The following is a 144179-nucleotide window of genomic DNA, read 5'->3' as shown; positions in this document are numbered from 1 at the left end:
TTATATCTTTGATGACATGCCCTTCTAATTGGCATGTCCTCAGAGAATGAAATAAATGACGCAGAACAACCTGTTTTCATGTCTGAGCTTACAAAGAATAGTAATGAAGCAATAGATCAGCTTGTTGAAACTGTGTAAGTCCTACTAGTCTACAAAGCTGAATGGTGTTATCACAGTAAGAGGAAGAACTGAAAAGACTGATTCAATATCCATTTTAGACAGAAGGAAAAGGCATGAACTGCAGCGATCAGAAGACACTAGCTATCATTCAGAAAAAGAGTCATGCAGATAAGTGAAAAGAGTCTGGTCTCTTCAAAAGACTGACCTACAACAAAGAACCCTTAATAAAAAAAAGCACTCAAAAGCCACATGAAAAAAGGCAGAGCAATGCTTTTGGTATTTTTGTTTTGTCCAGATCTGCATACTTTTGATAGTACAAGAAATAAAGAATAACTACCTTGAACTATTCACCACTGTGTACCATGATTCAGTTATTACTGAGAGGTGAACTGTAAACTAGAATTGCCCTCAGGAACTCTGAAGGAGGATACAGTGAACAACTAAAAGCTAAGGAGAAGCAAGACAAAGTTCACAGTCAACTCATCTGAACTATGAAGAATCAGGCCTTTAAAGAGAAAGAAAATAAAAGAACTATATGCTAAGTATGTTCCTGGAAACCCAGAGCAACATCTGAACTCTGTTTAATCTCGGGAAGCTTAGAAGTCTTCGGGAAAAAAATATAAATATATATTAAAAAAACATATTACATATCTATCTATATTGCATATAGATAGATGTATATATATCTTTTTAATATATTTTTTTCATACCAGTTCACATAGGGTTTTATGCAGATTTAGATACATCTGCACATAAAACTCCTCCCTCTGCAAATACAGCACCACATTGTGAAAGTTTTTAAGCTGAAAAGGAAGAATGTAGCAATTTTATAGTCCAGACAATGACAAGGAGAACTAAATCAGGATTATTTATCCATAACCTTAATTCCAGCATTCAAAACTGATTATTCCACTCTAGCTTTTACAAATTTGTCTTCTGCGCATTCACTCCTGCTTCCAGTAGAGCACAGTACATAATACTTTCCAAGGCAGTTCAAAACCCACAAGGTGATACTTACAGACTCAATTTTGTCAGGATCAGATAGCAGTGCTGCTCCCATACCTCCCTGAGAAATATACAGAAACTGTTACACACTAGGCAAACATGTTTTTCAACTCAATTATTTTGCCTAATAGCAGACCACAGCAAAAGTAAGAAAAAAAAGAAATTACGCACCACATTTGAGAGGTCTTAATGTCAGTAGTTTCTGTCTACACACTACATTTAGAAAAACAGGCTAAGACAAATTAAGCGGCTGTATTGAACACAAATTACGAACACTTTAACAATTTAATATTTTAGCTGTTCTTTCTGCACTATTTCATCTGCATATATAGATCTAGAGGCCAACAGGCAGACGTAAGAAATAACTTCAAAATTGTATGAACATTTTTGACCCAAACTACTGTCGGAAAATAACGATTCACCAGCATTTGAATTTTTGATCTTTCACACTAATACAGGGTGGATGTTTTGGTGTTTTGTTCTTAATTATGATTCTGTGGAAGGATAAAATAGTCTCCCTTGTAATTAGTTATGATACAGAAGTGTCCTGGTTTCAGCTGGGATAGAGTTAACTGTCCTCCTAGTAGCTGGTACAGTGCTATGTTTTGGGTTCAGTATGCGAAGAATGTTGATAACACTGATGCTTTCAGTTGTTGCTCAGTAGTGTTTAGACTAAAGTCAAGGATTTTTCAGCTTCTCATGCTCAGCCAGCGAGAAAGCTGGAGGGGCACAAGAAGTTGGCACAGGACACAGCCAGGGCACCTGACCCAAACTGGCCAACGGGGTATTCCATACCATGTGACGTCACATCTAGTATAGGAACTGGGAAGTGGGGGCGGGGAATCGCCGCTCGGGGGACTAGCTGGGTGTTGGTCGGTGGGTGGTGAGCAATTGCACTGCACATCATTTGTACATTCCAATCCTTTCATTATTACTGTTGTCATTTTATTAGTGTTATCATTATCATTATTAGTTTCTTCTTTTCTGTTCTATTAAACCGTTCTTATCTCAACCCACGGGTTTTGCTTCTTTTCCCGATTTTCTCCCCCATCCCACTGGGTGGGGGGGAGTGAGTGAGCGGCTTTGTGGTGTTTAGTTGCTGGCTGGGGTTAAACCACGACAAGAAGAAAGTAATAAAGGCTAAAAAAAACATTACTGGAAACATCATCAGACCATTATGAATTTAACGACATGTCCTCAACATGACTACAGTTCCTTGGTAATACCACTTTATCTCAAAAGCAGAAAAACAGAGGAAGTTCAGAAACAACAGAATCTAAATACATAAATCAAAAGACTCCAGAACAGGGGAAATTAAAATCTGAGTTTAAAAGAATGTCATCTTCATAAGTTATCATTGAAACAAAAAAGTTAATGGGATTAAAACAGAAAAACTCTAGAAATATATGTGGGTAAAATTATTCACAAGTTAGATGGAATATATTAGAATAATTTAAGTTATATTCTTCAGAGTGCAAGCCAACCTACAAAACTAATTAGTACTGAAACAGAAAATCCCCCATAAATTGATCAATTCTATGCCTTTCTTGCACCATCACTGGGTACTTTCAACATTGACCATTGTCAGACCAAGGCTGAAACACTATGAACTGTTAAAGCGAAGATACTAGGACCTGAAAGATGTCCAACATTCTTACACACCTCACATGCTCCAAAGGAAAAGCAATCTTTGTGATGGAAAAACATCAGCCCTCTCTTACATACTCTATGTACCGTCATTAAGGCCCTTTGGTTCTTCTGTTCCAGAACTCCATGATGTAGTCTGTCCTTTTATTTCTTTAAGGTAATGTGATCTAAAATAAACCCTTTTCAAGTAGTTTTATCAAAAGATATGTTCCATTAATGGAAAATAAATCCATTTAGACAAAGCATTCTTTTTTCTTGGCTGAAAAACTGAGAAAGGAGGATGATATACTTATGTGGACTAGAGTCTGTACAATGTCATGACATCATGCAAAGTACGGGTATGTTTGGCAGTGTCAGCTTTGGCCTTTACTATTCCCCATTTTAACAACATTGCTTTCATGCACCTGATACCACATTTCAATCAGCCATGTATTTATGCGCCAGATAGAATTCTGTGACAGTTTATTGTATTTTTTTCTACTGTGAAAGGGGAGAGGGCAAAAAAATAGTTTTCCTTGGTCCACAGGCAACTTGGTTTGCCAAAAGAAAATATGTAAGTTCCATAAAAGTTTACGGTGATACTAGGAATTAAGGCAGATCTCAAGTTACCATTTACATTTGTGCTCTTGCTTTAGTAAAAGATCAGTAAAAAGCTTCCAGATGTAAAGATGGGTAACACAGAATTAGGAAGTAAAAGTACTGCCTATGTGGATATATTATTTTTTCTGTTTAAAGGATGAAGCATTACAGCTTCACATGACAGAGAACTTGCTCCAAATGCTAAAAATGCCAATGCTACAAAGACTAGAGGATAGAAAGTTTAAATGCAACAGCCAGGCTTCTTCCCTGGAATGAAGTTTTAAGTCTTTAAAGTTGGGAAGTTCCTTTTTCTTTGACAATAAGTGCAAAATTTCTCTTATCTATTCTGCCTGAACATCTGACATCAAAATGGAGCTCCATGGTCTAATTTACTGATACTTTATCTATACAGTAACTAGCTTAACAGTGCTAACAACCAGTTTGACTACTCTGTTTTAGCCACAGATAGTGGACTAGTTTAGAATTACATGTGCTTGACTAAAAAAATCAAGTTTTAACTGATCCACCCTCCTCCCACTTAAAACTGACCAAGAATTGAACTCAGCATTGCTACATTGCGAATGTTTACTTGCTCAGATGACAAACTGTGATTCCTATTTTTATTAAGGCTAAGCAGAACATATTTCACTCATCCAACAAATTAGTGACCTCAGGAAAACATAACCCCCCCCAAAACTAAACACTTTCATTTTATCCTGCCTTACAGAATTTACTTTGAAATGCAACATATGACATAGCCTGTCAGAGTTTTCAGAATTCTAAAGAGTTTTAGTGTTAACTTTGTACAATAATACAATTTAACAACCTCACTACGTTTTTCTCAATATTCAGTGGTTGTCCTGTCAGAAAATACTATCACCACTTGCTCTGTGGTACAAGTCCACACTAACCTGAGCTTACAAACTTCATACATGCTTACCCACTTAAGGATATGGTATGTTTAATTACACGACCAAACCTATTCTTAAGGGAGATTTCTAATAGACTATGTTATTTTACTGTATTAGGGCCATGACACTTTCAAGACTCTTCTGTTTATTGCAAAAAAATAAACTCAAGTTTATCTGCATGAAAATTTTACTGCTTGAATTTGTTCAACCCAGAAAACTTGAACATGTATTCCACACCTCTAAGAAAGAAAAAGCTTATTTAAGAGTAACCAAAGTCCACTTGCCTTAGTAGAATATTCTTTTGGGCATCCCATGTTGATATCAATACCAGCTACATCACTCTCTCTGAAAGAGAAGAAAGAAACAATTGAAATATTTTTCAGCATATTAGAACAAGAATCAGAAAATAGACATCTTTCTGGGAAACTTGTTCTATCATCATTAAGGCTTAAATGAGAATTTAAGGTTAAGTTTTCATTTGAACTTCTGAATTTTTAGCTTCTCACTTATATAAGTTACATATTTATTTTAACATCAGTCTAAAGATCAGTCTGTCCACAGGTTTCAATGACCAGTGTTGTGCAGAAGCTGCAAACACTCATCTTAAATATGTTTATATAGGATTAAGTATATATATGAGTATATCTACCACTAAATTCACCACTGTCACTAAAGCAAGTCCTATTGAAACGTCCATCTATTTAAAATGGAGGCTTAAAAACACCTTTTAAAAAGGTTTGAAACACACTTTTCATTTCTGCACAATACTTTATTGGGGGTTTCAAACCACAAACAGTAGGAGACATTTTCAGGCATATTGGTCGTACTTGCAGCTGGGCAATACCCAGGGAAATTTCATATTGGAGAGATCAAGGACACACTGCACTAGCAAAAAGCCATCAAGCCCAGTATAGGACTTAGGCAGCTGCTGAGCAAGAATTATTTTAAATAGAAGTTGCAGTTACACCACTATACCACTGGCCTTTTGAGATGCTATACTTTACTGTGCAGGTCCCACAGAACTTTTCTTGGTCCTATCAAGACCTACCTTGATCCTCTCAATCATAAAAAACGGTCTTCCACAATAATTCCTCTCTACAAAAAAACCCTAAACAAACCCATGGTGGGAAGGCGGTGAGAGAAGATGACTTACACAAGCTTAGCTACTGCCAGAGCTCTTTCAGCATCTGCTGAACCCTGTTGGTAAAACAAGAGGATTTATAACTATAAAACACCATCAAATTAATTTAAAAAAATGTGCTCACTTGCACACGTGTATAACTATATTTGCCCTCAATGTTTAGTATAAAGTGACAGATACCCATCCATGGCACAACAGACAGCTAAAGCATGTAGATTCAGCCACTGGAGAGGTCTGTCCACCCTTTTAACCTACAGTAGTATCAAATGTTCTTAGCCCATCACCATTTGATATTTATTTATCATGTTCTTAAGAAGCTCCACTAATAACAATTCTACAAGCAGCCTATTCCAGGGCTATCATTACCACTGAAAAAGGTCTTTTTAGTATCTGATGCAGCCCACACTTCTCCCTCCCTCCAACTCCCATCATCTCTTGTCCTACACAGAGTGGTCTAAAAGAGCAAATTACTATCTTTTTCTCTCCAGCAGCCTTTAATCCATTTGTGCAATGTTAACGCACAGGTTAATCCTCTCTTATTAACACTAAACAATGCCATTTTTTCAGTCGTTCCAGTGAGACTGTTTACTGGACAGCGCAAGACTTAAACACGTGATCAAACATCAGCATAATTTATTTCTGGTATCGATATGTTCAGAAATACATCAAAGATACCTATTACAAGAAGAAGCTGCTGTCATAGACTACAGTATTCATGTTAATCACCTCTTCTGAAAACTGCTGTATGGAGAGCTTACAATGTAGCATCTTGATCACATGTGTACCAACAGATTAGAAATTCTGCAACACATTTGGTGTGAAACTCTACTTCTGCCTGAAGCATCAAGAAATTGATAGTCTGCAATACAGAGAGCTGCTTTAGACTTAGATTAATATTACTAGCACTACCTTGTTTAACTATGTTATCAGAAGAGTACCTGTGGTTGGTTTCTTACCATTTGAAAGACAACACGGTGCCTCTCCCTTTCACAAGTTCTGAAAACAACTCTTTCATTAGGCGCAATGAAGTCCACGGTTTCAAGTACTTCTATATGAAATGAGAAGCAGATAAAACAGACAAAAATTATATACAAATGTAATCACAAAGGAAGTCATCTGACTATGTAACTTGTATATAAATGAAATGCTATCAAATAAGTCTTCCATGAACAGCAGAACTAATGGCACCCTACCTCCTAAACGTCCTTGCAGTACATTTCTTGCACATTGGTGTTTCCCTCCCATAGTACTCCCTAATCATTCCCCAGCCTGTTTCTTGGGAAAGCATCAGCACCAGAACAAATCTAATGATGAATCAGCCAGAATGAACATAACGGTACTATTTTTAGGAAGGAGCAGGAGGGCAAAGTAGATTTGTAGTGGACTTCCATTCCCCAGCAGGGACATACAAACAGCTGTTTCTCATGCCACTCAGCTGGGGAGGTCTCAAAGATATCTTTTTAAGAACTTGTCTGTGAAAATCGTGTTAGGCCAGATCTAGCCTATGGACCTCAAGTTAATAAAAGAATGATAAACAGTGAGATCTTGTATGTCTTGCTTCCTTATTGAAGTAGACTAACAGGTGTGTATATTATTATGTCACAAACAGCTAACATTTATAAAGACTTATGATTGGAAACTGTCTCTACTGCAGTCCAAATGAATTTGTTTCCTGGACGCTATCAAACTTTTCTTGAAAAATTAAAAGGCTTTGTAACTAATATTAGTAGTTTTGTTCAGGAAATTAGATTTCATATTAGCACATACACATGCAAAATTTCTGGGGAAAAAAAAAAAAACAACACCAAAAAAACCCCAAATCAAAACAAGAGTTCCTTACTGTTTATTCTTTATTATAATAGCATACAAAGGCAGTAGAGAGCCTGAAGCCAGTACGCAGAATTGAGGAGTGCTATCTGTTAATTCCAATTTTATTATTTGTCTTTTTAACACACATAAAACTAAAAGCTTTAACATTTTCAATAATGCACTGGAACATTAATGTCCTGTCTATTCCAGCTACTAGTTTCTTTCACCTGCTGCCAGGAAGCATAATGCTGAAATATTAGTAATGGATTTCCAATACTAATCCCATTTTTCATGATAAAAAGAGAAAGACATACTTCCAGAAGCTAAAATTAAAGTATTTCACTTTAGAAGGCCTATACCTGCACACCCAGTAACCTGACCTCTGTCAAATTGTTTAACAGAAACCTCATCAAATCCTTGTAATAAACTAAGTCAATGGTGGAGAAAGACTTTGCGTTAAAGCCCTAAAAAGAATAACAAACTGTCAGTTACTAATACATTAGTCCTATCCTCCAAAAACATTTATGGTTTTCCTGAGGGACACTAACTGAACTATTGAAATTCCTTAAGAAAGGAAACTGAAAGTTTGAAACTGTAGAACAGCAGACAGGTGTAAGAAGGTAGTACTTCAAAAGCTTATTTTAAGTCCCTAGACACAGTTTAGAGAGATTATATGTCCTGATGCCTCATTGTAATCACTATAAAATTACTTCAGAGAAATAATTATCTTTTAACTTGAAAAAAGAATGCTTAGATATTAACAAAAGAAATGCTATACTTGCCATTTATAACCCTCTTACACTGCAGCATCTTTATATCAATCAGCTCCTTAGAAGAAAGAATAAAAATATCTCAGTGAGTTGAAGTGTTTAAACTACCCAGCTATAAACAGTTCCCATTTTATTAAACAAGAATATCTACCCAGGGATACCAAATACAGAAAAAGAATGCAAATGAAAACAAGAGTTTAACTATGCAACATGCTCAACTGAAGTTTCAAAACACAAATTGAACATATGAACATAAGAATATTATATGTTTACATAGTTCTAGAAGAACCATTTTGTTCAAGTACCTATCTAGCAAGCTGGAAACAAAGCAGAATGAGCCACCTAGAGTGGAAGGGGAAGATAATGTTATAGCAACAGACCACCTCAAAAATTAATGTAGATTTGTACTGGCCAAGCACATAGGTGAACAAAACAGCGGTATTAGGCTCTAAGACTTCTTTACCCTAACCCTGAGTTTTAACAGTTCTCTACATTTGTTAAAAGAAAAAATTAGTCTTTGTGTTGACCTTTACTGGAGAACGAACATACAGTCATCATTCTTCTACAATTGATGACTTTCCTTCAGAAGAAACCCAGAACTTTAATCTAGATATACTAGCTTAACTGCAGATTTATGTAGTTCAATTTATTAAGGACACCATTTGAGTCCTTTTCTCTTATGCATCTCATCAACTTGATTATAGGTGAGCTTTAAGACAAACTGACTACCTTCAATTGACAAAGGGCTACAGCTTGAGCCAATATAACTTGTTAGCTGCTGTGCTGGTTTTGGCTGGGATAGAGTTAATTTTCTTCCTAGTAGCTGGTACAGTGCTATGTTTTGGGTTCAGTATGAGAAGAATGTTGATAACACACTGATGTTTTCACTTGTTGCCAAGTAATGTTTAGTCTAAAGTCAAGGATTTTTCAGCTTCTCCTGCCCAGCCAGCAAGAAGGCTGGAGGGGCACAAGGAGTTGGGAGGGGACACAGCCAGGACAGATGACCTAAAGTGGCCAAAGGGATATTGCATACCATGTGACTTCATGCCCAGTATATAAACTGGGGGGAGTGCTACTGGGGGGAATCAAAGCTCAGGAACAAACTGGGCACCGGGCTGTGAGCAATTGCATTGTGCATCACTTGTATATTCCAATCCTTTTATTATTGTCATTTTATTATTGTTGTTATTATCATTATTATTTCTTCCTTTCTGTTCTATTAAACTGTTCTTATCTCAGTCCATGAGTTTCTCTTTTTCTTCCAATTCTCTCCCCCATTCCACTGGGGGCAGCAGAGGGAGAGTGAGTGAGCGGCTACCTGGTGCTTAGTTCCTGGCTGGGGTTAAACCATGGCAGCTACCGAAATAAGTATGCAACTGTTATTCCAACTGTTATATAAATAGAGAAAAAACCCCACCATACTATTGTGTTAGTTACTTGAAGAGGTTTAGTCTACTATAGACTCTTTGCTTTAGCAAATAATACAAGGTTTAAGACCTCCTGATTTATAGGTAAGGGATAAACAAGCAATACATTAGGCTAATCTCAACCTGTTTGCAGTATACCATAGGTCTCATGAGTAGTGCTTTTAATTTAAGTTTTTAACTAATACTCCTTATCAGGTACTGTTCACATTAAGTTCTGAAACAGCTTTGAGATCCAAAATGTTAAGGGGACTGGGGGGAAAGGATTGGAAAACAAAAGGATAAATCAGAAAATGAAGTTTTACCATACAGAAATGAAGTTACAAAATGCAGTTATCCAGGCCATTCTGTTGCCAAACAACTGCAGTACAGCTGCCTACAACAACTCTATTTTATACTAACTTGTCAGTTCTTAAGAAAAACCTACATAGTTTTTCTGATAAAACCCATTAAGACAGCTATCTAACTGCAAACACTAATCCATGTCAAAGGCATATTAACTCTCCTGTTTCTCAACAGCAATGTGGAAAAAAGAAAAACCAATGTAGAAGACCTGATTTTTGAGGTGAGATGAGGAAAACTACAACAGGTTTTTAGCTGTAAGAATAACCTTCACACTACAAGTTTTGTTACATGCTGCAACTTGTTAAGTAAGTTTGAGGGTCTCTTCTTTTGAGGTACTGTTTCTCTGGAATTGGAGCAAAAAGTGTGCGTGAAAGACAAACTGCTTTAGCTGTACAGTTTATGCTGCTGGATTAAATACCTTCTCATACTCTGTGACTTCAGCAGTAAGCAAAGCAATACCTTTGTGCATGTGGTTTGTTGTGGTTTTTGGTTGTTTTGGGTTTTTTTTAAAGAAAAAAAAACAACACAACAATTTCTACATTACTACCTTCCACTAATTTCCTGTACAACGGCCCTGTCAAATCTGTGGTTAGTGAAATGCAGTAGCTGCTCAGTAACAAGGTTCTTTGCTACTACTAATAAGCATAAGGGATACTGGAAAAGTACAAAGGCTGTCTGAAGCCTGACTCACTTTAGTGTTTAAGACTTCTAGATTTTGTAACTCTATGCTTGTGATTTCTCTACACATGATCTACAGTTAGCCTCCCAGAGAAGGAAAAAAAATATATTCTCGCTTAATCCCATGTAAAGCAGAGAGGTCAAAATTCATCAACTGGGAAATTGATAATTATTGTTTGTCAAAGAAGAAAAACACCTTATTACTCCCAATTTTATGACAGGCAGTGGTAACTATTCTACTGAATTTTGAGATTTTTTTTAATTGAATCATCCAGCAATAATTACTCTTTCACACAGAGCCTATCTAATAAAATACCATTTGTAATTCTAGAAGCTAGAGACAAAATGTGAGCTGTGGCCCAGATAAAAACAGCATATTGTCTCTCTGAGAACAAATCTTTCCTTTCATCTCCCCCAAAAAGGGTAGTGAGCTAACTCACAAGAAAACAGCTGTGAAGGTTCCAGGACAATGTCATAAATGACTGATTCTGACAGTTTGTTTCAGTATGTTCTATTGCAACAGATCAAACATTCTCCAGGAAAGCCAGTATTTAAGCCATGTTTACATTATTTTTAACCCTTTACTGTTTTGTTGTTTGGATGGGTTTTTTTTAAATCTTGGCCGAGTCATGTAACTTGTAACAGTGCCTACATTTGAGAGGAGCTAATAATAGCACTGAAGGGGAAAATGGGAATACTGATGCACTGCAAGGATAAGGATAGTGAAGACTAGCAGTCCTACCAATAACATCTGCACCAAACTGGAGTCTCAACTTCAGGCAGCTTTAAGAAAAGTGGTTAAGCAACAAGGACAGCAGTGCTGTGAGGAGTATATAAGGATGCCCTGGGTTAGCACAGCAGTAATAACTGGGTGAGAGGGTAGGTCAGCCTAAAACTTCCTTCAATGGTATGACTCTACTCAAAAAAAACCAAACCAACAAAAAAAACAACCAGAAAAAACGCAAACAAACAAAAAATCAGAAAAACGCAAGAAAATCCAAAACACCGTGGAATGTGAGGAAATTGTTATGGTGAGTGTTTTGTCTAAATGAATTGAAGTTACTGAACAGTCTTAAAATATGGTTTTGCCATAACTTGAGGACTGCTGAAAGAGAAATGCCTTAAGCCATAGAGATTCTTTTTTCCCCATTTTTCTAATGAAAAATATATATAAAAGGAAAAAGTCCTATGATAAACAAAGTCTATTTGTACTTTTCTTAATAATAATAGTGTTATCAGATAACACTGCCTCATCTGCTCATCCTTCATACCTCACAGTACACGATATCAGCACCATAGTCCAGAGCAAGAAGACGCATTGGTAATGTTCCCACTCGCACCATTGGAGCCAGGATCTTCTTTCCTCTAAAACACAGAGGCGTGTTCACCGTCATTCCTGTTGCGGTACTAGCTGAAAGAGAAAATCAAGGAGCATCGCCACGGAATACAGTTTCCTACCCGTAAACGCCCAGAACTTTCCTTTGGCGGGAAGGGGGAGCTGGGGGAGTGCGCGACCCTGTCAAACCTGACAGGGTTCCCTTGGTAGCTGGCAGGCCGGCTGCTCCACCACTGCCGTCTCAACTCCCGCGGCCCTGGCGCCACTTGCGTGGAGCCGTGAGAGAACTCAGCGGCGCCCTGAGGCGTCGGGGCGCCTCCGGCGGCCCCGGGGGGGGGGTGCTCCCCGCCGAACGGGCTCCTTCCCCGGAGCGAGGGGCGCCGGGCCGCCTCTGCCAGAGCCCCGCAGGGCTACGTTTGCTCCCGCGGGGCGCGGCACGGGCGAACGTGAAGGGGCCGTCGCCGCCTCCTGAGGTACCAGCCCCCCCGCCGTGGGACTCACCCTCCTCGCGTGGCTCCGCCGCGGCTCCGGGGGGCGGGGGGAACCGGGGGAAGCGTCTCTTCACGGCGTCATCGGGCGGCGCCGCCGCCGCCACGTGAGAGGCCGCCATGGCGCTGAGCCGCGGCGGAATGGCGGCTCCCCTCCCGCTGCTGCTGCCGCGGCGGCTGGCGGCGGGCGCGGAACCCCCCGAGAACGTGGTGCGCGTCCCCTGGGCCCTGCGGCTGCGCCTGCAGCGGGGCGCGCAGCGCCGTCGGCGCGGGCAAAAGGAGGCGGCGGCGGCGGCACCGGCACGGCCCGGGAAGCTGCTGCTGCGGAGCCGGCGGCCAGAGTTGAGCCAGCCCCGCTGGCAGACGGTGGGGCGCTGGGAGCGGCCGCAGCTAGTGTCGGCGGGCTGGAAGCACAGGAAGGCCTGCGGGGACTACTTCCAGCTGGAGCCCTCACAGGACGCGGCTCCCGCCCTGCCGGCGCCGCCGCCGCCTGACGCGGAGCAGGGCCCGTCCTTCGCCGCGATGGGGCTACAGCCGGCGCTGCTGGCCGGCCTGGAGGGCCTCTCCATCGGCCGCCCCACGGCGGTGCAGCGCCTCGCCATCCCCGCGCTGCGCCGCGGCCGCAGCGCCCTCTGCGCCGCCGAGACCGGCAGCGGCAAGACGCTGGCCTACCTGCTGCCGCTGCTGGGCGGGCTGCTCTCCCGCCCCGAGGGGCCGGCGGAGGCGGCGGCGGCGGGGCCGGCGTCGCCGCGCGGGCTGGTGGTGCTGCCTTCGCGGGAGCTGGCGGCGCAGGTGGGCGCGGTGGCGGCGGCGCTGTGCCGGCCGGCGGGGCTGGGGGTGCGCGGGCTGACGGGCGGCGGCGCCGCGGGCGGGCTGCGGAGGCAGCTGCGGGCGCCGGGGCCGGGTGCCGCCGTGCTGCTGGGCACCCCCGGGGCGCTGCGGGAGGCGCTGCGGCGGCGCTTCCTGGCCCTGGGGCGGCTGCGCTGGATCGTGCTGGACGAGGCGGACGCCCTGATGGACGACTCCTTCACGGAGGCGCTGGAGGAGATTCTGGCGCACGCCCCCCTGGCCGCTGGAGCCCCCGGGCCGGCCGGCCCCGGGGAGGCGAGGACCCAGGTGGTGGTGGTCGGGGCCACCTTCCCGGCAGGGCTGAGCCAAACGCTGGGGAAGTTCACTGACGTGGGCCGGTTTGTCACCCTCGCCACCCAGAGCCTGCACCGCCTGCCGCCCCACGTCCAGCAGAAGTTTGTCCGCCTCAAAGGCCGGGACAAGCTGCCCGAACTGCTGCAGCTACTCAAGGAGCGCCCAGCGTCCGGCGGGGCTGTTCTCATCTTCTGCAACAGTGCCAGCACTGTCAACTGGCTGGGCTATATCCTGGATGACCACAAAATCAAGCACCTGAGGTTGCAGGGACAGATGTCGGCAGCTGCCAGAGCTGGCATCTTTGCCTCCTTCCAGAAGGGTGACGTGTCTGTCCTTGTCTGCACTGACCTTGCCTCGCGGGGGCTGGACACCAGCAGCGTGCAGCTAGTGGTCAACTATGACTTCCCAGACACCCTGCAGGACTACCTGCACCGCGTGGGGCGAGTTGGACGGGTTGGAAGCAAGGCGCCTGGAGCTGTGGTTAGTTTTGTCACCCATCGGTGGGATGTGGACCTGGTGCGGAAAATAGAGACTGCAGCCCGGAAGAGGACAGGTCTCCCAGGCATGGACTCCTCTATTAATAAGCCTCCACCTAAAGGAGGTTGATTCAGGTTGCCAAGCAGTAATAAGTGGCCTGGTAGGGACTAAGCTTGAAGTGATCAAGGCAGAGGGAATGAGCTTCTGTGTGTAAACTAGACTGAAAGAACAGAGAATTGAGTTTCAGAACCAGGTGATCAGGTTAACTTTGTGCACTGTTCTGGAAGCTGCAGTAGTCATTTCCATAGGCATCAGAACTCGGGGCTTTCCAAAAGGAAGCTAGTAAGTAAGTAAGAAAATGCCTTTGGAGAAGACTGAAGAATGATCTCCTCAGTTGATTTTGTTTAATTTTGTTGAGACCTTTAACTTGAATTCAAATCAGAATGAGAGTGTGCCTGTATGCTATGTAGGTCTGTTGCATTTCATTGCTTCCCACCAGCAGCAGCTAAATATTCATTACTAAAACTTAAAAATTACTACTGTGGCAGGAAAAAAAAGGAGAATGTTTTCCTAACTTTGATAAAACTTTGACCAATTACAGATACATGTAGAAAGACTAAAGGACAAATTATATTTGATTTTCTTGTGATGCGGCAGTTCATTCAGAGAATTCTAGACCAGATACCTCTAAAGTTTGGTGGGAACGAGAAGGCACAATAAAGCTTGAGGCTTTTTCACTGTCTTAATTTGTCATTTTATGGTTACCTTTCACTGAGAAAGGACATCTTGCTGCTTCATGTTCTGTTAAATAATAATAAAAAAAGCCTTTAAGTGTTTTCTGCTCATTTTTTCTAGATGCTATGGTGACATGTCCAGTCTCTGAAGTGATTGTAAAAACAACAAAAAAACCAACCCATCCAAAAAATGTCACCTGTTGAAGGAAAGAAGTGTGTTGACTCATAGGTTCTAATGGCTCACAGGTAACAGAGTACAAGATTTCTTTTGAATATCGTGCCATTGTTCTTTTCTGCTTTAAACCAAAAGAACTAAAGCGAGGCTGAAGTTATTTCATATCTAGCTGCTAGTTTGTATCCGTGGTAAATAATCACACAAAAATAGCATTTTAGTTCTGATTTCTGTTGCAGTGATTTTATCACAGCCTTTTCTTTTAGTGGTTGTTTTTCCCATGCTATCCACTTTAGCCTGTGCTAAAACTCAGTATGCAGAAATAGTAAACTGTTAAATGAGAAGATCACAGCATAGTATCTAAATCACTGGTTTCAGAGGAAATAAGGCACTGGAGCTACTCTTAGTATACTGAGAGTAAAAACTAAACAAACAGAAAACTTTCACAGATAATCACTGGAAGCCTTATCCTTAAGTCAAGTTAACTGTAGACGCACAGATTAAATGAAGTAAATTGTATTCAAGAAACTCCAAGTAGGAAATTTTAATATTTGCTTTCCTGCTTTGCCTAAGCAATTTCAGGCTGACTCTACTCTGTCTCAAGTGTCATATAATTTGAATCTGATGTTTTTCGAAGCTGTAGCGCTTCACTGTATTGCCATAAATACCATGTTACTACCTGCTTCATAGAGTGTCCTTCTTTCCTGAGGCAGCTGGTGATGGTGACCGTGCTTCTCAGTTCAACATAGAGAGTCGCCCTTTTAAGTTTCTGAGAAAAATTGTTGCTTGGGCTCTCGGATGTCCAATTTCAAGTGTTTGTCTTCTCATATAGCTGTTATACAGGACTAAATCAGTCAGTTGGTCGGGCTAAAATTTTTTTAACTGTTGCAGATGTTGTGTATTGTAATACTTTGCTCTGTTACCTATAGTTTCCAGCTAAATAATGCAACCGAAGTTAACCACAGTTAAATGATGTCACATAAACAATAACTTCTGACACAAGATCCATGGTCAAACTACGTGGCAACAGTCATTCATAGTGCATCTGCTTAATTTGTATCAGTAACTAAGTGGCATTGGTGATAAGAGAGTATTTTTTTTCTTGACTTAAAATATGTGGAAGGAAAATGGGAGGAAGGTTGACTTCTGATAAATTACCCAGGTTATAAAAGGCGGTGTGGGCATACTTGACACTGAGGTACAAAATATATATGTTAAAAATGAATGATTGGTGTATTACACATTACAGAAATCAATTCTATGTGTTCTGATGGCCATAACAAAAGATGCTGAAGATGTTCTACAAGGTTATATTTGGATATTTTTGTTACATTTTTTAGACGTATAATTTGTAGTTTAACTTCTGTAACTCACTTTTAAAAACTCAGCAACGTAGTCTGTGAATCTGGAATCGTGTTACAGTGAATCCCATGACAGGTCAGTCTGGAGTGCAGCACACGATATTATCAAATTAGACAACACAGTGAAATAATAAAGTTCTTTCAGCCATATGCTTCTTAATTTTGAAGTAATATGCACTTTATATATTTACAGACAGTAACCTTGAACTTAGTACAAATGCTCTAAACTGATCGTTGCTAGGGCACTGTTGATCAAAACAGTTCATCAAAAAAAAAAAAAACAACCCCACAAACCTTTTGGCATTTATATACTAAAGTGGCCAATAAAAAGCTCTGGGTAGATATACTTAGAGAACACTATATTTACCAATAAAGCCTTTTGTAAACATTACTTTCAACAAAACCACAGTTCTTTTAAGCATATATTGAGAAATACCACTTTCCTACTGTTGCACACGAAGAGACAGTTACTGGAGCCAGTGGTTAACAGCAGTAGTTACATTCAGGAGCACAGAGACATTCAAACCCTGGGATATATAAGCTGATACAGAGCCACCAAATGCAGATATCCACATCACTGACACATGTCATGTGAAAGGTTTTACTACCCAATAGGTAAATACTATAGCAAAGCCTTCAAGGAGATTTGGACACCCTATCACAGCTAGCGAGCTAAAAATACATGTAGCTCGCATATGGTCAAACTTGTTTCAGAAACAAAGACATATTAAAAGACTTTTTAGTTTGACTTTTCCCAAACTGCTTTTCAGTGCTCTCTAAATGTCACATCACTCATTGTTCACATCCTAATGACTGTCTCCACACATAATTAACTGCTCTTTTCTTGTCTGTCCATATTCTACCTTCTGTGTAACTCTTATTTTAGACTTTATGGGCATAACTACAACTGCATACGAGTTCTATCTTATTGGCACTACAAGGACATTCAGGTAGTTCTGTTGCACATAGCCCAGTGCCTAGCAAGGTACCCTAGGACAAGCTGTGTCAAGTGTCCTAACAGCCAGATGGAAAAATGCCTCTTACCACTCCTGTGATCTGACAAAGTCCACTTTTTTTCAGGCTGCACTGCTCCCTGAAATGCACTTGTATACCTCCTCTTCCTCCTGAAATGTATTTGAGAGCACAGTTTACACATTAGTGGTCAAGTGCGTGGCAGAGAAGTTCTCCATGCGTATTCTAACCAGTTTCTCAGTGGGAACCGGCTGCAGGAAGAACTTGCAGGTGAAGACTTGCTGGCAGGCCTTGCGGAAGTTTTCCGAGAGGAAAGCGTAAATGATGGGGCTGATGCAAGAGTTCCCATAGGCTAAGCAGTGAGAGATGATGCGGAAGGTGAAGGAGATGTTGTTCAGGGGAAACTGCCCAAACTCTGCCCACATCGTGATGATGTGGTGTGGCCGCCAGGAGAGCAGGAATGCGGCAATCACAAGAAGCATTGTCTGTGCTGTCTCGAAAAAGGCAAGATCACATATTAAATGGTCACAGTGATCAAGTCAGTCTGTAGTATGAGTGAGTTTGCCTTCCTCTGTCAGTAGTGAAAAAGCATGCTAAAACCCAACACTCCTCCCTGGAAAACAAGGATTGCCTAGTTTTGGCTCAAGCAAATAACTATAGGCACTGGAGATAGTGCCCATGAAACCTCAAACGATACAGAGGCTGCAACAGTAATGCTAACTATGTTATGTGGAAGAGTGGAAATAATATTCCCTAACATCTGGAGGCTGAGGAACATTAAGACTATTGAAAATAACTGCAGGGGAACATGCCACTGAGAGGAGTAACAAAGACTGACCTGAGGAGAAAGATTTTTCCAGTAGCTTCCTTCTTATGGGAAAAAAAACCAAGAAAAACAATGCGTGAAGGATTTTTTTTTTTTTTTTAAATATGCAGTGATCTTTGGTTAGAAGTATTCCTAGCTAGACAATTACCTGAGGGAGGCTCACTGCGCCTGTGGGATCGTAGCCCGTGTGCTGGCTGGGTTACAGGTGTGCCCTGGCAGCGCTCGCTCTCCAGTCAGGCTGGCCAGTCACCATCGCAAGCTGTCATTTGTAAGCCCCAAAGCTTGACCTGAGGTAAAAGTTTCCCGAAAACAGTGTCCTTCAAAGTCACCATCCACAATGAAGGTTAACATGAGGTGAGCTGCTGACTGCAGTTGTGGTAGCCCCACAGCTGGGGAAGAGGAACGAGGGATGAGGTAGTGCCTTGGGAAGGCTGAGGAACGTTTAATCAGTGGTTATAATGGCTACACCTAGCAGTTGTTTTGTCTGCTAGAGAAGGCCTGCAGGATTTCGCATCTCGTTTCAAAGCACGCTATAGCATTCTATCTCTATACCTGTTATGCTAAAATGTATAAATAGAAGTTAAAAAGACTCAGGCTTACATATATCTAACACCTTTTTTCTTTCTCAGCACCCCAACAGCGAATACAACAGCTGCTGCAAAACCTTTGTATGTTCTCTGACTTTTCTGCAGCACTGCACAGTTGGCATGACTTGCCAAATTAACCATGTCTCCCAGGCAGTATTTCAGTGATGACTCAGGTGGCTGGGTAGAGCTGGTCTCAGGAAGGAGATTTTTTGGATTCCCATTAAACTGGGAGGGCATTTAATGGGTTGTTTCTTCCTCTCTTGGTACTCTCTGTGGCTGTGTGCTTTGGGTGAGGTGGAAATTGCAGCGTGTTTTAGCAAGTCTGCCCCTCTATGGCATATGCTTGGCCTTGTTGGAAATGTAATATGAGGAAAATAAGGAAATTAGGAGTACCAGAATTAATGAAGCAAGGTTTCCTAAGGAATCATGTCTTTGATGGATTCTCTGGTGCCCTAAAAGAGAGTAGTGGTACAACTGAAATACTTCTCAGACCATTTGCAGTCTTTCCCTTGTCGGTGGCTCTCCAGGTACTTAATAGAGTTTCACTCATCTAGAGACTACTTCAGTGATGCATTTTTCTGTCTTCCTGTATCAATGAGTTAGGTATCATGTTCATGAATGTATACTGGCTAATGGAAGGCTTCTGTATTGCAGACTAACTACCAACATCATGTTCTGGAGGTGATGACAGCATGGAGAAATGACAGCATGCTCCAGGGAAGAGCAGAGTGACATTACTTCATAGCAGAAAGAATATAAAGTGATTAGATCTTGGTGCATAACATCTGGGATTGTAATGACTGCACTCTCATACATGAGAACAGTGGGAGACACTGCTAAAATATTTATAAACAAGTCTTATGTTTGTAATGTGGCTTGTTCGAAAGGGTTGGAGATATGGGGTGAAAGTGGAGGAAATATATTTGTCTTCCAGGTTCTTCTGTTTCATTTTAGTAACTGTCCTGTAATACTCTTGAAGTTTCCTAAGATTATTTAGAAATTTAAATACCTTTTGTTTTGATTTTTTTTTTTTTTTAATGTCAAAATACTTGAAAAGTCACTTGCAGCTCTAGGAAGCTGCTACACTTATGTGTTCAGATATAGTTCTTTATTAAATATCTGGCTAGGGCTTACTTTATCTAGACAATTGGAGTTGGATCAGGACCTTCATATTATGCTGACCTTCCTAAGTAACAGTATTAAAACCTGCAAAACATGAGGGCACACTAGAATTCTAATTATCGTTTATAACATACATTTAATCTGATCTTATATCTGAGTGAATCACACTAAAATGTTTAAAGTATATTCTGCTTACTAGGACACTAGTAATGTGGGGGAAGGCTAAAATGTGCTTTACATGGCAACTGCTTTTCCTTCTACTTGTTTAAACCTGCAGAAAAATCAACTGCATGATAAAGAGGGGTTTTCTCTATGTTGGACAGACACCATCTTTACTCTGTTTACATAGGGACTGCAGTAATGATCTGCAATAAAAACATGTGATTATTGAAGTGGAAAAACGTGTTTGGATGTGAGCCAAAAGTACCACCTTCATTTGTTTTAGCCATATTAACAAGCCAGTTAAATCTGTTAACCTGTCTAGGAAGATGTTATTGCATCAGATCAAGATTGCTCTGCAGATAAGAGAAAACATTTGCCTACAATACAAGTTAAAAAAAAAAAGAAGGGATTTCTGTCAAATAGGTCTCTCAAGTAAGTCTGTATGAATTTTGAAAGGCAATAACCAGTAGCGTCTTCTTGTACCTGGCATACTTCAGGTGCTTCCTTGTTTTGCCTACTAGAATGCTGTATGACGTATGAGGTGACAAAGCATGTTCTCATGTGAGTGAACAACCTCAGCTCTCAAACGTCCTCAAACTGGCCACACTGGGAACCAGATGCTGTCCTTAAAAAATATACTGGTATGATTAGAAGTTGATGGAACTGAAAGACACAGATGTAGTGGTCTTGTGGGGTCTAGCTTGTCTATGTGGTATGATGGGTACTGAAGAAATCATTAATAAACAGGTCCCATCCTTAGCTTTCACCAGCAATAATCGTGCTACTTTTTTGCACTCTATCAATGTTAAGTAGCTTAGGCTTGTTACCTTTCATAGCATCCTTCTGCTTAAATTAGGGGGCTACAAGCACTGAAATATTCTTTTGAATAAGGGATATATACCTAGATTTTTTTTTCCTTCTATTGTGAAGTAACAAACTGCACATTTAACATAGGGCTTGCTATTAAAAAAATGGGCTTGCGGTTGCTAGGTATTAGCACAAAGCTGTTTCTAAGGTCCAGCTATTTAGGATTTTGCAGATGGAATACATAGACAATACTAGAGCAATAATATATATAATTCATGACTCAAGAAACATGTTTTGGAAATGGAACTTGTGTCTGTTTTTTCAAGTTGGGGAATATCTAGTCTAAGTATATGCTAAATAAACCTTTCAAACATGGAGCAAGATTAATTTGTCAAACATATTTGAGCAAAATAAGCAAAAGCTGTTCACTTAATCTCTGACGAAGTTTATGAATTAAAATGAAACAAAACTACTTGTCATTAATAAACCAATTAAGTACGTATGAAGGAAGCTAATTTAACAGAACTGACATGCACATATGAATTTCCTGGTAGGCTCTAAAGTGAAGTGTTCTTAAGAAGATCTGCTTTAAATGATTGACACCCAATGTGTTTCAAGTATATTTTGAAAGCATATGCAGAAATTGAGTGTCGACAACCTACCCAAGAAAGACTCCTTATAAAGTGCCAAGAGAAGTGGTTAAAACAAAAAATACTTGAAATAGGTACACTAAAGATGCTGTTTGGCCTTCAGAAAGGCTAGATGAGAATTTCTACACAGAAAGTGCTGGAAGGAGACAAATTGTGGAAGATGATGTGTGTATATAGAGGAATGTATTTAATTTTTTCTTTCATCTAAAAGGATCACCTATTTAGTTAGGCCTAACTGTGCCAAATGAAGCAAGAATTGCTACCAGGCGTTCCAGAATTATGGCCAGAGAAATACTGAAGGGGAGGGAGAAAGAAGTGCTGTACCATTAACTTGTTTGAACAGGTGAAGTCAAAGGTATTTTTTTTAAGATTGGTCCTCTCAGCCATATCTAATCAGGAAACCCAAAGCTGAAGAAACTGTATGTGGGATACTTGGAAAGTAATGGGCACACAGTGAACAATCCAGACTCGATAGAATTGATCAATTTGTGAGCCAAGGATGTTTTGTAGGCAGCAGACTTCAAGGATGCTTTGCTTGTGGACACATATTTAGCTAACGGTAGTAAGAGCATTCCAGATGCCTTTAGAAGGCCTTGAACAGAATAAACAAGAAGACAAAAAAAGAAAGATGCCAATTAGAAGAACACGGGTGCGCATTCCACGATAAAGGGAACTTGGCAAAGAACCTCAATTCCACAGCTTATCTTGACCAATTAGACTGAGACAAGTTTCGCATGTTTTAGCTAATACAACCAATTATGCCTTATGTTTATGCACGTGTACAGTGTTGTTATAACCAATCACTAGGTGTAACTAGGCGCGTGGACAGCTCACGCTAACCAATCTCTAATTTGCTTATGCGTGAACAGTAACTAGAATGAACATATAAACTGAGCTATCTTGGCAATAAAGTGGCATCTGCTTGATCATATTGATTGTGTGCAGTGTCCGTGACTTCCGCGTCAACAAGTGGCGCCCGAACAGGGACCCTCGGATCGGTGTTGAATTCTACGACAGGAGCCAACGGAGAGAGGGTGCGGAAGCCGGCCGTAGGCTAGTGCTGCCCCGGCACTCAGGAAAAAAAAAATGGTACCAGTACCGTCGTGGGAATCTCGTCCTGATCAGGCGAGCGGCCGGGGAGGAGATGGGGTCCACTATGTCCAAGGAAGAGGCAGCAGTGGTTAAGCTCCTCCAACATATGCTCTCTACGAGAGGATTAAGTTATGACTCGTCTACCCTGAAAGCCCTGCTACTATGGGCGAGAGAAAAAAGCTTACTCCCTACTTTTGGAGATGCTTTTGCCATCCCTACTTGGGAAAAGATAGGGCGAGAATTATGGCATAACATAAGTTCGGGTTCAAAAGAGGCGAGCAGATATTCCACCATGTGGAAGTTAATTATAGAAACTTTAAAAGATATGAAAGCTGAACGTTCGGCAGTAGCTTCTGCTTTTGCCGCACTGCAGCCCGAAGGGCCACAAGGGATGCCATCCCCGGCGAGCTTCACCTTTGCGCCACCACACATTCCAGCCGTTGTTCCAGCCTGTGTATCCGGCGCAGGGGCTAGTGCAGTCAGGAAATCTGTGGTAGCAGATCCAGAGCCCAGAGATCAGCCCTTGGAAAAAGCCGACAGCCTGGCAGAATTTCCACCACTACCAGCAGAAGAGACGGAAAACAACTTAGTCTCTAATTCTCGTCCTTCATCACCTAAACCAGTTGCCTCATCCCTGTATCCACCACTGCCACCATCCACTCCCCCATTCCCGCTCGAGGGAAAGGAGGAACGGGCAATAGGTTCGGGGGATCCACAACTAAAGGAACTGTTACAAAGGCTAGAGACTCTTGAAGCCCGCCTGGAGCCGTCGGTGAAGTCCGAGCCGTCGTCTTCAACTTTTCCTGCACCTCCACCACCCTTCAACGCAGGATTTTCGTCGTTCCCGCAACCACCTCCAATGAATCCTTGTGTTTCCCAGGACATATCGGGTGAGATCGGTGCCGTGGCTCCTTTGCCACAGCCACCTCCGGCAACCTTATTAACAGGGAGTGGGGTGGGAGATCCGGCAAAAAGATGGAAGGGGGTAATCAGAGATGCTTTGATTGAAGGTGAAATTATTCCATCTGTGTTTCCAGTTGTGGCAGGGGCGCATGGGGGTTCTGTTTGGGAAATGTTAGACTGGAAAGTTTTAAAAGAAGCTAAGGCAGCAATCACTCAATATGGGTTAAAATCACCATACAGTCAATCTGTTATTCAACATGTATTTTCTACACATTTGTTGACACCATACGATGTTAAAATGATTGTGCAAATGTTACTGCTTCCATCTCAGCAGATTCAATTTTATCAAAACTGGCAAGCGACCTGTGAAAATGCAGCTGCTATCCCACGACAGAACGGGGATCCTTTGTTTGGAGTGCAAGCTCAAATGTTATTGGGGGCAGGTCCTTATGCCAGATCAGGATGGCAGGCACAATTTGCCATAGAAGTTTTACAACTCAGTCAAGATTTAGCTTTTAAAACATTGAACAGAAACCTTTTAATTAGTGTGGGTACAGCTTTTGAGCTTAGTACCTGGGAAGCTATCGGAACCTCCCTATGGGATGAAATTAGTGACGGGTCTAAAGAAGTTAAAGGTCTTACAACTTTATGGAAATTAATGAAAGCAGATCGTAAAGCATCTGCGTCTGCTTTTGCTGCTCTCTCCCCCACCACAAGCGAAGGAAAAACGCGGAGAGAAAAACATAATGCAGCGAGAGAGACTTTTGGAGCTTGTCTGCCTGCTCCTGTGCCCTTGACTTCTGCTCCACTCACTGGGACTGCCGATATTAATCAGCCATCTGACGGTTCCCAAGCCTCCCTAACCGTATGCTTAAAGGAAACCCTACAGAATCAGGAGGCTGCTGTGAAGCGAGAAAAAATGCCAACCGTACCCTTTGATGCACCTCCCTTCCCCCCCCCCCCCCCCACTTTCCTCCTCCTTGCTGCATTTGGCCTGTTATGGGTGACACACATAAGTGAAGAATGGATGATCCAACAACCAAAACAGAATGTATGGGTAACTTTGACGAACATAACGCATCAAGAAACTATATATCTTTCTGTCACTACCCCTGAAAACCCTTTTTCTACCTCTTTGGTGGGGTTACCTCTAGACACCTGGTCAGATCCAATGCCTGAATTTTCCCTTTGTACTAACCCACAATCCTGTGTCGATAATTGGGACGGTGTGTATGCACACCTGCCTCAAGTAATGCAAGAACTTCAAGAGTTAGAGGTGTCAGGATCAGTCATCATGAATGCCTGTGTGATGTTTAATTACACCTATAACACCACTCGAAAGGGTCAGAATGTAAATGCTATTTTGCCTGTATATAGAAATGCTACAGCTTGGTGTAACTATATCTATTCCAGAATATCACGCTTTTTTTTTTCTATTCCAGCTGCTTTACCTGCAGGGATGTTTTTAATTTGTGGGGATAGAGCGTGAGGGAGAATTTCATTGAAACTTAACGGGAGGCCATGTAGCCTTGGACGACTTACGTTACTGACACCCGATATCAATATGATTCCCAGTAAAAGACTCACGATAACTAACACAGGGTTAAGTGGATGACTAACAAGTTTAAGAATTACGAGATGGTTGAAAGATTTGCTTATACATGGCTTAGTTATTTTAATTGTAATATTAGCAGTTGTAACGATTGTACCACGTATCATAAAAATAGTTGAACGTATGAGTGCAAAAGCATTTCATGTAACTTGGCTTGCACAAAAAAAAAAAAAGGGGGGGAATTGTGGGAGATTTCATGGAAAATGGGAGACATTTCTTTGAGCCTGATTATTTAGAGTTAGCGTAAGTAGGCCGCAGTTAGCATGAGTGGGCCGGAGTACGTGACAGCTGCAGTATAAACGGACTTTGAACCACCAGAAAAACAACGGACATAAGGAACTTGGACAGTGGAGCAATTAATAAACAAGATAACAGAACTGCAGAGGCAAGAAGGAGCTGCAAGAGCTTTAACGCAATTAAGAAAGCTGTCATTTCGGCTTACAGCATTTAGCTGCAGGATGGGGACTTAGGAGTTGGTTTGTATCTTTGTTAAAAATCGGGGTTTCTTTTATTCTTATGTATTTTATTAGGTATAATGTTGCTTTTACTGTGTTTAATTAATTGTGCTCATAGATCTTGTAGGTTACCTTGGCCAACATAACAGGTCAAGATTCTCTGTGCATTGCAACCGCATCACAAAACCCATGAACCAGTAGACAGGATGGCTATGACTCGTGCAGCGCGCCTGGCCAGCGAGCGTATGCATCATAGGCTCCCCATATTGCAACCGAGGCGGATTTTGGCACCCGCTGGCCACGTGTGCTTAAATCCGATCCTCTGCAAATGTATAAATACCGGGATTTTCCGAAGAGCATCGGGCTGGTGTACGGCAAGGCCATCGTTGCCTCCATGGGGACGCCCATGTAAAGCTGGCACCTATCGATTGCTGGGCTGAGTTTGCGGTGCAAGACGGCATGCAATGTTGCAGAATAGAGCTGCTACTGATTTTCTATTGCTAGCACATGGTCATGGTTGTGAAGATTTAGATGGAATGTGTTGTATGAATTTATCTGATCACTCTGAATCGGTCCATAAAAGCTATACAAATGATGAAGGACCAAGTTCAAAAACTGCAGGTTAGTGATGGTTTGGGATGGTTAGACAGGCTGTTTACCCATTGGGGAATTATGGGATGGATAAGAGATCTGTTAAAAATGTTGGGAATTGCTTTGTTAGTATTGGTAGTCTTGTTATTAATTATCCCTTGTATACTCAGTTGTTTAGGAAGGATGGTACAGAATGCAATGGCTAAAGTCTGGATTGTTCAAAAACAAAAAGAGGGATTTGTGGGATACTTGGAAAGTAATGGGCACACAGTGAACAATCCAGACTCGATAGAATTGATCAATTTGTGAGCCAAGGATGTTTTGTAGGCAGCAGACTTCAAGGATGCTTTGCTTGTGGACACATATTTAGCTAACGGTAGTAAGAGCATTCCAGATGCCTTTAGAAGGCCTTGAACAGAATAAACAAGAAGACAAAAAAAGAAAGATGCCAATTAGAAGAACACAGGTGCGCATTCCACGATAAAGGGAACTTGGCAAAGAACCTCAATTCCACAGCTTATCTTGACCAATTAGACTGAGACAAGTTTCGCATGTTTTAGCTAATACAACCAATTATGCCTTATGTTTATGCGCGTGTACAGTGTTGTTATAACCAATCACTAGGTGTAACTAGGCGCGTGGACAGCTCATGCTAACCAATCTCTAATTTGCTTATGCGTGAACAGTAACTAGAATGAACATATAAACTGAGCTATCTTGGCAATAAAGTGGCATCTGCTTGATCATATTGATTGTGTGCAGTGTCCGTGACTTCCGCGTCAACAACTGTAGAGCTGTTTTTTCACCTAACTCTACAGGTCAAATCTGAAAACAATGCAAACAGATACATTTGTAAAAGTGAGTGTCATAAATGAAATTCTGTAACTTACTGCTTTACGAGAAAATGATAGTAGTAATTTTCGACTGTTGGTAGAATTCTCTTCAAATATAGCAAAGAAATGGGTAGTGTGCCATTTATATATAGGTAAGGAAAGACAGGAGGGGAATTTAAACCAACCAAACTGTTTAGGGATTTGTTGGTGATTTTGAGACCTAAAGCAACTTTTCCAGCTTGAGAAGTCATGAAATTATTCTATGCAAAACAACAGTGCTTCTTAGCACTTTATTTGCTGTATTTTACATAAACAAAATTGTCAGCAGATCTTGGTTGCCTTTTCTCATGGTAGCTGTTAAGCATACAAGACTCTGACTGTGCTTTCTGCCTGTAGTCTGCACTATCTGCTCAGAAATTATACTCTTGGTTCTCAAATATTAATTCACAGTATATCTGTGGCAGCATCAGCGTTCATCAGAACGTCAATAGACAAAATAAGACATGGTGTTCTTCAAGTAATCTGTTTCATCTAGGTCTGGTGGTGTTCCTGCAATACATAGCAGCTAATTCTTGCATAATTTATTGCCTTAGAAAAGGTGACTAAAAGGATGTTTATCAGAACCTACTTGAAATTAGACGAGCTGGACTCATAACGTTAATCTCAGTAAGGTTCAGGAACAAGCACATGAACAAAGTGGTATTTGTGAGGCTTTATGCTTACTTCATGAACTCAGCAACTGAACACAGAAACCATGATCAAAAGCACTCTAAGGGGAAAAGGAAAGTAACTCCCATCAAGGACATACTGTGTGTGGTGTATTATAACTTTTATAGTCATCTTGTATTTGCAATATTATCTCACAATACCAGTTGAGTTCTATCCTTACAGGCCGTGTAGGTGCAAGACCAATTATGGACTGATACTCATAAGTATATTACCAACAAAACTGAGTGTACGTTAGTGAATGTAATGAACCAGTAGAAACTAAATACAATCTGTAGTTAAATCTGGTTAGGATTCATAGGCATAAAGGACTGGCAAAATCTCTGTAACAGCGCTAAATCAACTAGAAGCAGCACAGACCAGACCATTAAAACCATAGCACAATATTGCAGAGGATACACCTGAAAGATAATATTATTTTTATATCAAAAACCCTTGAGTTTTGTTTGAGATGCTACTATAGCTGCTAAAGTGCATAGTTAACCTCCTAAAGTACCTCTGCTTTTTCCTGAATAGGTCGATCAAGAAGACATCTATGTTGATGACAGCCATACATTTTTCTGTGATACCTTAGCTGCATACAGAACATTAACCTAATAAGACTGGCTTCCTTCTGAGATAAGGAACAGATGGCTATGTTATGTTTAGGGATATACCTTTTTTGTCTCCATTACAGTAAGTCTCTTCGGTGAAGGAGAATTCAATAGAGGTACTGGTTCAGGTTATTATGAGGTATAGCTGCAGCATGCTGAAAATCTAGTCTCTTGAATTCCTCATCTTGTGAGTGATCTAGATTTACAGGGGGCATCCAGTAATGCTAGTGAATAGATCACTGGACACAACTTGTCATGCCCAGAAGTGGTTCTGTGTTTCAAAACATCTGTAGCTTGTTGCAGCTGTGGTACCAGTGTCTGTCTTTTTTTTTTGCTGGAGTCACGTCAAAGATTTGATTTCCTGTCTTGCACCCTTTTCAACTAAATGGCCATGTTTGCCGTAATGACCTTCATTTTTGTCATAGACAGAACCATGGCAACATCTTGTAGGGCTGCTATAATGTGGCAGGTAGCCACTGAAACTGGCCAGTGCATTGGCTGAGAGCAAATCAAAGCATCCCCTAGTCATCTCCATTGGCTGTCACGTCTGCTTGGAGGCATGCACACTGCTCATTTGGGTTGTACAGTTGCTGTGCCACAGGCACAGACTGTGACCTGACTGTCCTATCAGCAGCTAATGACAGTACTCCTTTACTTCCTGTCTTGGATTAGCCAGATAGATAGCCTACAGTTTCACTTATCGCTGCACACTCAACAGTTATAACATTTCTGACTGAAATAGTATTTTCCCCTTTCACGTCAGGGAAATCTGATGTTGCATCGCTGAAGTCAGTGAGTTTTTCCACCTGAAAACTTCTATTAATAATGGCTTATTCACTCTAAGATTCTTAGAAAAATCTTAATTCTATCCTTAACGTCTTTCCCAGTAAATACTTGCAATTCTGCTTATTTCATGCAGCTTGAGCAAGGGATAACCCTGTTCTTTGGCTTGCAAAGGGATCAAACCAGGATCTGAATCCACCAGCTACTTAGACGCAAACCTGAAGAAAGATCTGAAATGCAAAGTGCAGCAAAACTTAAGTACTTCAGTTTCAAAGTTCTTCATGTATTTTCCTTTGAGCTTGCTGAAGTGTACTCAAAACACCTAGATATTTTTGCAGTCTGAGTATCTTACTGGCTGCCAATGTAAAAAGATAGTATTTGTGGGATTCTATGATAGCACAATAAATCAAAAGGCAGTCCAGCAGGTGTGTATATAGAGATCAATACAGCATTTCAATAACAGCATCGTTATGTACTGTGTCTGTAAAGATAAAACAAACGGTCAACATGAATTCTGAACCAGAGCTGAAAGATTGGTACATGAATGACACTTAAGTATGCGGATGGAGCTTGAAAAGGCTATTAGTTATTTTAGAAACCTGACATACCTATTATATTATAGTCAGCGTACAGATTAAACCAAAGATATTTACCTTCTCCTTTGATCTCTCTGACTTCTTGGAAATGTTCTTTACTTTCATATGGAGATGATATAAAACCTTGGGGGGGGAAAGGAGCAATATATTGAATGGGAAATTGAGTTGTGTATATTAGTATTTGAACTTCTCATACAAGCACCGAAAATTAAAATAATTGTTTTAGCATGACTTCAACTGAAGTTGAATTGATGCTTTGAGACTTTTAATTCTAAGCCCTCCACAGTTCTTCCTCCTTAAAGAAACAAGGTTTAGAAAAAGCATTAAAACTGCTGTGCTTCAGAAATGTAGTTCAGCATATATTAAAAGCTCAGCTGGCTCTATGCTGAAATCCACAAGTCTTTCCTTGGATTTTGAATTTTAGATTGTGCCTCAGATTATCTACATTTATTCTCTAGGCTGATTATATACACAGGCAGACAGCAGGCTGCCAATACCGTACCCTGGTGTGACTGTCTTGCCGCTCCTGAACACAGCAGTAACAAATAGGGCAGTTGGAGTGGGTTCTCCTTTCAGAGGGAGAGTCATAAGAAATCTTAGAGCACTGTAGGGAAATTCTCAGTTAATAACATCTAGGTCAAGCTTTTGAAACCTGATTACAGCACAGCAGTAACCTGGCAATGTTTGTACTTTGGCCTTTGGAGCTAACAGACTAAATTTTCTAAAGCAATTAATGAAGAAAAATATATGTCTATTAAATGCAGCTTACCTTCCAGTTGCTGCTGTGCTCACCTAGGGCAGTAAGGGGACAAACGGCTGGAGCTACAGTGACAGGAGTTAAGAGCTCTAGTTGCTTTTTCCTCTTGTGACAAGCAAGGCCTGAGATTTAGAGATTTTTAGCTTAAATCTAAGTGCATTTCCTGTCCTTAGCACTGATGATAGCAGAACAGATTAGTATTGAAAGTAATGTATTTTTTGATTAAACAGAGATGAGCTTAAATTCCAGGAAAACTTTTTTTTTTTTCCCAAGAGGGTAGACTTGCAACTGACTAATGATCGGGAAGTCCAGTCTCTGGCAGTCCCATGGTACTCCACAATAGGGTATTAATTCAGAATTCACAGAAAACTTATTCTGCATGCTAGCACAACTCATAGACTTACTATCAGTCTTAAACATGCTAAAGATCAGTAAGGGGAAAAATAAAATTTGAGTGATAGCAATCCATGAGGAGAAAGGAAGAGATTTCTTGCTGAATAAAACTCTGATCCTAAGATCTCTTTTTGCAAGCCTTTGCAAGACACAGTGTCTGAGCTTTGTGTCCAAAAACCAACAGAAGGGAAAGAAAGAAACTGGGATGATGTCTTTATCTAATACTGTTTCTGTACATTGTCTGCATAGATAGTTTCTCCCTCCATGGGTTTTTCCTCTTGCCAGGAACAAACATTTGTTATCAAGAAAGAACAAACTGAAAAATAGGAAAACCAGCAAGACTCTTTAGGGATTTGGGTGTCAGGCTGGGTGTCAACTTAGCAATTGTAATCCTTTTTGTGAGCTGGTGTAATTTCATTCTCTGTTTTCTTTCCCTCCCCCTGCCTCAGAGAAGTATTCTATACCAGGAGAGAATATGGAAAGGATTGGATCTATTATTTGTTGGCTGGGTAGCTTGAGTGTACACATCCAAGCCACCAAGAGTCTGGGAGTGATCCTTCCCTCCATTTAGACATTACTCGCCTCCCTCTCACCCACCTTGGCATAGCAGCAGATGATGAGCACCAGGGGCAGGAGGTATCCCACCAGCAGGATGGTAATCTTGTACATCTGCTTGGCTGTTGAAACCATTTGCCCAGTGCTCCCAGCAGAAGGAGCTGTTGGGTGCTTGCTGATGACCACTCATGAGGACCTGGTGCTGGGCCACAGGGATGGCAATGTGTAGAGACAGCAGCCAAATGACAGCCACGCCGAGGGCAGTGTTGCGCTTGCTGCGGATGCAGGGTGAACGCTTGGCATGGACCACAGCAATGTATCTGTCCACAGACATAGCCACCAGAGTAAAGATGCTGACCAGCATTGTTGCCATGGCCAAGTAGTGAACCCACTTGCAAAAGAAGGCACCGAAGATCCACTCTGGCAGGGAGTAGATGGTGGCCTGGAAGGGAACACAGAAGAGCAGAAAGGAGAAGTCTGCAATGCTCAAGTTCAGGATGAAGACGGGTGTCCCCCAGGCCGGAGACACCCCAAAACAACCAACACCAAGGTGTTTCCCACCATTCCCAGGAGGAAAATCAACCCAAAAAGCACCAGTACAATCACCACCTCCGGGTCGCCCCTGGTTGCTCCTGACCAGCATGTTGTGGCCCCTGTTTGGTTAGTCTCAATGCTGCACTTGCTGGTGTTGGCTCCAAGGGAAAGCACAAAGTTGTCTTCCTGCTCCCCCATGGAGCCAGGCTGCTTGGAAGGCAGGGAGCAGTCCCTGTAGCCCTGACTGCTGTTGGGCAGGTCTATGTTTGTTAGTGGTGGCCAGAGGCTGAATGCTTGGGTTTTCCAGTGCTCTGTGTCTTTCCTTAGGGGAGCAGTTTTCTTCAGATGATTCTTCCAAGCTCTGTCTGTCTCTGGTGCAGATTCTTCCAGGAACTGGCAAAAAAGGGGGTTGAGGAATTTGTCTCATCCAAGAGGTAACTGCAGGTTTAGCAGTTGGTGCTGGAGAAACTTATGTGGCAGAGAAAAAGTCCGTGCCAGAAGGGCTGAGGATGAGGCTACCCTGGGAGCTTGGAGCAGAGGCAAAGCAGCTGCTGTTCAGTTTCCACACGCCCTTCCTCTTCTGTTTCCCTCCCACGGTCAGTCCGTGGATCTGCGGCTGTTGTACCTGCTTTCCCAGCTCTGCTCGGAGCTGTGGCAGAGAGAACAAATGCTGTCTGTGACCTGAGCCCTTCAGAAAATAACCCCAGATCAGCTCTGTCCCCATACATTGCTACTCACAAGGAGGGCAAGAGCAGAGGAAAATCAAATTCTCATCCAAAAGGATGGGTCAAGCAGCAGCTGCTGAGCGATAGCGTGTGCAATTCTGTGAGGAGCAGCATTGGAACTGGCTGCATGAGGAGGAAAAAGGCTAAAATATGTTTTTTATCAACAGAGCAGGATTTTTTTTGTTTCATAGTCTTTAATGTGCTCATATTAGAGCATAAAGCAATCTGAATAGTTGTGTTTTCAGCACAAAAACCTGGGAGAGCCTTAGATTCAGCAGCTGGGTCCTGCCATTTCTTGGATAGCTGCCCAGATTCCTTAGTGCCTGAGTATTCATGAATCTTGTTGATCCAGCTGTAAAGAGGTTCCAGGTTCAGCCTAGTAGTGCCAAGAGCATCTGCACTGGAAAAGGAAAGGTCTTGGTAGCAGTGAGCAGCTGTAATATCCCCTGCCAGGGAACAGAGATACGGATTAAAGAAAAAAAAAAAGTTTTATTAAGGATTAATGGCTTAGTTATTGTAGTTTTTATGCTTACTTATAGAAACAGTATGTATGTTTTAGAAGGCACTAAGTAACTTTGTTTTAATGGTCTGTTTCCTCATGTTTCTTAAGGGATTCTGTGAACTCTACAGGCAGTAAGGAGGGAACAAAGTTTAGGCAAACATTAACAGTACCTGCACGCAGTGATTTATGCATGCAGGACAGCTGCTTACATAGAAGAGTATGCATCTCTGTTTTCAGTGCTTATGAGTCTAGGCACTTGGTCAGAGTGGGCCACCACTGGATTCTGTGGATGTGAGGTTTAGACTGGGAGAGCCCCTTAATTTTTGAAACGAAGTTCAGCAACTGAAAATTGCCTTGCCTTGTGACTTGTTTCTAAGCTCTTGTTGAGAGGTGCCTTCCTTAGCCTGCACTCATATACTCTTGTTTAAAATCTGTTATGAAGCTAGACTCCTTATTTCCCCCCATAGTTTTGAGGCTAGTTATGGGGTGAGGTGGCAAGTGGCCAGGGAGTGAAAGATGTCCTAGCTGCAATGGAAAAACATATCTACCCTTGTTGTGTGCCAGTGAGCAGATCACCATGGCTGGACCAGCTACTGGGATGCCACCTGCAGCTCTCTTGGTCTTCTGCGGTCTGGCTGCCTTGCATGCTGTGGCACAGCACCTCAGACACCACTGAGTCTTCCAGTCCCCCAAATCTTCTGTCTGTTTGCTGGGATCTCTGCCCTCAGCTTGCAGACAGCTGCTCGCCATGCACCACGTTTCAGTGACCCTGCAAGCTCTGGGGTTGTGCTGCAGATTTGAGTGCCATCTACTGGCATTTCACCTCCTTCACTGCTTTCAGACAGCTCCTGTGGCGGTCCTTGGCCTTTCTTTCTCTCATCCAGTCCCACCATTCAGTTATGAACTCTATCTGCTGTTGTTTTCCTCTTATCCTTGTGCACATACACACCCCTAAATCATGAAACTTAAATATGCTTGCTTTTCCTTTTGTGATAATATGTGAGCACTCTAAGGTTACTTCTTGTAATACTATTCATATAACTTCATGTAACATTTTAGAGAAGGCTATTGAAAGTGATTTCAATAGCTATTTCTGTATTTTAGATCTGTTTGGGGTTTGGATTTTTTCCCTTTTTCTTTGGTGGGCAGTCATACCAGCAATTATTATTTAAGAAGCACCCATAGCAATCATAGCAAATGAGAGCGTGCATTTTTTTCTTTTAGTGGGTTTGGGCAAAATAATAAAAACTGCACCACGAGTGGTTTCTACTGCAGTGGATTTGAGACAATGCATGCACGAATTTGAGAACTGCACATGTGTGTCAGCTGCAGAACAAACACAGCTTTGCAGATCTAAAAGATTGCATGGCACACTAAGTGGAAAACGGGCAGAGGACAGCACAGTTCTAGCAGTGAGGAGGGACAGATCATAGGATTGTTTAGATTTGTAAAAAAAGTTTACAAAAATCACCTAAATTCTTACAGAAGGGACATTACCAGCTTTCTTATCCATCATCAGAATCCTACTCAAATTTTTTAAAAAACTGGACTGCTCCAGGTTTTTTTTCAGATTTCAGTGAGAGTGTTATAACTGGCGGAGTGGGAGAAAAGGTGAATACTCTGGATGGAAAGTGGCAGTCACCTGCTGAATTAGACATCCAGTAAACTAGGTGCAAAAATTCATCTTGCTTTCACTAGGGAACTGATATGCTGTAAATCTGACTTCAAATGGAGGCTGGCTGGTGTGGGAGTATTCCTGGCAGGTCTTACTTGGGAGGAAATATATCTAGCAGTAATTTACGTGCTTTGCTGAAAACTTATCCTGAAACTGTGTGTACTGTGGCATTCAAAAGCTCCAAAAAAGGTAAAGATTCCTTCTTCTGTTTCCCTCTTTCTGCCACTTCTCAACTGCTTTAAATGGTGTGTTTTTGACTGGGAGAAATCCCGTCCTCGAGAATTCACAGCCCAAATGCAGTCGGATGGGAACTGACCATGCCGAGACAAAGTACTTGCCATAAGACATATTCATTAGTCCAACTAGGAGGAGAAGAGCAAGTCACTTTACTGAGTGAAGGAGCAGAAATAGCAAGTGACCCTGTAATGTCTGATTTGCTGAGAACATCCACATTGTGTGTGGTACTTCAAAATTCATGGTGTTTCACCTGAAAACCAGAAACAATAAACGATAAGTGGATTGAGATGCTTTACAAATTCTGCTGTTCTTTAGAAACTCTGTTGCTTCCTGGGTGAAGACAACAAACATTTAAGCATGAGTAAGAGGATGTAGGAAAAGGAAACTGGGTATTCTCTGTGGGAGGAAAAAAAAGGTAGAAGTCTGACAGACATCACCTAGATCAAGACTGAACTGGAAGCCAGATGCTGTTGCCATTGTTGGAGTTGATGTTGGGCTAAATGAAAGCATTGCACTCGCGTGCTGAGTCCCTGACTAAACAGGCAATCGGAGGTGTCCTGTTGAGAAAGGACAGCACTGGACCTTTATGGATAAATTGGCAATCCCACAGTAAGGAGACAAGAGGGATAATGTCAGCCCTAGGAACAAGGGTGGGGGGAAAAAACCCAAGACATTAGATGGTAGTATTTAAATGGTAACTTTTTTAGCCTGTGTAGGTACAAACTACTTTGTCCACTTTCTGATTGCTAATGGGTGCTTCAGCTCCTAATTACACTGAATATCAGGTATGTTGTAAATCACTCTTACTGTTTTGAGTCATGGTTCAGCTTTTTGATACCTGTGCTTTAGCTTTCTAAGCCTTTTGTATTTTGAGTGGAAGGAGGCCACTCAAGCATAACAGCAAGCAAAAACCTTACTGCCATACTTCTCTCTCTCTGGAGAATGTGGGTTACATCTCAGATCCATTTAAAGGAAAACAAGCAGGCGTCCAGCCCCAAAAGTCCAGTTTGTGGCTTTGAGTTCAGTAGCTGTCTTGGGCTAAAAGGCCTTTTAGGCTGAGTGACAAGGTACCTAGATGCAACTACTAGGAAACAAGCAGTGGTAGGTCTGAAATCTCTTCACTTGGATTGTAGCAACCCTCTCCAGTTGTGATCCCAAGCTTGGTTATACCCTCATGAGAGAAGGTGCAGTGTCCATTCCTCTTGAAGTATGACCCCAAGAGAGGCAGGAGGTCCTGCTGCCTGCTCTGCATATATTGGCCCCAAAAATGAGAGCCCAGATTCAATTCCTTTCCAACCCTGCATAATTCCTTTCCTAGAGGAACTGAAACCTTTATACCCTTGACACTAAGTTACTTGTCCATCAGGCCATAAGCCAAGCTGTACAGGGTAGTCTTGCTCATGTAGGAACTATGATGAAGTGCTGCAGCGAGTACAAACACCACAGGACCAGAAGAAAAAATAATTGACTGTTCAAGTTAGGCACTTGGTGGAGGAAAGAGGGGGTTCTGAAGTGTGACTTCTCTGCTTCATGAATTTTAGGATTAAAACGTCCATATAATGAATAAGTAAATCCTTTCAACTTTCATGAGCTGTAAGGTTTGAGTCTCTTGGGTGGAGGATTGGAATTGAACCTCTGTATCTCACTCTGACCATGAAAATGTCAAAACATTGTATGATATGAAAAGATAGAAACATCTTTTATGAGGAGTCTGAAATTGTTAATGTGCTATGTCAGTATGTGAACTAAACTGGAATCTCAGGGGTGATAAAGAGCCATTCCTTGTCACTTGTGGATCCTGGAGGGCTGGACAGGAGTTTGGTAAATAGCTGCCCATTTGGCACAAGCCTGTCTGTGTGTGCACAAGGGAGAACCTTCAAAGCACAGAAGGGGTTGGTTTAATCAAACAGCTGGCTGAAAGGGTACTCTGCTGCATATAAGTAACTAAAGTCACAATTACCAAAGATCAATCACTTGGTCTCTTTTGAAGAGTTTCAACTTAATCTGAACAGTTTATTAGGCTGTCAAACTCTTCCCCGATGAAAGGGGTTTAGATCGAACATAACTGAGAAGAGAGTCCTTTCATTTTAATTGATGACAGCTTCTAGTACAGCTGCTCTGAGCTCTGTGATGTTGCCATTGGGATGGTGCAGTCAGGATTTAAAGCAGATGGAGGTTTATTGATTGATTCTTAATCTATTAGATCAGTTTGTACTATTTTTCTCTTTAATAAGACTTAATCGTGGAACTGTTTGAGTGGGCTGTTGGCTGTCTCTGTGGATCTGCTTTGTTTGTATTGCTTAAGCATTGGCTCAGGTAAGAGCTCGTGGAGTATGCGGCCATGTAACAATAGCAAAACAAAGCATATTCTTAAAGGTAAATAGAGGCTAAATACTGACATTGTGACAAACCAACCGAAAGTGTTCTGTGCTTTCCATCCCCAGCAAGGACAGGAAGATCATATGGGTGTATCTACACAAATTTGCATGAAAATTGCTCTTCTGAACTGAGGCTGCTAATTATCCCCACTTCTTGTAGCTTGTACCACAGTCACTCTCCAAATTGGCTTCTATTGGCCTGCACTATTTCCTAGCAAACACATAGCCTAAAATATGGTAAGCTAAACTCTGGAAATGTTCTGATCTGGCAGAACTTCATGTTATATTTCACTCTAAAATTTGCATGGAGCTGATCCGAAGTTAATATTCTTCCCTCATATGATTAGACTGTTAACTTGTTTCCACAGAATAAATAATTTTAGATAAATTTCTAACTGATTTTTGACTGTCAATCAAAGAAATGGCTGATTTAGTAGAAGGTACTTTGAACTAAGAAAAGTCCTTTAGGTTCCAAGTCCTTCAGTGCTATATCTGCACTGCTCTCAGCAGTACACTCCTTTCCAGGAGTGTCAGTTCTTGCAAATTCCATCTTTCTCTCATCCATTTTAATGGGTTGGGAGGGGGAGCTCAAGTATACCATCAGTTTACCTTCACACAGATTTGTGGAACAGTCTCAGGTTTTCAGAGAAACAATTTTGTTTTTCTCATTGCCTGAGTGAAGGTATTGCTGAATTGTTTTCTATTCTGTATGTTGCAACATCTTCAGATTATTCACTAAAAATTACCTGTGGGTAGTTTATCTATTTTGCAGGAGTCTTAGCACATAAATTGTGCTAAGGACTAAGTCTTCATTCCCTGAGGGAATGCCATTAAAATAGGAAGTATTTCTAAAAATCTCTTAGGAGGCCTTATAGGAGATTCAGACTATGGGGCTGAACATGTAGTCTGCATGCTGACTGCCCAACTTGCTTATAAGCAATCATTGAGTGCAGGCAGTGTATTTCAGAAGAAAAAACAACTCATTTCCTGAATAATGTAGGCTGCGTGAAAATAGTTACCTGTAGTGGTGAGGAGACAAATCCAATGTTGCAGAACATTCTTGGATGTATGAGAAAAAACTAAGGTAGTTATTCAGAAGCTTATGGAACAGATAGAATTAAAAACCCAAACAACTGAAGAATTACTACTTCAGTGTGCACATAATTTGGCGTCACCTAAACCATAGACGTATGTAGCTCATGTTCAAACAGTTGTCATTAAGAGTGTGTCTGTAGAAAGCTTCAAAACAAATCAGAGATTTGCCTTTCTCATCCTTGAAGAGCTGTTTTATAATGACTTGTAAAGTCAGTCTCCAAGGTAGAAAATGATGTTGGTGATAAACAGATCACATTCAACCTGATGCAGATCAAGGCAGCAGAAACATTTTGTCCAATCTTCCTCTGAGCAGTCTGCCATACACTAAAACAACTGATAATAATCCTTGCCAAGCTCTTTTATCTCTTGAGGTGTTGTTTCATATTGTATGCTAAGATAAAGACTTTCTTTCTCAATGCTAGAACCTCCTGCCTGCTAAAGAAGGAAACTTAAATATACATTCTGGTAAAAGGCTTCAGGCTCTCAATAACTCTTACATAATTCATATGCTCTGCTAAAATAGCTTATCTGCTATTTTTAAAAAAAGCTGTATTTTCTGTAGAGTGGGCTGGGACTATTTTTTGAAAAAACAGAATGTCTTTTGCTCCCTATCTTCTGTGACTTGAATGTTCAGTGCTCAAAATGCTTTTTCACAATTTAACTTCATGCTGTGTTCTGCTTATTCTAATTTAACTTCTTCACTAGGAATAGAAAGTAAGTCATGTAAAACTTGCACTGATTTATAGTATAGGTTTTAGAGTCAGTATGCAGTATATGCTTAGGTCAGGGAAGGTTGTAATATGCCTAAACTGATTCAGTCTTTTGTGATTAGATACTCTGTAAAGTTACATGGGAGAGTGTTTTTAGTTAAGCTCCATGTTGTTATATATAAACAATCATGTAATTCAAAACTATCGGTGAATAACATAAATAACCTGCATCCTTCTTTCTACATTGCAGGAGCTCTAGGGAATATAAAGGGTAATTTGTCAAAATCCATTTTAACTTAATCTGTGTTTGAAATCTTTCAACTCCAACAGTGTATGATCCAGCAATCCAAGATCTGATTCTTTTGTTTAACTTCCTTTGAGATTATCTAGCTTAACTATATGTACATGACAGGAACTCTTGAGTACATTTTTCTGTAAACTCCAGTTAGAGTCTCTTTAAAGTGAGGTAAAACTCAGCCTTACTGGCAGAAATTTATCCAAGCAGAATAACTGACTAGGAAAACTAAAGTTGAACTGTTCAGCTATCTTTGATTTGTTAGTTGTAAACCTTTTAGTGAAACCTTTTCCTTTTGGTAAAGAATCAGTAAGAATACTTTCCAATTACTTGAGAATATGCTCAAAATATCCACAGAGATCTTTTGCCGTGCTGATGAATTAGACTGCTAAGAAATTAAATTAGTTCTTCAGTGAAAGTTTTTCAGCTTTAGCTAGGTACTTAGTCAACAGTCTAAGTCCCATCAGCTCCACTCTTGAAGCAATGACAACTTGAAAACTGTTAAGAATTCAAAATTCAGACAGTGACTTTTCTCTGTGTAATAGGTATCATGGTTGCACATATGAATAAACGCAGCAGCATAGAAATATCAGGCTCTCTTTATGTAAACTGAAGTGTGTGATGCTGTTGACTTTGCTTTAGGCACTTTGGCAGGCTCTTTTGGAGCAGTTAAGTAAATTAAGCACTGGTGACTTCCCTGTCTTTCCTAAACTGGCTCTATCACAGGCATGATGAGGCAGGTCTGGTTAAACACGCAGCAGTTTAGGTGCTCCTTAGTGTGGGGATAAATCCTTCACATGACTTTTTCATGTCTTCCTTACTGGCCAGGTAGATGCATGGCAGCTATTGCTGATTACAAATACCCTACAAATTACTTTTGCCTTACCTAGAATTTATAATAAAAATAAAACAACTCCATTTGAACAGCCAAAAGCATTGTATCCACACTTTGTTTGCAGACTTTCTTATGCAGTTTAATTTTTGATAAGGCAGGTAGAGTTGTTTAACAAAGCTTGTTATTCATTTATGACCAACCGAGTAACAAATTATTATCTTGGCTCTATTGGAATAAAGCTACAGAAAGAGAAGACTGTTGGGCATACAGTGTTGGCAGGTATATATAAAACTAGGACAAGAAGATGCCAAAATCATAATAAACCTCAAAACAGGATGCATGTTGATACTTGTTGCTTATTCTATAGAGAATAAGGAACATGTCCTGGCTTGTGTCATCAGGTTCAAGACAACCTATCTCTTCCTCTGTGCTCCTGTGTTTTTGTGCACAGCTTTTTTGTGAACTGAGTGTGATCAAAGTGATGCGAGTGATGTCTTACATTTTGGCATTACACAGAAGAACAAGATGTCTTGATTTGGGTCCTCATATGTGATATATTTATAAACATATATATGACTCTGTGCAAAGGGTAATCAAATCCCAGTGCAGAGTCTGAGGAGACATACTTGTGTTGTGAAAGCTAGAAGCAGAACGTCACCCTGGAGAGGCACTGCTCCCGTTGTTAAATACCAGGCTTGCTGGTGTTTAGATGAAGAAAGGTGAGAAGATATTACAACTTCACTGGAGTTTATGAGCTTGGTCCATCCTGATTTAAAAAATCGATCATTCTATGACAGCATGAAAACACTTAGTTAGCTTCTCATGACGATAACCTAGTTTAAGGCCAGTTCACAAACCTATTTTTCCTGTGTATCAACTTCACCTAGTTGGTTGGGTAAAATCACTTGTCTGTTTCATCTCCTAATACTCCTCTTTCTGTAATAAGATATACTGTCAACTGGCCAGCTCTGTAGCATCACAAAATTCTGCAATAGTTCTTCTGAGTAAGTCCTGGTCTCTTGCTGTGAAAATAGCCCTTTTACTTAGTCATTCCAGACTGTATCACAAAATGCTGCTTGTTACAAAAGGAGAGATGTAAGGGTATGTGCTGTGTTTTAATATCATCTTAGCAAAAAGTTTCCATGGTGATTTTCTCTCATAGCTGCAAGGAAGCTCTCTTTCCAATAGAACCACGGCAATTTTCTATCTATCTACCGCCTTATTCAGGTTACTTCCAAATTCCTCAGTTGAAGAAACCTGCTCTTAAGCTCCACAATATGTTGTATAGATGATCAAGTACCTCAGAAACAATGGATCCTAAGTTGGTAAATTTTCTGGTCTAACAAAGGCATCCCAAGACAAAGGTACTTTGAAGTCTCTTAACAACACCTCTGGAAAAGAAATTATTATTATATATAGGTTCTTTTATTTGCCCACAGCTCTAGATGTTTAAGAGCACATGCTTGTGCTTCATGTTAGATTCTGAGGCAGCTAACTTAAAATACTTGCAGCAAATTTTAGATTTTTTAGATTTGAGTTAATAATTTCTCGGAAAGCCTTTGGCAGACTTTGAATGAACAGTTCTATTTAGTTTCCAGTTTGTTCAGTGCAGTCTGGAAAAGAGGCACAACTAGTCAACTTATTTCCATGCTGCATTTAGGTTCATAATACTTCTGAGGTAGGAAAATAACCTCTACTTTTGTGTGTGCCCAGTACAGTTGGTTGCAGTTATATAGCAAAGAAAAGTCATTGCATAAGCCTTTAGGAATTGCTAACGAAGTGACAAGCACACAGCTGATTATTTAGAAACTTGGTATAAGAACATGAATGTGTTTCAGTGTAAATACAGTAGAAATCTACCATATAATGGATGTCTGTTGTATTTGTAGCTCTGTTGTGGTATAATGAGATATAACAGTCACTATTAGACCTTCTGTAGCCCTACTCATATTTAGCTTGCTGTTCTTCTACTTTGTGCTGTAATTTGTGTTTAGGCATGTGACTTGGTAGATATATTACTGTTGTAGAATCCAAAGGTCTTGTTTTGGATTGGGGACACTTCAAAAAGCATAGATTAGTAATAATCCCTGGACCATTGCAGAGAGATGTGCAGGAGAGGAGGAAGTAAAACACATCTGCTTTTACCATCTGTCAGGGCTGAAAACCAGTCATGAAATTAAGAATATTGGTAAGGAATAATCTCCGAAAAATGAAAGAAAATGCCTTTTTACTTCTTGTCTATATCCCTTTCTGATATTTTGCTCTCATTAACCCTAAGTCTTGTCAAGAAAGACATATGTGAGACCTCTTTAACAGCTCTCAAAAGTTTGAGCTCTTTCTGGTAAATCCTTAGCTTCAGAGACCCCAAGTCATTTAAGGGCAGTTCTTGCTTTTTCAATGCACAAGTGTGACCACAGAATGGGAGCTGGTCTGTGAGATCTCCTGGGAAGAAGAAGAAAGAAGGAGGCAGGGCAGGAGGGCTGATGTCTGAGCTTACGCATTCTCACTGTCTACCAAAAAGGCAAGCTGGAGCTGACTTGAAGTGGTTTGGTGTGGGTGGGATGGAGAGAAGGAGCAGTGGGACAGAGTATGCTTCCTCCCAGAAAGGGTGGGAAAGTGGAGATGGAATCACTTAATGAGAATTTTCCTCAAAATGATTAGTTCTAGTCTTTACTCTGTATAAATACTGTATACATTTATACTGTGTATAAATGCAAAAGCTATTGTTTTGTTGGGAATATTAATTTCAGGATTGACTGTTGAAACTGGAAAGATTTTTAGAAAACCTTGGCTGCTTCAGTATATTTTATTAAACTGGAAAAAAAAACCCCAACCCAACCCCAAGTTTCTTGATTTACTGTCCTGCTCACCAGCATATTACAGAACAACTGACTTGGCTTTCTCCATGGTATTGCATTTTACATTGACATTTAAAAAAAAGGGGGGAGGGGTGCATAAGTGTTAAGTAGAGGACAGAACACTAAAATTAAAATCAATAAAACCCAGACTCTTCCAATATCCTGGAGTATACTGACAAGCTTGCAGTTAAAGGTGGTTGGGAGCTTCTTCTCATAACTATTTTCTGGTGGAAATGCCTGTTTCCCCAAAACTGAAAAAAATTGCTGAAAATAGCTGGCTAACTGCTTGGGACAAAAGGGGAGAGAGAAGGGCAATATCCTCAGCTCTAAATTAAAATGGAATTTTTCAGAACTAAATATTATTATTCTTGTTAACAAAATGTTGTAATCTACAAATAATACTATGTGCAACTTCAATGATGTTTATGCAGAAATATCTTTGGGATTTTGTTATGTCTTGAGAGCACAATTTATAATAATTTAGCAGAATAAGTAGCAAACAATAAGAGTTTTAAAGCAAAGATATGTAGGAAAAAAGTTTAAACTCAGTGGAAGACAGAATACTTGAAACTTTTCTCATACTCTTCTACTATGCTAAAAAAAAAAAAAAAACAAATCCACAAGATACCATCCTCTCTGCCACCATAATCTGGCTGTTGTTATGTGACAATAGATTTGAAGCATTGTGTGGAGACAGTCTTAAGCACCAGTGAACACCGTAACCTGAAGGTCACACCTAGTCACCTTCTTGCTGCTGACTGATAGCATAGTGTGAGTGACGTCAGTGGATGAAACACTCCTGTCCTTCCTGAGCTGTATGATCTTCCATTCCCCAGAATAATCCTGAGAGTAAACACAAGTAAAAAAAAAAAAATCAGTAAAAATGCAAATATTACACGGGCCAAGGCACAGAAATGTAATTTGCAATGCTGCGTTCATGAACGTTGGTCAGTTTACATCACTGAAAGATTTAGGCTAGGTCTATACTTAAACTTATACCAGCAGAGCTGTCAGGTATGAGCGCAGGGGTAAAACACCTTCAAAAGCAGTGTAGCTGCTTGTGATGCTCTGACGAATTATAGTCAATGTCTTGAACATTTTTTGAAGAAGTTTGGTGGAGAAGACAGCCTCTGTAAAAGCGCTGGAGTTGTGTGAACAGGAAAATGTGGCTGGAGAAGGAGGGTGGGACCACGCTTCTCCAAAGGCACAATTCCTTATCTTAAGTGAAGAAGCACAATGTAAGCGCCTGGAGGAAAGGCCAGATAGTGGTCATGCCTGCATGGAGAGAGAAGCAACTCCCCCAAGCCCACTGACCCATTTCCAGAGAATCCCGGGAATGTGAACTGCGCATGTTGAGACCACTGACTCATTTTCTGGAACACTCCGGAGCTCACACTGCGCTTGCTCAATGATGGCAAACCCCCACCTAGAAGGGTGGACCCTTTAGGTATAAAAGAAGGGAGGACAAGTTCTCAGTGCACGCCCTCTGGAACTGGATCTCTAGACTGGCTGGACCAATGCTGGACCCAGGACCGGTGAAACCCTTTTCTTCTCTCTTTCTTCTGCTCTCTCTCTCTCTTTTTTCCACAGTCCCTACACCTCATCCGTTTAAACATAAACTGTTGACCAAGTCTAGGACTAGGAGTGGATCTAGCCGCCCGTGGGCTCCTCTTTGAGAAGGAGTCTAGAGAGCAAGGAGGTCCACTCTGAATCTCGTGACTCAACAGGAGGGCTCTCCTTATTTTCTTCTTTGAATTGACCCCCAAATAAGTAAGGCTTACATATGGTTAGCATGTGTTGTACAGTTCACTGACATAGTTCCGTGTTCCTTTTTCCGCTTCTTTTTCTACACCTCATTTCTCTTTTTAAACAGCAGCTTAATGACATGATACAAGGTTCATATTGATAAGTTCACTTGTGCTTGGGCAAGGTTAGCTTGGCTGAATAAATGTTGATCATTGTTTGAACTCCCCTGGTGTCATTTCACCTCAATTCTAACAAAGGAAATCCACGAACCTAAGTCGCTCCAACCTTGGGACGCGACACTGCTGTATTTCAGGGCATGAGCTCCAGTGAAGGAAGGAAAGGAAGGAATAAGGAGGACTCAGGCCAGGGTCAAGGATTACCTGGACAACATCTGCAGATCAGAGACAAAGATAATGACTTTTAGGCATCCGCCCAACACTCAAAGCAAAGTTGTTGAAATTCAGAGAAAAAAATCAACCTGTTACTACGTGGCAGAAATGAAGCTGATTAAGTAGACTTGCTATAAATTGGGTTTTCTCGTTGATACCAAAAGAACTGGTTCTTCTCAGAAACCTGTGCTGAGCAGGAAACATGGGATTCAGTGGAGCTTGCTGCCCTGCATGCCTGTGGGTGCCTAATGTCTCAAGGGCAGCTGCTACTTTAAATATATATGAATGGCTTTGCTCTTGCTGAAAAATTGGAGTGGGAAGTGGCAGAAATAGAGATTTGAGAATTCTGCTTTTAAACAGGAAAGAGTGGTTATATAGGAATCAAACCAGAGTCGGAAAACAATTTTTCTAAGAACTTTTTTTTTTAACTGTTACTGGAAGCCTTTTTAGTTATAATTTCTGAACTGAGTAGGGCAACAACTTCTGCTGTCCAGAAGGCTTTTGTGGTCAGTTCCATTGCTTTTTTAAAAGATTTTTCTTTTTATTTTCTTGGGGGGAGGGGGGATGACCCAAACAAAAACCCCACCCATCTGAAGCAAGCTAGTTTGCATCCTGGTTCACAAAAATGGTTTATAGTCCTGACAATTAGCAATCTGTCATTAGAGCACAGATTAAGTATGATTTTGATTGGGAAGCTCCTGCCACCTTGTGGCAAGAACTTTCACCTTTCTTGAATCAAAATAATTAAACTGGATACCTAAAACCTCTGTAGAACAAATGTGCAGCTAAACAAACAGAAAGCAGGGATACCAGTCACTTTGTTTGGTTTGCTTCACTATTTGAGCATTACCGCTTGTAAATATTACTAGTATTTTAAAATAAGCATAATTTAAATGAATAGATGAGCTTATTGCAACTTTTTTTTTGTGCAGCTGCTTCTTCCATCTTTCTTTCCAACACACTACAGAAATTAATTCTGTGGAAGTAGAGTATTGAGCCAGGAGAACCCGCAACAACTTTGGTATTTGTATAAAAAGTTGTCGACAAGAGTCATTGATGGGTGTCAGTGTAGTACTCATTTGTGTTCATCCTGTAAGGTATCTGCTTTCATTATGGCACTGTTTGCTTTCAACTGTAGGAAACATTCAGCTATAGCTTTCCTCCTAGTGACTACAAAGTTTTTGTGACATCTTGATGTGCTTCATGAAGCCTTTTCTCTGTTCAGAACATGGGAAAATAAAACCAGTATCTGTGAAGAGAAACATTAATCTTTGTACTCCTTCCTGTTTCTTTTGCATTTTGTAATTGGTGTCAACTGATGTGGTTCTGCATGTACATATCCTGAGAGTATATGGCATCATCTAAACTGTTTTCATGGATGCTGATCAAACTAGGGTCGTGAAACTGTGGCAGCCTCAGCCACCCACAAGGCAGAGTAACATGGGAAAAATAAGTTGTTTACTGACTTGGTTCGTAACCTCCTTGATTTCTCAAGCTTAGATTAATATTTCTCGCAAGGTCTTATCTGAGAAATAGTTGCAACCATGCTGATTTAAACAGATTAAAGCAACTAATGAACCTCCCACCACTACCCCCTCCAAGTGTGAACTCATTCCCTTTTAGGACCTGAATCTAATACTGAAATCAGCAGAAGAAACAGATGGAATTTATTTTGCAACAGTTAAGACTGCTGGTATTGCTTTTTTTATGCAAACAGAAATCTTGATACATGGGATTTCCCCTTCCTAATATGTTTTAACAGTTTCTAATTAAAACACTGATAGCTGCACTCAAGAAATGCCAAACTGACAGCCTTGGAGATTGCAATCCTTACATGGTAGTAAGATACCAAGTGTGGATACTTGATAAGCAGCATTTATAATACTGTGTTAATGTGGCTTATCCCTAAGCCATTTCACTGTATGTGGTTTTAAAGCTGATTCCCACACAAAACTATATCCATGCCAAATGCTGGAGTGCTGTTACATAGGGTAGGTGATGCCACGAGCTGGTAGAGGATTTTATGGAGAAACCAAATTGCAGTTAAAAAATGGCTGCCACTAGGCATCTGCATTTGCAAAGCCCTACTTCCCCAGCTGTGGTAATCTACAGTTTAATCTGTGCTGGTAGTAAAAACACTAGCACTTTGGGCATGTAAGTATTGAAATTAGTGAAGTGCTGTGTGGCTGGAACAAGCCTTCCTAGCGTGAAAAATAGTTCCACCACATAGTGTTAGCCTTCTGTGTCCTGACAGCAACTGGTACAAGTTTAAGCGCTGCAGTTATTTTATAGCTTCTCAGCTTGCTCCAAAATATGTCTGAGGTGAATATCACGATATAAAGATAAGCATAGCTATTATCAGGGAGAGACAGCTGTGTAATAACATTCTGGACAATAAAGATAGCTCTCAGAATATTTATTAAGAGAACAGTCCTGCCAGATGGACTCTGCAGGAAGGACGTACATGACAAATGCCACATTATAAGAATTATTATACACAAACAGCTGCTACGGCTCATCCAGGGCTATTGGAAGAAAAAGACAGAAGAAACCTGATTGTGAGTCAAAGGAAGAATTTGGCTTTTAGCAGCTTTAAAAATAAGTTACATTCTGAATCTGCACAGAAGTGACCTGTTAAAAGTCCAAGCAGGAGCTTAGTGGCTCAGCAAAAATTGTTCTTGAACAAGGAGTTGGTGAGCTTAGTTTTCCTGCAAGCACGTGGAAACATAGTGTTTTAGGTATCAGAAATCAGATCAGAGATTAAACTTGACTTTGCAAGGAGAGAAAATTAAAAAAAATAGGAAAAATAAATTGCAAGCGATGATGGTTATGTGATATTTACTTACTTTCGAAGAGAGGGATAAGAATTTGAAAAGTTGAAAATTAACAAGGAAACATGAGCTAGAACTAGACGACAAGTGGGAAAATGAATCTGAGCCTGCTATTTGCTGCTTTAAATTAAATTTGGGAGATAGTTTTCTGTCATAGGCATAAAGATGGACCTGGCCTGGATCAAGCTTCAGATTAGGTAGAGGATATGTTCTAAAGAAAATATTTGTCTTTTCTCTTGATACTAAATTCGTACCGTTTAGGATTCTTTAGTCCACTTGAGTTGATGGTAAATGTTTATAAGCGAAGTTCACCACATTAGCAATGTGCAGCAGAATTCCAAGTGATGTGGTGGTTTCTGTTTAAGTTTTCCAGTTACTGGGAACTAGAGGATTGATGACAGACCTATGTTCCATTTAAGACATCAATTGCATAACAGGTCTGTGGGATTGTGAGACTTTGTTATTTCTCTGCAATGGAATCATAAACAAAAGCATGATGCCCTTTTGGTTTTCTGTATGAAGTATGAAGTAAAATAAAAATGATGATAAGCAAACCTTACTTCTTGTGAAACTGCAGGATCATGTTTTTGCATGTCTTTGTTTCCAAACTGTCAGCTCCCACAAAGGGAGTGAACAGTCCCAGTAGGTTCAGAGACATAAGTATCTTTGAAAAGGTCACCTGTAGCTTGTGAGCATTTTAACCTTTACAAGTATCATACAATGGCTCTGTAAGTCCTGATGAAAATCCAGCAGGTATAGTAAGAAGGGGTAGATATTTATTGGCTTGGGTATAGTCAGTGTGGCAAAATCAGGTCAGCAGTAATGTCATGACCCAGACTGGACAGACCAGGGAGTCGTGTTTAATTCAAAATTCCCTCGGGCTAACTTAAGGTGAAATGACACCAAACGATCAGTTAAAGATTTTATTTATGACAGAAGCAAACTGAACTGGGGAGGCGTGGTAGTAGGTGGCAGGGTTTCTCACAACAGGAATTGGCATAAGACTACTTCTGTACACCGTGTAACCATATACATCAATTCAGGGAATAAGGAGATCCCTCCCACTGAGTCACGAGGTTCAGAGCAGACCCCCTTGCTTTCCAGACTCCTCCACAGAGAAGGGTCTAGGGGCAGCTGGATCCACTCTTAGTCTCAGACTTGGTCAACGGTTTATATCTTGAAACTACCTCAGTAAACCAGGTAACCTGTGGTAACCATATACATTGATTCACGGAATAAGGAGATCCCCCCCGTCGAGTCACGAGGTTCAGAGCAGACCCCCTTGCTTTCCAGACTCCTCCTCAGAGAAGGGCCCAGGGGTGGCTGGATCTACTCTTAGTCTCAGACTTGGTCAACGGTTTATATCTTGAAACAGATGAGGTGTAGGGATTGTGGAAAAGGAAAAGGAAAGAGAGAAGAAGACAGAGAGAGAAAAAGGAAGAGAGAAAGATTTCACCGGTCCTGGGTCCAGCGTTGGTTCAGTCAGCCAAGGTGTCTAGTCAGCCGAGGGGTCCAGTCCTGGTCGGGGCTTCAGTTTGTGTCCTTTTATCATCCTTGCCCCTCCTTCGGGAGGGCACCCGAACTCGTCAGGTTAATGAGCAGTTTGTGAGCCTTTGGTCTTGGGGGTCCTTTGTGGAGTAACTTCTCCTTCCCTGCAGACACTGCCATTGTTTGATCTCTCTATCAGAACAGGGAGCTGCGCACCCTGCAGCACGCCCTCCCCCTCCTGTTGCTGATGTCTGAGCTGATGGGCTTTTCACCTTGGTTCCTTGCTGTGCAGGGTTTGTCTTTAAGCAGAACTTGCCCCTCCACAATGTTTGAGACATTAACTCTTTCAGTCTCTCACAAGTAAGGCGCATACCTGTAACTGTGTTTACTGTAAGTTCAAATCTAAGAGACTCTTCTCAGAGCAGGTCAGCAAGAGGATGAGAGGCAACCATCACAGACTGCAGCAAGGGAGATTCCAGTTGAATATAAGGGGAAAAAAATAATCACAATGTGAATAAGCAAGCACTGGAACAGGGGCCTGGAAAGGCTGTATAATCTTTTTATTGAAGACATCGAAAACTTCCACTGGATGAGGGTCTGAGCAACCTGATCTAACTTTGAAGGGATCAGGTGGCTGGACTAGACGACATCCCACCAGACATCCCTTCCAACCTAAATTATTCTGTGATGACGGCACCTACTTCTAAACCATATAAACAGAGCAGTGTTAAACACATCATATGTTGGTGAGCAAATGCATGATGGACTGCACAAACAGCCTGCCACAAGAGGGAGGAAATGCTGGGTTTTGAACACAGCCCAGCACAAGGCTTGTAGTTCCCGGGTGGGCGGGAGCTGAGCTGAAAAGCCCTCTCACAGCTCTCATGTCTCTGAAAGGGGACGTGTCCAAATGCCTGCTGAGTGTGAAGCCTGTGACGTGAGCCTAAAGAAATAGAGGACGTTTCTTGATTGCTGCTCTGATGCCAGGAGGACCTGGTGCCAAGCTTTAGCTGTTGCATCCAACACAGTGGAATGTGGATTTTGACTCCACTGCATTTTCCTAAGAAGGTAACCTGCTCCAAGTAGCCTTTAGATAAACAAGAAAAAGCTATAAATCTCATGTCAGCTTCCACTTTTCAACTCTGCTTAGTCAGCATGGAAAAAAGTGGTGTGGGTTTTGTATTTTAAATGTTGTTTAAGTAGGGGTGCCTAATATACCATGTTCTTAATTTTGTGTACTGCTTGCAATACGCCTTCAATTTTCAAGAACTGATTTCTGAATGATGATATACTTATGTGTCTTTTTTTATGTAAACAGTTTCAAAGGCAAATGCATCTTACTGTCAAAGTATAAAGAAAATCTTGCGTGAAACCTAGAAGGTACTTTAGTATAGGAAATCTATACGACATTCTTATAGCTACCAAGAGTAGCATTTTTGTACAAATACACAGCATGGAGATTTGGTAATGTATAGATAAGTATAATTTCTGTTAGCAGTCAAACTGCTTGAAGAACATGTAGGTACAATTCCTGCTTAAAAATGTTCCTGAAAAATCACTATGTATTTCATATTGATAGAAAAATAGTAAGTAATTGGACCAAAATTTACTATGTGTAGTAGTTTTTATAGCATCAGAACAGTGTTATTGTGTGAACAAGGCTTGCTACTTTCTCATTAAGCATTTTGAACTGACAAATTTTGTGGATTTCTGGAATAGCAGTTTTACTGTATAATGCCACAGAGTACACAGTAGGCTATAAAAACAGTGTTCCCTTTAGAGTAATTTTGTCAGGATCTGGCAGACTTCTAGAGATACAGGTTGCAGATCTGATCTATATTTTGGTCCGAGGAATCTGAAATCAAAAAATGCCTGCAGAAACTACTTTGCCTTTGTGATGCCGGCTTGCCGGAATTCTGATGCTTGTGCAATTTTTTGACCTTTCCTTTTTAACATTTTGCATGCTGAGCTGCCACAAACAAATTTAACATTTTCTAGATTAGAGATACCAGGATTTTTTTCACTGTGGTACAAGGTCTGTATTTGTGCTTTGACATTTGAGAGAAATCTCTATGGTTGCCACAATGCAGAAAAGAAAGAACTTCTGATTGCTCTCTATTCCTTACAGTTCTGTAAAGTGCTGTTCCACTAAAGTTTTTGGGTCTCACAATGCATGTATGTTTCTGATGCATGTTTATGGAAGAAAAAACTTCTTCTCTGAGACTGTACTCCCATCTGAGGAAGGATTTTGAGGATGAGGTGTTACCAGTAACTGCTGTTCCTCAAAATCTTTCATTTGATTGCAATGACCAGAAGAAAACAAAGTGCTCTCTTTTAGAATGAAAAATGTGGGCAGCATTAAAAAAGAAAAAAAAAGAAAAAAAAAAGCCATGGCATGTTTGAAAATGCTGTCTTTTTAAAACTGTTCATGGCCATCTCTACTGAGAGTTCTTACTTGAGTATGCTGCTTAACACAGCTGTGAGGGAGAGACAGGTAAACTCCACTGTGGCACATACACCCAAGTAAGCATTTTTGTGCTGAAGCAGAGTTCGTTACCTCCTGTGAGAGCAGTATTTCCATGGGCTGCATCCATTATGATAAAACTCAGTTGTTAATGATCAGTAGTGGTCATCCTGGTGGCCTTTGTCTGACTCTCTCACTATTTTGTAGCATTGTTTTTTGAAAGCAGTATCCAAACATTTCCAAAATATTAGAATTATTTTGGAACTGGGCAAAACTCTGCCAAAACGAATGAGTCTGTCAGGAGTAGGAGCTGGAGGGGACATGGCTTGCACTGACCCTGGCATGGAGAAGAGCACATGTTAAACAAGGGACAGGAGCATGGGACAGGTGGCCCAAATAGGGTGACTGGGAAGAAGAGTGTTCCTTTCATATAATCTGCTGTCTGTAGCTTTGAAACCTATTGTGGTCCATACAGTCAGGAGTGCATTCACAGAGAGGAACACTGGACTAGTTGTTTGCTCAAGTCTGTATGTGCTATTCAACGGGTTCTGGTTTGCATTCCAGGAAAGCAGTATCACCAGACCAGAGAAAGAGGAGACTGCGCATTAACAAAGCAGCCTGCTGACTCCCTGCATCAAACACTGCTGGCCAGCCCTTTCACTGAGGTCAGCACTCTTAAGGTGGACACAGTTTTGCCTGAAAATATGTGGTCTACTACAGTGGTATAGAAGTAGTTGACAGGCTGTTCTGGTTTGTTCTGCCTTTAGGAAATCATGCCATAAAGCATCTCTGTCTTGAAGTTAAAAGAATTTCAGTAATTTAGGATTTCTGAGAAAATAGTTCTCATCATTAGTAATTAGATAAAAAAATGCATAGCATTAGCAAAGCTCCTATTTACTTCAAAATTACTGGATTGAGCAATTTGAATTTGTTAGAAACTCTTCAAAACTGCACACAGGAAAAAACCACAGTGAAATAAAGGATGAGAACCTAGGAAAGAAATTCAGTAGTTGTCCTTTTCTTAAGGGAAGTTATAAGAAATCTTCCTGTAGTTAAAATATAATTTTTATCTGTAATAATAAAATTTGTTATAGAATTGTTTTAAAGGAGAAAGCAATGAATCTCCTACGCTTCAGTTGCAAAGAAGTCTTGCCACCTGAGGTTATATTGCATCTGGAAAACTTGCAGTCTACATGCGCAGTGGATAGCATGTGGAATATCCAAGGATGCACTTAAATTCAAGGCTGAAAGCTAGGAGTGACTTTCTCTTTATATGGAAGTACTGTAATTCCCCCTAGTGAGTTCCTCTTTCCAAGGAAGTTTGGGACAAGCTACCCTGCTTGTTCCTTTCTCTTCCCTAGAGATCCTGAAATGCCTTCCAACCACTACTGTATATATTCCCTTTTATGCCTGTTTTAAGCAATAAGTTTAACAGCACCATGTTTTCTCATTGCTTGGTGGCACTTCATTAAACCTTTGCACAGGCAGGGAAGGAATAGCAGGTTGGAAATTATAAATTGTAATACAGCACCAAGGAGGTTTCTAAACAGGGGAACAGACAGACCTGACATGATTCAGGGCTGATGATAGTGGAAGGAATTTCAAGCAAAAATTGAGAAAGATTTGAAAGACTATCTTGATGACAAAGCGAATTTCAAAGGGATTGGTATCTTTTCTTAGAAACATCATAGTATGATGCATGTGTTCTGCTCCTAAAAATATGTTTAATATTTATGTATTACTAACTATGCTTAATTATTATTTAAGGAATAGGGAGAATCCATGCTTTGGCCAGTGGTCAGCAAGGAAGTTTTTACCTAGGGTCCTGGTCACCTTGTGTTGTCTGTGCTGTTGCAACTATGCTGCTGCCGTGATCTGAGGTAGTTAATTCAGGGCTACACTAGGATTATCTACATGAGATCTCAGCATAACTGGACTGTGGGGGGGATGAACTTTCTTCATTTTTCAGGTTATATTACTATCTTGAGCTGTGAGCTCTATTTTATTGCACTTTATATATTTGATTTGGCACAATAATTCAACAAATTCAAGTATTAATGTAATGGCTGTCATGAAGTGTTTTAATAAAGAATAAGATGGAATTTAGGGGCTTCAAATGGGATGAAAGGAATGCCATTCCTAACTGAGATTTGCTGCTCTTAAACAGCAGCTGTTTACTGAACCTTCTGCAGTGAGGTCTGGCCTGCCTGCTGGGAAGGAGAGGAGGGGCCAGGCAGCTTGCCCATACTTCCGAAGATGGTAAATGACAGAAGCATGCAGAAAAACTTTTCCTTTTTAACTGTGAAATTTTCCATTAAAATGTATCTATTTTAAAAGAGCACCCCCCCCCTTGTTGCATCCTTATATGGCAGATGTGGCCATCCTGTGTCATTATAGCTCTGTCCTCCCTGATGTGGGAACACTCAATGTAATGTATGCTTTCTCAGCATTTATGTTTTATTAATAGTAACTTCCTAGCTGTTCATGAAGAGCTTGGAGAATGTAAACCAATGGTAGAAGCTAGCAAGTGTGAAGCAGTAAAGCTTTATTTCTGTAGCGTGTCTGCAAAGACTCACTCTGTGCCTATTGCAGCTCTCCAGCGACTGTCATGGTTTATTTGGGGCTGTGGGCTGATGGCTTTTCTAAGCTTGATGCCCCCAAATTGCTGCGCCTATCCTGTGTGCAGAGCTATGGTGGGCATGAAAAGCAGTTATGCTCTCAGAGAGATGCAAAGGTTGGTATGGAAAGAGACATTTTGGCTCTGAAGTGTAACGTGGAAGAAGAGAGGGAGCAGCATTTTGCACCTCCCTCCTTATCTCTCCCACAGGGTGTGTCTCTGTATGTTGCAAGCCTGTGATGTTTTGTGTAGCTGGAGTGGAGCTGAAAGTAAGAAGAAAGTATTCTCTTTGTACTTACACATATTTCTTTGGGACAGACTTTTGGTCTGTGGGAGACTCAGCTATGGTGCCTAACTCAGAACTGAAGAGATGTATTTCAGTTCCTGGAACAACTTCATGAGACTGCCTCTGGGTTTGTCCCATGGGGACTAATGGTGTGCTTTGCTTTGCATACCCCAGGGCTGGGAGAAAGGAGCTTGGCAAGAGAAGTAGCAGGCTGTTGGGCCTGGTTTACTTTATATCCCCACTGCATACTATCTTCCAATTTTCTGCATGAGGTTAATTAAAATAAATTAACTGTAAGCAAACTGCTGCAGTTTTAAATGCATATAAGATTCCAGTAGGATTCTGTTTATCTTTTCTTTTTTGGAATGTGGCCTCTTGCATAAATGCATTTTACTGAAGACACGTAAGAGAAGGAAATCAAACACCATGTCATAGTAGCACAACAGGGCTTATATTTTGAACATGGATTTTGCTGTACCTAGATATAATGTGTAAGCCCATGTATGTGTGACCTGCCTCATTTTTCCCCAAACACATAATCTATAAATATTCCATTTCTTTGAGTAAAAGTAATAACGGAGGTCAACTTGTTCAGCACTGATGCATCACAGTTGTTTCCAATGACAATTCAAATATTTTTCTGCTAAAGGCAGTATTACATAAAAATTGATGGAAAATGACCCTCCCAATAAATTTTTCCCTGTATACAAATATAAAGCTGTGGCAATGAATAAAAGCAGAAAAATCTCCCTTCCAATCAGTCAATGTGGGAAAAACACAGAAGATTCCCTTGGTTATTGTGCAGACATGAGAGGAATAAGGGCTTCTTCCATCAGCTGTGGTACAAATCCTGAATAAATTATAGTGTTGCCAGGGAGTCAGCTGTGCTCTGGAGAAGGACAGTCTGAGAGTATCATCCCAGTCTTGGAAGGTCTGGTCCTTGTTCTGACCCCAGGGGAAGTAGTTGGGCCTGCAGGAAACCATTCCCATGAGAAAACCCAGATGCGTAGACTTGTGATGTAAATTGATGGGCCCCTAAGGGCCTAGCCAAAAACTCTTAAGTTTTGTACACATAAGAAGAAACTTGGAGTCAACCACTTCTGTTATGTTTGTTAATGAATGAGAACATAGACCTTTAAGCATCCTTGAAGGATGAATCTATTTCTAGAGTACTTTCCTCTATGTAGCATTAGACCTCTGTACTTCCCAAATGCTCTCTATGCCATTCCTGACATGAAGTTTTTCTCATAGGAAACATTAAGGGGTGAGGGTTATTAATTTTCTTTAGTGCCACAGGTCCCCTGGTATCGCATTTATATTGGATCCTCTTTTGTGCCTGCATACTACTGTGTTTATTCAGCTGTCCTAGAGCTTCTTTCTGAGACTACTTTAGGGCTGATTTTAAACCTGCTTCTCCGTCTATGCTCCCTTTTGTATAAGCTTGTATGTTCCCACTGTTCAAAAGTACCTCCTGCCAGATGGTCCCACAGTTTAATGCATTCCCAATTCTTGTGAAACAGAAAAGGCCTGGGCCAGTTTCTCAAAAGAGGAGCCTTAGGAATTTTTGTCAAAGGATTTTTTCAGAATGCAGTTTGCACCTTTCTAAACTCAGGTTGTGAAGTAATTTCTTAATTTTTTTTTTTTTAACTTTTACATTATTTTGATTTTGAGATAAAATACATGCAAAATGGATTAATTTTTATTTTAAAACATCTTAATTACACAGCTCAATTAAACTTATACTGGCTTATTAAATATAAGTCCTTTATGAATGTATTTACATTTTATCAGGCATAGGCAGGGCAAATAAGCCAGTTAACTTTTCCTTTGATTTACAGTCTGCATATTGCAGGTGACAGGAAAATGGTTTAATATATAGGCTGGAAATATAAGAATCTTAATAATATGATTTTCACTGTGCTGCTTTTCAGTATCCTGGTTACAGGCGTACTCTTATTTTGGCTTTGATTTTTGTAATCAAAATGTTCTAGTAAGGGGAAGAAAGAAATGTGTTTAGAACAGGATGCCATCAACAGGTAATCTGCCTGGTGTGACTTGAATTTGCTTCCAATGACATTGTCACCTATGGATCTCCCTTGAGATGTCTGTGACTTATTGATGAATATGTGGCTTTATATCAGGAAACCATTTCCTGGGTTTATGTCCACCTCCTGTTGCTTTAGAAAATTTGCTTAAAGACAAGAGAAGCAAAGCATGCAGGCAAGGTGAATTGCCTTGTAATTTTATCATATCTTGGATATTTGCTATTTGTTTTTACCTTCACAGACAAGGAATACATAAAAACAACTTCCTTTATTAGTAAAAACAAACTAATGTGCCACCAGAAGAAAGTTTATAAGTGTAAACTTTACTGGCTCATAGTGGAAACCAAATGAAAAGTCAACATTATTTTTCTTTTTTGTTTGTTTGTTTTCTTTTGGAAATATTTGAGCATTGGCTTTGCAATATTAGAATTCTAGCAAACTTCTTTGATCTGAAAGAATTTACAGGGCACATGCATTTAATTAGGATGTCACTCCAATGAATGAAGGGAGGTGACTGCTCCTCAGCTTTACAGGTAATGCTGCCAGTAACTCTGAATGTGGAGGGAAAAAAAACCCAACGTTTTCCCTGCAAAGGTATTTTCACCTCCTAGCAGATCTTACATTTACTTTACATAGAACAGGAGGTATTTCTAATCTGTTTGTAAATAATGCTTTTTGACTGACACCTGAAAGGCTGTTGTCCATGTGTTTGAGTACTATATTTTAAAAGAGAGCAGGGGGTGCTTGGATTACTCTTGAAGTTGTTGTCATACCCATTTCATCATAGAAATAAAGTGACCTTTTCAAGATTGGCACACGTTGTCCTTGCTAAGGTATGGAAAAGTGTTGGATTTCAACAGGTTTCCTCTGAAAATACTCTGACATGCTGTGTGTTTTAACAATACAGTTTACGCAGAAGTAGCTGATTTTTGGAATTTCTCAAAAGCAGTTTCAGTGTTCATTTCAGTGTGAGGTTTCCCAAATAATGAGAACAAACTAGTTAATGTAACAAGAAAACTACCTTGTTACGCTGTTTTGGGAGCTGCTTTTTTGGGAGGTGTGAGTCCAGGGTCCATCAGGCTCACTCTGCTAGCTCTGACTGAGGAGTTGGTTCCCTTCAGCAGTCAGCTGGCGGCAGCAGCAGACTTTAAGGAGTGGTTATATGTGCAAAAACACAATAGCCAGAGACCTTAAAATCTTTGGGAGAAGGTAGCTGTTTTGCAGTTTCTGCTGCTACCTTCCCTTCTGTTTACTGTTCTCTTTCTTTCTTTCTTTCCTCCTGCAGAATTCACGCTGGCCTTACCAGAAGAGAGGCATTTCAGCTCTGCCTATACTATTAAGGCTACAAACTCTGCAGATTGGAAATTTTGCTGTTTCATTGTCATCAGCAAATAATTGTGGTATCATTTTGCTTTAGCAAACTGGAAAACGGAAATGAAGAGAAATACAACAAAGTTGCTGTGGCTGTTGATGTTCTTCTCTGATATTGTGCCATTCAGCTATGAGAAATCAGTGAGAGAGCGAGCTATCGAGCTGATGCAAGATGCACGTTTAATCGATGGGTATATAAAATATGTTCAACGAAACCCTCTTTGTGAATCTTGACAAGTGAGGAGGAAATGCTGAAGTGTGTTTGGATCAGTAGATACATAGGCTGTTACTAGCACATAGCAGTTAGTTACTGTTGCAGTGATTTATCCGGAATGAATTTTGGTTCAGAGGGTACTTACTATAGCATCAGGTTATTCTAAATGCATTTATGATTTTCTGGTCAGGTTTCACCACTTAATTATTGTTTCCCTGTATATAATGTCCTGGTCTACTTCCATAATTTAATGGCATCTTTCATTAGCCATGACTTCTGTGCAGAGCTAGAAAGCAGGCATCATACCTTGAAAGGGTACTCTTACAACTTGAAGGAATGACGCCTGTGGTGAGTGTATTTTGACCTGGGAATGCAAACACTGATTATTCTAGCACAGGCAGCACTGCTTAATCTACCACAAGTACTTGCTTCTAATGAGTGTGGTGGCTGATTTCAGTTCTTCCATTCCTTCAGAAATGATAGGGAGAAAAATAGAAACAGGAACGCAACAGCTATAAAAATGGGAGAAGCAAAAAAAGTTTATTGCTGTCCTAATTAAGAAATAAAGCTTGTTTGCAAAAGAAGGGAGACTTCTAAGCCTATGTTACTGCAAGGATTATTGGCAATTAATGGTCTAAGGGACTATGAACAGTGGAAGAAATTACATTTGGGTTAGAAGGGGAACGACTTATTTCTATCACAAGTCCTATTTGTTTTCAATTCTAGCCACAATGACCTCGTACTGCAGCTGAGAATATTTTACCAAAATAGACTCAGTAGAGTCAACTTAAGAGAACTCAACAAGACCCACACAAACATTGTGAAACTTCAAGCTGGTTATGTGGGAGCTCAGGTATGTACTGCCATGGTTGTGAGTCTGAGAACGTATTTTTACATTTGCCTCCTTCCCAGTCACAAAAGTACTCCTGGCCTCGTTTCTGGCTCTTTCTGTTGAAAAAGAAAAAACAATAAAACGGAAAAGCCACAGACACTTTTCAATAACATTTGTGTTTCAAAAGTTTGTGTTTTATAATCCAAGTACCCTTAACCAAAACAGTGGCATTTATTTTGTGATAAATAAATTAAAGTAAATTTACATCTGCTTTCCTGTGTGTACTGTGGAGTAGCTGAGTGTGTCAGGAGGCTTTAATCATATCTGGAATGGATGCTCTTGCCTTGCATCGTAACTCTTCCTTTGGGGGGAAAAACTATAGTGGCAGCTCCCTTGTAAACTGTAGGAAATTATTTTGGCCTGGGCTCGTGAACTTCACTATTGGCAAATGAAAGTTTCCAAGTTGAAACACAGTAGTTTACTTGTCAATGTCTCTTTCAGTTTTGGTCAGTGTATGTTCTTTGCAGCGCTCAGAACAAGGATGCTGTGCGTCTGACCTTAGAGCAAATTGATGTTGTCAAGAGGATGTGTAACAGCTATGAAGAGCTTGAACTTGTGACAACTTCCCAAGGTGATGCTCTTTCTTGTAACAGAATTTTTTTTAAAGGGGATTGCAGGAGGTATGTGCAAAAGACGGAGAGCTGCAAGCAGGCAGGTTATCCTGGTTTAAAGGGTAACTTTAACTTCAGTTTTTCCACTGAGCCACAATAACCGACTCTGTGCACAGTCCTGGCGCACCGCAGTCATAAGAAAATTTGCCTTATAAACGTGCACTAGTATAAGCTCCTGTTCTATGAAAATGTCAGTATTATTGCTTGCAATTTACAATAACAATTGTTGCTCAGTAGTGCTGGCTTCTTATCTGTCATTAAATTACTTTGGAATTATCTTCCTTGGCTGTTTACAGGTATCTCTGACAGCAGAAGGATTGCGTGTTTGATTGGAATAGAAGGTGGTCACTCCATTGACAGCAGTTTGGCAACACTGAGGATGTATTATGACTTGGGTGTTCGTTACATGACTTTAACGCATTCCTGCAATACACCTTGGTAACGAATGTGCATGCTTTTGTGTGACTGTCTAGTGTAAAGTGGTGGCAGCTCCAAGATGGGGAAAATACGGATTCAAACACAGAGTTCACCTGTGAAAGGCTCTGAATGAAGTCAATGATGATAGGTTTTTGGGGTAAATCACTTGCCATCTGTCAAGTGGGAGATGGAAGGATCTGTTATGTAGTGCTTATTATGCTGACAATTTGGGAACTTTTAAACCTTGTTAACAACACAAAGATGGTAAAATTGCTATCCCCTTCGATTTATTAGGAAATTGGGCAAAACAGGCCAAAAAAAAACCCCAAGAGTACTTAAAATACATACGATGTAGGTAAAAGAGGGTAAATGCTACGTAAGAAGTCAGCAGCCTTCAACACTGTCCTCTCTGGCCAGCTCAAAAGTGCAGGTCCCATATGCAGCTACAGAGATGGGTATTTAGTTACTGTATCAGAATATTAGCACCTACTCTTTGCTGGATTGGCAAAATTCCTTCTTGTACTGACTCAGGGAAAGGGGACTTGTGTGCAGAGAGGGCTGAAAAGCAGGCTTTCTGGCTGACAGGTAACTGACATTTCAGTGTGTCTTTGTTCTCTGAGGAAGGTTTGTTTAATCAGAAAATTTCTGACAAGCATCTCTTTGCTTGTCTTGCATTGCTTCTCAAACATGCAGCAGTCCTGAACCTGAAGGCATAATGTCCAGAAAATAGTTATGAACATAAAAAGCACTGTGTGAACAAGATACATATTAAGTAGCTCATTATCCCTACATTTGGCTATGTGACATGGTAATGATTTTTATTGTGTGTAGCATAAGAAGTTTCAGTTACTGATATTGTAGTCTCCAGAATAATATGATGTTTCTCCTCCCTCACTCCCCTTTTTAAGGTCTGAATCATCATCTAAAGGAATACACCAATTTTATCCTAGTGTTATGGGTCTGACTGCATTCGGCCAAGTAAGGATCTCTTTTGGATGCTAATCTAAGCAATCTCTCATGCAACTAACAACTTCTGGCCTTATCTTTTCAAAAGCAACTTGTCATTAAAAATTAATTACTGGAAGTTCTTGTTAGTTAGGAGGTGATCAGGGTTCAGTCAAACAAAATTCCCTGTGATGTTCCTTAGGGTAAAAGAAGCACTAGATTTAATTATAACAATTGTCTTAATACAGATCAGATGTATGAGTTAATATGCAAAAGTAGTGGGATGTGAATAACAGTTCAAATGACTTATTTTAGATTGACTAAGTTTTCTATGTTTTGAGCATGTGGTGGTGTGCTAGTTAATTGTGAGTGAATATATTACTATTAAATTCATAGGTAAATAGAAATCCATACAGGCACAGCATGTTTATGACTAGCTGACAGCTGCAGAATTTCTTTATCTGTTTACATATATCAGCTAAATGGTTTCCTTTAAGGAAACTTAATACTGACACTCTTGTCTGTAAATCTGTTTTAGGAAGTGGTAAAGGAGATGAATCGCCTGGGTATGCTGATAGATTTATCTCATACTTCATATTCCACAGCAAAAGCTGCACTGAATATCTCAAAAGCACCAGTAATTTTCAGCCATTCCTCAGCATTTTCTGTCTGTAATCACTCAAGAAATGTTCCTGATGATATCCTCCAGCAACTGGTGAGCGATACGGGTTTTGGTTTTGGGTTTTTTGTTGTTTTGGGGGGTGTATGTGTGTGTGTGTTTTTGTTGTTTTGTTGGTTTTATTGTTTGTTTTGTTTTTTTTATTTTAATGCCAATGTTTGGCTAGTCTGACGCAAACTTGTGCATTCAAATTGTGGTGTTTACTTTTCACCTTGTCATCTCTGCATTGGATTTATAAGCAGATCCCTGAGCAGCAAATTACACATTCACTTCTGAGACATTTTCTTTGGGTTGTGTTTTGTCTTTGGCTACAAAAATGAAGTGTTTGCAAGTACTTTGAAATTCTGATTGAGTTTGTTTGATGTAGTCAGTGGACTTCTGCTGATTCAGGCTACATGAGAATATAATGAATCCAGGGTAAAGGACAGAGAGGCAAAGCCTTATGTAGCCATTTGAGCTTTGACTTACAGAGTGTTGTTATGCTCACTGATGGATGGATGTAGAATGATCTATATGAGATGCCTGTGAGGTTTGCAGGACACACGAATGTCCACTCGTCACCTGTCTCTTCATATCTTTCAGAAAAAGAACAAGGGAATTATCATGGTGACTTTCAATGCAGATGTACTGGCCTGTGGCAGAAAAGTTGTTAATGTGTCTACCCTTGCAGGTTTGAAGTTAATATACTGTAGTTTTTGTGGGTGGCTTCTGTGAATTTCCTGGTGTTTGCATCATTTTTGAGATCATGTAAATTATACTGCTTGTTTATTCCCTTCCACACCTTACCCCAGCTCTAGGTATTTTTGGAGCTAATATTCATTAAACAATAACAAGAGGTACAAGGTGTGTAGCTGGAGGACATGATGCTCCTAAATGGAGCCAAGAACCGTTAATCCCAAAGTAGCTGTTACTTTCTGGAAAACATTTTAAACCTTTGTAATTAAGAGTGGAAAACATAAGTATGTAGTGGGTAATGAAAAATCTGTTAGTATATGTGGGCTACTTGTTGGGAATTAATGTGCTGTGATGATCATGTCTTTTTCCTCATTTGCATCTCATCAGTGTAGCTGTTTTTTTGAAGATTGCTGCCTGATGTGCCTGATACTAGTTAAGCATCAGTAAATATCCAGAATATGTCAACTGCATTATTAAATTTTAACCTGTATTATCAGGATGTCTTTTGACTTTTTTTTAAAAGGATTTGATTAAGAATCCATGATTAAGGAGAACAGTTGCCTAGTGCCAATGTGTCTGAACTGTATTATTTCTTCTTGCTCATTGCTTAGATACTGTTTTCTTTGATATTTTCTTTCAGATCATTTTGACCACATAAAGAAAATTGCAGGTTCAGAATCAATAGGAATTGGTGGTGACTACGACGGAGTGGAACGGTTAGTAAAATTGTACATACATTGACATCTGCTCCTTAAATTATGAGGGTTTTGACACTTTTGGGGAAAAAAAAGGCAGACTAAAAGAGTTGTAGCAAGTTGCCTTGTGATGAGTACTAAAACAAGTTTCACGAAAGAAGGGCACAATGATTCCTTTTTAGAACTGTGTGAAGCAGTTCTACAAATGTGGAAATGGATCCTAATGCCCTATGAACTCTGCAATTGTGTGTTCTAGGCAGTGGTTTGCGCATATAAAAATAGTGATAGAGGGTGCTTTCCTCCAGAAGCCAAAGATGAATGACAGAAAAGCTGCCTCAGCCTTTAGATGGTAAATGGCTTAGCCCAGGGAGATGCTGCAAAACTCTTTCCTCCACTATTACTTTCTAGTAGGGAAAGCCCAAATTGTTTGGGGGCTGTGAAACCACTCTTGCTTTTGGGGCTTGGGAAGTGTTTGAGGCAAGCAGGGTATGGTGAACAGCCTACGGCATAACCTCTCCTCCTCACTTCTGGGCTAGTGTTGTTACAGTACAGGAAATAAATGCAGATTGGGTGGCATTTGCTGGTGTAACCCTAAAGCTTTTTTTGCTTTTTATCTTTCTGTTGAATCTTCATCTCCTTTTTTTTTCTTTTTTTTTTTTTTTCTAGGGTCTGACACACTTGGGTATGAAAGTCACAGTCACACTCACATCTGTAAAGTAGGAGCACAAAAACAGTGTGTCAGCTCCCATGAGATTTAGGTACTCATAGCTCTGAAACTATAATCTCCAAAATAAAAATAAATTTTGCAACACAAAGACACATTTTATTGCATGCATTTTCGCAAAGACCATCAGTTTAATTGGCGGTGAAGTTGTTAAGGTCCTAAGTCCTGGTAGAAAGTAATGGAACAGACTTCTTGAGAAATGCTTATCACCACACCTGCACAGAAAAGAAAAATAACAGAAAATATTAGTTATCTTAAGACAAAGTCAAAGACTCATGGAAATACAATTTAAAACAGCTGTTTAATGCAGGTTTTGCGGCTTCTTACTTCTAATTTCTTTTTATTCTGATAAGAATTAGCACAAGACATAGGTCAATTTAGTTTATTGTAATTTCTTCAGTAGAGGTTCTGAATAGCTTTCTTTTCACTGCCTAAACTGCTGAATTCAAAACAATATTATTATTCTAATTGTATTTTCAAAATTGCCTGGAACTCCTTAGCTCACCATGAGTTTGCAGGTTCCCTTTTGTTCTCAGTTACACAAGTGGATTGCACCAACTCCATCTGTGATGCAGCTGTTTCCTCTTACTCTAAAGGCCAGATATAAAGAGTGGATTAATGCATATGAGTTTGGGGTTTTTTTCTTTTGTTTTGTTTTAATATCCTCCGTGCTGCTGTTCTGCCTATACACAAGTGCATCTTCATTCCAGAATACACAGTTTTGTTCTGCTAATGGGATGCTCTGTGCAGAAAAAGCCTTTCATTGTCACCCAGTCCTGCTTCTGCTTGTCAGTCAAATTCTTAATTTTTTTTTTTAACTTCTCAGAGGAAGAATAGGATCCAAGGTGAGCTCACTCCAAAAGTGAATATGTGCAAAAGACTAACTAAAAATATTTTTCTACATATTTTCAGTGATGTGTGTTGAATGTTCTTGTGTGACTCTTGCCAACAGTTTCCCTGAGGGATTGGAAGATGTTTCTAAATACCCTTCTTTGATTGAGGAACTTCTAAGAAGAGGATGGAATGAAACTGAACTGAAAGGGGTCTTAAGGGAGAACTTTCTCCGTGTCTTCAGGGAAGTGGAAAATGTAAGATTAAAAACTAAACTGAATCTTGATCCTTACTAAGAGGGAGAGAGGAACTGTTGGTGCCTTGCTGCCTTGTTGCCTTTTTTTTTTTTTTCTTTTTTTCTCAATGAGAGAGTTATGAGGGAATGTAAGCACTTAATGCAATAATTCCAAATGGTGGGAAAGAAATCAAGATGGCAAGAGAGTGTTAGCAGAATAAAGGGAAGTGTGAGAGAGTGGACAAAGCTCTTTGGAACTTTTTCTCTTGGTGGTAATCTGATAAGTACACATCACTGACTTCTAAACAGAATCACTTCATGGTTTGGAGAAACTACAGACGTACCAGCATCACAGTCTGGCTGTGTTTGCTGGTGCAGTAAGGAATGCTGACTCCTGCAAATCAATTTAATTCTTGTCATGGGATTGGGCTGCTATCCAAAAGGCTCCTGCCATGACCAGATCACTAACGAGCCATAAACTTAAGAACTAGATCACAGCGAGCTTTAAGTGTAAATGGTAGAAGCTAATCCAGAAGGATGAGGGAGGAGAGGAGGGAAGGAAAGAGACTGTATGAGAGTAAGGACCCCCTAAATGGTAACTTTTTCAAAAGCCTCTGTTGAAACTTGCAAACTGCTAGCTTCCTGCTGTTTTTATATATAGGGATAAGTAAGGAGATATTATACACAAGGCCAGCATATATAGACATATATAGACAACATATATTTCACAGTGATCTTTTTTCCAGTTGCATTTTTGGGGTATGTTAGATGAAGAGAAATCAGGGAATTTTGTACTGTTCCAGTTAATCTGCCAAAATATCTACCTAATGCCGAGTTGTACATGTGGCAGACTGGCATTATGAAGGGGTTGAAATTCATCACACCTAACCAATCTGTGAGATTTAGTAATTTTTTTCTTTCTAAGTTAGAGATGTTTGAAGCTCTGTCTTGAGACTGTGAGCTAACTTCAGGGAAGAAGGCTCATGAGTTTTTTTGCTTAAGGTTTTCCAGCTATGTGGAGGGAGCCAAGACAAAGAACAGCCAGACCTGTGACTTTTGCCTGTAATGTATCTGTACTGAATTCTGGGAAGTGTTTCATAGGCATGCAGACATCAGGATAATGATGTTGATTTCCTCACATTCAGATGTGTTTTTGCAATAAAGTTTGAGTTGGTTCACTTGAAATACCATTGAATTTGCTAGCTGCATAAAGCTTTTTGCTGTTGTGCCAGTCTGGCTTTCAGGGGCAACCTTTTGAATTTTTCTAGGTGCGGAACTTTAATAGACTCATGGATGTAGGTGAAAGTGAAATTCTGCAAGAAGTACAAAATTCCTGTCGCCTAGACCTACATAATCATCAGCTTCAGACAACCAGGTCCTTTGGATTTCCTTCTGTGGCACAACCTTTTAGTCTGACACTTGTAACTGTATCATATTTAATACTGTATTATGAATCATAAGTTCTGTGGAGTCTAGAGAGAGATATATGGAGCAATCTGCAATGCAACTAGTTATCTTTTGGGGGTTTTGTTAATGTAAAGCTATGCTAAATTTTTTATATAATTTTCTATAAATTCACCTGCATACTTGAAAGTTAACATAGATTTTAAATGTTGTAGCAAAAGCAATTAGAATTTGAAGGGATAAATTCTGTGTCAACTTGGCTAAACCAGGACCAACATTGTTAATGGAAAATATTCACATCTAATGAATAAATTCTCCAATACATGACACACAGTTTTGGTACCCGTATTGTGGCACTTGGTATAAATACTGGAGTCCAGAATCAGCAGTTCCACACCAGAACTAGACAATATGATTAAGACAGCTATGCTGAGATGTTTTCAGATGTTACTCCTTGTAAAATCATACAACTTTCATCATCAGTTGATGGCTTAATTGGAGAAGACCACGAGTGGTGGTGTGTTTTGTTTAATTTTAAGACGACAAGATGGGTGACATGGCTATTTCAGTTCGGATTTCATGACTACCACTAGCTTTAGGGATCCATCCTGCAGTACTAAACTCTTATTTTTGAACCCTGACGAGGGCAGTGGGCAACTGGAGAGTTACTGAAGGGTGGAGGTAGGTGTCTTGCATTCAGGTACAGGTGACAAGGCAATGTTGTAGATACTTTTCTATACATTGCTTGTTTCTATAACTTGCTGTTTGCTGCATGTTCATGAAGCTGGGAGCAAGAATAAACCAGGACAAAGCAGGAATTCTGGCTACTCAGAGGGTGAGATCTTGGTCTGATATTTTTATTGCAGTCTGAAAAGTATAAAATGAGTATTTAAATAAAAATTTTGTTACAATGTTCCCCAGCTTTGTGGAAATCTTTTTCACATTTAAACAATAATCCTTATCAATAACAGGTTTTATTATTTTATTTTTATTCTAGCTGGCTAAAATCAGACCATTGGCAAAGGATTCATAGGCATCAGATTAGAAAGAAACCTTTTTATTATAAATCTGTTGCTTCAGCCTTTGGAACACATTTTTAAATACACAAGGTATGTGAGGTTAGAAGCTGCTGTTATACAGAAGAGCGTATAGCGCCATAGGCCTATTCTTGGTAGGCTAATATGGCTCAAACCTGGAATTTTAATCAAATAGTCTGAGATTTATGATGAAACTGTAAGATGGCAGCACTACATCTTTGTAGGGTCATTTCACAGTGCTTGCTGGTAAATGCCTTCTCATGATGCTTGCTGTTAATTGTGATTTTTATCCCATGATATGTGCTTTTATTTACTGATGCGACATCTACAGCATTTAGCCTTAGTATAAAATAAAAGTCCTGTAATTGATCTAAGGACAGCATTTGTAAACACACAAAGTATTTAACAACTGAAAGCAAGGCTTTCTAAAGTCACTTGCTACTGTTCCCGCCATCCATTTCTGCATTCCATGTACAAGCAGGGTTTCTGGAAGAAGACTGTTCTTTTATTGCTTCAAAATGAAGCTTCATTCATTCTTCTGATAAGGTGGTCTCCTTGATAAGTATATTCTGAATATACTACTGCCACTTAATGAATTCTTTACAAATCATGTTGAATAATCTAGTTGCACACAAGCCAAGTTTTTAAGAACAGTTTCTCAATAAATACTAGTCCTGGTTATGCGTCTACAATGGGGAACTACTGCACTGACTCAGAAGTTCCCAATATTGCTTGACTGGCATCAGAACTTGTTTTACTGGTAAAATGACGAATTCAGTAGGGCAAATGTTTACTTCCCATCAGTACTTCTGTTAATAGCTTCATAAGCCATTGGAAAACTTCCATCTATGGTCTCTTTTCACAGAATTAGTACTGTGATAGTAACTTCATTACATATTTGAAATGTAAGATGCTTCCTTATTCCTTCCAGCCTTTTTCTTTCTACTGCATTATCACTTGCCTGCCCACTAATTTCTACTTTTTTTTCCATACTGAAGCATGGATTAAAAAAATATTCTTTTTCTTAAAGATATGGATAATACTTTTATATGACTGATTCCACCATGCTATAGATATTTGTAGTTTATTTCCTTGTTTTATCTACACTGTATTGCACTTATTTGTTTGACTGCTTTGTGCAATGAATAATTTGTAACCTTCTGGCAAAACATATACATGAAATTTAAATAAAATATTGTTTAAAATTGTGTATAGGTACTGGTGTAATCTCACAAAACAATGTATATATTCAGAATTCCAGGAAACTCTGAAAGAACCATGCAACTCTGCTGAAGAAGGAAGGCCAGGGTATCATGAGGGCTCTGGGTCTGCTCTTCAAAGGGAAGGTAGCCTCCCCCATGGCAGGCAGTAGAAAGTCAGGTAGGTTTAACCCTAGAGCATCCTGGATGTAGGCAGTCAGCCTCATCTTCACTCAGATACCGCCTAACATATAGAGAAGTCCGAGCAACTGCCTATGGAAAGGGAACATGGATGACTCAGTCATTGCTGTGAGTCCATGATGACAGTGTTACCTGCAGCAAATCACTTGGTCAAGCTAGTCAAGTCATAGAGAACAAGGCTTATGGTGAACTAGACAGGTTGCCTACGCCAAGATTAGGATAACCTCCACTTCACAGCATTTCTCACAGATGTGTGATAATCTAGAAGTCCCTTTTTCCATTACAAGTTTCAATGTTAATTCAGAATGCTTCAAATAAGCTGCTTGTGTGAAACCAATATCAGAGTGCAAAATCGTCAAACAAGAAATGGAATCTTGTGCATCATGCAATGATTATGGACATGGTATCTAGCTTATCTAATAGATGCAGTTAGTTTATTTTTCTTAAATGATCAAAACCACACAGCTTGAAACATGGTAGAAAGGCATCTCATTAGAATTCCATTTCAAAAGTAAAATCATGTAAGATATGGCTGTGACTGCTGTCAGAAAAACTATAGTGACCCTTCAGTCTGAGTGCTAGTGTCTCCAGTCCTACTGACAGCAGCTTGTAGCAGTAGTCACAACATTGCATTTCTAACAGCTCAAGCGTAAAATGATTGCACTCTCATTTCTGCCTCCCAATGGAGAGGATGATTCATCCTGAAATTGAATGCCTTTGCCCTGCACCAATTAATAAGAGCAATTTGCACTGGTAATTTGAAATGCCTGCTAGCTCAACTGACAGATTCTATTATGGCTAGTGGTATCAGTGAAGTATCAGATATAATTGAGATACGAACTTTGTAATAAGCTCTGTTGGCTGCCAAATGGTGGAATGCAAGTCATTATTTACCTCTTCTAAATGAGTTATGCTAACATGAGTTCCGAAAATAGTTATTACTATTTCTGTAAATCTCAAAATCTATGAAGTACTTTAGGCTGATTTTCTAAATAAGAACCAAACTTCAAGGCATCTTTAACAATCCAAGGCTCATACTTTTGCATGTGTGATATGAACAGCCAAAAACTACAGATGTAATATTGATGCAGACTATTGATTTGATTCTAAAAGGTTGACGCCAGCGCCCTTCCCCCAGTACTATCCTTTTCCAGACTAATGGGCTGTAGCATCCACAGAAATAAACAACTTCAATTCTCACTTGTCTCCTTTGGGTAAGTGGTGATACTAGAAACCAAGCCTAAAAAGTCTATTGCTGGTCTAACCTATGCAGCTGATCTGTTATGTAAAATCTGAGTAGTTTAGTTCATGTATCTAACTTCTACTCAGTGGGTAACTTGTTTGGACCATGGAAGGACTTTTGCATGTTTTACATTAGATATGGACTACTGAACTGTGCTAGTGCTTAACATCTGCATTCCTTCTTGCATATCGAGCTGCTCAAGCAATATGCCAGCATATTTCTATGTTTCAAGGTCAGTAAACATCATGCATTAAGTCTAACCACCTATATAAGTTTATTAACTTCTGTTTGATCTTAAATGTAAGGTTCACTGGGCATCTGTACCGCAGAATCAACTTTGAAAAGCTGTGTATCATTGCATCTCCATCACCTTCTGGAGTAAGGTGCAGTGCCATAGCAGTTTATGCCAGTGTCAGCTTCGGCTGCTGCAGTCCTACCCTGTTTCTTCACTGCATGTTGTCTCCCTGTCCCTTGTGACAGCACTGCTGTTTGTGTAACTATATGATAAGCTGGTTCAGGGAGCTGATCTAGCTGAAAAGGAACCGTTTTCCTCCCTCAAGTGGTGGGTTTCCTGCTGATCACGTCAGTAATTGGGTTAACTATGTTCAGTGTTAGTGGAGGGGAGGAGCAGAAAAGCAGACTGCAGCGACTTGGATTTCTTCCATTTGCTATGGAAAGCAGCAGCGCCTCTGTTTACTCTTCTCTGGATTTATACATATGGAAATGATCAAATTGCTTCAAATTCTGAAAATGTAACATCTAAATTAAATAACCAGAAGATTCTTCCCGCTAACAGTGGCTTTCATTTTCTCTTAAGATTTGTTGGATTTAATTCGCAGACCCAGAGCAGTATGTTAGTGGATCTGCTGAACTGTTTTCAGGACAGACTGTGATGCTGGATAACCCTTCTTGGAGTATTTTGGAAGGTTTGATTCAGTGTTTCAAGAGCAATTTTTATTTTTTTTAATCTGGTCTTGATTTTTGTCTTGATATCTTACCTACAAACTTTACATCTACATAGAACAACTTGAGATGGTGGCGCGTGTTTGGTATTCCTATAATTTTCGTGTTTTATCTTTTGAAACCAGACAAATGGAAAAGCTTTTATTAACCTTCGTATTTATTTATAAGTTCATTATGTAATTTTTGTCAGAGGAAAAACAAAATTTGTGGCATTTGTAGCATTTTTGTCCCATTTCTGTGTTTCTGTATTCCAGATGTCTAGGATCTTCGGTGATTGAACCCCTCAGTCACTTGGTCCAGTATTACCAGATGAGCTGTTCGTAGCCTGTTTCACTTCCTGCAACTCAAATTGCGAAGGTGGCAATTCTTTCCCCAATGTCTGTACTGTTTGAGAAATCATTCCAACCTGTGAAGTTTTATTTTTCTTGCAAAGCAAAAGCAACAAACAACCCCTCTTCCCTAAAGCTGTGACCTCAGAGAGATATGAAACTTGGTTCAGTTGCTTCTGTCATGAGTCAACAAATAGTGGGGGGAAAAAAATAAGGCAAAAAAAAGCTAAGTAAACAAAGTTCAGCATTTAGCTTACATCACAGAAATGCTGCTGCTTCTAACCAAGGCTTTAGCCTTAATGATCAGAACTCAAATGAGAAGGCACTTAATTGTGCTCTGTTTGTGTTGCTTCTCCCCAAATTGTTTTGTAAAATTCACTAGGATGATGCTTTCCCCTAGTAATGGGTAAGTATTTTTCTCTGAAGCTCTTTCTCTGCACCTGGTCTCACTGTTTTCATAAAGCATTTCTTTCACCAGTTCTGCAATGAAAGAAAAGCACAGAGTCAGGAAGCAAGAATTCAAGTTCCCCCGTGGGTTGCTGCTGAGAAACAAAACAAAAATTAAAATAGCTAAGAATAAAACCGAAGCTAATACACAGGGTTTTGTCAGACAAATCAAAAGAAGGTCTCTTTAGTCTGGAATACAAACATTTGGAAGTTTCATACAGCTTTGAAAAGTCCATTTGGATTAACTTTCCTGAGTGTCCTCCTATAGTTAAACTCATCATCTAAAGAAACTTGTCTAGACCTGTGCTCAGTTTGTTCTCTGAGCCCTTTATTAAAAATTCAAATCTATCCATGCTAAAAATGTAACTGAACTGAAAATTGATCTCTTAAAAAAAGGACAAAAGAAAAAACCATGAACACCCACTGAGCAGTATTTTTCCAGCATCTTAATCCTATCCTGAAAACTACTGCAATATTTAACAAGTTTAGTGGAAAAAACTTTGATCCAGTTCTTCTTAATTGAATTTACAAAATCTGATCGAGTGGGTAAAAAAAAAACCCTCTCAAAGACTTTAGTAACTTTTCAGTTTCTAAAGATGAGATTAAGGTATCTTTGTAGAAATCGCTTTTCCACCTATCAAATACAGTTATGGGTAATTTTACAAGTGAGGCAGAAGTTCCTTGAAGTAAATAAATTTTGAAGATAAGTGGCACCACAGTGTCCTCTTGTGGTCTTTTAATGTCTAAGCTGTGACACATTTTCTAGGAGAACAGCATAATTTTCAGTTGCAGTTAGTGTACAAGCTCCTGTAGAAGTATAATGTCACCTCTCCCTGCCTTGTTTTTCTCCTGGAAATGGCATATAGAGGACTGCACATTGCATTTCCCATAAGCTCTTACTGCTATGTCCCCAGTTCTTTACATGTGGATGTATGTGTTGTGGTCCTCTCCAAAGGACCTCTTTCAGTGACTGCTTGTCTTTGTCACAGATGAAATAGATCCTGATCTTTGTTAGTGAAAAACCTTTGCAGCCAGGTTGCCAGTTTCCGGCCTGCTTTGTCCACAAGGCTGGTGTGATCCTCGGATGTGGAGAAGCAGGAATGTGCTGAAAACAGAAGTTCACTCTGGTGAAATGCTGGCCATGAACTTGCAGAATTTCTGCCAAGCCTCATGTCCAGGGAAGCTGTACCTTGGCAGTGGCAGTTTTTGTTTTGTTATTTTTTCTGATGGTCAGCTCTGGGCTACTTGTCACCCAGGTTCCACTCTAGTGGAAAAAAAATCTTTTAAAACAATAAATAATAGTTATGGATCCACTGCTGTGCATATCCCAGCCTTTCTCTTTACACAGTTTTAAATATCTGTATTTATGCTTTTTAAAAACATGCTGGCTTCAAAACTTGCAAGTATTTCATCTTTCAGGTATCGGAGTTTTCTGCCTAACTGTGTGGAAGATAACTGAGAAGGGTTTCAGTTTCCCAGAGATTTTTTACTATGTTAGATCTATGCAAACCTTTCCTCTAACCAAAACCCCTATTTCTGTTCTAACTGGAATGTATTTTTTTTCTGGGCCATGACCCTGCTACTAACTTGATGATCCAGGATATCTCAGAAATACTTTTCATGTCATATGGTTTAGAAATTTCCCATGGCTTCAAAGCATAAATTCACAGATTGTCCCAGTGACAAAGAGGAGAGAAGCATTATACCAGTCTGTATTAACAGAGATGCAATATGACTATTATCCAGAATGCAGGTATTCCACTCAGGAAGTTTTATGTATTTTAGATAAACACAGTTATGGATGTTATCTCTCAGGCTTCTAGGGCAGTGCATCCTGTGCATATACCTCTAAGCAGGCCACGTATTCTGCCTGGGGACATAAACATTACGGTCAGCAATGACAGCAATAACTGGGCAGGTTACAACGAGGCATTTCAAAGCTTCATTTACAGAAAGTTAACTTAAACTTTCTACAAAGTTTTTTGAGGTATCAGGTTATTATAAAGCACTCCAAACGTTACGGGCAACACAGAAGAATATTCTATTTTACAGAAGAATAAAAAAAAAAATCTGAGTTGTAATTTTATGACATATTTATTTACTACATACAGCAAGCAAGGTGATACATAACAGAACTTTAAAAACCAGAGCAACAACTCTAAGAACACATAAATCAACATAATGACCAGAGCTTGTTAAAACAAATTTGTTATAAGCATTCATTATATTGGTCTAATAGTCGCTGGTCATTATGTTGATTTATGTGTTCTTAGATACTTTTTGTATCTTTTTGTATCTGATACTTTAGATACTTTTTGCTTGGCCTTGATTTTCCTAGTTAGAAAAAATAAACTACTTTATTTAAAATTAGGCCTCTCCCCATGAAATTCAGGAAGAAGGGAAGATAAGAAAAGCTGTCTTCAAACACGGTTTCAGATGCTGGGTCTTCCTATCCTGAAACAAATGGCAAATCACTTTCATTGGGAAGGATTTGAAACAATGTTACTTTTTGTTGTTTGATTGAGGTTAACATCATACATTTCAAGTTCATAAGCTAACAATACTCCAGAGCTCATTTACAAGGGCCTTCCAATGTGTGTACTACATCCCTTTGTGAGGGCTGAGGCAGGCTGTTCCCTCTACTATATCCTTAAAAGCAATCACTAATGCTGATATTGATTATACATTCACTTTCTCCTAGGATGGCTGTATGAGCACCACATGAGAAGCCATGAATTGCTGTCTGTCAGGGAAGGGATGAAACACCTTGCACGCCTAAGTCAAGCCTGTTTCTGGAACAGCTGATGCGGCGTGTCGTCACTCTCATGCTGGGCTGTAAAAGCCAAGCTGCTTTTTTAAATGCTTGAGTGGTATCACCTGTACTAAGAAGTGTTCAAGGCAAACTTGACCTTGCTTGCTTGCCCTGAGGATTTATACCAGGCTCTTCAGCAGTTTACCAAACTACCTTTTAGAAGACTCAGAGTTTCTCATATAGCCTTTTTTTTCAAGTCGAATGGCATAGTTGTTTACTCTGGAAGCGTACTGACCTTTCAGCTGGAAGCTTATACCTACTTAAGGTAGTTCACAAATAACCAGTGGCTTACCAATTAAGAACTGAACTGTGTCTTTGCTTATCTGATTTGTAGGTAATAAACAATTCAAAAAGCAGTTCCTGATTGTGTATCAGAGGGGACATCATGGATTTGCTGATCTTTAGGCCGCTGATTTCGCTGATGCTGTTAATGTACACTAGAGTACTGAAAATCCAGGCCTTTTCTTATCTAATAAGCCTTGATTCTCCTAAACTGGTCTCAATGTTTTTTGCAGTGAAACCACCACTTTTTCTTAGAAGGGCAGATTTTCTCTGTTGGGGATGGGGTGTGTAGAGAGGAAAAAAAAAAAAAAGAAATTAATATTATTCTCTCTGCTCTTTCATTTTCACTGACCAGTCTGTACCCATATGAAACCATAATCCCAAATTCCATTTAGCTTTGTAGAAAATGGGTAGTTTTCATCCCCATTATTTAATGCAAGATAGCAATGTTGTCGCAGGTAAACACTGTAGTATTGTAGATCATCTAGTTTCATTGCAGCCTCATATTCATATCAGACAACTTTTAAGCTTATGATGGCCACTCATACCATTCAGAAGTAACAATCAATATTCATACTTAGGAAAAAAAAAAAACCCAACACAACACATCAGTCACCCAGGTTGAAATTTCAGTTCTCTTACAAACCAGATGCTAAACAACTAAGTTGATATGGGTAGATAACATCTTATCTTTAAATAAGGGCTTTCTACAAGTCAGTAAAGAACCATTGTCTTTAGACAAAAGAAATATTTTTCCTTCAATAAACTTGAATAGTTTCCCAGGGGTAAATTCTCTCCTAAGACATTTGGATATAGTTTCCATTCCAGAGAGGGGAGTTGCTGGTATATGTACATGAGCTTGATTTTATTAATTTTTTCCCTTCATGGGATACAATTTCAGTGCCATTGACTTCATGATACTAAAAGGTTTCGTGGTGGCACAGATGCATTTTTTGATGCCTAAAGAAAGACAGCTCCTTGCCAAACCTGCTTTCAAAAGCAAGATGAGAAAGAAGTACCCAGTTTAATTCTTCTTCCTGAATAAGCATGACTCCAAAAACATTAACTCTTGAGGGTTGATTCTTATAATCCCCGTCTCCTTTTTCTAGGACAGCTTACTTAGGTGAGACACTTTCACTCAAAAGCTTTATAAAGTGGAAACCAGGAAAGATGACAGAAGACTAAGCATGAACTAACTTGCTTAATGGTGAGTTATCATCTTACCCTTTTTCTATATAAAATTCTTTGCCCCCTATCAATTAATACTTAATTTTCCTGTTTTCTTGGTGGACTCTAGCTCATTAGGTGGTACTTATTATGAACACTAATGAAACATAATTCAACCAAAGAGGGTTAAACAGAAAATGCTACTTTTTGGCCAATTGTTCCACTTCCCTCCGGGGGAAAAAATACTGCTGGAGATAAGACAGTGGACTAAGTGGCACACCACGATGTTTCCAGTCTGTCAGAACTAATGCTTCTAAAATTAACAGAAATGCTTTCTAGATTATCAGAATTGGCCTAACTTGCCCACATAAATTGCCGGTAAAACTTTACAGACCTCAGTGGGACCATATTTACAAATGTGCTCATTTTAGGGTTACTGGGGGGAAAAAAAAAAAACAAACCACCCCACCCTAGGTCTTCAAGATAGCATGAGTTTTGCACAGAGGAAAACCTGTGGTTTATCTCCTCCAAAACTGACAAGGCTGTTATCGAGATACACATGGCCACATGAAGATCATTGCTGTTTTCCTTAACAGAGCAGAGACAAAAGTAAAATGTAAGTTATATGAAAGCACAGGAGTCTTAGAAGTCTTTCCACCTGTCTGATCAATACTAAGAGGTGTAATTGCTCTGGCTTTCCCCAGAGGTGGTCTACCAGCAAGTTTGTGTTAAGTGAACTGAGAGACCTGTACCCCCTTGCAGCAGTCACTCCACAGCATGGATCCTTCTTGTTTATTTCAAAACCCAACTAATTAAAAGTAGACTTATTACTCAGTTCTCGTGAACAAAGCACTCTCCCTCTTGTTTGTCTCTCTTCTGCTCATTACTCATTTTTCTTTCTCTCAGTGACCTGGGGGTTGCTTTGTCAAAAAGGCAGGACAAATTCAGAAAGCTAGGGATAAGGTTCTTCTGAGCACAGGAAACGGCTAGTCTTATCCTCTTCCTCTGCTCTAAGCCTTACATTCTCCCATAGACTCCTATGCAATCCGAAGGCAAAACTTACATCAGTTCGGGGTTGACTCATCACTGTGCACAGGAGTATTTTAGTCAAAAATCTACAGAACTAGTTTGAGTTTATATTCCCTAGTAAAACGCACAAACTGTTCTCTAGAGCTTTTCCCCGACGATTACATAATGCATTAAATAGGGATTGTTTTACTTTCAAGGTTAGCTTTCAAACACAGACAATAAATAGCATTATCAACTATTAATTCATCTTTAAACTCCACGTGAAGGCTACCGTATACGAAATGAAGGCCAGGATGCCCATCGCTGGTGCCAGCTTTTTCAAATGCAACGGCAAAATTGAATTTTGCTCCCTCGGGGACAAGAGGTTGAGAGGCAGGCACGCCCCCGGCTTTACGGACCCTGCCGCCACCCAGGCGTCGGACCCGTCTGCTGGGAGGGGGCGGCACACCCCACCGCCTCCATTCTTTTCCTGGGACAAAACAATGGTGCAACCCCGGCTCCCAGGCCCCTGCCTGAGCAGCGGGGCCACAGTTCATCTGCCCTGGCAGTCTGCTGCCTTAGCAACTGTCTGCTTTGCATATAGCTAGAAATACCCTTGGCTCCAGCCAGCATTCAAATTTCCCCAGTGTAGTATTTTACCCCGCGCTCCCCCCCCGCCTTTTGTGCAGCCATGTTTCCTGTTTCCCTCGAGCTTGCTCCGTTTGCCACGTTATTTCTGAGGGTTTCGTGCAGCCAAAGAGAGCGAGCACACGAGAAACCACCCCGCTGCCACCACGAACACAGGAAGCGGGGACAGCTGCCGCACCTGAAGCTAACGATCACTTGCCTAAAAACAAGCCCCTTCTGGGGGTCACAGGACGCCTTCAATCGCTTTGCTGCTGCTCAGCCGAAGGCCGGGGTTTAACAGGCTGCTGGGAGGCGGGAGAGTTTTTAATTGGCGCGCTCTGCTCCTCCAAAGCCCAGCAGGCCGCCCGCTTTATCTAAAGCCAGCGCCTCGCCCGCTGATGTTTTCCCCCCACCATCCCTCCCGGGGTTTCGCGACCGCCTGGCCCCTGGCAGCAAGCCCCCACCCCTCGCCGGCAGCCGCCAGCGGAAGCGCCGCTTCGCCTGCCCCGGCCCGGCCCTCGCCCGCCCCCCGCGCCTGGGCGCGGCGCGCCAACGCCCTCTCCGCATCGCTCCTGCCCAGCAAATGGCGGCGGGGAGGGGGGGGCGGGCCGGGGAGGCCCGGGGCACGGCGGAGGGAAATTTCCTCCCCGAGGCGGCCCGGCAGCGCCGGCAAGGGAGGGCCGCGGGCGGAGGGCGCCCGCCCCTCCCCGCCCCGCGGCTCCCGCCGCCCCCGGGCTCGGCTCCTGTCACGATGACTGCGGGAGGAAGGCTCCCCCTTCCCCGCTCCTCCTCGCCGCCTCCGGCCCCTCCTCCGCGCCCCCGCTGCTGAGCGCGCCCGCCCGGCGGAGCGACCCCCTCCCCCGCGCGCGCTCCTCGCTGCGGGGCGGCCCCGGCCTCCCCGCCCGCCCGTCCGTCAGTCGGCCCCCGGGGCGGCGGCCGCCGCCGCGCCGCCTTGCCGCCCCGGCGCTCGGAGGGGAATGGGTGGAGTTGAGGAGCGCGGTTTCCTGAGAGGAAGTGACCGCACGGGGCAGGAATGCGCCGCCGGCTCCGCGCCGCGTCCCGCCTGCCTCGCTGCGGTGCCGCGGGGAGCCCTCGCCGCCCCGCCAGCCATGCCGCACTTCACCGTGGTGCCGGTGGAGGACAAGCACCGCGCCGAGTACGACAGCGTAGAAGGGCTCAGCTGGGTGGACTACCGGGAGCCGGCGGCGGCGCCCGCCGCTGGTGACTCCTACGACACCGTCAGCTCCGACGGTGAGCGGGCACGGCCGGGGCGGGGGGGGGGCGGCGGTGACGGCCGCTCCCGGGGTCCCTGTGTGGGGGGACCGGGGCGACCCTGCCTCGCCCGCTCCGCCCCCCCGCCGCCGGCCGCGGCAAAGGCGGGGTCGCCGGTGGCGGCTCTCGGGGGCGGCGAGGGGCGCCACGCCCGGAAGAGGAGCCCCCCCCCCCCCCCCGGTGTCCGCCGGCGGTGGCGGCTCCGCTGTTGCTAGGGCCGGGACGCGCCGCCGTGGCGAGGCCCGCGGGGCGCCCGGCCTGGCGGGTGAACCTTGTCGCCGGCTGTCAGCCCGGGCCGGGCCGAGGGGTGGCAGCGCAGCCGGCGTGGCTGCGGCGGGCGCCCCGGGGGTGAGGGTGGAGGGGGTGTCCTCCCGCTGCGCGGGGGAGCCCGGCCGGGCCCGCTCGGAGGTCCGCCCCGGGGACTCCCTCCGCGCCGCAGCCACTTTTTGATAGCCCGGGGCCGGCGCGGGGGGTCGGGTGCGTTATCGTTGCTCCCACAAACTGCATCTCCAGAGCCGGCCAGAGTACGTGGGTAGAGATAGGCTCGACTGTTTTCAGTGCTCCGCTGGCGAAGTAAACGGGTGATATTAGCCGGATCTCAGGTGACTGCTTTTTCTTGCTTATGTCATCTTAAAAAATGCGACTGCCCAGCTAGGTCTCTCTCCTTCAAACCGGGCCCTTGAATACTACAGCATGTGTATTGTGTCTGTGCGGCTTTCACAACTGCTCCTGCTAGGCAGAGCTGCTTTTTGTTAGTGGTTAATTTATTCCGTTTACAGAAGAGGATCACGTAAGTAGGAGGGGACTTTGGGTGGTGAGAAGTACATTCTTTAATCAGGCAGCTAATATCAGTGCTCAGCCTGTCTCGGTGTTTTGCTGTGACTTTTAGGTATTAATCGACTTAAAAATACAGTGAGTGTTTCTAGTGGGAAAATGAAGGACCCTTAGATTTGGAGAGTAGAGTAGTTCTGGTAAAAGGTTGTTTTAGCTCTTTGTGGGGATCTGTTTCTTTTTTCTGCCTTGGTTATGTTTAGTTCTGTAACCTTCAGGAAGAGGATCTTCCCATGGGCTCAGCTGGTGAATCTCACTTGCTGTCTGTGAATCATGCGTGACTCTAGGCAACAAAAGAAAAATCAGTAAACACCTGACCTGTTCTTCCTTGCCCGTGCAGTCAAACTTTTCAGAATGCAAATGTCTTTGGATGCACAGTAATCCCTGAAGGGAGCCAGCACTGCTCAGGCCTGTGCTTAATGAAGAGAAAAGGGTTATTTTGCTGAGTGATACTCAACTGTCAGGAGATCAAGGTCCAGTTCCTGCCTTGTCACCTTGTTCAGTTCTCCATGAATCTGTGCTTCAATCTCCAATATGTGCCATTCTTTTTTTTTTTTTCGTTAGTTGCATAGTTTTCAAAAGAATGTTAGATGTCATGTACCAAGTAGCTTACATAGGCTTCACGTCCATTGTGTCAGTTCTTTCCAGTTCTAGTGTGGGCATTTTGGAATGGTGAAAGTAGGTGCTTTTCCCAACTTGTCTGTTATCACAGGCAATTTGAGGCTCTAGCCCTAAAGGCTGTGCAGGGCCTTGACTTCATTTTGTAAAAAAGGTCTGTTTTACTCTCAGGTTACTTAACCTGTAGTTCATGTGTATGAAAGTAACAGGTGTTTTTCACCCATCTCAGCAGGTTGAGGTGGAGACCTTGTGGAGTACTTTTTCCAGTAGCTAGCTTTGGCCATGGGCTGGTAAGTGTGACTTGTAGAAGCTACTGCCGTGGTGGATAAAGGAAGGTCAACTCAAAGCGCCTGCCATTTGAACATGAGACTGCCTGTAGGATGTGTGCAAACAACACGCTTGAAGATACTCAGCTCCCCGTCACAGTCTTATCAGTAGCTGGCAAGCTGTGATCTCTTAAGTACTGCTATTCCGACTGCAGCACAGAACCATGCTGCTGGAAGTTAGCTGAGTCTCTTTATTTTAAAACTGATAAATATCTAGTAACATCACTTAATATATGGTAGTTAGTTCTGTTTCTGTTTGAACTATAACTGCCTTCTATTTTTTAATTTACTTTCACAGTAATTAAGTATTGTTTCATATCCTCAGGGTGTATGTATAAAGATATGCTGTCTTGCCTACCTGTACTGACAAGCATGTTCTTCCCCACTAGCCTTTTCTGTCTCTCCGTAGGTTTCTTGGGTGTATGGCTCTGTAGAGGGGAATCTGAACTCCCTTGTGTTATTCCTTTGGGTTTTGGTGCTTCTTTCTACGTCCTATGCAGAGTACCACAGCCTCGTATACTGGGGGAGCGTTGATAATATGACATGGTGGAGATTGAAGCTCCTGTTGAAGACAGAGTATGTCACAGCTGTTTAGCACTGGCTGAAGCCTGCAGACTGGAGGGAAGAGAGTGACTCTCCAGAGCCTTCTGTGGCAGCTGATTACGGGGCTCATGGAGGGATTTGTTGGTGTTGGTGATGCCCCTGATTCCAGATGAGGTAAACTTTTTTTGACTTGAGTGCAGAGTTTTAGGTTGTGGCCCTATCAAAGTGCGTACTATTTTCATTGGCACTGCATGAACGCACACAGAGCTGCCTGAGCCATGCCAATTGTCCAGTCATTCTGTGCCATCAGGTAGCACCACCATGGTCAGTATGAGGAATTGGTTGCAGTTGTTCTGGTGAATCTTCACCGAGGAAGACTTTATTTTATCAGCTTGCTATTCAGAACCTTATTTAAGTACTTCTTTGGATTGCTTGGTTTGATCAGAGATGGGTTAAAGTGACTCAGTAATGATATGGCCCTTCAAGCATATGGTCCATCGTGGTAATGTACCTCTTTTTATAGCTGGTCTGTAAGTGTGCAAAGTAGTGGCTTTGTTGTCCAGTATTCCTTGCACAATCTCTTAGGCTTATGATTCTGACAGATTCTTATTTCACTCTGACCTTTGTTTGTCATAGCCTTGGTTTTGAATGTTTTTTCTGAATTTTGATTTAGTTAGGACATCAGGTGGTGTGGTGTCATCTAAACACTACAGACGTGAAGCCATTCTGCAATAGAATTTCTTCTCAACCATTTCCATAAGAAGATGTTAGTCAGTGTACAATAATTTAGCCTTCCCAGATAGCTCCAGTGCCTACTTGTGAATAAAATCAGCCTTTTTTTTCTAAGCAGGTTCCATTGACTGCCACTGCTTGTAATAGATTTTGACATATTCCATTTAAAAAAAGAAGTACAAAGAATTATCCTGTGATCCTATGATGAACATGTGAACCCTGCTTTATGGATCGACAGGGATGAGAAATGTGAATTTGGCATCCCTTCAGTCTTTGAAATAATGCCAGCACATTAGGTTGGGTACACAGGGTAAGAAGAGGGACAGTGGGGCCTGAATAGTGTTTAAAAAAACCAAATAAGCTTTGCTTTAATAGGAATCTCAGCTCCACAGTGATTGTGCACCCTCTTAACCAAAGTGCGGCAATGTCATGTGTCCTGTGGGAAGTTATTTATCTTCCTGTGACTTTTGTTAGTGGAAATGAGACACTAATCAGCTTGGTGTCACTAACCAGCTTTGGTCAGCTGCCACCCTTGGTTTTTGCCAATGAATTGCTCTGCTTATGTTCCAGTTATTACATGGCTTCCTTTCAGCCCACAGTTTTCTAACTAGACTTGAGACCTTTTCCTCATGCTTACAGTCTGCATCAGTATGTACTTTTAAGCTTCTTGCTGGTTCACTGCTTTTTAATATGTGGTAACTTACTAGTAAAGGCTTTAAGTCTTTTGCAAGACTTGAAATAAAGCTCACGTAAAATATGTCTGAAGATACTTTCAATGGGGATACATAAATCACTAAAAAATTCCTTTTCAAAGTGCTTAATTCTTATGTGTAGGTGTTTTGGCAAAGTCCAGAGATAAAATTAGTCTTATAGTGAATTAGATACTGCAGCTAAATAGCAGTGACAGAAACATGTGTCCAAATATATTTTTGGTTATCTTAAACTCAGGAACTTCTGTTAGCAGCAGTGTGGGTAAATGGTGCTGTTGCTGTAGACATAGCAGGATATTTTTGCATAACCTTTGTAGCCTGTGCATCTTCAGCATTTTTCATGTTGCCTCAAAACTGCAGAAAGAAGTCATGGAGGAGGGATCCTGGGGAGGAGTTGAGGCAGCAGCTCTGAATTGTTTGGGAGGAAAGTAAGTAACCTGAGAATAGAAGTACACTGATGTCCGTGAACTGTCTCTTCTGGTGATTTGTGTAATATTGTCTTGCTGCAAATGGTATGGAGACTGCACCTTCTTCAATTTAGTTGCATTTTGACAAGAAAGGGGTTTTTTTCTGTTCTGCTTAGCTCGGCATCTGTTTTCCCTCTCTGTAAAGTTTAATGTGAAAATTTGGAAATATTAAAGGTGTCCTGTCGGTGCTAAATATGTTAATATTTGCTCCTGTTCCATAAATGATACTTGTGAGATACCTGTTGGATACACAGCAATGGTTATAATTTGAAATACAGATCCTGAAAGGGGTCTTAGCAGCACGGTCATCCCTGTGAAGTCCTGTTTGTTTTTTTTTTTTTTTCTCCTGTTTGTGCAGTTGGCAATTAGCACAGCACTGATAGCCAAACTCCAGAATACTTTTTTCAACAATACAGGTGTATAGATAAGTGGACCCTTGCTTCAGATAAGGAAAGAGTGCAGTATGTGAAAAATGAGAGTGGAGAAGTGCTTTGTGACAATTAGCTGTTCATAACACTTGGGTGGGTGAAGGAGGTTGGTATATACTTTCTTTATAGCCTGTAAGCAAAGGAATTTCTCAGATAAGCTTGTTTTAGTGGAGTCCATGGTGGATACCTGAAGTTTCTTTTAGCAGCTTGCAGTGTTGTAAGCTTTAATTCATCTATTAAAATGCTTGTCTAGGGAAAGAAAAAAGTTCATGTTACTGCATAAACTGTTACCTTTGCTAAGTATGTCTCATACCTCTTCTAATCTATGCAGTGATTAAGACAGAGCTGGAGAGGCTGCAGCTGTCCGATACCAAGGGAGTCTTGGTGCCAACTGCTGCTGGCCAGGAGACTTAGCTAAATATAGAAAAACATGGGCCTTTTTGTGGGTTCTCTGGTATTTCAGTTATTTGGAAAAGCTCTGGGAAGGATCTTTGTGATATGTCTAAGTGATTTGAAGGCAACTCCCATAACTGTGTATGTGTGGGTCTATGTTGCAAAAAACTAAGAGAAGATAGACAAACAACCTTCTGCTGGTCTTCTGTAGTTGCTGAATATTTGTGTTTCGGAGAACACCTGTATTAGAAGGCTAAGCAATTGCACATGAGAAGACATGGATTTTCCAGCTAATTCTACCTGCAAATGCTCATTTTGACTTGCTAAGCGCCCATTTCAAACTTGAGACTAAGTTTGGGGATTTTTTTACACGCTGAAGCTATATATTTTATTCAATCTCTTCACTTTTCTAAAGAAGTTCAAATACATTTTTTGGTTTCTTATATTGTGTTTGTAGTACATATCTCATGTATAAAATTGATCTCTGTGTGTGTTATTCAATTTCCCCTCGCAAAATTTCTTCAGTGTTTCACTTCCTTAAAGAAAACAGTGACATTTCCTTTTCCCCACTGCAACAAAATTAAAGAATACATTTTTGCATGCTCTTCAATGTAAAGTTTAAATTTGGCTTTTGCTCTAAAGTTCTGTGTAGAATGGGGATTAAGGTACTTTGCAGCCTCATTGACTAGGAAATGTTGCCAAACATAATAAATGCCGTTTGCTGAAGTTAAAGAACAGCAACCACCTTGAGGAAGATGAAACTTAGTGATCGCTGCTTTCTTTTTAAGTGCGTGTAAAAGAATGGAGGACACCCAGTGCCGCAGGGAGAGAAAAGCTCCATTTGATGAGTTTTCCCTTCTGAGACCAAGTTAAAGATTTACACCTGTTCTTGACTATGATGTAACAAATAATTTAATGTGCAGGCTGATTTATATTACAGAAAAATTTCTATTATCACCAATATGTGGGAGCAAGATTTATTTGATCAAAGGGTTTGTGTTTTCAACCTGTTGGTTCAAGGTTTTTCTTTAAATACTTCAATCTGTGACCTACATCCTGCTGGGATGATCTGTGAACTACGGAGAAAAAAATGCACCATTTTAAGCCATGGTCTAAAACCTATTGGAATTACATTTTGGGGATGTTTCCATTGTCTTCAGTAACCTTTGAATCGGCAATTTTGCATCTCTTAGTTCTACTGAGCTGATTTGTATTCTCACAGACATGAAAGTTTCGGGTTTTGGGTTTTTTTATTATTGTTTGATTTTGTAAAACCTCTTTCTTAATTACTAGTTTTCAATAGGCATCTGGTTAAATGATGCCAAGTGATCCATTAGCAATGAGTAGGACTGTCCTTGTTCTTTGACTTGAGCTGCTTTGGATGATTTCTTTCAGTATACTTGGATTTTGTCATGCATGGAGAACTGTGCAACTTTCACAGTGGCTGCTGTAGTGAATGCTGAGCAAACAATATCTTCTTTTTAAGCAAGCAAAATAACGAAATACCATACACAAAAAAATGTCAGTCTTTTAGCAAAATAAAATGCTTGACATACGTTTAATATGTTCTGTCTTTAAATATAAAAAGTCTACATGACAGCTCTTATAATGCATGTAGGGTAAACTTCTTCAGATTTTGGATATGATAGCATTTTATATAGTCTGGTGTGGTACAGAGTGTGCCATCCTCTGCACACCTGTCCGGAGGTTATTTTGTAGGCTGTCTACTGCCTATTTGCCCTCAGTGACTCTTATTTTAAACATTGTTTCCTGAGTCTCAAACTGTCACTTCCGAACCACAGAAAGAAGTTACTGGAGTTACAGGAATAGCATTTTTTTCCTAATAGGCCATGTAATAGGGCTTTAGATTTTGTGGTAGGTATTAGGTTTGGCCTGGAAAAGAAGACTGTTTGCTTTCTAGCGGTCTTAATTCATGTCTGAGTAGCAGAGGTATAGGTTAGAAAAGTTCTGGCAATACATTTTTTTCAAAATTTTTCTTTCTATAAAAGGTTCTTGGTGGAATGTTTTCTTAACCGTCTTTTGATCTTCATTCTGCTCTGTAGGACAGAGGGGTGGAGTTTGACATGCAGAATAAAGCGCTAATTGCCCCAAAAGAGCTTTGCCTCAGTTAGCTTATGGATGAACAGGAAGGTTGATAACTTGGCAGTTTTGCCAAGTTAGCTATGCTTTGCTGACTGGAGGCAGCCTAAGACTTGTTGGAAATGTAAATGAAATGGCATTTTGCTGAGCAGAAGATGAGAGGCCAGTGCCAGGCTGGGCTGGGCAGCTGGGGCAAGGGATGAGGGAGGAGGTTGTTGGTACTGGTGAGGGGACGGTCATCATCCCACCTTTGTATTGGTGGCCACAGTGCTCTAACAGGGAACTGGGAAGCTCACTTGCTTAGGGCATGGCTTAGTAGTGTTTCCAAAGGTATTCAGATTCTGGGTTTGCCTTATGTCCCCTGGAATTTTGTCCATCAGGTCCATCCCCTTGAATCCAGAATGCTTAATTTGCCCCATTCTCCCAGCTCCACTCGAGTGACCTGCGTTGTCCTAGAAGCCCAACTCTTTCATCGATTGACATGTGGTCTGTAATATAATTAGGATGCAATTCATTGATTACTTTGAAAATTAGAATCAAAGCTGTAGGCTGATGTTGGAAGCTGGCTTGCAGGGGACTGTAGCAGAGATTGTATAACAAGATCCTGGGAGAGGAGAGATGATGCAGAGCTCTCTGTTTAGGGCAGAGGCATGCTGTACTATGTATATGTTCAAGCTAGTTACGCCTGAACAAAACTGTATGCGTTGGCTTTTTTTTTTTCTACAGTCTAATTGCCAACCTTTGTTTTCCTCTCCTGCCAGCGGCCAACAATTTCTTGTGTTTATCTGAGGGATTTAGAACATCATTCAATCATTACAGATACCTCCTTATCATGAAGCAGGTTAGACCATCTAAACTTTTGCCTTTCAATTCCGTGTCAAAGGGGGAAAAAAAGGTTTTTATGGTGTGCTGTTGGAAGCTGCCCATTTGTTGAGTTAGAGTAACTCCTAAGGAGGGCAAACTTGTTGAGACTTGCACTTGCATACTTTAAATTGCTGTTTGCTGCAGTAAAACACAATTTTTATGCCCTGGAGTCTAATTGTTTTTCATAAAATTATCTATAGCAGTGCTACTTTGTGTTATGACCCTGTCTCTGCCTGCTAGCTGAGCAGCCCGGAGCTTAGTTACTGGGTGCAGAGTCCACCTCCGGATTTCCGTGTAGGAGGTCAGATCTGAGGCAGGACTAGGAGTAATTCAAGAAGACAGTGTAGCTGCTGCTGTCTCTGATGGAGGACAGCACATTACTGTTTCTCCTCTGCATTCTACCTTTGCATTCAGGAGCTTTGCCTTCCTGAACCACTTCTAAATAATATAACTGGCATCACTTTTACTACTACTTGCTACAGTATGTATTTGTATCCGGAGTCGATGTAAAGTATAAAGGTAGAAGTTCTTATAGTCTTGCAGGTCTGATTTAAGAACCTATTGCTCCTGAATTATTTTCAGCTTTCTCCTGCTAAGGTTTTCGCTGTCCAGTCTGTGATTTTACCGTATGAAGTGTTCAGCAGTAATACTACTTGTCTGTCTCACCCCAGCAGGATCCTTTCCTTTCCCTTGATGCATATTCATGTTCTGCACCCTGTACTGGGACATGATCTCCAGGGCACAGCTGTTTCTAGAGCATCACAAGCCAACTGTTGCCAACCATATCCAAATTCAATTCCCACATGGATATAACTTGTATCTTGGCTACTTTGCCTAAGCAGACACAAACTATTCACTTTTGATGTAGCTGTATGTTCCAGAGAATGCGGTGGCTATATCAGGGATTAATTTCAGGGACATTACAGCCAAACATGAAAGGAGGTATAGTTAAGCTATGTTTGGTAAATCCCAATGCTGTGTAACCAGATAGTGGTGATTATCTGCCTTCTGCTAAGGTGTCTTTCAGCATACATGCAGGGAACTTTAAAGCTGTAACTCAAGGCGACACACAGAGAATAATTTAATTGCAATATTTTGCCTTTGCCCTTTTAAGACACTGTATTCTGGACTTTGTGGTAGAAGCATCTGTTTAGCAGGAGTAAGCTCACTGTTATACGTCCTGGAGTTTCTTCTGACTTAGATTCTGTTATAGGTGCTTGATTTAATTCCTGACTGGTGGAGCAGAAAACAAGTGATCTAATGTTGCCCGTTGCTCCTTGAAGAGTTTCTGTAAGTGAATGTGCTGTTCTCAGTTTGTTCTGATGCTCTTGCAAACTGTTGAACTTTTTGTAAAATCATGATAAAAGCCACTGTGGCTTCTCCAGATACCTGACTTTGTTTTGGTCTGTGCTGTGTGTTGCAGTGTGAAATATTTTGTGCTATTTTGGAAGACCTGTGAGCTCTTTATAAATGTGTGTTTGAATATATGTATTTTACAAGTACTGTGGTCTGTTGCTTATCATGTACAATGTCGGAGCGTTCTCCACCCTCTAAAATGTTCAGTGGGATGGATTAACTTAACTTTGCTTGGAGAAGTCTCATGCTGACTTGTACTTTCTTTAAGTATTATGACTGGAGTTAGAGTGAGTTTTGGCTGTTTGTAGCACTTCACACTGCAAGGTCAGCTCTTCATCCTTGGAGCATATACAAGTTTAGCCCTTTTTCGTCTTTCTCTTTTTATTTTTTATTATTTTTCTTTTCTTTTTTCCTTAGTTAAAAAAAACCCCTCTGTTTTCACATGGAACAAAGTACTTCTTAAATGTAAGAAAAATCTGATATTCAGCACTTTCTATATGAGTTAACTGAAAACTTAATAAAACATTCAGGGCTTCACAATAAGCTGTAACCGATTACAAATGTCTTTCTACTGTCTTCCAGGAATGGATAGTAGATGTCTGTTAATGTACATTATATAGTATGTAATGCATAGAATGTACATACATTGAAAATTTCAAAGTAATTAAACCTCCTCTTTTGTTATTTTCTGTATGTCTGGAGAAGCTTGGCACCCTGGCTCATTTCTCCTCTATTTCCACTTGTTTCCTGTAGGAAGTTTTTTGAGCTGGTGGCAATATTGTCTTAATGATTGTCACCTATCTCCTTGTTCTCACTCCATGGTTTGTGCTTGTACAGTTGTTTCTTTGGCACATGTTGAGCTGGAGAAGGGAGTGGGTATGTCTGAAATTGTGGTGTGTGTTGTGGGGTTGGTTTTTTTTTTTTGAGTTTGGATTTTTTGTTGTTGTTCTCTCATCTTTCTTACTGCACAGCCATGGTCAGCTGAACAGGTACAGGGCTGAAATCAATTTTCCATATCTGGTATTGGAGAGAAAGGCAAACTGAATATCGCATGGAATCTGTGTGCTGGTCTCATAGATGTACGTTGCTGTCTCTCAGGGAAAGTGGGAACATTTTACAGCAAGGTTAGAGGCTTTTCCTGAGGCAGGGAAAATGCTAGAATGCTTCTGCCTATATTGTGATGCAGGGGGTGCTGTATCTGAGGTGCCTTCATGCATGTGAAGGGACGGAGTTTCAGGGAGGATAGTCGTGAGAAATGATTTGGAGTTGTTCCACATGAAAGAACCTCTGAAGTGGATTACACTGAAGTACAAAGGTTGTTTTTATAGTGTTTCTTTCAGCTGGCAGTGACAAGTTATATTATGAAAGCTCTTAAGTGATGTGAGTTCCTAAATCCAATTTCTCAAAAGTGACTTGGCATCTTTAATTACATAGGCATTCTTGGTGATTGCACCTACTGTACAATATAGTTAAGTCTCAGTGTGGTGTGTGCTGGTATCCAGAGGACCTCCTTATGAATGAGCAGAATGGAGTGGATTCTGGTAATTATGAACTGGTTAGAATCATTAAGTTAGTATTTACTTAGGTATCTTACATAAACCTCCATTTCATTCTGCTGATGTGCTTTTTTGTGATCTTGCATATGATTCGTCCATTAATGGGTAATCATATTAAAACGTATTGAAGATGGAAAGAAATACATCACTGTTTTCACTTGAAAGCTGAAATGCCTGGAGGGCTAACGTCACAGCTATACTTTTCATGGCATTAGCAGGTTTAAAATGCTGTCTGATTCCACACTCAGCGAGCAGCAGATTTGTGGCACACACTTTTCTGAATAAGTGTGCAAACAGCTGGTAATGTGCCTCTTAAATGTGGCTGGGTTTGGATTTCACAAATAGCATTTTCAGTAAGATCCTGACATTTGTATATTTTCTCAGTGTTAAAAGGATTATAATGTTAGGATTGTATCAGTGTTGTCTTAGCTTTCTGTAAGAAACCCTTTTGCTTGCTGAAAGAGATCAGTCCCATTCAGCATTGCAGCCAGCAGTCAGTTTGTCAGAGGAGGTGGAAAAAAGTTCTTTTGGGAATACGATATTATTAAACTTGTCTGATCTTCAGGACTTCACAGAGAAGGCATTTATTAAAGCATGTACTAAGAGCAGAAAGAAGAATAATGATAAACCAAATTACTGAAAATGGCAAAGAGCTATTGCTAAAGGGTAAGTACTTCACGCTGATATTAATACCTACAAAGGATTATAGTGTTCTGAAACTATCAGTGTATCTTAACTGAAGAATAAAATTATTGCGCTCTCTGAAACACAGGATTATTAAATTGCAAAATCCTTTGAGTTGTGTGGTATCAGTCAACTTGATTGGTAAAGCTGTTCTCTAGTTTTGCAAAGTACAGTAGAAGTCTGATAGTAACTTCACACGTGTTTATCTAGGGATAAATCAAACATCTGTGCTTAATTGCACACTTAATTCTGTTCCGTGGTACAGCCTAACTGTTGCATAGGTTGTTGTCTGGGAAAGCTTTGGCTGTTTCTTTCATGCAGAACACAAACAAATGCAGTCTTTAGAACTCTGAACTGTTTCAGAGGAACTAATATATTATCAACAATACAACTTTTTAATTTACTTTGTGGTAAAACTGTGCTTTGTTTGTGTCGCTTTTGTAGATGCCAAAGCTGTTGCTGTGATTATAAATGTGTACATGGTATCTGCAGTGTAGTGTGTAATGAATTTTAAGAAGCACGCCTTTACTTGTTGGGTAAAATTCAGTAAACTCAAAACTTTAATGACAGTGTCAATTTAACAGTGAAGTAAGTAATGTTACGTGTTAATCTTAAAATGGTGAATGAACATGTTATATTCTTAAAATACCCATTAATGTCAATAGTTTGGCTTTTAAGCTGCAGTTTCTTATGGAAGCATGTGTCTGGGTCTGGCATGTGGGGGTTCAGTGTTGTCAGCGTAACTGATAGTTTGAGCCTCTGTTTGAAGTACAGAGGATCTCTTTGCTTCCTAAAAGCTGTCCAGGTAAAGATCTGTCTGTTCATTCTTCTATTCTTTCCTCTCATACAGCTTTAGTGTCCCAGTTATCTAGTGCAACTTTGGCCTTTATTTTCATAAAATACTGGGTCAGCCTGGAATTTACAGCTCATGTTTTCTGCCGCCTTCAGTGAAAAAGACCTGGTAGCCCAAGGTCTTAAGTGGACTGGCATTAACAGATTTCAGTTAGTTATTTCATTACCAATGCCTAGTTTGTAGTGTGAATGAGTGTTATCTAACTAGATGCAATGCTATTTATTCGTGTTTCTCCTATTTCTGATGTAAATATAATACTCCTAATAAAAAAACCACCTAAAACACCACCCCACCCCCTAACTCGAAGAACTTAGTAGTTTTAAAAATATTTTAGAAATACTTCTTGTTTCTGGCTAGCTGTGTGTTGTCCATGGAGAAACAAACATTTCTAATAGGCTGTCTTTTTAAAAATTATTATTAATAATAATAAATAAGATCTCTGCTTTGGACTGTTACTGATGTTGGATTGGGATTTTTGCTAAGCAGTTGAAAGTGAGTAATTTAAGAAAAGTGATATCTGATTTCTGTTTATGAAATTTATAGATAAGGATCTCTACAAAAATATAATTGTAAATTGAATAATTTGTTATAGTCTCCCGAATGAACCAAGAAAGAGGTTTCATAACAGTTCTGAGAGTGAATAAGAGTTTTGTTTAGCCCAGCCACTTCTGAGGAGCCATGTAAATGAAGTATATAAGCAGATTTAGAATGTATTTGACATCAAATTGTCATCTAATTGTTTCTTGGGTTATCTTAATATGACAGTCTCCTTATACACTTCAACAATACTCTTGAATGCTTTGCTGCTGAAATGTGGAGATATCAGGGTTCTTGAACTACTAGCAAAGGCCAAGAAACCTGTTTAGGGTTTTCTGTTCTTCAGCAATACTCAGTTCTGCAAAACTTTACTGCAGGTGGACAATGAGAAGAATGCTATCTGAACGTAGCACAGCCTTTTGGAGGGAACCAAGTTTTATCTCACAATACAAGTGCTTGGGAAAGTAGTATCGTTGTTAACATCTGGAAAGTGCTTTCTCAAGAACTGCGTTAGAACAGTTTCTTTTGTAGAAAGAAACAAACCAAAACCCTAAAGTGTAATAAAAATGGACACGGACAGCTCTTTACATTAAAACTTTATCCTTAAGGCTGTGAACAAATGTCTAAAAATAATGTTGTGACTAATAAAATTGCCTGATTATGCAAGGAAGAAATACTCTACATGAAAATAATTTCTGTTTGCAGCAATCCCATTGTTCCTCTAACTTTTTTTTTCCTGTAGAATACCTATCTTGGCTGTATTCATTTGCTTCTAGGTCTTGTGAGAACAGTAAGTATAGCAAATCTATTTTGTTTTTGTGGTCAAAAAATCAAACTGAATTCTGGCCTAATTACCAGTTGTGTAGAGATTTGCAGAAGATCTTGACACATGAAAATCTGGAAAAGCATAAATAAATTTGAACAGAACTAACTTGCTTTTGCTTTCCGAAGTGGGATAAATTTTGCATACCTTAAGCCATCTATAAATTAGGTTTTTATTTAAGTTAGGCTCTCTGTAGAGGAAATTTGCAGCATGCCAAGGTGCATTTACAGGAGAGGCACTCCAGGGATCAGCTAATTGAGCCATCTCTTTCTGAGTAAAAAGCAAGCCTGCATGATTAGTTGAGTATAACTGCCTGCTGTTTAGGTAGCTGAAATTAGGTTAAAGGAAGCCCACGTCAACTGCTTGGGTATCAACTCTAATTTCTAATCTTAGATTCCAGTGTTACTTGTAGATGGAATATTAAAAATATGAATGATTGAGTATTTTTTTTAATTAAAAAAAGTCTAAGCTTAAATAATGTTCTCTCTGTATGAAAATGGCTTAGCTTGTGTCCCTAGCTATCACGGGCTTTGTGGCCAGTGATGCTTGGTAAAATAGTGTCTGAATGACAGAAAAAACTGGTGTTAGCTGCTATACAGTCTATTTCATTACAATTTTTTTTTTTTTTTACTGTGGCGTACACAAACGAGTCTGTGCATGCATAGTACAGTTACAAGTGAGATATTAGTTCTTATGCTGCTCCGGAAATTAAATTACATTGAGGGAAGGAGTGTTGGACTGTCCTTCGAGCTGGTTTTCTAGTAAGTATCTGCTGTTTGTCAGTTATAGAGGGGTAAATAAACCAATGGGTTTCTTTCTTTGTGAAGCCTAACATTTCAGTTCTAACTCTGATTTGTACTCTGATTCACGCTAAAATTCTTTGCAGAAATTTAGCCCCTTAGTTAAGATTTAGCTCTTGATATTTCAGGCAGGGAGGATTATGGCAACTCTGCATGCCATCGTCACAGGTCGTAGCCATATCTGGAGCTTTGTCCAGCTTGCCTGCCTAGCAAAGCATGTCTGAAAGTCTGCGCATTCCTTTGGAGGTACTGTGAGCATGGTGTATGGGCCTCTACCAACTTGCATTTATTTAGCTCAGATATATGCCTGTAAAATAAAAAGTGGCATAAGTTTGTTATCAAAGTTCAGCCCTCTTGGGATTTTTTTTTTTTTTTAAATGTTTTAAGCCTTACTGCAGCTTAATTAGCATTACTATTTTTTTTCACTTCTCCTGTTGTCTGCACTGGCTAGACTAAAGCTAGTCAGACTATGTCCATCTGTGCTTTCAGCGTGCCTTAACTTGTCAGGTAGGTAGAGCCTCCATAAGTACTAGGTGAGCGTCTCTCTGAGTTAGTCATGTCCAAAGGGAAAGATCTGAAGTTGTTTTAAGATGTACTAATTTCCACTTATTTAACTGAACATGATGAAGTAGGGGAGTGGTGGTTTTCTTTAAGGGAGTTCAGAAACTAACAATAGAGAATAAAACCTCGACAGGTCGAGTCATGCAACCGTTCCTGCCACCTTCTCACAGGGATGATTATTCTTTCAGTAGTCTGGCTGAGTAGACTTTATCACTGTGAAGCTTCCTGGTCTTTCTGTACCATAGTCTCACTGTGCCTAATTGTTCAGCTTTCGTTTATCCTCACTAATCTGTCTGTCTTACAGTTACTTTTGTATGTGTGTTTTGTCTGTAATTCTCTCTAAATTCTGGTTTTCATCCCTGTTACTAAAGAAAACACAATGGCTTGCATGAAAGACTTGCACTCAGTGTGCTCAAGCAGTGAAACTGTGTCTCTCTGGCCTAATCTCCTTCCAGAAGGAAAGCAGGGATGTGAACACTGTCCTCTGTGTTCTTAATATTTTTTTTTTTTTTTTTTTTTTTTAAGGGCAACATAAACCTTTTGGAGAACAACAAAATAAAACCAGTCAGTAGAATATCCGCTACAGTTTTGCCACAGTGTTTTTTCTTAGCAATGAGATAAAAGTTAGGCAGAAGTTTGGACACCCATTTATTGCTTTTATTCTGTTTCCTGGGCTTGTGTGTTGGTTTGTATGGGAATATGCACACTTAGGATTTTTAGGTTTTGTTCCATGGACCATCTTTGATGTTTTATGGAATTCAGGTGATCCACATGATGATGAACCTTGTTCTATAGACCTGTGTCCATACCTGAGTAGGAGAGCTCTAAAAAGTTCAGGGAGCTATGGTGGAGATGTTTAGATAAACTGTACAATTGTAGTGGTGGCTGCAAGTAGAATTATTTGGCTTGGAAGAGAACTGGTAGCATTCAGAAATAAAATGCCTTAGTTATTGAAAGTTAATGAAGACTGAGAAGCAATGAAACAAGTGAAGAGGAAACATTAACCTATTTGGAATATAGCTTGCCTGCCTCAAAAATTGAGATTAATTGGGGACTAAGGCAAATAAATTATTCTCTATTGCAGAGTATGTAGCTCCCTCTTTAAGAAATGTTCCTTGCAAAACAGTCTTGCATGATGAAAACTAACACCACATAGCTACTGTCCAAGACCAAAGACTTGATAACTAAGAATGTGGAAAACTGTACGCACGTCACAAGATGGGGCTTGCCCAGGAGACTTCATGCTTCAGAATATAAACTGTCCTCGTGTGAAGCTGGGGCAAGAATTCCCCGGAGTAGCTTTCCGAGGTCACCTCCACTCCTTTCCAAAACTGATGGAGATAACAAGCTCTTCCCATGCAAGTAAGTCGTTTTGAAGCTGCTGGTATTGCTCATTGGCAGACAGAATATACTAGACCAATTTTTTTATTGCAGTACGTATTTTATACTGTGCTGCAGTCCATTCCGTTCTGTTTTGTCAAAGTACATTTGTGATTCTTGTTGAGGAAATAGTTATCTGCCATAGGTTTTACTCATGAAATTGGAAACAATATGGAAAGAGAGAAAATGAGATGAACTCTTTGATGTTGTGATTTAGGATGTGTCTGAAAAGTAGAGATTGTACCGAACATGCAGCTGTGGTGAAGATGATTTTGGCTATCATTTAATTAGCTGTGTTTAACTTAGCAATGTAGTACTCTTCTTGAATCGGTACACATCTCTGCAGCACCCAGTTCTACCTATCGGTGAAGTTAAAATAGGATGTCATTGTAAAGAACTTAAATATAAACTTAAACTCCTTTGCTTCCTGTTGAAAGTGTACGGTGTTTGAGAGGGGGTTTAATGTGGCACTTCACTGGATCAGTAGAATCATGCAGTTTGAAAGTTCACTTTTATTTTTGCATTGTCAGCAGTAATTCATAATCTGTATATACTTTCAGGATAATGGAGCTAGTGCTGTGAATGTGGTAAAAAGCCAGCTGTATTTCTTTATCATCTGAACTTTTCCACCGAGAGAAAAATGTGCCCTAGCAATTGCAAAAACAATGCTCCATTTCCAGTCACTAGTTCTACTGATTTTTCTATTGCAGTTTGCTTGCTTTGGGCTGCCTTTGTGCAGGAAGATGTATAAAGCAAGCACACCAAGGAGTCAAATTCAGAGGGAAGGTCTGATGGGAAGGAATTGGGTGATGCTTGAAAATGCAAATGGAGAATGAAAGAGGAACTGGAAACTCTTTTTGAGAGTGAGCGAGCTTCTGAAGAGACCAATTGTGAAAAATTTACTGGAGGTAAAATTAAGATGCATCTAAAAAATAATGCCAATTAACTTGAAGATTCATCTTAAGTCACTGGTCTTTGTCAGGCTCAGGGAGGTGGTTTGAAGTAATCTTTCTTAACTAAGGATAGGTTATACCGATGACAGTAACGAGAGGCTTGGTGTTTTGAAAAAGCAAAATAATTGTCATCTTATATAAAAATCTGAGATTGAATGTATGAGTTATCTTGACAACAGTATGATTTTATACATAAAAAAGGTGAGAGTTTCTGTAAGCATTACAAGTAAAAGAGCAGCCATTATACTTTATTGAGACAGTGGTAAGCTGCATCTGTGAGGTAAGGTTCCTGATGGAAGAACAAGGAAAACTAAGACAGCAAAGAATTGATTTAAAAATCACTCAGTGATTTAAAAAAAATTAAAAAAAAAATCAGTTTGATTTTTCAAACATTCAGTTACCAGAGCTAGTATATAGGAAATGAGGAAATCATGTTACTCATGACCTTGCTGTGTTTGGTAAGTGTAATGATGAGAAGATACTGCACAGACCAAAGTCTTCAAGAATCAAGTAGACAGTATTTCTGATGATGTCATTATCATTTGCACCTGTGTGCAGCTTCATGAGTAAAACCTATATAGCATATAACTCCATGTCCTCAGCAAAAATCGCAAATGTACTTCAACTACAGTAGGGTAGAACGGACTGCAGCACAGCCTACGATTCATACTGCAACAGAAGTGATCTTGTATACTCGTTGTGTCAGTAGTCATAACAAATAACAGCAAGCAAGTAGTTTTTGCAGCTTTGTAGTGAATATTTACCTTTGCTGAGGTTGATAAGCATTGTATTTTGATGCTGTGTTGCTAAGCTTACTGATACTTTTCTAGTCATGCAAAAAATTCTACAATGTACAGCAATGTGAACATCTCTTACCTGTAGGTGGGGTCAGCAAATAAGCTGAGCCCACTTGTGCAAGGCAACTACTAATTAACATTTTGGTGTTGTCAGAGCTGTGAGAAAAGCAATAGACACAAACATAGCAGACTGCTATCTACCAATATTTTTTGTCAGCTAAGTGTTTAATTCTAGAAGCTTAAAAAGACCTGTTTGTGAATATTGTTTTTCCAACAGTTTTGTTCAAATCACCTGTGAGCAATTTCCAGCAAATCATGCTTCTTTCCATGCATCCCTACCCCTCAGTAGGAATAGTACTGAACTTTCTCATAATTTTTTCACTTATAGCAATTACTTTTGTAACAGTGTGGTATATGCTGATTGCTGTGTGTCTTCTATTTGCCTGTTAGGTTCATTTTGTAAGTTGATTCAGATTTCAAAATGCAGAGACACTTCCACTTCAATTATATTAAAATAATTTAGTGTAGCCTTGTTGAATTGATTACCTTAATTATTGAAAATATGCACCAAAAAAATCCAGCTGTTTAATATCTTGCTTTTTATGTATTCGGTGTACAATACTTCTTTAGCTTGCAGTATTTTCATTTGAGATAATAAGTTTTTTTCTTTAATTTTCAATTTCTTTAGTGGTTACTATTTTGTAAGTATTAAAAAAAAAAAAAGTATTCCTTGAATTGATCCTTTCTTAAGGAGATACTCTTGGAAATCTCTTTAGTTTGCATTGGCTGAAAGAGCAGGGAGTGAAGAGTTACTGCAGGCAAAAGAAAGGAATTTTTGTTTGTCAAGCAGAGTGCAATGGGAGCCACAGGTCCGAGAACTTCTGAATGCTGGAATCAATTAAATTTTCTTTTTCTTTTTTTCTCCAGAGCTCATTTTATACTATAGTGTCCTTAAATTGTTTTTTTTTAAGTTACTAGTTACAAAAAGCTCTATTGATTTTTCCATGTTATCTTTTTTTTTTTTTTAAACATTGTTCATTGCGTATGTGAACGCTTTTACAATAAGGGTAAAAGCATCATGAAGTGAGGACATTTGGTGTCTAGGATTAGTGGGCATAGTAAAAAAACAACAACAAAAAACCACCAACAACAAAAAAAAGGGGGGACTTTGGTTGATATTTACCTGTATTGTAATAGCAGAATCTAGTTTTTGAATTGCTCAGTCTTACTAAATCTACATAGTCTGTTTGGACATACTGCTCAAAAGTTGCTCTTAGTATTAGTAATGATTTCTAAGTGCGCGGGAACTGTCTTTTCACTTGTCCCTGTTCTATATAAGAAAGTTATAAAAGGGAACGTTAGAGCATAAAGGCGCAAGTAGTGTTTTAGCTGTGACCCTGCTTGTAAATTTTACTTTGAGGTGGCTATTTATTCTAGTTTAATGAAAACGGAGGAGTAGAAATAGAAAAAACTCTACCTTGAGGGTAATACTTCTGATATTGATGACATTGCGTAACTAGATATTAAAAAGAAACAGATTTAATTGACCAAAGAAGTTTATTCCCCATGGGTTTTGTCAAGGTTACAAAATTTCCTTGGGATATGTGTCTTTCTGCTCTTACCAAAACCTGCTGCTTTTTTTCTTTGCAGGTCATGGCAACCATAAAGAAAACAGTCCTTTCCTGAACAGTTCAGAAGCTGGCAAGGGAGGTGATTACTATGACAGAAATCTGGCCTTGTTTGAGGTAATTTCTAACTGTTTTTCATACTTCTAATATGATTTGTGATCTTCCAAGATGGCAGGGATTGAGCACATTGTATTAAGTGGAAGAGAGATCGTCGCAAAGTTCCAGGCTGTGGGTCTGTACCTAACTCACTGCGTGACTAATCTAAAAGCTAGTGGTGTGTTAGGGGTATGCCTACAAAGTAGCAAAATATAATGGTACCAGAGGTGACCTGAATAATTTAGATAGCGAAGCTGTGGCACTGTGGGCTAATCAGTGTGGAAAATGAGCATGGCCTGATTTACTGTGTTAAGAAGGACCACATTACTCTGTAGGAGAGTGCCTAAATGCAGGTACTCAGATTAGCCTGGGTATCCTGTATTACAACTGCAGTATATCAGTAATATGGATTTCTCCCCCACATGCTTTTTTGTGGGTGTAGGTCTGTTGTCCAAGGTACCAGTAGGCAGAGATACCCTGTGTGATGAAAAAGCTCAGGTATTGTCACCACTTGGGAGGGCGAGGCAGGGTGGTCTGACTGTTTCCACGTGGAAGTAAGGAGGACCAGGCTCTCATGTGGGAGGCCAGTTGGAGCTACACCAAGTCCTGCAGCATCCTCCTCCAGATCTTCACCTCACTGGCCACTGCATTAAATTCAAATATATCATGGTGTGCTAAGACCAAGTTTCTAAAAAATGTTTTCAGAAGCTCAGGTGCTGGGGAGTGGTGCAGAGAGTCATTGTATGGCTCTGCAGCTGCTTTCCAGCTGTGCTGCTGAGTTACAGCTTCACAGCAATACCGGCAATGTGTACCCTGTGTTTCGCGTTCTGAGAACTCGCTGTGGGGCAGCCTGAGCTGGCTCTATACCCCGCCAGGTTGGCGCCTGCAGAGTTCAGCTGCGTGGCATAGAGCCTGGACAAGTATAACTAACCTACTGCTAGATAGGAAATCACCATGGAAATGCTACAACCATGTTTGCAGGCAGTGTGCTTGAGCTAAAAGACTTTGAAGCGTGCTCCCAGCTGTGGTGTCTCCTCCCTCCAAGGCATGGTAAACCTGTGATCAGGATAAATTGTAGGGCATGGAGAGTTGGCCACTTGTGACATGGCTGCTGCTAGTCACACGCCTGCCTCTTTCAGAAGCAATAACACAGTACCACACCAGGTCTGCAGGCTCTTTCTGTGGTACTGAAGAGAGGGAGGAGCATCCCAAAGGCCATGCTGCTCAACTAACTGAACAGGAAGCATGTGTTGCCTCAACCTCTTTCTGGAAGGAATTGTAATCAGATTTTTAAAGATGTGAACATCAGATCAGATCAGAGGAAGGAGTAAGAGAAGGAGCGCTTGGCTCATGGCATCTGCTTAGCCATTTCGGGTCAGTGTCTGCATTAGGTCAGAGCACATAATGCTACCAATCCTACCAGAAACTGTTTGTAATGATACATGAAGATATGATACAACTCCAGACAGTGAAATCTTTCTTAATTTTTTTTCCTGTGTAAAAAGTTGTTCTTTTTACCATGCATCGCTTACTGTGCAATTAGACATGCAAGACATTTTAATTTCAAAGAGAAAGGGGAAAGGAATGATTTTGTTCTGATTTCTTTTTTTTTCTTTTTCTTTTTTCCCCTTGAAGTTACTTTCAGAAACTAAAGTTGGATGGGATGAATGTAAAGGTGTGAGGCCTCCGTAAACGTGGCTTCTGGGATTTTTATCTAGATCCACATGAATTAGGTGACATAGTTTGAAAAATGTAATAGAATTATCGGAGTGCATGCCTGCCTACAATGACCGGAGTTTAATCACTAAGTCTCTGATTTGTTTGGCAACTTGACCTTTTTAAAAGCATATATGTTGATGTAAGCTGACATTAGAGATACATGCAAGGTATACCTTCATTTTCTTACAGTCCCAAGGCTCTGACTTCTTTATTGCTGTAATTCATGCAAAGGTGCATACAGTGCAGACCTGTTGGCATAGCTTTTTTCTGTCAGAGTTGCCCTCCTTTTAGAAAAGTAAATCTTCTCATCAGTGGTTCAGGCATAATGAAATATTCTGTCATTCCCTGGGTGATTTTCCTGGTGTGTTTGTTCCCTGGCACCCTCAGGCATGCCAAGGCAGGCGTGACCCCAGCCACTCTTCATAAATGCTGTGAATTGCAGAAGTTGACTAGTTGTCTTCTTCCACAGGAAGAACTTGATATACGACCAAAAGTGTCATCTCTGCTTGGCAAGTTGGTCAACTACACAAATCTTACCCAAGGTGTTAAGGAACATGAAGAAGCAGAAAGTACTGATGGCTCGAAAAAGAAAGTATCAAAAGTAAGTAAAGATTCTCTCCGTGGCCAGCCGATGAATGGGATGATTGCCTGTGTGATTTTTGGGGAGCTGGACTCCTTTCTGCTTTATCTTAATGTCTGTCAGGAACCATGACAGTGTTGCAAAGAAATAACGTAGAACTCTGTAGGTAACCAAATGTTACCAAAGAATTGGGGCAGATGCAGTGGTTAAGCACTGTGCCCTACGGTGCAGTTACATACACTTGGTATGGATTTAGGTAAGGAGCATAGGCTTTTAGTGGTGAATTGAATAAACAACAAAACAAAACGCCCAGCTTTTTCCTAGTGCTGTTTTAGCTGCCCAGCAGTATCTGACACATCTCTGCAAGCCTGGTAGGTATGACACAGGACTTGCAGGAGGCAACACCCTTCTAGAGCAGTGGGTGGAGGTCAGATAGGACAGCCTGCGGCAGCTCAAGAGTCATTCTCTTGTTAGGCACTTAGGCAACTGATTTCTGCCCCAAAGGATCTGCATTTAGATGGTTAGCCCGTTTGGGCTGGCCTTGTAATAACTAGGTAGAAGGTGGGGACTGATTGTTGGTAGTTAGATTTGTATCAGGAGGGCTATGTTCTAACTGCTCTTCTTAGTGCTCTGGCAGTCAGGCAAGTGTTTCAGTTAGTGCTAAACCCTCAAGTGGTGTGGTTGCATTTTATGGCACTTGCAGGCCTGTCATTGTGCTTGCAAATTTTGTCAAAAGAAAGTTTTCCAAAAAAGTAAGATAGCACTTGAAACAGATTTTATAGTACTGCCCTGTCAAAGTTGAGCCATTTCAGAAAGAGATGGCAGTGATAAAGTTGAAAAACAGCACATTGTTCTCAAAGAGAATGCATGTTACCCCATGCTGAAAGCTGGATTCCAGCTTCCTTGCTCACACTCCAGTTCCTTGCTCTGCACGGTTTTGCACTGGGATTAACAAAGTTGTTTAGTCAACACGAAGTTTAAAACTCAATTTTATCTGAGACCGCACACACTAAAGTGCTGTAATATTGTGGTTAATATGACATCATTACAAGACTGAGTGAAGGTCTTCTGGGTGCAGTAACTGCTTTCTAGTATTATAAGCTTACATTAAAAAAGTAATTTAAGCATTTTAACTGTCAGTTTCTTTTGTGTGGTACTTGGTGTTATACTAATTGCTGAGTCTGTCCAAAGTTTTTACCTTGGCATTACTAACATGAAATGTCAGCTGCATCTCTGTTTTAGCATGCTTTTGGTGGGAATAATGTCAGGCATCAGCTGTTAATATGGTGGTGTTGCATAATTAAAATAATTTTCAGCCTCTTCCTATCAAAAGCAGATCGATTGTTACCCTAACAAAGATAGAATGGAGGGGGATACAATAGGTACAGTCCTTACTATTTTTAGAAAGTTCTGATCACTTTTGCTGTTTTATTTCCTCATTAATTGCCTGACCAGAATACCAGCGTAAGATGCAGTCTAATCTGAAAGCTAGTCGCTTACTTCCCTGTTGGAGAAAGAATTGGGAGAATTTCGTGACGGGTCTGTAGTGTAAAGTCGGTTAAAGCAAATGCAGTATAGCTTCATAAGGTAAAAATGGGGCAAATAACAGGAAACTGCGAAGTTGTTTTAAATCCCTGGTAGAGTAACATGTAAGGTTTGGTGTTAATATTTCTACATCTAGGTATGATTTATGCAAACACTTGCATGTTTTCAAACTGTTTACTGCCATAAAAAAGGACTGTTGTCTTTGTTAAACCTATGCTTCTATGGTAAAATAGGGTTTGGGCAAAATACCTGGGTTGTCCTGAATTATGCTTTCCCGTGTCCCAAAAATGTGTGTTTGCAGACTTCTCAGATGTTTTTTGTAGAATGGTTTGGGTAACCATTCCAAAAGTGACAATATCATCCTGCGTTAATATCTCAGTATTTTCTGTGTAAACACTGCAGTTTCCTTAAGTGAATCTTTGCCTAGCATGTCTGTGTCTGGGATAAATTACATCAGCTGCAATGTTATAACTGTAGTTTGAATTTCTTCTCCCTTTCTTGCCATATACAATATGAAATTTTAAACATCTTGTAGAATGTAAGAAGGTTGAATATTAACTTGGCCAATAATTATAACCATTAAAAACAGGAAATTCAAAAGCAGTAACTGTACAATGCTATGGATTGAAGGTATCCAGAAACTGTGCAAATGGGATTCATCTACACATTTGTCTTTAATAATCTTTGAAGTACAAATCAATGCAGTGCTGTTACCTTATTCTTCCCATTTGAGCATTAGTACAGAAGCATGAATATGCACCCCAACATGATCGCAGGTTCTGTTTTTAAGTGCCAGCATTGTTAACAGACTCATTGCTGAATGTTATACTGGGTACACTCAGCAAATATGTCCCCAGCCAGTGTGACGATGAAAGGTAAGCCGCCTGTCCTGATGTGTCACTTACTGGAATTGGCATGTCATAGACAAGAACTGGAGCGAGGAGGTTGAGCAGACTCTAGATCTGGTATTCAAAAATTGAATGAAGAAAGCAGTCCTTTCAGTAAGTGAATATATAATTCTCTGAGCAGGTAAGACAGGTGTCTCAGTGAATACCATTTTGTTACCTAGCACACACCTGCCCACCAAATCATATTCATTCAAGTGACAAAAAAACCCAACCCAAAAACAAACCACAAAAACCCCAAACCAACAAAAAAACCCCACGGAAACACAAAAAAAAGAGACAAGGCAGTTGTGTGCACATGACGTGGCCAAATCTCTGAGAGGTGGGTATTGTAAAAATGAGATCTCTCTTCCAAAGTTTAAGCTTAAAGGACTAGAGAATGATGTGCTTTAGCTGGAGGAGATCAGTGTTGTCAGCACCTGCTTTCTACAGTGACGAGACCAAAAGAGCTCAGGAAAATACATTACGTGACTATCCCCCCCTTCTAATCTCTTGGAATAATTGCTGCAGAGTTTGTGGAAGATGCAAACGAAGATCAGGATGATTTCAGTGCAAAACAGCTTAATATAAACATGTTACCCTGTTTCAGCATTCCCATTAAGTATTTTTGATAGTAGCATTCTGTTAGATACACATCAGATAAAATCGACACTACTCCATGTAAAAGGGTAGAAATTGCGTTGCTTTTTATCTTTTCTAAATACAGTCTTATATTAAAGCACTTAATATTTGCAGTGCTATAAAAATATCCCTGTCTTATGATGGAAAAATTTAGATTAACTATTTTAGTTCATGTATCTTTAATAAGGCAGTTCATTTCTGTGCTGCTGTCTGTCCTCATGCTACAGAGCAACCACAAGAGCTGTCATTACTGATCAATGTCCCTGAGCCCTACAGCCAAGTGCTTTGATAACCCATCATGCTGGCACAATGGAAATAGTGTCCTTCAGACTCAGATCAATATTTGTATCAATTATGTGTCTGCAGCTGATTAGAGTGAACAGAAACATGATCTGCATTGCTGAAATTGAGACTGTTTTTGAGATTTTTCTGTCCCTTGGTTGATCTAAACCAGTGTTCTTCAAAATGTCTTTGTGTTTTATTTCCTTTATGCAGCATGGGGTGTTAAATTTTTTTCATTTGGTAGCTGTTGAGACTGAACATAATACCCTTCTCATTTCAGATTGCATTCTGTTGAGACTTAAGCACTGGTTTAGTATCACTTACTGATTATAAGTTACTATAAAAAAGGGTCAAGTCACTGCAAATCATTGGTGTTAAATATTTCTGTGAACAAGCTGGTTCAAGTCGTATTTGTGGATCATTCTTTCATACCAGTATTTTTTATTCCGCGGGGTCAGAAAATCCAGAGTAAACTTATGCCTGAGGTACACTTAGTAATACCTGTGGCTTGGGTTTTGTCTGCGGGCAGACACTTACGCATTTCCTATGCTGTTCTGCTCTGCAGTAGTCTCATAACTACACAGCTAGTGCACGATTTCTCTTCCTCTGTGGCTGAAGTTAGCTTCTAACTTGATATGCATAAGAGGCCACTTAAGAGGGAAGGGAAGAAGATGATTAACAGTAGAGCAAAGCTGCAGGGACCACATAGGGCAGAAGATAGGAAGGAGCTGAGCTAAGGTGAATTCTTATGCAAAGGAAGCAGGTGTTGGGAGATGTGTAAAGGGCAGGCTGAAAACTCACCTGCTTTGATAGTGTTTGGAAGACTGTCATATAGAATATATAATAACTGTGTTCCACTTGCTTCTCCTGTGTAGGGGCAATAGGTTGAGCTTCTTTCCTTTTCCCAGATGCCAATTTTGACAATCTTGTAGAGAATCCTTTACCTCTGAGATACCCACACATCTGATAAATTCACTTGATGCTGGCTGCTGCGTTCAGAGATGCTGTGAGGGGGGTGACTGATGGATGAATGATCAGATAGAGGCAAAGAATACATTAATGTGACAATAGGAAGCCCTTATGCAGGGCAAAATCTGCCCAGTGCCTGGCAACATTATTTGGTCCTTTCTCAGTTAATGTTTATGCAGTTGAAGACACAATGTGAATCAGATGAAGGTGTTTGAATCAAAAGCATCTAAACCTCCCCTTCTTGAGGAAGCAGGTACACTATAAAGAATACCCTGAGAAGATCTTCCTCCGTTGTAGCATTGGAACAACTTGTTAAAAAATCCTTACCTTACCCTAATCAGGATACTTATGTACAAGTGTCACTTCTGTTAGTATCAGAAAACGATTCCTTTTGTCCTTATACATAATCTTGACAAAGCTGATCAGGTTAGTTCTATAGGACGGTGATTTTTGTATAAATGGCAGGTGATGTTTTAGGGATTTTTTTTTTTTTTTTTTTTTTTTTTTTTGTACTGTGGCATCGGAACAGGTGAGTAACAGCTCTCTGGCCCTGTGCTGGTGGGTCTCATAGGGTAAGTCCATTGGCAGCCATCAGCACATGGCTCGGTTGCCCACTTTACTTCAGGAGGTTCACCCGAGTTGAAGTGTGTATATGGGGAAAGTCTGTTTGTTCTGATTTAACCTTAGTCACACAAAGAATTCCAAGCTGACTTCAGAAAACTCAGTCAGCAATTCCTGGCATTTCTAACAAAGAACTGTTCAGATCATGTTCTTGGGCACAGTTTTCTTTCATGTCCGGCAGGGCAGATTCCTCATGCAGATGAGGAAATTTCAAATTGTACTGTGTGATTGTGAGTTGAAGCGCTAAATTCCTAGATTGCTTATTTTGACCATTTGATTTTTCTAGGATTTTGCTTTGTGTAATAAAATACACTCTTGACTTACCTTAGGTAACTAAATTTTTCCACAGGGAAGACAAGGCAAGAACAAAGTTTTTGACAGCCATTTTATTGCTTTAAGAGTAATATGCTTGCCTTAAGTACCGTTGCTTTTGATTCATAACTAATTTGTTTATAAGGGTGCATGTTACCTATTTATTTTTGCATTTAGTTAATGCTGTGTGGAGTCAAATTTGAACAACTGTTGTCACCTTCCTTTAATATCCTTCTCATTTAGATGATTGTTCATGGGTTTCTTTAAATGCTGTCTATCTGTAATATGTTTTGGAATTCAGGTTTATTTATAGAAAGCGATGAGCCTTTGAGAAGTTGCACTCTCTGTTTCCCCTGTGTTTCAGCGTTCTGTATAATTTTAAATGGAAAAGAAAACCTCAGAAAGCAGAAGTGATGAAATGTCTTGGCAGGAAACCACAGAGATATGGGACTCTGAAATGCTGCTAGTGCAAGGTGTGCCAAAGCAGGGAACACTTTTGTATTTCTTGAAATAAAACCCTTATCAGTGGCATTTTGATATCATTGTTTTGGATCTGACTGTCCTCTGACAATAACTATTTGGGCAAAAGAGATTTCTACAAGATACTATGTTGAATGCCAGTCATGTGCAGTACCTGTGAAGTTGTGCAACTAACTTGTATTTTCTCAGTCACTGTCAAAAGTAATTCAGAGTGTGATGCTAATATTAAACATAAGAAAGGTTAGAATCATTAGTTTTACGTAGAACATATAACATGGAAGAAAATACATTATGCATGTCTCCAGATTGCTTCCAAATCTTTTCTGGTTGTAAGATCACAAAAGTATGTTTTCCATGAAACTAATTAGTAAACTCTGGGGAGTAGGGTAGGATCTATCTTACTCGGGGTCTGCAGAATTCAACAGGTTTCATACTAGAAACTCTGTGGTTCTACAATAAAACAAATATATGTATGTTCTGTTGTTAGTAATTGGTGTTAAATGCTGAGTATAATTACTTCAGGTGTGAAGATGCGATAGGGTCAGCATTTTGTTCAGGAATTCATGGTTTTGGAGTTTGCGTCATGTTTTGTGGAAGTCCAGCACAAAAGTATTTTTATGTGTCTACCTTATGTTTCCCAGATTTCTACCATTTGAAAAACTGAAGTTGTAGGGGTTTTTAGTTACCTATGCTGTGAATAACTCCAGTTAATGAATGTCAATGAACTTTTTTTTTTTTTCAGTCACCCAGCATGGGCACCCTGATGGGGGTGTATTTACCATGCATGCAGAATATCTTTGGGGTTATTCTCTTCCTTCGGCTGACTTGGATGGTGGGAATGGCTGGAGTTCTTCAGTCCTTCCTGATTGTATTACTTTGCTGCTGTTGTGTAAGTATATGGGTAAAATAATGCATGTGACATAATCTCTGTGAAACTATTAAGAAACTTGGAGAGGCTGCATTGTAGATGCATGTGTAAAGAAAAGCCAGGTTTATGCTAGACACTTCTGCTATGTTTGTAGTCATGTGATTTCTCCCTCCCCCCCCTTTTTTTTTTCTTTTTTTTGGCTAGTATTTGTAAACTGGCAAACTGTATCTAGTGTAGATACAGTTTTAAAAATAGTGTTTGTTTAGCAAACAGCTGTTTTCTGTGCCTGTGCCAGGTCATGGCTCTCTCCTTTGCTGGACTAGCCTTTGCTGGAATTTCAGCTCTGCAGATGGAGGGACACCTGCATTCTTTTATCTTGCTTTGTCTGCAGACACCCATTATTTGACCTGATAAAGCAGTGGTCATCTCTCAAGCAGAAGTCTCAACAGCTTGATGATTAAATTCCTGCTGCCCTTGTTTTCCTTCAGATAATGACCTGTCAAGGCAGAATAAATAGAAATACTGTATCCTATATGCAGTGGCAGCTTTACTCTATCAAGAAATAAGTTACGTTTTAAAAAACGTTGTTGACATAATTGCTTTCTTTTCCTTGTTTTCCCCAGACTATGCTGACAACCATATCAATGAGTGCTATTGCCACAAATGGTGTTGTTCCAGGTAAGTGTAGTTACCAAGCTTCTCATTTCTGTTTTTAAAAAAAAAAAAAAAAGTTGCTATAAGCTGTTAATGTGGTTTTATTCCAGAGAAATTTGCTTAAGCCAGGATACAAAGCCTGAATTCATATCTAGTATTTCTTCTTACTATCAGTTAGACTAAAGATTAAATTATTTGGTTTTTAGTTACCCCTGTGCTTACAAAAAGATACTTCAGTTGAACCCCACAAAAAGCAGATACACAGTGTATAATTTTGTTGTATTCTTGTTGTGAATATTTTACAATTTATAACAATAAATAAATGATAATTTTACTCTCACTTTTCTTGTTTCGTAGCTGGTGGCTCCTATTTCATGATATCCAGGTCATTGGGCCCAGAGTTTGGTGGAGCTGTAGGGCTGTGCTTTTATTTGGGAACAACATTTGCAGGAGCAATGTATATCCTTGGTGCCATTGAGATTTTATTGGTGAGTAGTATTGGAGTAGTCTGCTTTTAAAACAAATAGCATATGGAAAATGCCCCAGTATTCTTGTCCCATATTTGTATACGTATTTACAGGTAGAGACCAGAAGGTCTCCAGTTTCTTGGTGTCCAGTTCCGTACTGCTAGTGCTTCCCTTTGGAAGCTGCACGCTCTGTGGGTATCCAGAATGGAAGCTTTTCTGAAAACACAGATGGAAGTACGACTTAGTCAAAGACACATACTCATCATTGATGAATTTGGCTCAGTTGTACTACTGAAATAGAATGGGCCGTTATTGCTTGACTTTTCCTATAAACTGAAGATTCCTGGTTAAGAGCGTGTTACAGATTGGAAAGTGATTTAAATTTCTAGTATAAGTACAAGATCACTACGGTAATATAGCCAGAGTTCTGTTTCTGTGTTCCTTCAGCTTGCTTTCTTCTTGTTTCAGACATATATTGTGCCACAAGCAGCAATTTTTCATTCATCCGGTGCCCATGATGCATCCAGTGCTATGCTAAATAACATGAGGGTATATGGAACTGTATTCCTCATCCTAATGGCAGTGGTGGTCTTTGTAGGCGTGAAATATGTTAACAAATTTGCTTCCCTCTTCTTGGCCTGCGTAGTAATATCTATACTGTCCATTTATGCTGGAGCTATCAAGTCCATCTTTGATCCACCTGAATTTCCGTGAGTAGTATTTCTGGATGGGGGGTATGGCTTTGCCTACAGATCTGGAAGGTGGGGTTCAATGGAAGTTACTTAAAACTTTTGCCTAATACATTGTCAAAGCTACCTTTTTTGTGAATTACTTCAGATTTCTTTTGATAGTGATAGTCTTCTGCATGCAGAGCTCATGGAATAGAAGTTTCTCAGGCTAAAATGAGTGCATTATTACATTTTTTTAACTGTCTTGGTAGAATAAAGTCTTGTGGTGAGTATATGGATCGATAGAGGCTGACGTTTCTCTGCTTCCTGCAAAGACGATCCAGTATCTTAGCCTACAGCTGCTGAGTTAAATTTTAGCAAGAATTTTGCTGGGTTATTTATGGCAGTTAGCAGGAAGCAGTTTGGCAAGTCCATTTTCTCCAGGCCAGTCAGACATGATGAGCTGCCTTCGTGGTTGGAAACTGTGGCGGTGTGATGCAGCTGCTTGCTGAGAAATAGGGCATCTCTTAGGAATGTGGAAGGTGTGATGGTGGGGCTATGCTGAGGCTCCAGCGAAACTTCCCCTTGGCCTGAAAGCAGATTAGTCTGCCATGTGAGTAGCCCTGCTCCGTACTACTACGCAACACGTACTACTTGGCATATTGGCAGTTAAACATGATACGGTTTCTTAAACTCGGAGCTGGAGCAGCAATAATGTGGGTGCATGTGTTTTACCAGAAATGCAAACAGTATTTCCTGATGCTGCTGACAAGAGATGAATGGAATGGAAATAGAGGAGTTGAGTCTGCATAATTATTCACATCTTAAAATGTTGTGACCGTAACTAAGTACTTGCAACCCTCAAGTGCTCCCTTTAGATGTTTAGGGCCCAATGATTATAATGTTTTACAACAGTGGCAGGTTTACAGCAGTAAAAATAAAACAATGTCTCTACCTCCCCCTCATTATCTCTTGGACTGTTCTTGAATGTTCTCGCTATCTTTCTTCCTTGGGCTGTATTCCTTTTTCTTTTGCTGAAGTAACTAGATATTGTATTTATTTTTAATTCTGGAGGGGAAGGCTTCTCTGAAGTTACAGTTCACAGGCCTGCAAACCCTACAAAAATGGCCCTGTCTCTTCCATTTTCCTGGCTTTCGTGATTGATAAGACCTGTGAAACAAACTTATTAAAATGGAAGAAATAATTTATTTTTTTTCTGTGGGTGTTTTCTGGCACTGGGAAGAGAAGCTCAATGAACTTTTAGTGGCAGCAAGCTGTTAGGTTATATCACTATGTCTTGTGGAACTGTCTTTGGAGAAGTAGATGAAAAATTTTCAGTGCTGGAATAAACTATATTTGTAGTTAGGTGAAACACAACAGGCACTGGAGGATTTCAGCAATTATGCATAGTATCTTCTGACAAGAAGAAACTTTGCTTATTGTGCTTGAAATGTAAGCTCCTAATTCTGAAGCTAAAATGTCAGGGGTCATTTGAGTGCTACTATACAGAAGCTGGGATAATGTGATTCCAAATATCTTTAGATATTCTAAATAACTAGTAATTTGAATGCTAGTATTCTTCAGATCTCTTCCACTCCACTAGTTCTGTTTAACTGGGGGGGGGGGGGGGGGGGAAGTGGCCTAATCTTTCCCTTTCATTGTTTAAGGTAAATTTACCAAATTCAATAAATCACACTGATGTAGCTTTTTATACCTCTCCCAAAATTGTTGGAAAAGTAGCTTTATACTTCTGACCCTTAAAGGAAACAGATGTACAGTCTTTGTCCTGTTACCACCATCTTTTTGGAGCTCAGAAATTATGTAGTAGACTAGAGGCACTTGAAGTTTCCATGATATGAAAGAAGAATTATGGGGAAGGACAGACTTCATTTTCCCAGTACCATATAATAACACTGGTTTTCATGTTTCCCTTCCAGGATTTGCATGTTGGGCAACAGGACTTTGTCCAGAGATCAGTTTGATGTTTGTGCCAAAACCATAGTTAAGGATAACATTACTGTGGCCTCGAAGCTTTGGGAGCTCTTCTGCCACAGTACAAACTTAACCACCGAGAACTGTGATGAATATTTCCTAATGAACAATGTCTCCGAGATAGCAGGAATTCCAGGAGCTGCTAGTGGCATTTTAAAAGGTATGACAGAATATTTTTTTTCCCTTAAAGAGGAGACATGCTGAGCAGTTGAAATGGGTTGAACTGTTCCCTGCTGGTTAAGAAAGAGGGACTGAAGAAATGTAGTTACAGTGAAGAAAATTATCTTCAATAAAGAAAACCAAGTCTTATAATCTTTAAAAAGAGTAGATGGCACTTTTGTCCTGATACAGTACTTGTCTGCTGTAAAAGTGATTAAATTTGCCTTATACATCTCATAATTTCAGCAGAAAGTCATCTGTAATTATGAGCTATACCAACATAAGTTGTTAAAATTTTTCAGAACTCTGTGTAGCTATGACTCTCCGTTTTATACAGATTATGATTATGTCCTGAAAGATAAGAGTACTCATATAAAAATAGTGTACCTCCTTCTTTGCCCACTCCTGAATATAATATCATTGAAAAGTGTTCATTATTGAAATGAACGGGAGACCAGTTGCTTTGTGCAGGTGCTGAGTGCCTATGGTTCCCGTTTTCACAGAAACTAGTAGTCTAGTTTCTAAAATGGACTCAGCGTTTATTAGTGAAATTTCAAATGCCAACCATATAATTCTGTAAATTTTTCCACTGCCTAAAGAACAAATCAGTTTATATCTAGAAAGCTGGTCATATTGCTGCTTTGGATTTGCTGAGCTACTACGTGTGGGTATAGTGGTTCATTAAAAATATTCAATGTATTTCTTAGGGTTAAAATAGGTACGAAGTTAAATGAGTGTTACATTTAGTGATATGAAAGCATTAAATGTGCTTAGGCTTCTCTAGGCTATTCATACATATTTATTGTTTTTGTTACAGATTCCCTTGAAAGCATGCAATATAAATTTTCTTTCATGTAACCCATATACATCTTAATTTGTGTTGATCAGTGAATTACATTTGTAATCTTCAGTTGTAAACCTGTTATAATGAGAACAGGTTTTGAACTGAAACATGCTTTTCTTTTCTGTGGTATGATAATAACATTGAAGACAACTTATGGAGCAATTATTTGGAGAAAGGAGAGATACTGGAGAAAGCACATCACCCATCTGTTGATGTAGCAGGCCAGAAGAACAACCTCCATCTGTATGTGCTTTCTGATATAGCTACTTCATTCATGGTGCTGGTTGGCATCTTCTTCCCTTCAGTGACCGGTGAGAATACTGGGACGAGAGGGCATCTTGGGTGTCTTGAGCTTTCTTCTCTCCCATGATCTTACATCCAGAATGTATTTTCAGGTATCATGGCTGGTTCAAACAGATCAGGGGACCTCAAAGATGCACAGAAATCCATTCCCGTTGGAACAATTCTTGCTATTGTCACCACATCATTAGTCTGTATCCTTTTAAAATTAGTAGAGTCCTGGCATGTTGTGACTCAGGTGGATGACTGTGTATCTGATTTGTGGAACTGCTTTCAGGTGACTAAATTATCAGTGTGGGTATGGTTGGTCAGTGGAAAAAAAAACCCAAACAGTCCGTGAGCTGAAAGCATCAGAATTATTATCCTGTTGTTTTCCATGCCCCTTTTTGGGTTGGGTTTTTTGTTCTTTTGCACTTCCGTTGCTTTTCTTTGCTACGCAGTGGGCTGTAGCTTTTCAGGCTGGTGGAATACAGGTGTATATTTTTTTAAGATGCAGTGGACCATTAAGATGAGGAAAGGCTTTAAATGGGAGAGATCATATATTTCAGTTCCTTAAAAAAAAAAAAAAAAAAAAAAAAGCAAGCCTTTTAGTTTGAGTGACACTAAGGAGTATAGGCTTTCTTGAACATTTTAGGGCAGGATAAATGAGAGTTAGAAATTAGACTAGATGTTCCCCAAGGGGGTGGGGGGGGAAGGTTCATGTGTAGAGTCAGCTGCTCACTGGTACCCATGAATTTATGTATTTATTCTGAAGTCACTGAAACGAGATCATCTTAAATCAGATTACAGGACTGTATTTTATTCCCCCCCCCTTGATTTTTAACACATTAATCTGATTTAATGCTATTCCACGATTCTAAGACACATCCCCAGATGGCATGCGTGGAGGTGTTACAAACACTGCTCAGCAGTGAGGTCCACGTAGCTGTGAATGACTTGTTTCCTGCCTTTTTCCACTGAGACTGGAGCACTTAATTTGCAGAATATGAGGATGTTCATCATACCAGATTTCTAGGTGCTGAGTGTGTGGAGGAACAGCCTTTGTCCCAGCTGAAGTTGCCAGGTTTTGTATGTGGTTAAACTCTTCAGGGCTTAGGACTACAGGAGTATTGCTTAGGAAAGACTTAATCTCTTCTCTCCTGCTAAAGAAGAGATGAAGCCAAGGTCTTTCAGCTTCATCTAGCTGTTGGTGTCCTAAACTACTATTTATCAACATAGGAGATTTAAAAAAAAAAAAAAAAAAAGAAAAGGCAAAAGGCAATTAATATGAGCAAGGACTTCAAAACTTCTTTGTAAGAGCTTTCTGAATAAATCCCACCCAAAGGGCAGCTGGCGGAGATGGTGACTCTCCTGGAAATTCTGCTGTTTCCAACCTGGTTTTTTGCCAAAACTTGCCAAGCTGTAAATCAGGATCCCAGCTCACTTGTCCCAGCTTCTTAGGAGCGCAGCCTTTTCCAGATGTTACTTTGGGAACTGACCCTGTACCAAGAAGTCTGCATTTCCTATGAACGTAATAAATACTAAAACAGGTCACAGACCTAACCCCTAGGTCTAGTGTTAAAACATTTGCAGTTCAAAACTTATTTTGTGGTGGGTAACTTTATATGTAGATATTAATACGCCACCCAGTGGAAGGCTTACACTATAATTTTTAGAAGTGATCAAAGTTTCCCCTTTTATTACTTTTTGTATTGTACAATTGTACAGTTTAATAACAAACCCAACATTCAAAGACTTATTGGTGATGTGAATGCCATCAGAGACCACAAAATGAGAAAGTGCAAAGTAATGGTTTGCTATATGTTCAAAATACCTTTGGACACAAGAGGAGGGAGGAGAAAAGAAAGATATTTTAATATCATTTTCTGTTCTATACTAGCAGATTAAATTGGCATTTACATATAAAAATATTTCCTTTGAAGTTATCTCCTTTAATGTAACATTTAAAACGATCTTTTTTAGAAATTGAAACTTAGAATAATAACTTTGTCACTGTAACATTAGAAGTTATATATGAGCAGTGAGACATTAATTTACTCACCAGCTTTACCATGTACTTACGGAGATGCTGCAGTGCAAATGCCGTAGGACAGAGGCACATACTGAACTTTCCACAATACTTTCTGTGGTTGTTTTCATCTGCCGTGTCTAAATAAATCCTACTTCCTTAGCACACTCTGTACTCAAGACTTCAGTTGTGTATTATTATTTGGAGCCTGCATAGAAGGTGTAGTCCTGAGAGATAAGTAAGTTTCACTGCTTTAATGCTCTCCGTTGTTCTTCTTTTTTGCAGGGAAGGTGTGTCCTTTCCTATCTCGTGTGCCGCGCACCCGCCCCACCCCCCTTTTTTTTTTGGCTTTTACTTCTGGGTTCCCTTTAAACCATATTTGTATGTAAATTGTAAACAATGTTTTGAGAATCTTGTATTTGATTTGGTGTTTTCTGGCACGGCTCCCTCAGATTTTCCATGCTATGTCTTAATTCCTGCATCTTTCTAGGTGAAAGTGGAAAATAATGTTGTGATAATAATGTAAGAGTTTTATGATATATAATCAAAATAAAGTTTTCAAATTATTGAAATCAGCTACAGACACTTCCTATCTGTGTATCAAGAGTAACTCAGATTATTTACTACTTTCTATATTTCCTAATCAAGAAAATATCTAATATTTAAGTGACATCTTAAAACTGACCCAAAAAACCAAACATGAGTGTCAAAATACTCCTTTGAATATGAATGTCTTGCTGTTCTCTCTGCAGGTACGGCGATGCAGTGAACAAGAACTTAGTGGTGGGCACCCTTTCGTGGCCCTCGCCGTGGGTCATTGTGATAGGATCCTTCTTCTCTACCTGTGGAGCAGGTTTACAGAGCCTTACTGGAGCCCCCCGCCTGCTGCAGGCAATAGCAAAGGACAACATCATTCCTTTCCTCTGGGTTCGTACATCCTAAAAAAAAAAAAAAAAAAAAAAAAAAGGCATTCTGTACATAGTAACTAACCAGCTATTTGACTTTATGCTCTCGGAAATCAGATTTATTTTCCCTAGTTTGCCCAGCATTGAAGTGAAGGTCAATTTTTTTTATTTTAATGCTTTGTTTTCTTTTGTAAAAAAATAAGAATATTTTTAAAGGAGTTTGAATAGACACGTATAGTAATTTTATGAAGAAGTTTTAACATCTAATTTAGTGAAGCACAGAAAGCCATTAGAGTAATTTGACTCCTTGCTCTAGAGAAAGAAGTATGTAGGAAAATATGCTTAAAGTTTTTGTTTCTTCAGGTTTTTGGTCATGGAAAAGCAAATGGTGAGCCGACGTGGGCTCTTCTGTTAACAGCATTAATTGCTGAGCTGGGAATCCTTATTGCTTCACTTGACATGGTGGCTCCAATTCTCTCAATGTAAGAGACAGGCTGGTTGCTGTTTGGGGGAGTGGGGAACAGGGCAGGGAAAGAGTGATACTCTTTTGTTTTGCTAATTCGATTGTCTTTCAGAACCATATCTTAAACCAGTAAAGCAAATTACTGGAGCCTGAGTTCCGCTTCTGTTATTTCTATGAATTCTCTGACTTCTGGCTCTACATCTAAATCTATTTGTTTCTGCTCTGGAGTATTCTGTGAATAAACATGTTTTTAGTAGATTGTTAGTTTGTTTGGGAAAATGTTATTTTTATCACAGAACAAAGATAGCATTGATGTTGTGGATAGATCTAACCTGATCCAATTGAAAAACTGTTCTAACTGCTTTGTACCGATAGTTCAGGCTAATAAAAATCTGAGGGCTAGGCACACGTGACAGGGCAGCTGTAGTTTGACTGTAAATCATTCATGTGATTATAGTATGTGCCAGAATCTATAAATGTGTGTGCTAAAAGGTTTTGCACTTCTTTTGCTTCTGCAGGTTTTTCCTGATGTGTTACCTCTTTGTTAATCTAGCATGTGCAGTACAAACACTTCTTAGAACTCCAAACTGGCGGCCTCGATTTAAATACTATCACTGGTAAGCAAAAGGCCAGCATGCTCAACGCCTGGTCTGTAATGTACAGTGCGGGATTTGGAAGAACCGTCTCCATGAGGTTGTGGGCATCTTTTATTTCTCTCGTTATCAGTTCTAGACAAGATTACATCGATGTAATATTCATAGTGGACCAGACCCAGATATTTAATGGCGTGAGAGTTTCATTTCAACAACAGGATACTAAAACTGTTGGGGACCGGGGAGATCCATTGGTAGCTTTACTTTCACTCCCAGTTCAGAACAGACAATTTAAAGACAAAAGAGCAAGAGAATAATTGACTTGTGTTTAAGCTTTTCTACCCCGCTACTTACTAATGTCTTTGCTTTTTGTTTTAGGGCCCTCTCATTTTTAGGCATGAGTATTTGCCTGGCACTGATGTTCATTTCATCTTGGTATTATGCTTTGGTAGCTATGCTTATTGCAGGCATGATTTATAAGTATATTGAATACCAAGGGTAAGTATTAACTGGATAGAAAAGGGTAGGAAGGAGATTGGGTCTATTTTTCATGAATTATCTCTAGCCTTCACATTTGGAGAAGGAACTGTCCAGAGATATGACTTAGAGGGCTTCTCTTATTAGTTCATTTCAGTGCTAAACAAAAGCCCCTGAAGTGCTTTGTTGTTAAGCCTCTAAAGGTGTTTGGTGAAACTTGAGAGTCACAGGAGGCAGAAACCCTGGTTGGGATCTATCCTTCTGCTGTCTATCACACATAATTACTTCAGGCCCAGAACAGCTGTAGGCAGCCATCTTATTCCAGTTTATCTGGTGCAAAGGTCTGTCTAGAACAGTCCTTAAAATGCTGAATCTGCAGATTAGGTTGTCTGAGATTTGTTAATATCCGATGGAGTCAGGCTGTAGTATGGCTGTGTAACTTAATTTTAACAAATGCGGTATTGAAATGCCTGATGTTTGTATATGCTTGGGAAGCTGCCTCTGTAGTGGAGTGTTGATTACGAATTAAGCACAGAATAGTGTTGTCGTATACATTTGACTGAAACATTTGCATTCTTCTCATGTGATACATGGTAAGTATCACAGACATACATGTACAAATGATAAATATACATGCGATGCATGCTATGTATCACATTATTAAACTCATTGTAAGGTAATGGCTTCTCTATAGCATGACTGTAAGTGTGCAATTAAACCCTCATGAAACCATATGTTGGCTAAACTGTGTGTTCTTCACAGTGCGGAGAAGGAATGGGGTGATGGTATCCGGGGTCTTTCACTCAGCGCAGCAAGATATGCCTTACTCAGACTGGAGGAGGGCCCTCCACACACAAAGAACTGGAGGTACTCATTTTAGACTAATAAAATGCACTGTCATGATTATCTGTTTATGCTTAAGGAATTAAACTGGACTACAAACGAGATGCTTTTGGTCTGTGTGAATGAATTTATATGCCCGGAATATTAAAAAAAACAAAGTGTTGAGTCTGCGGTAAGCTGCTATCACTGCCTAAGCCCTGCTGTGTGGACCCTGTATTGACAGACCTTTCGTGTCCTTTGGATCTTTAATCGAACTCTGAATTGGTGAATTCAAAAGTGGAACTTGGGGAAACTGTGGAGACCTCTGAGTACAGAGGTCCAGAGGCCTGTGGCAATTTGCACTGCGGGCATAAAGAAGTCGCTGCTATCATTCTAGGATTAAACACCAAACAGTGGCCAACATGTTTTCCCTCTGGCTTTGTGTGTTGAAGACAGATTAAGTGGGCAAGAACCCTCCTCTCAGTTAGGCATTGCGCAACTCTTAGGCTCTGAACAAGAGGACTGGGAATCTACCAAAGAAGAGAGTTTTAGAAATCTTTCCATACTTGCTCAACCGTAGCTTAAGAGAGAAAATAACTTAATTGATGTGTAGCAATACCTTAAGGGACAGAAGGCAGGTGGGATCTATGTTTAGATGGAAGTATTCATGTTTCCCAATGTTCAGCGTAAGTATCCAGATATATCTGGAAGGACAGCCTTGCAGTATGAACACAGTGTGTGCTCTAATAGTACTTAAAAGAACCTTGAAAATCAACCACTTAAATAAAACACTAATGCAAGCCTCTTAAGCTAAGTACATGAACAGGCTTTATAACTGTCCAAACAATGCAGCAGAAGAATTCCCTCAATGCTTCAAATCTGCTTTGAATCAAGAGAAATAAAAATTAAAACCCTTCTAATATGCAAGATACAGAATGTACTGTTTCAGAGTTAATATTCAAGCACACTCGAAGTGATGAGAGAGGCAGTTTTTTAGAAGTGTTTTTGTTAAGGCCTTAGTAAAAAATACATTCCCTTTTTTATTTTCTCCAGGCCTCAGTTGCTGGTGCTTCTGAAACTTGATGAAGATTTGCATGTAAAATACCCTAGATTGTTAACATTTGCATCCCAGCTGAAAGCTGGCAAAGGTTTGACTATCATAGGATCCGTGATCCAAGGGAATTTCTTGGAAACTTATGGAGAAGCCCAGGCTGCTGAACAGGTCAGTGTTTTAAACAAATTGCTAAAGTAAAAAGGGGTAAGTGGGCAGATAACTTAAAAGTTTCATAATTGTACATGGAAAAAAGCGTATCAGTAAGGCTTCCATGAAATACAGGACTAGTTGAGTAGTACTAGAGCTGTTCAGTAAAGGGCTTGCAAAAATGTTTCAGCTGCCAATTGTGGCTTTGGAAATATAAGATCAATCCTTGCAACTTGTGTAAACAGCCTTACTGCATAAAACTGTCTTCATTTATAAGAAGTAATTACTGTGGAAGTTTACGTATGCTGATTAATGGAGGGAAGACGACTATTTAGTTTTGTAAACATACCAAGAAACATTTCAGTAACTGTCAGTTATTACAAACTTAGCAAATGTGCTGTATCTCTTTCAGTGTGGTAATGAATTTATTACAAAAAGCATTAAATGAGCGTCCTGAAAATTTGTTAATAAATCATTTCATCTTCCTCACTGTGTAAACATGACATCATAGCTCTGTTTACATCTGTATAGTATCAGCCAGCACATCACTGCTTTCTTCGCCAGAGGCTTTTTATACAGGAAAACTGTTATAAAGGGAAAACTAATTCATAGGCCAATGTGTTGACCAAGTTTGTTTAGTTTTTAAACAAAGGGTATGGTGTTCTTGATAGGTGTGGGGGGGTGGTGCTTATATTTGTAAATTGAATATAATAACACAGCATGTTATGTAGAAATCTGAAACTGGAAATCTGAATGAAGTTAATTGACCTTGGGTTTAAAAAGGTGAGTGTGTTAGGATTAGAAAATTGAAAGTGTGATAGTAACACAGGTATCACTAATTACTACTATGAATAAGAGATTATAGCACAAACCAAAAAACCCCTTATCTTAATCCATTAGAAATAATTATGTTTGGAAGGGAACTATGTGTGTTTTAAACAAGTATTATTCACAGTTAGTGGGTATTTTCTCTTCTGTTTTATTAAGGAAAGTGGATGAGCAGAACTTTGCCTTGAAATGTGTTTTACCTGTGGACATGTGAACCGGGAATTTACGTTGTAATCACATGATAGAGAAATACTTAAGAGTTCCTTTTCCTTGCCTGTCTTGCAGACTATTAAGAATATGATGGACATTGAGAAGGTGAAAGGATTTTGTCAAGTAGTTGTAGCCAATAAAGTTCGAGAAGGAATTGCCCACTTGATCCAGTCCTGTGGACTAGGTGGCATGAAACATAATACTGTCGTTTTGGGATGGCCATATGGCTGGCGGCAAAGTGAAGATCCAAGGTCATGGAAGACCTTTATAGGTGAGCTTTAAAGGTTCTCTGTGATCAAACATTGTGAACAGAGATATTTATTACACACATGGTACACGCAGGGGATTTTAACAGAATCCTTGTGAAATTGGTTTTGGTTTTCAGTCTGTTTTGTCTAGTATTGTTTGTGAAGTAAATAATTTCTTGCAAAACTGCTCTATGTTTGAAATACCACTTCTTGTAGGTAAAAGACCTATGAAAGATCTTCAAAGATTAATCTAGCAGCTAAAATTCATCTAATGAATGCTGAAAAAATTACAAATTTGAGAGATACTGGTTTAATGGCAAACTCTAATTTGTTTCCTAGCTAATCTCTGTCTTTTCACAGGTCTTAACCTATTCATCTCTTCACTACTGGAGCTAAGACTGTCCTTGCCTAGATCCCTGTCCTTCCCCTATGGTCCAGTTACTTAACACAGTCAAGTTAGAACAGAGCAGATGCTTTCTCCTCATACTTACCTTTGAAGATTGCTGCTTTTATTTCAAACATGAAATAGGCCTTGTGTTCCTCTAAGTCTGCTTTATCTTAGCTTTGTCATTTGCTCCAACCTGTCTATACAAGCTTTGCTGTACATACTTTTCTTTATGTAAGTGATGACTGTTATGCTTTGCTGACATTTGCTCAGTGAGTAACTTTTTTTTTAAACCATAGATCACTTGCAGAATTGGAAGTAACTGTTTGTTGTTCCTCTTTTTGGCAGGTACTGTTCGCTGCACAACTGCAGCCCATCTGGCTCTGCTGGTTCCCAAAAATGTGTCCTTCTACCCCAGCAACCATGAGCGTTACAATGAAGGCAACATTGATGTGTGGTGGATTGTGCATGATGGAGGCATGTTGATGTTGCTTCCTTTTCTTCTCAAACAGCACAAAGTAAGGAGCTATCCAAAGAATGTTTGTCACTCAGCTACTTCTGTGTGTGTTAGTTTAAAGAAACAAGGTCCAGTAGTAGAGCCTGTATTGATACATGAGAGTGGATATATTGATAAGTTTCTGTTTCTTAGAGCAAAATATTATTGGTTCAAATACTGAGAGTGTACATTCCCTCACCAGGTTTGGAGAAAATGCAAAATGAGAATTTTTACTGTAGCTCAGATGGATGATAACAGCATCCAGATGAAGAAGGACTTGGCTACTTTCCTCTATCAACTCCGAATAGAGGCAGAGGTAGAAGTGGTAGAAATGGTAAGGAATTTGAGCCTGTTTTTCACTTTATGATGCAAATGGTGGTATTTGGTTATGACTTGACTACAAGCACAGTATTTTTTTTCTTATTTCTGCAGCACAATAGTGATATCTCAGCATATACTTATGAGAGAACTCTTATGATGGAGCAGAGATCTCAGATGCTGAGGCAAATGAGGCTGACAAAAACAGAGAGGGAAAGGGAGGTATGTCATTTGTGGTTGATTGCTATGGGCTGCTGAGGTGGATGACACAAAGCGCCTTCCTAGTAGTGTTTTATATAGCTGCTGCTGTAAGGAAATACTTTCAGTGTAGCTTTTTTTTGTTTCCCAGAATTGCATGTAGTCATTGAATAGCCTGGCTGTACTTGCAAAACCATGCTAGAAATTACTTGTTTTGGGGGAAAACGATGGCAGTATGTACACTGTAGAAACGATTCGTATGTTCCCCTTTGTGATGTAAATGATACTTGATGACTTGAGGATGTAAGTCTCGACCCTTTGTTGACCTTGTTTTTGCTTTATGTGGGATGTCCGGGGTTTGTCTCAATTTATAGTATTCTGTTTTCCTACTGAAGATTTCATTCCAGTTTGGACTGTTAGGACACATAGCTATGAAAGGTGCAGATGATCTAATTTTTCTGCATGTGTGTGTCCAATATTTTTTTTGTTGTCAATTTTGAGTCAGACTTATCCATTGTTTCAGACCATGTCATGATGTGAGCTAGACTGTCTTTTTTTCTTGTATAGATACAGGCCTCTGTTAGTCCAAACTGGGCACAGCTTACACCCATCAAAACTGTTTAAAGTCAGTTTGGTATGTAAGATTATTGGCTAGGGCAGATGCCTGGTATCAGAGCTGTCCTAAAGACTAAACTGACTGTAAAAAATAAAGGATACAATGGAACAAAAAGTCTTCCATTGCTTAAACAGAACCAGAGAATGTAAAATGAAGTCTCTGAGTTCACTTGTCATTCATGTGCCCTCTAGGCTCAGCTGGTAAAAGACAGACATTCAATAGCACGTCTGGAGAGTCTCTACTCAGATGAAGAAGATGAGGGGGACCCAGTTCCTGAGAACATCCAGATGACCTGGACAAAAGAGAAATGTGATGCTGAGAAGCGGAACCGAGGCAGTGCTGTGGGAAGCTTTAGAGATCTCATCAGCATTAAGCCGTGAGTCTTGTCTAAATCAACAGCTTGCACCTCCTGGAACTCTAGATGTGCTGTGCTTTTATTATCTTTTGTCTCCTAATCCTTGGTTTAGACTTATGCAATAAACATTGAGACCTGACTACTGAAAAGACAGCAGTTAGCCTCCTGAGAAATCTCTAACCAATTAAATGTGGCACGCATCCCTCCATATTTTACTTGGTATAATCAAATTCTAAATTGGAGCTGTTAAACCCTATTATAACTTTCCTCCTGTCTCCCAAATACCTCCACAAAACACACAATTAAAAACCAGACTGATAATTTCACTGATCTAATCAGAATTTAAAAAAAGACTGATAATTTCACGATCTAATATGTAGTGTGGATGTTTAACGCAGCAAGGAAGAAGCTGTGGAGATGGTGATGAATGACTGTGAATAGAATATGTGTGTGATGAAACCCTCTAAGATAGACTCGCTGTTGAAGGAGCACTGACATGGAACAACAGCCTTAGTATTACCACATGTGTGCCCCTTGAATAGCTAGAAGTAAAGCTCTGTTTTGGCTTTGTATGAAAATGTGTGAATCTCCTATGACCTCTTTGATGTACTACGTGTTACACGAAGAGTTCACTCAGTCAGTTTTGCATACTTGGCAAAATGCCAGAGTTTTCTTCCTAATAAATCAGTGAGAATTCAAATCTGTTTTAGGCTGAATCATACTGTAGAAATTCTGCTGAATTTGGTGTTAACTACCTGTACTTTTTCCTCTTCCATGCTTTCAGAGAGTGGGAAAACTTGTAAGTTTGTTATTTAACTTAGAAGTACATTAAGATGGTTGAGAGGGAAGACTTCATTTTCTCAACTAAAAGCAGGAAAACTATATGTAATTATGGAAGAAAAGAAAAGTACTTAGAGTTGAGCAGTCTTAGCAATGTTTTTAAAGGGAGGAGGATTAGCCACTTAAGCTAAGTATCATTATAAATAGCATGTAACAAACTACAAGAGTTGTCCTGGCAAGAACTAAGTCAGGATAGAAAACAATTACAGGTCTGAACCTATTTTCTTAAGCAGAGTGTGACACAAGAAGTGGGAAACATTACTCATTGAGAGAAACTCTCATTCCACAACTCCGCTATGATGTTATTTCTGGCAGTTTCTGGAAACTAAACAAACCCTTTCTTAGAGCCTACACCTTCAAATCACTGGGGAGATGCCAATTTTAAATGTCACTTTAGAGAATACCAAACCTTTAGTTTTCAATTCCTTTTCCAAAACTCTATGTAGTTAATAACAGTATATTGTTTCTGGTCCTGGTTTCTTCTTACTTCCTGTAAACATAAGCTGGCCTTTTTGTTGTCCCTGGCTTTCTGAAGCTGATGTGGGGAACACAGAGGATGTCCTTCCTCTAAATTAAGTAAGAACATGAAATAACAGAGAGGTAATTCACAGTGGGTAAATTGTGCTGTTAGTATAATAAACATTATTCTTACCATTGCATCTTCTATTTTCTGCCTATATAAAATATTTCCTTGCAAGTCTAAATATTGGGAAAAGCGGCAAGGTTATTAAAGATTTTCACTCATAACATGTAAAGCTGAATTAACAAAACTATAGATTCATATTTGATTCCTTTCTACTAATATTTGGTTTTAATATATTAAAATGAAGAAAAAAAAAACAAGTGGAAAATCCTCAAAGCTGCAGGTATATTTTCCCTTCGATAAGTCTATTTCCGTACTGTTTTTCCTTTTATGTTACCAAACTAATGGTTGATTTCCTGTAGGAAGGAAACATTCCCTGGCTCAAAATCCCCGAAGGATACTTTCCAGTTCTGTTCCTGCATAAATTGGTGTTATTTTGTGATAATATATTCTGAATAATTAATCCCGTTACCTCTCTTAGCCTGGATTCTTAAGGAGCAGAGGCTTATGAGATCATGCTGCATCTATTCCCTTCTCTCCCATAACTTTTGAACCAAGTGGCTACTCAAATTTGAAAGCATGATTGAGATTTTAAAGATACTTGGGTCATAAATGTTTCTTGTAAATAGCCAGGCAGAGACGTTGATTAGTGTCCAACTGAAGGAAATGTTAAAATCCTTATTATACACCAGAAAAGCCCCATAAGCAGACATACCTCCAGCCATTTGTACGTAGGCTGCATTCCAGCCCATGGATCTGTAGGAAACTAGGCTTTCTCTGGAGATGTCAACTGCTGTTCAACACAAAAAGACAAGTGCGCTCATGGGAAGTGTGGACTGAGCACAATGGTGCCAGTCTCCTACTTGGTTCCAATGGGTCTCTGAGAAAAGAGTTTTCCAGTACTGAGTCCGGAGAGGTGTGTGGACTGTGCTGCCGTGGGAGTGAGGGGATCTGGAGAGGGCTGCCAAAGGGAAGGCTCTGCAGTCACAAGTGTCCACGGTTGAAGAGGATATCCCCTTGTGCAAATGTGTTTTAACTTCCTATGCAAGACTAAATCATCTTTATAAAATATGTTTCTTGAAGAGCAATATAACTTCGTAAACTGGAGACTTGACTCGAGGCAGGGATCTTAAAACCAATGGACTAGCTGTACCTGAAGAACTCTGTGATACCTCTTTTGTATCTACATTAAGTTTGAAAATATTTACTGTGTGTTGAGTTGACACTTGACAGGGTATTTAGGAGATGTAAGGTATGCTTTTAAGGGGCTTTCTAGTAATTCAGTTTTCAGGGGCATGTTTCTAACGGTCAGTCTGAATGTGCTTCTTCTACAGGAACCAGTCTAATGTCCGCAGAATGCACACAGCAGTGAAACTAAATGAAGTTATTGTAAATAGATCCCATGATGCCAGACTTGTTCTCCTCAACATGCCTGGTCCTCCAAAGAATACTGATGGTGATGAAAACTGTATCCTTTCAGGCAAGGCCTGGTCCATATTGAAGATCTTTCTTTAGCCTGTGCTCTTGAGTTCATTTTGTCACAAATGCTGTCAAGCTGTAATATGTGAAAAAGTGTCCACTGAGTGGAGGGTAGTGGCTTGTGGCTGTTATGTAGTAATTGCTTAAAGTAAAAGTTGCCACTGGTTGCTCTGGAAGCCTTGTAGGTTTGAATTCAGTCTTGTCTAAAGTCTTACTTGATTTTATTTATTCATTAAATTTAATGTAATTCTCAATAGTGGATGTAGCAGATGTTTAAGAAGGCATTCACAGCAGCTAGCAGTCTGGGCAGAGCACTCACCGTCTCGAGTAAACAGGAAGTCCCAAAGGAGTGGACCTATCTCAGGCATAGCTCACACATCAGAATTTGGGAGCGGTGCTCCATGTGCAATGCTCCGGTAAGACTAACATTCAGACCCATTAGGCACTTAGAGGGATACTTGCACCACACCCCTAAGCAAGGCCAGAGCTGAGGGTTTTGATCTGCTGAGCCTGTTGGTATGGCAGTTCTCTGTCCACAGCTGCTCTTCAGCCTTGGTTTGTACCATTAAATTAGCAAGCCTTTCACTGGCCTGTGCCAAAAAATACATGTCACGAGTCATGGACCAAATAATCATTTTCTCCTAAATCTAGATAGCAGTAGTAGCAATGGCTGTTTCACAACAGTGTGCTGGCCAAAAAAAGGATAAAAACATTCCTTTTAGCATAAGGGGGTTTCAACCACAGCTACTGTAGCTCAGGAGAGATTTTAAACTTGAGGTTATGGGTGAGGATGCTTATTCTTCCACCCTTCCCTGGAGAGGCTGAGCCACTGTGACTGAAAAAACACGCAATATTCACAGAGAGCGTCTGGGAGGGAGTGTGACTGTGTAACCTGGTGCCGCCAGCATCGCTGACTGGTTCAGCTTTGGGCAGTGGCGGGTTTGTTTTGGAGCAGGCTGAAACTGGCTCTGACATGGGGGCAGCCCCTGGTCTCATCTCACAGAGGATGCCCCTGCAGCCTCCCCACTACCAAAACCTTGCCACATAAACCCAATACAGAGGCTAATCACTGTGTATTTTGGTTTTGGTATTTCCTTGACTTTACTGAAACAGACATGGAGTTTCTTGAGGTCTTGACTGAGGGTCTGGAGAGAGTATTACTTGTTAGAGGAGGTGGCCGAGAAGTCATCACAATTTACTCCTGATTTAGTACAAGCTTCTAACGCTGGGTCTACATTTACCTTCTTGGCGATAACGGACATTCCAGTTTTAAATGGAGAAGAAAAAAAGGTTTTTTGCCTAACTTTATCCTCATCCAGTCCTATTCATTGTCTTTCCATTTGCAACATACATATCTTTTGGGATTGCAGTATTGTTACACCATCCAATTAGCAACATAAGTTAATTGTGAAGCTGCCACATTATTCAGTTTCTGCTTTGGTACTCCAGCATTTGTGCATGTAGTTTTAACACTAAACCTATTTTTAGTCAGCACTGCTATGTGCAGTATTTTTAGTAACTGTATGTAAAGTTAGGACATGAAAGCCAGTTACTGTAAAAAGATTTTAAAAGCTTTTTATATTAGGTTTGGGGGATAGAATTACATTAATATAGCAGCTAGTTTCTGCTGAAGTTCAGCTACAAAGCATTTTCTAAGAGCACACTAAATTGTAAGAGAGGACTGAAAAAGCTTTGTTTTTCTGGGTTTATTTCCAGAACTAAACTCTCAGTATTGGGTAAGAATTTATACTTTTAATACATTTATTGATAGAGATTTAAATAAATTATGTTGATATAGTTGAAATTATGTATGTAGCTTGCTACAAATTGTGTTGCTTCTGAGACTTGAGGTTCTGTGAGGCCAGATCCCTATTTATTTTTGTATTTATTTGTCAGAAATATTGGATACGCAGCTGCAGACTGTTTAGGATAATAGAGATCTCACAATAAATTTTGAATCATCAGTGAATTGAAGGACCAGTCCTGTGCAGTTCTTCCATGCTTTAAATTTCTTGCAGACCATCCATCAAAGTACATTGAGCATGTTGGAGTCCCGTGTGTAGACCCAGGTGCTATGCTGCACGCACAGCGAGGGGATTGCACTTGCACAAGTACAGGGGACCTGCTGCTTCATTGTATGCTTTATGCCCTTAGAGGAAAAAGAAGAAAAGAAGACCTATATTAACCAATAAGTCTCTGGAGATTTATCAAGCCCATTAAGTTGTACTTTATGTACAGAACATTCGTATTTTTTCAATAAAATGTTGCATACACTTTGAACCTATTCTCTGTTCTGTGTGCTACGGTGAATTACCTAGGAAAACCCATCTGTCCTTCCCTGCGCAGCATTGCTGTGATCTGACTTCACCACATCAGCACCTGTGGATCCACTGTGTGAGGGGAAGGTGCTGGGGGCATGTTGGTGCTTGCCCAAATGGCACAGGTACTGGCATGGTGGAGGTGCCAGCTTAGTCTTTAAAGCAGCCTGGTGGCATGCCTGAGTGAGTAAAGGCTCCCAGGTCTGGAGTTACTACCATATGTAATAGCCAGGTAGAACTCCACACCTGTAGACTATGAAACACATGCAGGCTGGTACCTGCTCAAGATTCCCGGCTGCCTGGGAAAGCGGTAATTCCATACAACCATACAGTGAGCTAACCTCTATGGGATGCATTAGTAGTATGGGAAGAAAGGTGGGGACTGACACATTTCTCTGACCCATGTGCTCTTGCTAGTTGGTATACTTGTTTTGTCAACCCTGTTGTGATAGTACTCCTGGTTGTTTCACTGATAACAGCAGGACCAGTTTGTGAGACAGAAATCTGAGGAACTATCCAGGCTTTTATCCTGAATAAGAATAACGTAATAAAAAAATGCTTTTTGTAAGAGTTTTATAGTTAAAGCCTACGTTTGTTCTCAATGCGAAATAGGATGGCAGCAGGATCGTATCGGTGTGTGCAAGATCCCTGCAAGACAACAGCCAGGAAACAACTCTAGGGTGCGCTCTCTACTGGATATTTTTTATTTTTTTAACCACAGTCTGCTTTTTGGGTGTTGAACACCAAAATTCATTTCAGTCACATTTTAAAACCAATGGAAAGAATAAAGCTTGCCTATTTGTAAATAGTGTGCTATTTGTAAAGAGCTCATTTTTACATCTTCAGAGGACTGAGTAGTAGTATGCCAGTGTACAGCAATCATGGTAGTTAACATCTATTTGCAAGCATTCTTTTATAGGAGTAATTAAAAAAAAGTTTATGAAAACTTTTTTACTCCTCAGACTTTTGTAGGTCTAACTATGAGATAGTAACTTTATTTTACCAAATGTAAACTTCTAATATAAACATGCTGAGAAATATATACCCTTATTCCTTATGAAATTTCATGCATTTGGATGGCATAACTCCACCTCACAAAAGCATTTCAGTACTATCTATTACCTCACCCAAGTAACCTGTCTGGGCCTTTATTGTGTTTTTAACATCAAACCAACCAAGTGGATATCCTTACAGATACATCAGATTAGGTTTTCAGAGGTGATTCTATGCGATGTGGACTAAAAGCCTAAATCAGCATTGTGTGGACCCTAAGGATTTAATAGGCTCCAATTATGTAAAACATCTCTATACATACAAGGTTCAAAATAAGTTCCTCTGAGACTTAGCTTATGCTGAAGTGCAGAGTCTAAGGGTGCATGTCAGTGAAAACCAGAAGTAGCATGGAAAAGGCTGTGTAAGAAAAACATCAATGAAAAAGGTAATTTCTAGTTGAGTCAGCTTCTGTGAAGGTAACTGAATGGTCATCTTCCATTCCTGTCCCTATGCGAAAACCTTTTTTTGGTAAGGAGATGAGAACATTGCAATTAAAATGCAACATGACGAAGTTGATTTAAGCTCTTTGTCTACAAGTATAGAGAATTACACTTAAAACCTCTATGGTATAGTTTTAATAATCAGTGAGTGATTAAAAGAATCCAACGGTAGCACAAAGATGTCAGTTTGCTTTATCTTTCACCTCCAAAAAACTTGCAATCAAAAAAACCTGCAATCAAAAAGCTGTTTTACTTTCTGTGAGGAGCAGCGTCTTGCTCCCCTGGTTTTCATAGCACGGAAATGGTCTGAGACACGTTTTACCTTAGCCAGGGAAGCCCACCAGAGGGCACCAGGCTGCCTCCTTTGGTGGTTCCCCAGGCCTGAAGAAATGCCACAGCAGTTACCCAGATTATTTGGAAATTAATGTTGAGTGGTCATTTTTCATGCTATTCGTCTAAACAGTACTTCTTTGAATTCTAGATGCGCTGATAGGAAATGAAACGTGATAAATGAAAAAAATTCCATTTAAACAATACGTCCTCCTCCCCTGTCCCCATTTCTCATTTTCTCATCTGCGTCATCCATAATAATGTTTGCTTCTTCAGTAGTTCCCTTGGGAAGGGAAAAACTGTCTCATGCTGTGCTCTGGAGGTCAGAAGTGCTTGTTCTGTTCTGGAGTAATTATCCCCTGTATAGTCACTGGCCCAGGTCTGTAGGCAGATGCTGCCAATACAAAGTGCTGCTTTTCCCTGGGGAGAGGTATGCCATTGCTCTGGATTTGCCACATCAGACAGCAGCCGTCAGAACTACAGTGCAGTCCAGCAGGTGATGGGTTTTTGAAGAAAATGTCCCATCATACTCACGCTCTATATTCCAAGCTCAGGCAGCTCTTCGAGCAGAATGCACCCTGCTAGTGGACAATCAACTAAAATGGAATCTATGGTTGGCAACTTCTGTCCAAAATTATCTCTCCACTCTTAAAATAATGCAAGCAGGCTGCTTGCTATTGGGAAAAGTGTCATAAGGGCATGTCTCTTCCTCTAGCTGCGAAAGGCGCCTGCCAGCCGGGCAGATCCTGCTTATTCCTGGCAGGCCTGATATTCATTTCTTTTGTCAGTTCCTGAAGCAAGCCTGTCCTAGTGCTTCAAGAAGTGCCAGCCAGCCAGTGCGCTTACTATGTGTGATGGGCTAAATCTGAGCTGAGAAATGAGTGAAAGGCTGAGCAAACAGGACAATTTCAAAAGTAAATGGGTACCTGGCTAGTGTTGAGTGGCAATGGGAGGTGTCCCTAATTTATCTCTGCACAGGGCTTTGTCTGAGGTTCTCTTTTACTTCTCTGCACCATCTTGTGGGATTCCCAAGATAGCTGTCAGTACTTGACACCATGAGGTCTGAGGCTCTCCAGCTTGCAATGATTTCTGCTATTCCCTGGCAATGTCAATAGTACAGATGTCACTACTGAAACAGAAGTGCAGTAGGATGTCTCCATGGCCCACAGAGATGGCATTGCTAAGGGGTTAGTAACAAAAGTTAGAGACCTCAGGCAGAGGTCTCAACCTTTGAGAGGTCTGTGTCATGCAAGCAGGCCAGTGATTCTATGCCATTAAAAGAAATGTTAAGAGGGAGAAGATGGGACTGTATGCTGCATAAATCTCATCCATTATTAAACAAGTAAAACAAAAATTGATTTATCTTATCAAAGAAAATGTTCTTACAGAATTGCTAAAAGAAGAAAATACCAGCTGGGCGCCTAATATTCTGGGTGAAGGCAGTCAGGATCTATGACAAGATATTCTGGGTTAGCTTCAACAGGGAGATGAAAGCAGCAAGCTACCATTTTGATGCATGAATATCCAATGCTTGGATACTATTAATCTGTTTCCTTTCACCCAACCCAGGAGGTGCCTACATTTCTGCTGTCAGATATGCGTATAACCATGTAATTCTTGCTCAACATTCCTCTCAGCTCAAATCTAGGGAATTTCATGAAAGGTTTTGAATTGCTGTAGCTTGCTACTGATTCTGGAGGCAGTCCTGCCTGCCCTCTCCTGCTTCTTCTTGTGTCTTCTGCTTCTGCCCATTTTGTGCTGGCACAAGCAGTCATACAGCCATGTAGCAATGGGATGGGACCATGCCTTTTGGCAGCAGTGACAAGGTATGCCTATTTAAACTGCAGCATTGGATGTGAGATAAAAGTTGAATGTCTGGCAAAGTCAGTCCTCATAAAATGATGCTTTTTAAGAACCAAAGCAGACAATTCACCACATATTTTGACTGCCAGCTCCAAGCTGGGAGATGTCATCTTGATGTAGTTTCTTCCCTTGCCAATAAAATACCACTGCCAGGAGGACGCAATATTGTGTGTACACCTCCAGACATAAGGCAATCTCCAAGGTTCAAATACAGTAAAGTATTGGAGGGATTTGAACCATAGCTGTAATAGTGTAGGGAATGCACTGCATACACCTCTTAGTGGGAGGATTCAGGAGAAACACCAGCTTCGTATTTTTGTAAGATGGGGTTGGCCTGTCCTTGGCACTTCTGCAGGAGGTCAGGGCAGTGAATCTGAGTGAAGGTAAGTTCTTCTTTCCAATCTGACCCAGATATTTAAGTTTCAAAAAGTGATACCTTTGAAAAGCTCTTCTCTTCAGCAAACTAAAACATAAGAGCTCAGGTGAGCCTCTCTCATGTTATGTCTCTCTTAAGTTCCATGCGACTTAATACAAGAGTGTCTGTGTGGTATAGACCGTGACTTACATTGAGTAGTTGTGTATGATGTTGTATACGATGTTGTTAAGGCTAAAGACATGTGGTCCCTCTCTGACAACTGAAGGCCTTTGCATTGTGTGTCAACAAGAGGCAAAACCAGCAGCCAGCAGAGCATGTGAATGAAAAAATAGTCTGTAGAAACAGAAAAAAAAAATAACCCAAAGTCAAGAAGCTTATGAACTGATCTTGATTATTGCTTCTTAGTTTCTCATAATCTGTTTGTGTGAGTTCATTTTTGGTTGGGTGTTTCAAATGTCAGGCAGTTACTACCTCTACAGAAGACCCACTCTCAATCTGCAAGCAACAGTAAAGATTATAAGAATTACAGCTTAAAATTGAGAGACATAAATTCTAAATTCAAGACTTAATATAGGTAACAAGGCAGCAAGTCATGTGAATGCAGTACTTTGCCAAACTCACCTGCTTTATATAGCTGAATACATAGGATTTTCTTGTTACACATCTGAAACAATTTCCTAAGTGTAACAATTCTTTCATTCTGCTTTTAAATTTACAGCTATGATTAAATACCTTGATTTGCTTTCTATTAGATTAAAAAAACCCAGTTAATAAGGAATCAATTGCTGAGGCTTTAAAAAAAAAGACAGACATTCACCACAGAAATATTAAAGATCTAAATGGAATATGTAAATAGTCCCCATCAAAATAAGCTGGCTACAATCAGGACTGAATGTATTTTTAGTTGGCTCCTTTCATGTCCTTTACCAGAGTCCATACAAGCTGTTCCCACAATATAACTCTTTGTGGCTTATCTGCTCTTTTCTCTTTCAAGGACAAGTACAATTAGCTTCCTCAGAGGCCAGCTGTGCTAGGGGTGAAGCATGGCCCTGTTTATCGTTTATGGACTTTAAACTAGCACAACTCTTGTCTTGTCAGAATGGTTTCAGCTCTGTTTTTCATAAAAGTGTGTTTGGTTGGGCTCCATTCATTACCATTTTCAACAACTTGCATTTATGGAGATATTTCTCACCTAAAAAGAGCTTACTGAAGTGGTCAGCCAGGCCAGCCAACTAAAATGAATATACTGAAAATAAAAAGCAGATGAGCTTTACTCCAGCCTTTCAGGTGGATTCAGACTCTCCAGTCTCTCAGGCGGATTCAGTTTACCTCCCATGCCCTGTTTTTCACATGCTAAAGCTAAAGCTGTGTAAGATTCTGCTGTGAGCAATGTTTAGCAGTTATATTGTTCCCAGAGTGGTGCATGGCTTCTACAATTTTTTTTTCTCAGATTTTAAAAACAACTCCTTTAAACAGGCATGATTTACTCCTTGTGTTTGGGGACAGAATACTCCCTTCATCTACTTTTTTCTTTCTGCCAGTTGTTGTGTCAATAATTAACGGAAACTGATATAAAAAACACATCACTGAGTAAAATAGAAGTGTTTTACCTCAGCATTTGTACAATCAGGCCACAGATCTTAAGAATGCATACTGAGAGTACATAACATTGCCTTGAAAGTCAGTATGGCTACATCCTAATATGGCTAAATCCAATCTTGATGTTTGCATCTGCTGCTGTGTCATGCACAGAATTCCTTCTGGCTTCCTGTGTAGACTGTACCTTGGGTACAATGGCAGCCTAGAATGGCAGCTTTGGAGAAAGTAGGTTATTCTTTCTGTAACAGTTACAGATCTTTCACTCTGAAGGCTCCTTGACCCCCATGGGTGTAAACTTATACGCAAACTCAGGGAGATTAATTCAAAGTACAGCCTCTGATCTAAAGCACATGTCAATTTTTAATGTACATAAATAAACACTATTGCTGTTGAAAACTGCGTAAGACAAATCTAGTTACTTGAAATGTGTCTTGTGGCCTTAAAGACTAGTACTTGTTGGAGAAGAGGTGGAGGAAGGATAGGTATGTGAGATAAGAATGCCAAGTCATAAGTTTTAGACCACATGCCCTCTAAGGTGATGGATTTATATCCCTGCACTTCCCCCCCCTTTAGCTTTCCTCTAATACCAGGAGTGGTGTTCATTTTCCTGAAACTCATTTTGCATGAAGTTAGAACAAAAAGGACAGTAGAAGGGACAGAGATGCTCTTTCCTATGATTTCTGACCTACGCAGAAGTAGCAAGTCAGAGAAAACTACTGGGAGACTGAAGTTAGAGGTACTTTTATTTCCGTGTTAATCCACCTCTGCCAGTGAAGTCTGAATAAATAAAAAAAAAATAAAGCAGAACAAATCCTGTTAGAATTCACAGTGCTTGTTTAATTGGACATTTGTGATTATGCCAAGAGTTTATTGCAGTAGGAGTATGTGTGGGGTGCCCTTCTTCATATTGCAATTCAGTGCTGTGGGGTTACAAAATGAGTAAATTTGTGTGTGTGATTTTATAGCTAATACAGATATGTGCCAACATTTATCAAGTTACATTTAGTGTCACAATCTAGTTAAAGAGAGGCAGCTCTTAGTGTAGAGTCTGTAAGGAGGAAAAAGTCACTCCTGTAATCTCTTCAAAGTCTAACACGATTAAGAGACTGGCCCTTCTCACACCAGGCTTAAGTATCAAAATCTAATTAAAATCTCATTACTAACCATATGTCCACAATCAAATACTGGGTACTACAACTTGCCTGTCACTATTTTTAGGGAAACACAATAATGTCTTTAAATTGGGCATACAGTGGCAAATTTTCTAAGAAGCAGAGAAGGCAACTTAGAAAAAAAAAAATGTAGAAGTCGATAGTCCTACAGATAAAAGGTTTAGAGGAAAAAGTCTACATATTTTAGCGAAGTTGACCTGCTCTTGACGCTGACACTTCTTTTGCTTTAAGGTGTATCCCACAGATACCAAAATTGACCAAGAAATCGATCTCACCTTTGTAACTGAAGAATTAGACATGCTTCAACCCCAGATGTCCAAGTCATTTTGTATACCCACATCATCAAAGAAACCCATGTCAAACACTCATACAGAGACTTGAAACCTGCTGCATTAGGGTACCTAGCCTGTGACATCTATAAATTTCTTGGAGACAGTAGAGCTCACGGAAGTTGTTGAACTCCTCAGGAAACAAGACTCAGATGTTATCATGCTAGTCAGGGCCAACTTTTCAGTTAAATTTTGGAGTTTAAAATGAACACTTGATGTTCAGTTTAAAATCAGAAATTACTCCAAATGCAATACGGCGATTCTGAGTTGCTGGATTAAAATGGAATTTGGATGAAAATTTTGCAGGCTGAGGGCATCTCCACAGGTTATTTGTATCACAAATAAAACAAAAAAGAAACCTTATCTACGTCCAGGTACCTCTGCTAAGCCAAAGGAAGAAGCTAGAGTTTTTCTTGTGTTGAACTCCTCTCCTCATCAGAATTATATTTGAAAACCTTATTTACTAGCACAAATATGTGGTCCTTCATACTGCTTGCTTTACCATTGAAAACCAAACAGACAGTAGCAACATAAAAATCCAGCTTCTTTCAGTCAGCAGGTCCCATAGTCCTGTGTTCAAATAACCATTCTTTTCAAAAGGACAGTTACAATATGCTAGGTTTAATGTCGTCTTTGTTGCCGTACCAGGAATGTGAAATAAAACTCATCTCCACCATTGCTTGATGGACCATGTACATCCTCAGGAAGAAGTTGAGATTTCTCATCTCTGCTCTCAGCAAAGAAAGTCTCCGACTCCAGCACAGGTGGTGTAGTGGGCACCCTCAGTGCATGAACTAAATGCAGTAAGAGAGCCTTTCTGCAGCCAGGCTCAGCAGCAAGGAAAACCCCCAAGCTTTATATTAATTGGGATTTTTTTTTGTAATAAATGTTAAACATGTTATGAATGGACACAACTTCCATTAATGTCACTGGGAAAGTGACACTATGTATGTCGTATCCTTGTCAGTCTCTTTAGCCACTTCTAAAAGCCTTCTAAATTCTGAAAGAAAACAAGAATATGCTCAATACACTGATGTTGTGTTTCTCAGGACATGCCACAGGAATAGGAGCCTTGGGAATTTATGTAATTTCTTGTTCACAACTGGAATTGTGCAATTAAATGTTGCTTTTTCTTGCACATTTCAAAATGTGTTATTTATGTGTTCACTGGTAACTCCATGAAGTTTCATATTTGAACAAATGTTTTCAGGAAGAAGTTTGTTTTTCCCCGAATGGATATATTTCAACAAAAGGTCTCTTGAACAGAACTTACCAGATGCTCAGCATACCACTATGACAAAATGTTAATAGAGAGAGTCAGTAGTGCCACTCCGTAATGGCCTATTTGCCTGGATACCACTGCTAAGCTGATCACATCACTGAGTTCATTTCTGTTCCCAGCACCTACTCTTGATACCATTAAGAGAAGGGCTCTCTTTCCTCAGTAAAAGACTGATCCTTCCCTACTCCACATTTTCCCTTGTGGGCCTCCAGCATTTCCTCTCCAGTACCTTCTCCATATTGCATGTTTGCACTCTTTCTGAGATATCAAGGCTTACAGTCCAGCCTCCAGGTTGCCCTCTGCATGCTACCTGACAGTAGCCCCTAGCTACTTTGGATGTTTTGGACCATGAGAGAAAGGAAACCCACCACTGGGTTACTACTGGTGATCTGGAAAAGAGTCCTGAATACCCAAAGAGGGTACCTGGGGGCATCACAGGTGATGCAAAATTCCTAGGTCCAGAGAACTGTAATGATAATTAGCTACTTTGGGTTTCTATAGGCCAGCAGTGACTGCCACTCAGGTCTGCAGCTCTTCTGATGAGTATTAATACCACCTGTGGTACAAAGACTCCTATTTTCTCAGGGTTGTAACTATGTTCTTGAAGTTTCTGGCTAGTGCAACTTTTGACTTGGTTAAAGCGGAGTCTCACATATACCAGAGTTTCCTTTCCTGATAGTGAAGTTCTTGGGAACGGTGCAGTGCTGTATGCCAGTGGTGTCTGTCTGTGGTTAGTTGTTTATCTTTCACTGCTTTATCTCTCTGGAAGTACTGGTTGTCTTCTGAGGCCTGTAAAGAACTATTTGTCTTACTGTTCCTTAAGAAAGCAAACTCTGCTTCTCACTGTGTTAGCTTCTCTGGTGCTTGGAGGTCTTAGCATTAGTATGATTAGGTCTTTTCCAACCAAAACAATTCTGTGATTCTACCTGGAAGCCTTAGTGCTCTGCTGCAGATATCAGTTATTAAGGATTTTAAGCTATTTATGGTGCAGTACTCCAAATGTCTATGTGAGAATTCTGCAAGACTACAGCTCTTGCTCAACAACCTTGTAAGAGGCATTTTATATAATACATGTGATATCCATGACTAAAGCTGTTCCTGATTCCTAGTTTATGTTGAGCTCTGGAATACTTTGGTCTTTTGGAGGACTGAATAGCAAGCTGTTGTCAAAGGTGCAACTGGATTCTTGGAGTAGCTATACTGTCTCTATGAATGTCTGTTTTTTCTTCTGTCTTTTTAGAATGAACTCGAAGAACCACTGTGGGGACTGCTTATGCCACCTCACATGCAGGCACCCACAGAAAGGAGTTTGACCTTAGGGACTCTGTTTGGAGTGAGTTAACAAGCATGTGCATCTCTAGTATGGACTAGTAACTGGGGAGGAGGCAAGGACATTAAACACCTATAACTCAGATGGAAAAATCCAACTCTTCTACTGACCAGTTTATCAACAGCAAATATGGATATGGGCTGCCTGGTGTCCTTTCTCTTTAGTCAAATTGCTTTAAACATTATTATATGGCCTAAAAGACATGACCAAGTTTCTGAAAGAGCAGCCCTATAAGGAGAGGAAACATGTGGAGAAGGTCCTCAGGTACCAAAGAAGAGAAGGGCAAGATATATACAAGGTACCTTGTAGGACAGCAAGGTAAACCACTGCTTTTAAAACCTAAGATCTACATGGTGGTTTCATAGGAGACCTAACTGGGAAAGGTAGAAAGAATAAAAGCTCAAAGCCTCTAAAGTAATCAAACAAAAACTCTTCCTATAGAGAGAGAGATGTGAGAAGCAGTTTGGCTACTTAATCCCATTGTTTTGGCTGCATTGGCCTGGAGATTTTTGTGGTGAAAATCTTAGACTTAGTCTTCATACAAAGGATAAACTGGATACAGAGTAAATGAACTGCCTTGCTTATCTTCCCTGACCTGTTTATGTGCATACCTGCACTACTGACTGTTGATAGCTCCTGCAGAGCTAACCAAACATTAGAATATTGCTTTCAGTGAGAGGATAGGTGTAGCTTCTCAAAATACTGTGCCTTGGGAAAAGGTGCCTAAATGAGAAACAGAAATGCTGCTGGTGCCACTTATTTGTTTTCCTGGTTATCAGAGGCCAGGCCAGCATTATTGAGGGAACAGCCTAGAGCCTTCACAAGATGCCCTGCATCTGAAGAAAACCAACCGGCCCCTGATAGACAGCTAAGCTACTGACAGAAATCTGACTCTTGTGTGAGGGCTCACAGCTACAGGAGAAAAGAAGCACTAGAATGCCATATCTTTGCCTTTTTACTGTCAGTCTAAGCAAGATGTGAAGTAGTCCTCAAGAAAAAGCTGACTGCAGCTCAAGCAATAGGATTCTACAGCTTGTCATTCTAGCTTTGAGGTAATCCAAAAGAGTTTTCTCCTCCGCATCTCCAAGAATTTCTGGTGCCTCAGTATCAGCATCAAGCAAAGTTGCTATTGATTTGTGTAGGATCTGACACAAACGTAAGACTTTTGCTCGATTAAACTTGTGCTCCCACAGTCACTGGAGAGCTCAGTCCTTTAAGAAGCAGGTGTATGAAACAGTGAGGAGGCCAAAGTAGCATAGGACCTAGTAAAGAGAACCACAGACAAATGATCTGCAAGTAATCAGAATAAAAGGCAAACTGTTGCTACTATATGCTGTTAGGGGTTACTGGAAATACTGATGCTAAATCTTGTTTTGGGTGCAAAACCTGGCTAGTTTATGGGAAAGCTTCTGTGACTTATCTTAGGAAATGGTCAGAAGGGTGTGGTGAACAAATATTACTTTAATGTCTAAGTTGTGGGACGGAAAAGAAGAAATTGTGGTACCTTGCAGTGAGCAGTTGATTTGGCTTTTCAATTATGAAATTCATTCTGAAATCATCATTACTGAGTATTGACCTTGAAGTTTCTCAGGTTGGGATGAGGAGGGGAGAGAAAAAGAGTTGTAATTGTGATCTGCAAGAGCTTGTTTTTAGCGCTACAGTCTTACATGGGTTGCAGTGTACTGTGTTCACAAAGCATGTGTCACAGAACAGGTGAAACTGCCAGTTCAGAGAGGTCTCATGTTATATTCAATCCTGTGTGTGCTATTGTACTGCAAACACTTATTTTTGAGCCTTTTAATGTGTAAAATGGGACTGGTCTCTTTATCTCAGTCTCAATAGGCCATAGACAGCCTATTGCAAGAGATGTTAAGTCTTAAAAGCTCCAAGACAGATATTAAGTCTTGAAAGCTCCAACGAGATTTGCTGGTGGTTGTAAACAAAAACCTGTCCTGTTTACCTTTCCCTAGTTTAACATTTGCAAACTTCTATTAAGATTGCTTTCAAGCAAGTGGAGGGTACACTGCTAACTAGCCCTCTTCAGCAACATCTCCCTAGTAGTTCCAGAGACTGCACTTGTTTATGAGCCTTTCAGGATAAATGAGATTTGTATCAATATGCGAAGGGACTATCTAAGGCAGAACTGATTAAATGTCAGAAGGACTTCTCTGATGTGGTGACATTATCCCAAATAGCCTAGTTCCTATATCTTCTGTGATTATGAGAGCAAAAGTCTGCAACAACAGTTACCAACAAGAGTCTACTAATAGAAATATCCTTGACTGTGGACAAATTCTCCTTTGTGGAGTTCACATTGGGGACCATTGACTCTAAATAGTCAAGAACCCACACATTACAACAGAAATAAGGTGTAGGTATTTAGCAGAAACTCTAGCCTGCAGTAGTGTTCTTGAAATGGTGCTAAAGATACCCTGTATGAAATGTAAGGTTTGCCTGCACTGTCGTAAAAAGTTCAGAAGAGTGAAGAAAGGAGCTAATGTCTTCCCTATCACTGAAAGATATTACAGGTGGTCTTGTATGCAGTTACTCCAAAATGTTAACATTAGTTTGTCATCTTTTTGCTTCTACAAGAGGAAGTCAGCAAGGCAGGGACAGTAATAGCAGCTCTGGAAAAACCAATTCAGCTAGAATTGCCTCTTTGTTTAGTCTCCTGCTTTCCTGTGCCCTCCAAATATGAACTATTGCAGTAGTTCTTTATGTGGCTAGAATTAAACAGCAAGGGTTGCAAATGCACTGGGAAAGGCTCCTACCCAACACCTTTTCCATGATGGAGTATGGAAAATCCCCTTTTTTCCTCAGCATGCCATGATGATCTGAGAGCTATACTCCTGTCCTACAATGCAGGAAAGGATATGTACAGAGAAATGGCTTATATGTAGAGCTCATAGTATTTTTGGTTGGCCTGCATAAAAGATATGGCAATCAAATAGCTAGCTGGTTGTTATGGCTTAGAGGAGCAGTTCATCTGTTGGGAATATGTATTAGTGGTAACAAGCTGGGTCAGAGCAGTATGAAGGTTGACACAGATCTATGAGCTATCAGCAGTTGTGCCCCTGCTGTCACTGCTTCTGCTCATGGCTGTACTTTAAAAAAAAAAAAAAAAAAAAAGGTCTGGGTATCCTTAGTATAGACTTACAGACTTATGATTGAAATATTGAATTTTTCAGGATACTTTAAGTATGTATTTTTTTTCCAGATGGACAGCTGCAGGAAAGTGGTACATATGATTCAAGTATACCTAGATTTTCTTCTGCAACTGAAGCAATGGAAAAAAAAGTCTTACAGCTGAACAGTAAGGACAATGATTTGAAGATGGAGCTGGGACAGCTCAAACCAGCAGGATTCTGATTTCTTTATACATGGAAGACAGTAATTTTACTCCTGCCAAAATACATGTTTATGATATATTTAGTGTGAGAACCATAGTCAGAGCTGGCTGAGAGACAAAATTTCCACACTATACAAAAAACTTTTGTTTATAAAAACATCTCCCAAATGGAGACAAAGTAAAAAAAAAAAAAAGACCTTTTGTATGATGAAACTTGATTAACAACCTGAAACAAAGTAAATTTGACAGCATCCTTGTCTATCTGATTTGTGTTGCCCTGTTCCAGATGTGTACATGGTACATACATGAGTTGTCAGAGAACAGAGTAGATCTTTGCCAAAAGTTTTTATGAGGAGTTTTTTGTTCCACAGAGTCATCACTTAGCTATTGTATCAGAATAAATGATTCTCTCAATATCCCTTCTTCCAGAAAGATGTCAAAGCACTTGCTGGAGCTGTATGGAAGAAGTGTAGCGATGTTTCTGGAATGCTGGTACCCATGTGACTGATGTCACCAATTTCAACTCCTGTTGTACTGAAAGTTTGTTATAAAACTGCGACCAGTTGTATTTCTTCCATGAAAGCTGCAAAGCAAATACATAGATCTGAAATAATCAATGTTAAAGATGTCCTGTGAACTGGTAGTAAGTCTGATTTGGGAAGAATGTACTGCTGACAAGCTGTATGGTTGAAAAATTTAAATGGAGAGACAACTGCTAATTTGATTGAAATTAAAGATATTAAATCTAAAAGAGCAAAAAGAAGAAGGAAGGAGGCAAACTCTGCCTTCCCCTCTACCCAAACAGCCTATCTTTTATTAATTCTCTTAGCCCACTTACTGAGGTATGGAGTCTGTTGTCAGTGAGCTGCAGTCAGAATGTGGCTGGTAGGGAGTATGCTTCTACTGGGTGGGAACAACTGTCAGTTATGGTGGATGGTTACACTGATCAGAATTAAAGGTTGTGTAGGGTGGGGAGGAGAAAGGAAGGCTGTATTTCTATATAGTTTTTGTATAGTGTTTATTTTGTCTGATTAAATCTGCTTCAGGTGAGAAATGTTTTTTACCCAACTAGGGAATGAGCTGTGATGAAGCTTCTGTGCTAATCGCAAGCCTATTGTGAACTCGGGTTTATAAACTAATATCTATCAACTATGGAGAATGCTCCTGACTATACTAAGAAATCAAGATTTAAGCTAGATGTTCTAATATTAGCCATGTTTTTGATAGAGCAGGAGGCAGCACTAAACAAACTCTAGTTTTGCTTGAGTACTAAGTTGCCTTCAGGAGCTTGTGGGGTTTGTTTTGAGTCACCATATTATAATTCCCAGTTCTTCCTGAACCCCATTTTAGATAGGAACTTTGAGTTTTCAGATTCAGAAGGGACAGGGTCTGCTCAAGGCTACTGTGAGCAATGAAAACAAGGTAAACCCTGCCGTGACTTCCTAAACAATACAGAACTCATCAGACCTGTGAGTTGATATGCACCAGAGATCTCATCCTGGAAACCTAGCACAGCAGGTGATGATACCTCTTTAATGACGCCCACAGGGAGAAAATTAAATTAAATTCTGATTTTTTTTGAGGAGTCCAGCCTCTGCTGTTTCACTTGTAGCAAAGACTGGTTCTTGCAGTAAATAATAAACTATTATACCTCATTTGACAGCCTCATTAATGTGATATTGTGGGATTTCTTTCAGCTGTAGGAGGGAAGAATGTATGGAGAAGTTGTGAAAACTCAAGTAACTTTTATAAGACTAATAGGGTTTTTGCTATAATGCTTTGTGGTGAAGAAAGGAAGTAAGTGCGAAGCAAGGAAGGAGTATAAGAGACAACAAAAGGGTGAAATCTGTCATGCAGTAAAGATCCTATTCCCAAACTATGCTTGCTCTACCATCTTCCCTAAATATCAAAATATTCCCGGGGTACTTTGTGTCAACCATTGTGACTTTTTTCAGGCTTAGCCCATCCATGATGTTCAGTTAATAGTACTATTACCTATCCAAGACAACACTGTTACATTAACTTTAGTGCTAAGGTGAGTATTGAAGAAGTAGGTAAGATAAAGCAATGCCCTTTTTCCCTGCCATTAGGAACTTTCTACCACAAAGAATAGTGGAGAATTCCAGGAGGAATGCTGACAGGACAAAATCCAGAGCAGTCGCTGAAGCCTGAAGAACCTCATGGAATAAGGCTTTACACTCAGTGCATAGGTATGATTGCCCTGATAACTTGGTTTTTTCTGTTTTTTTCATTACTAGCAAAACACCCTATTTCTTCTCCCCATATGAGTCTTTACATTCCACCTGGAAGGTGTCTCAGCTCATGCATTGAAATGGCCAGAGGTAGTTTCTGATATTTTAGACTTGCAATGACTATGACTCTGTAGCCAGGGAATGCACTGTGAATATCCTCAGTTCTCAGAACAGCAGAGATAAAATAACTGGTTCATATATTAAGTTTAGGGCAGCATATTGGCTTGCCCAGAAGTTACTGAACTGTAAATGATGACAGGACTGAACTAAACCTAATTAATCTGTGAATGTGGG

At 40.2% G+C, this 144179-nt stretch overlaps 5 protein-coding genes across 21 annotated transcripts in view; 3 read left to right on the top strand and 2 right to left on the bottom strand.

Annotated features, from left to right (window-relative positions):
- DUS2 (dihydrouridine synthase 2) overlaps positions 1-12375 on the bottom strand; it is a 31040-nt gene extending 18665 nt beyond the window's left edge. The window contains exons 1-7 of one of the 3 annotated variants that reach the window (XM_052795733.1): positions 12267-12375; positions 11701-11840; positions 7995-8040; positions 6360-6451; positions 5416-5459; positions 4543-4607; positions 1139-1182 (exon numbers count right to left, since the gene is read on the bottom strand). In XM_052795733.1, coding sequence (XP_052651693.1) covers positions 1139-1182; positions 4543-4607; positions 5416-5459; positions 6360-6451; positions 7995-8040; positions 11701-11840; positions 12267-12375 — 540 coding nt within the window. Of the gene's footprint in view, positions 1-1138; positions 1183-4542; positions 4608-5415; positions 5460-6359; positions 6452-7994; positions 8041-11700; positions 11841-11887; positions 12245-12266 lie in introns of those variants that run through there. The other 2 variants (XM_052795736.1, XM_052795734.1) reach the window with 2 other exon arrangements.
- On the top strand, positions 12374-14709 carry DDX28 (DEAD-box helicase 28). The gene has a single exon (XM_052795732.1). The coding sequence runs from the start codon at positions 12374-12376 to the stop codon at positions 14000-14002; it is 1629 nt and encodes a 542-aa protein (XP_052651692.1). The 3' UTR covers positions 14003-14709.
- Positions 14710-17270: 2561 nt separating this feature from the next.
- Positions 17271-33012, bottom strand: LOC128146580 (galanin receptor type 1-like). Its single transcript, XM_052798042.1, is given in 5 exon segments — positions 17271-17606; positions 29508-29573; positions 31198-31284; positions 31286-31662; positions 31665-33012. Coding segments are annotated over 5 exon segments (1071 nt in total). The 5' UTR covers positions 31888-33012; the 3' UTR covers positions 17271-17288.
- Positions 33013-47564: 14552 nt separating this feature from the next.
- Positions 47565-70195, top strand: LOC128145592 (dipeptidase 2-like). 7 transcript variants are annotated; one of them, XM_052795926.1, is made up of 13 exons: positions 47565-47692; positions 50351-50521; positions 52482-52582; positions 58151-58427; positions 59177-59303; positions 59784-59913; positions 60250-60391; positions 61279-61348; positions 61854-62030; positions 62577-62664; positions 63310-63385; positions 65041-65176; positions 66423-70195. In XM_052795926.1, the coding sequence occupies exons 4-13, from the start codon at positions 58300-58302 to the stop codon at positions 66612-66614; spliced, it is 1266 nt and encodes a 421-aa protein (XP_052651886.1). In that variant the 5' UTR covers positions 47565-47692; positions 50351-50521; positions 52482-52582; positions 58151-58299; the 3' UTR covers positions 66615-70195. The 7 variants fall into 7 exon arrangements, with proteins under 7 accessions (XP_052651886.1, XP_052651884.1, XP_052651887.1 ...); XM_052795924.1 differs by lacking the exon at positions 47565-47692 and having other exon boundaries at positions 49733-50521; XM_052795927.1 differs by lacking the exons at positions 47565-47692; positions 52482-52582.
- An 8644-nt stretch (positions 70196-78839) lies between these two features.
- Positions 78840-128476, top strand: SLC12A4 (solute carrier family 12 member 4). Of its 9 annotated transcripts, XM_052798230.1 has the most exons (26): positions 79630-79747; positions 80824-81637; positions 95412-95689; positions 99108-99202; positions 101370-101501; positions 107958-108104; positions 108707-108761; positions 109095-109225; positions 109673-109914; positions 111810-112024; positions 113014-113178; positions 113263-113361; positions 115356-115413; positions 115928-116102; positions 116444-116562; positions 117062-117160; positions 117515-117634; positions 118376-118480; positions 119489-119657; positions 120750-120945; positions 121656-121825; positions 122006-122137; positions 122236-122343; positions 123127-123311; positions 126048-126181; positions 127306-128476. In XM_052798230.1, exons 3-26 carry the CDS (start codon positions 95518-95520, stop codon positions 127395-127397), a joined length of 3315 nt encoding a protein of 1104 aa, XP_052654190.1. In that variant the 5' UTR covers positions 79630-79747; positions 80824-81637; positions 95412-95517; the 3' UTR covers positions 127398-128476. The 9 variants fall into 9 exon arrangements, 8 of the variants coding, with proteins under 8 accessions (XP_052654188.1, XP_052654194.1, XP_052654192.1 ...); XR_008236809.1 differs by lacking the exons at positions 79630-79747; positions 80824-81637; positions 95412-95689 and adding an exon at positions 78840-79124 and having other exon boundaries at positions 127306-127482; positions 128211-128476; XM_052798232.1 differs by lacking the exons at positions 79630-79747; positions 80824-81637 and adding an exon at positions 78987-79124.
- Positions 128477-144179: the final 15703 nt, after the last annotated feature.

Source organism: Harpia harpyja, chromosome 9, assembly GCF_026419915.1.
Source record: "Harpia harpyja isolate bHarHar1 chromosome 9, bHarHar1 primary haplotype, whole genome shotgun sequence".
NCBI classification, from domain to species: domain Eukaryota; kingdom Metazoa; phylum Chordata; class Aves; order Accipitriformes; family Accipitridae; genus Harpia; species Harpia harpyja.
Note: the sequence above shows the minus strand (reverse complement) of the source record. Positions and strands in the feature narration are given on the sequence as shown.

Coding starts and splice junctions, on each gene's coding strand:
- DDX28 (XM_052795732.1), top strand. CDS start 12,374: ATGGCGCTGAGCCGCGGCGGAATGGCGGCTCCCCTCCCGCTGCTGCTG.
- SLC12A4 (XM_052798228.1), top strand. CDS start 78,851: ATGGGTGGAGTTGAGGAGCGCGGTTTCCTGAGAGGAAGTGACCGCACG. Junction 115,414..115,927: donor GGTGTAGTCCTGAGAGATAA/GTAAGTTTCACT, acceptor TTCTCTCTGCAG/GTACGGCGATGCAGTGAACA. Junction 119,658..120,749: donor AAGCCCAGGCTGCTGAACAG/GTCAGTGTTTTA, acceptor CCTGTCTTGCAG/ACTATTAAGAATATGATGGA.
- LOC128145592 (XM_052795926.1), top strand. CDS start 58,300: ATGAAGAGAAATACAACAAAGTTGCTGTGGCTGTTGATGTTCTTCTCT. Junction 58,428..59,176: donor GATGCACGTTTAATCGATGG/GTATATAAAATA, acceptor TTTCAATTCTAG/CCACAATGACCTCGTACTGC. Junction 59,914..60,249: donor ACTTGTGACAACTTCCCAAG/GTGATGCTCTTT, acceptor GGCTGTTTACAG/GTATCTCTGACAGCAGAAGG.